Consider the following 120,797-nt stretch of genomic DNA (forward strand, 5'->3'; position numbering starts at 1 on the left):
AAGCGGGCATTCTGGGCAGGACTGGGGAAGCTCTACACGTTTTGTTTACAGACCCTGTACACTTTTTGTTTGGCTTTTGGATGTGTTTTATTCTTTCTCAGCTCCCTTTTCATCCCATCATAGTGCCAGCCACACTGGTGAGTGTTTATGCTTGCGAATGCCTGAAGCACAGCCAGTACCTTGAACTCCAGGGAATGAGACTGAAATAACGTAAAGGTCAGGGAAGTTCAAAGACAGAGAGGTGCTGTTTTCCTAGCTGGGGACACCACGCTGTTCCCAGACCACGCTGGGCTGCTCTGGGGATGCGAGAACAAAGACCCTTCTTATGTCTGCCTGTTTATGCCGGTTTTTGCCTCCCTCACCTCTCTGTTTTAACAGGACTAATTTTCATGAAGCTTCAATTAAAACCACCAGGCATCAGTTTGGTCTGAGCCCGACAACTGAAGAGGCACCTGATAGCTGCCGGCACTTAAAACTCCTGTTGCCGAAGGAAAAGGGAAGTTTGTATCCCAGCCGCTCCAGCCCCGCAGGCTCACACCGTAGGAGCCCCAGCGCGCTGCTTCCGTGAGCGCTTCACCCACAGGAAGGCAAGTCAGAGGATGACTTCTGGAGAGGACAGGGTTCCTTCAGCCCCGCTGGTTCACAGGCCTGCCCTTCAGAGAGGTGCGAATGCACGCCCAGGCTGCCTGGGCACATGCCGGGTACGTGCCGCTCAGCTGTGCCATGCAGGTGGCTAGCACAGGTGGCTAGTGTGCAGAGCAGCATCGGGCACACCACCCCGTGCTCTGCATGGAGCCAGTGATCACACTTCTAGCTGCAGATTTCCGCAGGCTGGGGGGTTCTTTAGCACGTGTGCATACACGGCACACCTGTTTGCACCACGGCGCTTGCCCCACATGCCCTCATTCAGAGGATGGGGGGAGGCCAGGGAAGGGTCTGGGTTCACACGAGCCCTGCGTTTCACTAGCTTACGGCCTCAGCTGTCTGCTTCACCTTGAACTGGAGCTGCAGGCCAAGCGACACCGACCGCACAGGCAGCAGGGACATCGCTGCACAGCCTTGCGTCCAACCCACATCCAGCAATTACAGCCTCACCGACAAACCAGCCGCCTCGGGGGCAACCGCAGCCAGCTTGCTGCTATTAAACTCCAACCACACAAAGCATATGTGACATTTGAAAACACTTAGAAAACAAACTAAGAAAGCAGCCTTTTATCCCTTTCACTGTCTAGGCAGTGCACCAGCCTTTCCACGCTCCAAGTCGGCACTGACGATGCACATGATGCTGTGGGAGGGAGGGAGCAGGCAAGGGAAGGCAGGGGCTGCCCGTGGATGTGTTTACGCCACCTCCGTTCACCCCGCCGTCCCCCCCGCACCGGGGCAGTGCTAGAATGTGCCTTTGCACGTGTCACAACCAGTGCCAGCGCTGCGAGTGACCTCGCAGGACTGCGGCTGACATGCCGCTGATGGAGGTGCGCAGGGGCGGGAGATACAGTTACAGACAACTGGGGCAAGCAGCTCTGTTGGCAGGATGCTTCTACAAACATCAGAGGCCGAGATCTCTCGCTTGTTCCTGTTTTCCAGTGAAGCACCCATTTCTTTAAGTAAAAATATATATATAAGAGTATAAAAGTATAGTGTGAACAAGGATAGTTCAAAGAGGTAGTAGGTTTTTAGATTATACATACATTCACTCTTTTGGTCTGCTTTATAAGAATGTGTTTTTCTTCTCCCAGACGTTACTCTCCATGAACACACAATCCCATTTTTAGAGCGGGAAAAGTGTGGGAATGCCCAGCTCCCCAGGGCTGTGAGAGATGCTGCTTTTCATCTTCCCTTCGCCAGCGGCTGTTAGCAGGCTGGATTACCTCTGGACCCGTTAGGCGGGAGCTAGACAAAACCGTGTCTCTGGTTGCTGCACAGCACAGTCGATTCTGGCAGCATTTGTGTCTCTACATATATATTGAATCTATTCCTGGAAATACATCCTGTAATTTGAGAGCAGATGAGTTCAGGACTGAGGATATAAATTAACTGTGGGACTGGTCTTACTCAGAATAAATACCCACTATTTTTTCCCAGAGGTTCCTGCCTCATTTCACTTGATGGGAGGATGCTAACAACGAGCAACAGTTCACTCCCTTTCCCCCTGCGTGGCCCGGTGTGTTTATGCACATCCTACTCCAGATGCAGGGGGACCATGCCTCATTTTGACTTTCCTCTGCAAATCACTACAGCGACCTTTGCAAATCACTGCAGCGCCTTCACAAACGTTAATTCCTCTTCACAAGACCTTTGTGGAGAGGTATCCTTTCTATCACACGGTTGGGGAACTCAGACATCAAGAGCATGACTTCAAAAGCGCACAGTGACTGTGAATGCGTGGCGTGAGGCACTGAGGGATGATGGTATAATACGCGAGTTGTTCAGAGACACCATGCTGCAGAAGGGGTAACGTGTGCTCACATAATCAGCGCTAGATCCTGACACAACCATGCGGGTGTCATCCAAAACTTCCATGGCCACCCCTACGGTTGCCATCGCCCAGCCAGGATCTGTGTGGTTGTAAGTTTAGTGATTCGCTCTCAGTGTTCTTAAACCTTCACATACCTAAGCGTGCGTAATGTTTATTTGCCAACTAAACATTAAACTCAGCAGAAAAGCATTTTCGTACAGCTTGGGGTGCTTTTGTTTTACATACATCACTCAAATTGGTTGCAGTCCCTCAAGCTTTTTTAACTAACGGCTGCGGCTCACAGCTGCTGGCAGTTCCAAACTTCTCACACGTGTTTATCCCTGCAAAATCTCAGACATGAGGTCTGTTTTAAATTAAAGATTTAAACAGCATTACTTTTCTCATTTGCGATCAATTATATTGCTGCAAGGGAGAGCTGGGCTTCTCTAATCTGTCGGTGAACATTCTACCAAACCAGCTCTCATAACATTTAGTTAGTTGATTCTAGACAGACACAAGGGTACACAGCCAAGGACAGCAAACCGCAGTGTAACTGAATTACATTAATTATACAATATATACCTCTGATTGCATACGCTAACAGCAAGTTATCCGAGCCAGGGATGCAAGCCTCCTGCAAAGCTCATGATGGTGTGTTTCAAACACTTAAAAATCACTTGGGGTTACAGCAGCCTGTAAAAGAAACCGTCATGACTTGCAGTCCTAGATCAACAGCGTGTTTAAAAAGCGACGTGTGCATTACAGATCCAGCACCATGATGTCAGTGCGTTTTCAACCAGGCGATGGGAACTGAGCTGACACATCACTGAAAAACTAGGTGGCAATTATTTTTTCATGCTAACCAGATTAGATGAAATATTATATATTAAATAATAGTATATGTTTATAATAGTATCCAATATATAATATTATGTATCATATATATTATCTATATTAAAAATAAAGTAAAATTATGACTACAGGTTAGACACAGTAACTTCTTCTGAACTCTGAACGTGCCAGAGAATGATGAAGGATTGCAGCCACCTGGACAGCCAGACATCATGGAGCTGAACTAGTTTCAGGAGCACTTGAAATCCTGAGATTGAAATGCACCATTATGCATCTTTACAGCTATTTCAAGATGCACTTCAATGAAATACCATAGTACTATGGCAGTAAATGAGATTAAGTCAAAGAAAACTCTGGATTAGAGAAGCCTGTAGGAACGCAGAAGTTGTCCACAAAACTGTTCATGTGAGCTTAGTGGAAGGAGCACCAAGAAGAAACAAGATGCAGCAGCACCCTCACATCCTCACCCACCAGATGCATGGAGCGAGCGAAAAAAACCACCAAAAACCCAACCACCAAACCAAAAAAAGGGTTTTTTGGAGGTGAGTTTTCAAGATTCTCTAAATATTCATATAGTCCCAACATCTCTTCTGTTTCCTCTGCTTGCAAAGGAAAACCCTGGAGCCTTGTCACAGGCAATAAAGCATCATTCAAGGGCGTGCCCAGCTGCGTGCCATTGCATTTACTGGGCAGCGGCACACTCCGTTCATCAGCACCTAGCTAATTGCGGTCATGTGCCAAAAAGCTTAATGTAGTTTTAAAAAAACAACAAAAAGCAACATTCAACCAACTGCGTGTGAAATTTGCTGACTCCTCCATTCTTCTAAAAAAACCACCAGCAACCTTCTACGGGCTGAAGCAGACAGGCATGCTGCACCGGCTGCGGGGAGGGCGAGGAGCACCAAGGGTGGCTGCTTCCAAGTAGCTGGGGTTTAGAGCGACTTTCATACAAGCTTATGCTCACTCTGGGGGAAAGCGCCTTGAATTACAGAAGGGTGCGAGCTAGGGAACAGTTGCTCCCAGCGACTGCGGACATTCTTTCCCCACAAGAAGCTCACCTAGGAGGGGACGCACGGGCACCGCTGCAGAGCCAGCGTCACACACCCGCCTGCCCACGCAGCAGCTGTGAATCCTGAAGGGCACTCGCTAGCCCAGGGAGCAATGAGAATGTTTACATCTGAATGCTACCATAACATCAGGGGGAACTGGAACACCAGAATTTACAAGAAACCAGACAGACACGTGAACGAGCGACACCTCACCGCAATCCGGAGAGGGCTCCCACCTGTGGTTTACTCCTTTCTAGAGGAAGACCCAGATGGGAAGTTCAGAGGTAGGGATACATCTGAGGAACTACAAGAATAGAAGCGAGATAAACAGGAATTGCTTCTCCTAGTAGGACATCATTTGTTACATACATCTTGAGAAGAAAGCCGCTAGTTTCTTCTTATGAATAAGAAAATTTGATTACATTGAACAAATAGTCCCATCCCACATACCGTTTTTGTGCAACAGTCCAAACAAGTGGTACGCTTCCAAACAGGCTCTAGTCTCTGAGCAACACTAACAGTTTTTCTTGGTTTTGAAAAAAATGGTGAAGGTTTATTCAGGGTAACAGTGTGCACAAACTACATGTGTGCTTAGCTTTACCTTAATTCACGGTTCTCATTGAGACGCAAGGCTACGAGGGTTATGAGTTTAGAAATTAACAAAGTTATAAACAGAAACGTTTCTCCCGCCAACCAAAAGCCCTGAGGACAACACTTAGGTCTTCAGAAGGGTTGGGTAAGGTTATGCAGCAGGGAGGAAAAAACCATGTGCTGGCAAACAAGTGTCACAGAGATGACAAGTGATGCTGTAATGACTTAAGAGTCGCTTAGGAGCTCACAGCGGCTCTGGTTAAGTGCAGCGGGTCTAACACAGCAGCAGCACCGTGCAAGAAGGAAGAGAGCCCACGGGGAAGCTCAGGAAGGCATGAAAGTGGCCTTTCAGTGTTTTCCTCCCCTACCTCATTCTATTAGTGATGCTCATCAGCTAAGGAAGGAAGGAGTCATCGTTTCATACCCTAGTACTGAAACACTTCCTCATGCCTGGGACACAAACGAATTCCCTCGTATGCCCCTAGAAGAACATCACCTAAACAGGTGGGTACAAAATGCCTGGAAGAGCCATTAGCTTTGGAGTAACTTCACTTTCCTGAGGGAAGAGGCAGGAGCTAAGAGGAAGGTGATGCTGGAGGAAAGCCAACTCATCTTACCATGTGTTTCCCCGCTTCATAAGGCGTGTGTCGCAGGCTTTTCAGAGGAGCAAATGTTCATCTGAGAGCTGCACAGAAGACCTGTTTACAATACAGACCGACTGGCTGCATCTGAGAGCCAGGCCATCTGTATCCTCCTAGTAACGATGCTCCTGAGAGAAAGGGTGAATCGCCCCTTCCCCTCTCTCACCCACTGCTATGCACCTGGTGCAGGCTGCAAATCAAAACCCCTTCACAATTCAGCGAGCACTTACACCTAGGAGCACTAGATGCGATTGCCTTTATTTTGGTATATGTCTCACTTCTACTTTGCATGCAAGCAGCATCCCTTTGGGTAGTGAGCTACAAATTGTTTTTCCAGCCACTGGAGCAGAAATTTCCGAAGGACAAGCAGGGAGCGAGTGCATCACCACCCCTTCCCGCGCAGGAAGGGGACACTAGGCATGCCTGTAGGGCTCCCTGGGTTAGGACGTGTGTTTCAGACTGAACAGTCACCGGAACAGACAGAGGCAGCAGTGAGAAGCTGAGGAGGCTGCAGGTACGCCTGGGAGCAGCAGCAGCCCAGCCCACTCCACAGTGAGCAGGAGATCCGGGCTGGCAGCAGGCGCGGGGTGGCATTTCCCCGGTGACATCGATGCACAACCTGCCCCAAGTGCTTGTATCAGTTGTGCTGCTCCTCCTCCCCGCTGCAACTCAGCCGTTCCTCAGCTGTGACCCAAGGAGCACAGATCCCTACTCCTCCTGCGTGGAGCTTCTCCCACTGAGCTCTGTGTGCCTCCCCCCTGGGAAACACTGCTAAAGGAAGTACTTTGGGAATACGGGAACAAAGCAAGACTCAGCCCTAGGCAGACAGGCAGCTTTCTGCAAACGGAACACGAGACAGCCAAGAGCAGATACACTGTGGGGAAAGCACGCAACAGCAAGGGGAGATGGCTTGGGAATAACACCACACTAGGACAGCGCAGAATTAATAACCTAAAGTTAAGAATTAAAGTAGTTTGAGGTGAAAACCTTCCTGCAGGAACCTGTTTATCTCTCTGCAGAACAGGGAGATCTAGTGGCTGACTAAATGAGGTTGACAACAGACCCGACCCATGACAAAAACAGAAAATGGCTTGCAGACTAATTAATCTCCCCTTGATTTAGATTAAGTGGATTCCAATTGAACACAGAATAAATAAAAGCAGAAGTTAGAATTCTGAAGACGCCACAAAGCCAAGAAACCAAACCAAACCACTTAAAAAAGGAGCGGTAAGAGTTTGCGTGGAAGGGACCACACAGTGACCGTACTGCTGAACAGGATTCCCAAGGACAGTGCAGTGGAGTCCCTGTCTATCTGATATACGTGATTTTGAAAAGGAGGTGAGAGGACACTGGAGTGCTCCATTTTTATAACATAATAAACCTACACATTGGCTTTCACAGCCTGTGATGAGCAAGGGCAAGTTTTTCTCTCACTGCATCATCTGGCTTGGCCTTCTCCCCCAGCTTTGTTGCTTGGTTTTGCCATCCCCTGGAGTGCCAACGATTAACCACATCCAGACAGAAGATGTAGGGTAAACTGCCCTGGGGCTCATCACGTTGTATTTTATCAGTGGTCTTTCTGGTACGTCCTGTCCACATGCTTAGGGGTTAAGTTCAGTACTAGAGGTCAGAAAGAAATCCCTTTCTCCTGCCTCAAACTACCCTGCAATAATTTTTGAGAGAAGGTAATGGTTGCAATCACTCATGCTTTCCTCCAAAGCAATATTGCAGTTCCAGTTTTTGGTCTTTAAGACTTAATTTTGTCAACTGCTTGGTAAGACATTGTTGGCCACACGTGGCAGTGGGAAGAATGGGTGTTCTGGAGACCCTTCTGGGCCAGCCACTCCCGGTAGGCCAAGCTACCAAAACGTGTGTGAGGGCGGGACACAACAGCACCTTTCAGTCCTAACTTCTCAGATTACCTAAGAAAATTATCACCTTTAAATGACTTCAACAGTAGTATTAAGCAGTGAACTGTATTTAACAGTTTTGTAGTAAGTGGCGAGTGAAACGCTATAATCAAATAGCATGAGGAATACACAGCATTCCAACATTCCCCAAAACACATGACATCGACTTCCCCATTCCAGCTTAAACCACAAACTTAGTTCATTCACTCTTCTGTTTCTGCCACTAGCAAATACTTTGATCCCTTGAAGGAGAGTGACTTTCTCTGCCATTAATTCGCAAGGAAGTGCACAACACGCAGTCAGAGCCAAAGATGCTCAGGCTGACTTCAAAAGAAGCAAGCCTCTGCGTGCACATCCATTTTACTCACCCCAACAGAAGCGTTCCCCACGCTGTTGATCACAAAACTACCTCTACCTCCTTAAAATAATTCCCAGTCTTTTATCTTTCCAGCACTAACTCCTTCCCAAACTGAGAAATTAGAACAGCCACTGATCAGTGTCACAGAACCTCAGCTCTTCTCCAGCGCGCAATACAAGGAACGCATCTGTAGCTTTTTTTTGGAACCCAAACTGGGGATGATCTAGCAGTTCATTTACTTCACAGCTACATTAGATCTTGCTGACTCAGTTAGCCTGATGCAAGCGTTCCAAGCAGACAGGCTACCACTACTTTTGTCACAACTTGTGAACACATTTGGTATTTCTTTTGAAGATTAAATGTCTTTAAATATATTTTTTATATTGTCAGTTTTCAAAGTATCGATTATTTTCCAAAAGTGTAGCATGCAACAGTGCATATTACATCTTTGCAAGTTACAAATTATTTTTTTTCTCTCCACTTTGGATTACAAATCGATGCAATTGTCTAGCAGGACAATCAAGACCACACACAAAAAAGTCCTTTCAACTCCCACTGAAAAATAAAGAGGAAAGAAAAGAAAGAACAGTAGAGAAAGATGTCCCAAAACAATCACCTGTATCGAATTCAGCTGCCATAGTTCAGGTTGCAATTACACATATTGTACTTGCTTTTGTTTTCCTGTGATCTGCTGCATACCTGCTCCAAAATGAGTTACGAGGTCATCAGTAAGTACACACCTGTGACAAGGTACAGCTGTAACTGGCAAAGGTTACCAACGTGACACTCTGAAGACTGCAAACGCTCTAGAGCATTGCACTGAGCAGCACGTGTCTGTAGGTGCGTTTCCAGATGCGCATCCTCCACGCTCTCTTCCCTAATCCTCTCATTCATACAGCTACAGGCAGAAAAAACACAAAGGCACTGATTTACATAAAATTATCTCACTCCATTTTATTTAAGATTTTCTTCTCCAGTTAGTAAAAGAAAGATGTGTCTCTCTTTATACATATGTACAGTTCAGTTATAAAAATAGACAGCACATTCAAAGAGAAAAAAAAGCTTGGCATTTGTCTGATTTCCTCTAAATATCATATATACATGTGAATAGGAGGGGAATGGGGAAGTCTTCATGAGTTAATTAAACAACACCTCCCCCTCAATTATCCCCTGCAAATCTGTTTAAAAATCAATCTAACTAAGCTCAGTTCTGCTATTTTCAGGTGTGCAAATTAGAGGCAGAGCCAACAGGAAGCACTCGCTCCACACTGTAGGACGCCAGGCAAAGGATTTGGGGTTGGAAAAAAAAATTATAATAATAAAAAAAGTCATCTTCTGCTGTCAGAGCCCAGACCTGCAACCCGACTTGCTTCTCTCTCAAGGGATGAAAGTGCCCCGGCAGAACAGCCTTTTATAATTCAGTGTGTCAGGCAGAAGAGCTGCCCCACATCTAAATCTCAGTGCAATGCAGACAACGCTTACAGCAAAGCAAGGGGCTACGGCGGGGTTTGTGCATTGAGGACAGGGAAGGAGCAACCAGGGAATGAGGACACAGACGGGCACCGGCAGCGCTGCCTCCATCAGTCCCATGGGACGTGGCCACTGGTACCCACACACGGCAGTGAACTCAACCAAGCCAGTACGTGTGATGATCACAAAGATGAAGGGAAAGCACGCTGGAAGAACAGTCAGTGGATGGCTGGGATACGAGACAATTTTCTCCCCAGGGTTTGGCTGGAAGGGGGAATGGCACAGTTTCTCTCTCAGGACAGTTTTCTGTTGCTCCCCTCGCAGCACTGCAAGCTGCAGAGCCACGCTCTGCTATGGCACAGCGAGAGGAGCAGCCGCACACTCTTCCTCGGCACTTCCCCCTTCCCCCTTTTGCAGTTTGAACAAATGGAGCCTTATTTTGTTCCTAAGCTTTTAGGAGTTCTGCACACCTCAAAAGTGAGAGAACTGTGAAATGCAAAGTGAACCACTGGCTTGTGGTTCCTTCCACTGCGCGCAGCAGAGGCAGCGCGGCTGCTCTCCCCAGGCCTGCCGGCGCGCTCCGTGTTCTGCGGCTCCGAACCTCTTCCTTGACAAACACTGCTGAGAGTCCCTTCCCTGGAAACCGCCCGAGACACCCTCCTTTGCACTTCAAACCCAGAGGCCTACGCTAGAAGAATCCAAGAACATGGGGTTTTTTGATCACACATCACCTTCGGGTTAGCCCCCAGTTAGCCCCGCACGTACATTGACCAGCTGCCAGTACGGAAATGTCTTGTGACTCTCCAGGACACTCCTGGGGTTTGGATACTGATTTCATAGGATAAAACAAATGCTGGGTTCCACCTCAGGCTACGAGAGAGAAAGTATACTGGTGTGACTTCAAGCACATCCAGCTCAAGGGTACTGCATGGAGTAGCTGGACGCTTTTGCAGGAATCTTTGCCAGATGCGTCAACAAAACACCAGCTGATACTTACTCTCCCAGTTACCCCAGAGCCCCTTCCCTCCCTCTCGCAGCGTCTGCAATGATAGTTTTTTGGAATACACATAATCAAAGTGCTCACATAAACCACCCACTCCCATTGTGCTTTGATTTTCTTTTCACACACATGCTGGACAGCAACAAGGCATTCCTCTGCATGCCTTCAGCTGCCAGGGTGGTCTACTCTGAAAGCCAACACAGTTCCAACAAGCTTTGGGGGTTCAAAATTACTACCGACCACCGGAGGCGTGGGCACCTTTGCTTTGCTTCCGAATTGGAGCTTCTGATATGAGACTGCTGGTCAGGTTTAAGCTTTTGGGGGTCCCACAAACACTGTTTCCTTTGCTCAAAGGGGAGCTCAAGGGAGAAGAGGCGCTTGAAGGTCCAAAATCTGCAAGTCCAGAAGGCCGAATAATTGCTGTCTGTAGAGGGCTACTTGCAGACATGCCTAGCAATGGGAAAGAGAATCAAATTCCACATGAGCATATTATTCCACTTGTGGCTCTTCCACAACAATGTACTAACAATCGGTCTTAAGACCACCCTGTATTCATGACTTATGAGAGTTTAACGAAAAGGGACATCCTTCAGATACAAAACATTTCGCAGTTATACCCTGGGCCACCTTCAGCTGGCGTGAAGCTGAAGCTCCATCACCACCAGTTTAGCAGGCTTTGGAACCTGATGCTGTAACTTCAACACAACAGCAATGCAGGACAGCCACAGCCACACCCCTGGGACAAACAACGCTACCCAATTTGCCTGGACACCAAAATAAAAAACAAGAGGAAAAATATTTGGTATGAGACAATTCAAAGGGCAGATGAAACTTCTGCAGGACCAGTCTCTCAAGGTCATCTGTGGTGAAACGGGCTGTCCTCTCACGCCACTACCGCATCACACTGTGTATTGCCTGGATCTCAGAACATCATGGACAAGCAATACCAACACCACCTTCAATCTACTGTTTGACAGGCTGGAACAGCCATCACCCGGCTCATGTGGCTGGTTCTGCTCTGGGCAGCCTGCTGCCTCCCCTCCCCCACAACATACCTTTCGAGACATTGTACCCGTAGGCTGCGTATGCCGCCGCGGAGGCTGCCGCTGCTCCTGCTTTGGCACCTGCCATTGCCGCGGCGCTGCCCGCTATCGATTTCCTGCTTCGGCCTTTCCCAGTGCCGCCTTTGGATCCGCTGCCCGAACCTTTAGGACGGCCCCGGCTTCGACCTGACTGGCCTCTCCCAGTGAGAGGTGTATCTTGCATTGAAACACCTGAACAAGAAAAGAACATTAAACCAGTAACTGCTGCAGTGTTTCAGGTGACCCCCAAATGAACACGGCGTCAGAACTACCTACCACTTACATTAATACTGTTCCTATTAACCAATACTTTTCATTTACATTAACAGGGACATTAGTAGCAAGCAGCGATCCCATGAAAAGGAATTATGTATACGCAACTTCACTCTTTATTAACTATGTCTTATTAATTCCAACTACTTACTAATATTATGAATCCAATCCACAAACAGGTGGAGGATTTTGGGTTGTACTTCAGGATGAAGGACTTTCTTACTTGAAAATAGATATGAAGCTTCTTACATTTGCTATCTCTAAAGAAACTCGTTAAGAACTACGGCTCTACTTATTTCAGTATAGAAAACTATGGCAGTTAAACATTTGCCATTATTTAACATTACAGCTGCTCCAATCACCCACTGGAAACAGAGGACCCACCAGCATGTTCAAGGAAAACCTGAGAGATTTAATAGTTCTGTGGTGGTCTGTAAATTGGCCATGTGAGCATAATGGAAGGAAAGCCCCCTATAACAACCAACAAAGGACAAAACTTTTATGAGTAACTAACACAGAAGAGAGGAAAAAGTGAATGACAGCCTATAACTAGACCTCCCATCAAATCTGCAGTAATTTCTGAATGAAAAGGCATTTCCCCCCCCCGAATCTTGCCAACCATGCGTACACATTTCCTGCATTTTAACTTGAGTATCACCTAGCCATACAAAGTTGAGGTTTAATAAATGTTAGTAGCAAGCCAAGGCAAGAGTACTGACCATTGACGGTATCCGAAACTGAGCCAGTAATGGAAGCGGGAGAGTTTGTCGCCCTTGACTGAGGTGCCGAAGAAGCCAGGTCGTCCACAATCACAAGCATATCGCTACTGCTCTCGTCGGGAGGGATAGAGCCCATGTGTAACTCGCTGCTGATGGATATCTAAACACAACACAACAAAGCCGTTAGCGTCTCACGGTAGGAAAGGGAAGGGTACAAAAATAATAAAATCTTTAAAAAGACAATCACAAACAATTAACTGGTACTTGTTCTGTTCTCTCTCATTTTCACCATGAGAGACAGCATGACACAATCTGCCGAATCACACCACACTCTATTTACATGCTGAGCAGCGGTAAAGGCCTCCAGGAGCTACTTAATTGCAATTCATGAAAATACACGTTAAATTAAGCAACAGGAGACTAAGAGCTCAGCAGAGATTTAAGAAAACTGCTGTCCAGCTATGCATCTTCAACTGCAAGAGAGAAAACCATAGGATTGTTAACCTACTGCTACTACTACTAAAAGTCTTGGTCGATAAGGGAACAATACAATGTAGGCATCTTAACCGACATGCTACAGAACAAAACATACTTGCTGCCAAAACCAGTTTGCAATTGTTTACAAAAAAAGATGAAGTAAGATGTGCACCACTGAAAATTAACTATTTAGATTCCCGAGGGAAAAAACCCACACTAATTCAGAATCAGAAGCAAGGAAGGTAAGCAGAAAAGGAGGTGCAGATGAGACTAGTGAGGAGTGCTTGCAAAGAAACCAAATGCCAAAGAATAATGTTTGCTTCAGGAGCAGAAAGAGACTGTTCTTGCTATGGAAGGTATTGGTGTGGGAGAAGGCACACTGTTATAAATGCGGGTGTGACACAGGCAGGAAAAAGGCAGAAGAAAGTAGGAAGAAACTAAGTGGGACTGCAGGCTGGAATGGAAATATTTCAGGGGCTGAAAGGGAGGAGAGTCAGGGCATGAACTTGCTGTGTGGCAAGGGAGGCAGAGAGCAAATGAAGAAGGGAATGATGGAATGTCCAATAACATGCGGAGCTGTAAGGCAGCTTATTAGCAGCTGTTAGGTTTTTGACAAATTATTTTCAGTTCCACGGTTCACCTTTAAGACATCTCACTTTGCCACATACTCAAAGTTCTACACTAGCTAAAATAACAAAAAGCAAGACTTCCTACAGAATGTAAAGCTGCAACTGGAACAGCGTATAGTTTAAAGCAGCAGTGAGTCTCACCTCACTGAAAGGGCTGGGCATGGCAGAGTCCACACTGATGAAGGAGTCATCCCCATCAGCAGACAGGTTCGAGTTATCAGCTGAGGGAACAAACGGGATCACAAGGTTCATGCCCTCTTTCTTTCTCTTCCCATCCAATTCATCTTCCTTCTTCTTCTGAAATAAATAAAACAACACCAGGAATGAAAAAGATGCTACAACAGAAGAAAGGGAATAAGCAACCCAAAATCTCAACATCTAATGCAGTCTTATAACTCAAGGAATGCCATGTCCGGAATTTCCCAAAACAGCTTTCTGAAGGACACAGTCACAGATCACTTAATGGCTTTCTTTAGATTTAGAGCAGGGTTTGGTTGGTTGGTTTTTTTCCCCTTCCTTAAAAAGCCAGAATGATGGAGAATTACTCTTACAAAATTAAACTTTGATTTCCATTCCTTTTGGAGTGAGCTTAAAATTCTTTACTATTACACACAATTCCAACTAATTAATGCAAAGCCTCCTTGTCTCAAAAATTCAGAGTTTTCATAAACTAGTTTTAATGATCTTTTTTAAACAAACTGATCTTCCCTTGCTCCACAGAAGCCACACAGCTCTATGGGTTTTATCTGTGTTTGGTGCTTCATTTACATTCCCCTTCTGTCCTTGCGGAACAAAATCTTGATGAAGTCACCATTTTATATGCCACAGAACGATCAGTTGATCATCTTGTTTTTTCAAGCATGTGTCCTCAAATTATTGTCTGTAGACTACTGGTGATCAACAGCATTGTTTGGGTATGTGGTACTTCCTTATTTTTCAAGTTGCTAATGATTAAAATGCAGATAACTATTTATTATGTATTTTGTAATATCCCTCTTCTGTGTAAGGAAGTGCCACAGAGTGATGTTCCATGGTGAAGGGAAGAAGGCTTTACTCAGCACGCTGCCTTTGCATAAAATGTTTCCCCACCACCTAACAGCGAGCTTGACACTCTTCTGGCTCCGTCACAGACACAGGCAACCTCTTCGCATCCAAGTACCTTTTCAGCGTATTTTTCCCTTTTACGTTTACGTTCCTTCACACGATTTGTTTCTTCTTGCTGTCGCTTCTCTTCTTGACGCTGACGCACTGTCAGACAAGAAAGACACAGTTGTCACCACTGGAAAGATACTTCCTATTCTTTTGTGAAACTTACAAGAAATTCTAGTTCTAACAGAACTGTGAAGAAAAGTCAGCTGTATTAGAACTAACACACACTGAAAACACCACATCCAAATTAACTAAAAAGTCTCTCAGTGAAAGTCTTCTTCCACACAACATAAAAGCGTATTCCTCTAATACAGCTTCAAAAGTATGATGAAATACAGCATTTTTACTAATATTTTTCTGGCCATGACCGACGTAATTCTTGTGAAAGCTCTGTCATTCAGGAACAACATAATGATCCTGAACAAGTGCCAATAAAAACTTTTCCACAACATCAGGTCTCTTGCACAACTTAATCTTTCAGCTCAGCAGTGATATGAAACCAGCTTGTACTAACAAGAGTTGGCAATACAAAAAGAGTCAGGAAACAGAAGCTGTTATCAGCAATACATGTGTTTGTAGAGATAAAAACACAGATCTCATAAGCTAATGAAGTGGAAGAGAGCAAAAACGCTGCAACACGAATTTCACGTACATTTCTTTTCTAGTTCTTCATCATCCAGCAGAAGGCTGACCACCTCTTTTGGCTTCAAGGTGTCAGGTTTGAAATTGCCACCTGAAATCACCATTCGTTGGATCTAGAAGGAAAAAAAAATGACAGGAAAAAAAGGAAAGATTACTCAAAGCAACCATGAACTGTTCTCACTACCCTTCGTTGAAAGCCAGCCATAAAAAGATGCCAGCGCATCTGTGCAAGTCAGAACTGACTCAACTTCTCTATCATAGCAAACTTAGTAGCAAAATTTCAGGGAACATTTATTAAGAATATAATTAGGAGTACAAAACATGAGAAACTGAGCTAGAAAATTGCTGTTCCTTGTGCAAAGGTGCACTTCTTCTAAAACACTGTAATAAACAAAAATGATAATTTGTATTAATACAATGCTTAACAAAAATACAGCAATACTTCTGTCAGGTATAAATTACCAGTCCAATTTTTCAAGTAATCTGCACAGAGGATCATGCAGATGACATTCTTAAAGGTACAGCATTTTTGGTCTCCCTGACTGAAAACTAAATCTGCATGTAGAGTCAGTGTCTCAGTTTAAGCATTCACTCAACCTCTACTACTGCAACTGTATTAAAAAAAAACACCAAGGAAGAGTCAAAACTTAGCAAGAGAGCAAGCTTTAGCATAAGCCAATTTCGATGATTTGAATCACCAGCAAAAAGACTATACTTTATTTTCAGGTTGATATCAGGTGACTCTAATGCAGTATCCTAGAGAAAATGGGTAAGTTTCAGCAAGGGAAATGTAAATGCATTCGGCTGGAGATGCTTCAGTTGCTGCAGCACCACAATCAGCATCTAATTAAGACAAAAGCTAACAGAAACCCTGAGTACATAAAACATCACATAGAAGAAATTATACATCATATATAATACAGGTATATTGTATGTAGTATACTTACTGCTACCAAAGAAAGTGAATCTGCTTTACTTTTTCTTGCCAATAAATTGTCATGAGGTTTAAAGTTTCTAATACACTTACTGCTTGATGCTGCAGGACACTGAGCTCTTGTGGCAACCCTCACCTCAAAAAATTTTCTCTTGATTACCTCCCAAGCTTCTTTAAAATAAAAACTCAGCTGTAGGGTAACAGTATATAACATGTGAGGAATCAGTAGCCCCGACACGGTAAAGACAGAAGCTCTAGTCTTAAGGAAAGCCTGAGTAGTTTCCTGGCATCAAAAGAAAGAGTTTTCATGAAATCATGTAAATGATTAGCTTCTTCCTTGTCCTGGTTTTGGCTGGGATAAAGTTAATTTTCTTCTTAGTAGCTGCTACGGTGCTGTGTTTTGGATTTGGTATGAGAACGATGTTGACAGCACACAGATGGTTTAGTTGTTGCTGAGTTGCTCTTACCCCAAGTCAAGGGCTCTTCTGTTCTGCCAGCGCAGGGGCACAAGGAGCTGGGAGGGAGCAGAGCAGCACAGCCGACCCCAGCTGGCCAAAGGGATATTCCACAGCACAGAATGTCACACCCAGTATATAAACTGGGGCAGCTGGCCGGGGGCAGCCGATCGCTGCTGGGGGACTGGCTGGGCATCGGTCAGATGGGGTGAGCAACTGCACTGAGCATCACTTGTTTTTCTTGGGTTTTGTTTCTTTTTCCTTATCATCATCATTTACTTTATTTCAGTTATTAAACTGTTCTTATCTCAGCTCATGAGCTTTACCTTTTCCCAATCCTCCTCCCCATCCCACCAGGGTTGGGAGAAGCGAGCAAGCCATGTGGTACTTAGTTGCCAGCTGGGGTTAAACCACAACATTTCTAGCTCATATAATGCAGCTTGCAATGCCGCTGTGCAAGGGACACAGATTTGTTTACTTGAACAAAGACATCCCCTTTCGGCTTCTCTTCTGTCTCCCTGCAGATACTTTTTCTGCTCCTTTACTCATTTTGATATGTGTTTTCTGACACTGTTTCTATAACATCTTGTTCCAGATGATTTCTTTATTCCTACCTCACTCTTTTCCTTAGCCCTCTGTAAGATGCGCTCCTCAATGGTGCCTTTGCATATCAACCGGTACACGGTGACTTGCTTCGTCTGCCCCAGCCTGTGTGCGCGGTCCATTGCTTGCTGGTCCACTGTTGGGTTCCAATCACTGTCATAGAAGATTACCTGTGAAAGAACACCAGAACAGAAAGAATTAAATAAAACCATACATTTAGAGCACACGGTGATTAAACACACAGAAGTCTCACATACTGATAAAAAAAATACAGTTCTGCAACACAGCCCGCAGAATTACCACCCCACTGCAGGCTGTAACCTAAGCTGTAACCTAACCCAGCTCAGCCCAGTCCTATGCAGCCTTTCCCACTGCATTTCAGAGGAATTCAAACTGATTGTCACTGTGAATGTTTCAGCTTCCACAGAACGTCTTTAATATCTTCTTCAACAAACCTGCTTTGGAGGCACAAAATTCCTGTTTGTTACCACATTACATCACCATCATGTAATTAATTACAGGCTAACCACACTATGAACCCATTTTTTAGTGGGTTAAGAAGAAAAAGCCCATCAAGTTAAGAGTTTCACTTGAAGTTATATTCCAACTAGTTTTCTTTCAAACTTGGATGAAGTCTAGCCTACTCTAACACTTCTAGTGCTCTTACTGTAGAAAACTGACACGCCACATTACATTCACACTGCCCTATCGTACCAACAGGACTTCATGCACGGTAGTCATACAAACCAAAAACATTTAAGAAAGTGTTAGAGAGCAAAGTATTCAAAAAGTTACAAAAGCACAGAATGAAAAAAGCTGGTGCAAGGGGCCCGCTGCAGCATGCCTGTGCTTCCATCTGTTTATTTCCTCTGTCAAAGCAACCTCAGTTTAGAGAACTTTTCAAGCCTGAAAATGCTACAAATACTTCCTTTCTTCTGTTTTCTTGTAAAACACATCGAGATATTTTAAGAAAGAATGATGTAATATTTTTGATTTAAAGATGTCTTTGGGTTGTATGGCTAAGGACTGCAGTCTGTCCCAGGCTCAAATGTGCCTGCACACAAGGTACTGGTTCAGAAGCACAAAACCAGCTGTTATTGAAAAGATGAATGGTTCATGCAGGTTAGCATCCCTTCCCTAGTATCAGTGGCAGCTGCTCCAGAGTGCAAATCCTTGCAGTTCACCGAAATCAGTACGTCTTTGCACCTTGGGGAAGCAGGGGGGAAGGTTACTGTTCCTGAGCAGCTGATATTCAGCTACAAATGACTTTGTACTTCTGGAGACATTGCTTCATTCTTTTGTGTACAGGAAAAAAGGTAATGGCTACCTGTTCTACTGATCCCTTTGCAGCTGAACCTTAAGAGCAAAAATACGTGGAACCCCACGCACTGTAGGGAAGCGTCAATTGCATCTGTAGACCCCTTCAGCCATCCAGCTCCTTGCTAGACTCAGGTACTGAAGTATGTGGGGAGAAGGAAGGTATTTCCAACTGCAACCAAAAACTCTGTACCAAGTGTCCAATATTCTACTTTATCATCAAGTTAATACTATACTTTGCTCATACTGTGCAACAATGTTACGCAATGTTGTGATGTGAATGGCAGTACTAAAAAGTATTGATCCGTGTGGCTAAGAGCACGCCAGCTTTCACACAGAAAGACCAATTTTCCTGCATAAACTGTGAGTCTGGGAGGCAGGAGATGAACAGCTTGGGAAAAATGGTGGTTGGAGGCATATGAAGCAGGAAAACCAAAGAAATATTTATACTGAAAACTAAGCATCAGTAAGCCAATTTTTTATTCTGTATTAATTTACCAAACTTCACCTACCGTATCTGCAGCTGTAAGATTAATGCCCAAGCCTCCAGCTCTTGTGCTTAACAGGAACACAAAAATATCATTCCTGTAGAGGAAAGAGATTAAAAATCCCCTTATTTTGTGCATGATGAACAAGAAATGACCACAGCAGTAATTTTTTTGACCCATATAAAACAATCAGGACTATTTCTATTACTTGAACACTTCAGAACATTTTGTGCTGTTCATTCATGGTCAAGAAAAAAACCCACATGAATGAGAGAACTTAATCCACAGATCAAGACTGTTGGAACACGCAAACATGCAATTTGCAATAGCAGCTTATTAATCTCTATCAAAACAAACCAGGGCTTGTTTATCTCACCCACACTGGAAGTTAAGATTTCATATGGACAAAGAACAATTTACAGTTTCACAGAACTGACTGAAGTTGAAAAAAGTCTTGCCTTAACAAAATCGATAAGGAAAGAAAAATAAACGTTGAAACTGTGTAGATCCAAGTTTTATTCTAAATTTGGTGCTTTGAACAGAACAAACAAGGAGACAGGTCTATGTGTAGGATGACCAAGTACCGACGGAAACTCAAGCGGTAACAGCAAAATCAGGATTTCTGCTAAGGCTGTGAACTTCCCCTAGGGAAGTGCCTCTGGGGTTCTGCAGTACCTAGAAGTGTTCAGCACCACGCGGGTCTGTGAGCAGGCTGACACGAAGCAAGCAGACAGGACTAGTAAGGACTCCAAAGAGGCTGTCACACTGTACTTTGACAGCGATAGGACAAGGCCCTCTGCTTAAGAGGGGACACACTGCAATGCCACATCCTTTCGGTACCACACCTTCCGTACACTAGTGCACACAATATTAGTAAAGCACCAGAAACTCTTCCGGAATGAGCAGGATGGGACATTTCCTTCTTGACTGACTACGTGTAGGAAGTCCGTCCTCAAGTGTCCACTCATCAGATCTAAAGGGTCTCTCTTGCCCTTCTTGGAGGAAGCATGGGTATATTACAGGCTGTTATGCATATGCTAGTACAACTCAACAAATATAAAAACCTAAAGGTTTTCGAATCTGTAACGTTGAAGGTCAAGTAGAACTGACTATTTTCTCAGGACTCAAACTTCCAGACATACAGAAGTACCTGGCAAGGCTCTATCTCAAAAACAAGGCTCTCAAAGAACCCTTTCTGGTCCAAGGTAAGATTTACCCTGGTCCCCCTGAAGAAATTTCCAGTAGACAACAGAAATAATTATGAAAACTATGAATTAACACACACAAAAAGCACGCTAACAACTCTAAAATTAGAAATAGGTGGTTTATCACAGTCCGGAATCTCAGAGCACAAAAATCTACCCCGAGCTATGGACAGCTGGGAGGAACTGAAGCCCAGCCATCAATCTCTAGGCTTTATCTTGCAGGTACAAAAAACCAAAGCAGTCAGCAACTGCCTGTTCTCAGTGTAGGTAATCCTCGGCCAGGAAATCTTCTCACTCTTCTAAATAGTAGAGCGTGCACACAGACAGTCACCTGAACATCCAGCTGTGAAATCCTTCTGGAAATGCCATGTGGGAAGGAAAGAAAGTGGACAGTGCCACAGACTACAGGAACAAATTATCATTCCATAGCTAAATGTTTTCAGCACCCTGCTAGGATATCCTGGAGGATAGTTTAGTCTCAGTTAGGCTTTTTTTTCCTGGAAAATTTTCTCATAAGTAAACCATGTGTAAGAGGAACTCTACTAACATCTTAATAGGAATTCTTGTTTAGACTGGCTGACCTATATTTCAAAGGGATTTCCTGCTGAAAGGATTTATTTTCCTTCAGTTGTCCTGTTCATTAATAAAACCAAACTTTCATTAATAAAAACAAATTCCTTCACTGCTTTTGGTTAAAGGACCTTAGAGGAAGAAGAGTCAGGATTCCAGGAGGACACAATAACCTGCAAGGAACCTGTTTCTGACACCTGGAATCAGGCAGAAAGGTAATGTACTGCATGGTCCTCTTATTTCAGGTATTTGGCAGACTTTCTTTTCAAGTTTTATTGCTCTGAGGAGTTCACCAGAAGAGTCATCATGCAGCACAAGTCTTTAAGCCTCATGAACCAGTGGCCTGAAAGGCTGTACATGGCTTCCCCTCCTATCTTCAGCTACTACACCTTGGGATCGCTAATCTAATCTAGAATGTTGCTTTCACCCTGCAATAAACAACAATCTATGAACTGAACTCCTCCGAAAAGTGATCTTCTCACAAGCTCACATCATAAGGATAACCTTACTGCAAACTACCACACCCAAGTGACATTGTATCAAGCCACGTCCCATGATTAAAAGGAAACTTAACAACCATAGACTTAGATAACAATCATAAATGATACACCCTAGTGGAGACAAAGTTATACTATATGATATTAACTTATAATAAGATTATCACATACTCTTCTTTCCTGATGTGCTCATAAAAATGGCAAGAATCCATTTTGGTTTACTAAACAAAAAGGGTTAACATATCTTACTATCTAATAAAATCCCCATTTAATCACCTGTATATTAGTTTAAGATTTTCTAATAAAACACACTTAAATGGTTTGTTTTGCAGAAAACTAGGTCACTTTCAAAACTTGAGCATATACACGATGTTCAATCTCATCTTCAGTGTCAGCTGTCAGAGCACATCATAACCAACAAACATTTGCTGCCTTTCTAGTGAGCTTCTTTTTAAGCAATAGCATATTTTGAAAGGCACGAAGCCGCAACAGGCAGGTACTCCACTAAAATTGCTTCCAATACTGTTTCACAGATGACAAATTCCTAAATACAGCTGGGTTCGGTATCAACACCAGTGACTCCTAGTCAGTAAACTACATAGAAACTGCTTCAGATAAATGATGTCCGTTTGATATCAGGAAAGATAATGTAGCTGCAAACTTCATTTACTTCCATTACAACTTACGCCAACTCACTATGTACACACAGTTTAGCAAAGAAGCACCTTGTGAAATACATTACCTGTTCTGAAAATCTGCTACCATGTCCCTTCGTTCAGAAATCTTCGAAGAACCATCCAGTCTCATGTAGGTATGTTTCCTATAAACCATATATTCCTGCAAAGAACAAACAGCACAAAAATATAGTTGCTTTTGAAACTGTTCAACCTTGATTCTTCTGGGGAAAAAAATAATAAGAGAATTGCTACTGACAGCCATCCACCCCCAAAAAAACCCCAAACCCCTAAATGTCATCAAGTGTGCTATAAGCAATCTTATGTATAAGCAATACTTATAATAATAGAAATTCAGAAATTAAAGCTACTCAATCATACGTCAGTTTTTGCATTTCATCTAAGAGATAAACGATGATGTCAGTTCATAATCGGGGATGCATCTGCTGCATTGCAGACAATGTTATGGTACATGCCTTTTTCTAAGAATAAGTAGGAAAATAAACCCACTAAAATAGGAAGTTTGTTTTCACATTCTTTTTTACTGAATCCTGAGCTTTCACTGTATAAGCAAACCTTTCCTAACAAACCCACTGTCTCTGCTCTCTGTCAATTTAAAACCATTTGAGTAGTGGTTTTAAAAACCTGGTACCGTACACTAAGCCTGTGAATCCCTCTGTTCAAGAACACTTTGAACATTACATTGGTGAGTCAGCCCCACAGCTCATGCCAAGCAGCAGAACTGAAACCACTGCCTGGGACACAAATCAAACGGCACAGACCAGGAATGCTGTAGGCAAAGGCTTTTTTTTTTTTTTTTTTTTTTCTTCAATGAGAGACATTTTCCATGCTCTCAAGTACTCAGCATTTTCTGATACCTGTGCAACTATCAATAAAATCTGAATTACATAGAAAGCTCTCCAGGCTATACAGATATCCACTGAGTTTCTCCAGAAAAATATCCTCTGATATTTTAGCAACGTGATCCCTGGCTGACAAGATGCAGTTCTACTGGTTACATTCGTTAGATTTAACCCTACTGATGCACATGTCTTCTTGAGATGCTGCGACTGCAAATGAAGATGGAAAGGAACAGACGGCACTTGAGCAGCAAGAACTACTGGATTTGTCTTGCTCCAAGGTGCAGCATTCAGCGGACACCGAGCCGATTACTGTGAGAAGATGCGGCAGCGCCTGACTCTACTGAACCTTCTGACAGCACCACGCTCCGTTCTTCTTTTCACCTATCCTTCAGGGCTCCTGCTCCTCCCCTGCACGAAAGGTGAAAGAGCTGCCATACCATAAGGAACCTGGGGAAAAGACTGCCACAGTGCAAAGAAGCTTCGATGTATGGCAGGTGAAAGGCAAAAATAGGTAAATAAAATTAACTATGGGGAAACAGCCAAAGTCACACTTGGTCTACCTCTACAAAACAGAGCTCGTGGCCAGTACGGAAACTGGAGGGTAAGAGAAGTTTAAAGCACAGAACAGCTACTTGACCACACAGACACTCAAGCCCTAATTTACTACTTACTTATTTCATTTCTATGACAGGTTTCTGTCACCAACCAATACCAGAGCCACACAGCTGTCAGTTAGGCACTATGTGACCTTTTCTCCAGATTTGCTCAATCCTTTTTCTATTACCACAAGGGCCTTTTCCTTCCATTTCTTTGTTACCGTCTGTATCTGCCTTTATGAGGATTCAACCTTCCAACACCTTGATTTAAGCACAAACTACAGAGGAATAAGCTATTCTACGCCTGTAACACTGGCACGATGCATGGGTTGCTCCCTGCCCCCGGCAAACCAGCTTAGTGCATTAGCCTTTAGCTGATCATTTAACAGGTTCTGCTCTGCCTCCATCCGCCTTCCCTTGACCAAGGATACGTCACAGTAGTTTGACAGTGCTCATATGAAACACCATTTTTTGTGCACTGGTTTTATCCAGTATTTTTCCAAATAGCAACAGTACACTTTCAATTCAGAAAAAAAAAGAAAAAAGCAAACCAAAACATACTGCAACATATACTACACTTTCCTGTGAGTGATCAAAGCACTAAACTCCTGACATGGCACACTTTTAGTTAAAAAGCAAAACAAACGTAAAAAAACCCCAAACTCCTACCACCAAAACCCGAGATATCTGGTCTCTACTGTAACTGTGGAAGGCACTTCCAGGTTGCTCATTTTTCTAGGTCCCACGAGGATTGATGGGGGTGGGGTGGGGACAAAGCCTCACGGGGAGCCTTTTCTCTCATACAGAGATCCTTATACTAGACCTCCTTGAAAAATCTACCTGCCAATCTTGACCAAGGGGTCACCGAGCCACCAGAAGTATCAATCTAGGAAAAATAACAAAAGTGGCCCTAGTAACAGCATCCCAACAGGAGCCGAACACCACACCGTGAGAATAAATCAAACAAACATGGTTTTATAACTTTGTAAACAATGTGTTTTGTGCTCTCTGCCCTGCGTAGATCAGGTTAGTACATCACAGCAGTTATACCAACACAGTCAAAACAGGGTTAAAAGAAATAGGACATCCCATGTTCTTTCACATTCGAGTAGGCACACCAGATGTATTTTGGTATCTCAGGTCAGGAAAAAAGTATCTACTGCCACACAACTTTTGCAAGGATTTTCTTACAAATTGAGTCCTTACTTGAGTTTTAGCTTGCTTAACTCCAGCTTCTGTTACATGGGTGGGGAGAAAGAAAAACAGAGGACTCAGTAGATGGCTTATCTGGGTAATAAAAACCAAGTAAAGCTGAGCATTTAGGAGTTGGAACAGCAAAATGGTTTGCTCCCAAGCCTTAACAAAAAACAAACAAAAAAAGAAGCACTAAACACTCAGCTTTATCAGCTTCATGGTATAATGCAGGGTGTCAACAAACCTGCACCATGCCCAACGTTTGCCAAAAAAGGAGGCACACGAAGCAATCCTGGGCAAGGAGCCAAAATCCAGAACTGCAACCACGCAAGTTCCGTATTTTCCTCACAGCAGCAAAAACAAAATTCAGCTTGTGATTTGTTATTGAACTATTAACTGCTGACCTTAAAACGCAGTCCTGCTCATACAGGACTCATGATTTAGGCAGCTATTGATTCAGGCTTCTCAATTTTTCTCTTCACTTCGTTGTGGAGAAGGCAGGACCCCATGTCAAACGCTGCGGAGGGAGCCCACGTACACCCAGGGCTAACGGCCGAGGGGATCACAGGACCCTGATGTTTCAGCAGTACTGAAGGCTTACTGCCAAATGCAGGTATTTTCCCCACTTACTATGTATTCACAGTCAGAAAACTTTTTCAGGATTGCCTCTAATGTACATCAAGTCTTATTCTTCCTACTCAGAATTAGTCATGAAAATAATTACTACTAATCCTCCACAGACAAGGTCAGAAGCATTGTGACACAAGATACCACTCAGATCCAGCCGAAAACTCAAAACTCTGCTGTCGTCAAGAGAAGCCCAGAGAAACAAAAGTATTTCTTCCTAAGCCTTGTAAGCATTACCAATAGGAAACCAAAACAAAAGTTCTCCTACTAATGTCTCTTCAGACTAGCTCTTTGGTGGCACAGGTGCTAATCAAACACCGATTTTATTTTTTTTTTCTTCTGCGGCATATTGACTGTATTCAAATAACAAGTAATGACTTAATTCCTAATTTCTTTTTTCTTTCCTATTGTATATGCCAGAGAACCTCTTACTATTGATGTCTACCAAACTTCTGCACAGAAATAAGATGATAGAGGGAAACAGCAAAAATCTGAAGTTACAAGCAATGTAAACAAATGTAAAATTAATTACTGTTCTCCCTCTTCCTTCCAATAAAAGGATACATGGGCATCACATGAAAACTGAAGGAAGCAGTTCAAAACCAGCAAAAGAGGATAATTAAGCCATGCAAACCCTTGCCATAGGGTAGACAAATGACAAAAACTTACAAAGACCCAAGATGTAATTGAACAATTTCATGGAAGAATAAAATCCATTTAGAATCACTGCATACACAGAGGCGCATCCGGCTCAGAAAGCCCTTAAGCTGCAAACTGGTGGGCACCGAAAGACTAATTGTGAAGTATCACTGTTCTTGCACATTTTCCCCATACCATCTGCTGTTGTACAGGGGTGGAAGCGTAACGCTAGGCTGGACCTTAACCCTAACTTTGTACGGCAGCTCCTATGTTCTCATATATGAGAGTCGTTACTGATGCATCACTAATGCATTTACTGGGTATCCTTCAGCGCAGTAACTTAGTGCTAGGTTTGCTGCATCCAAATTATATATTTTCTCTAAAAAATTGTTGCTAAATCTGCACCTTCAGAATTTGTCTTCTGTAAGGCTACAGCTCTCCTACCTCCAGTAAGTCAATCATTCGTGTCATCTGGGAGTAGATGAGAACTCTGTGTCCTTGAGATTTCAGCCGCGTCAACAAAAGATCTAGGGCATGAAGTTTTCCACTGTCAGTGATCAGACTCTCTTTGTCTAAAAAGAAAGGGAAGAAAAGCAGGTAACTAATAAAGTCAAAACACCTCCATGCAACAAGTTAATGTCTAAGTTCTCCGAGCACTTCGCTGCATTATCATCCCTAAAGTAATGAGTTGCGATGGAAGAAACTGCAGCATCCCTCCTGGCTGACACAATCACATCGCTAACAGTAACTGTCATTTGTTGGGACCGGAGTAGACAAATATACCCACTTTGCAAAATTTCACCACAGACTGAGCTCCTCATGAGTACCCTCAAACAGCCATCTCCCTCACCTGTGGATTCATTCTGACCAGATCAACAACCAGAACATACCTTGACAGCTGAAGAAAATTTTCTCCACTTGAGACGTTAAAATGCTGTCCTTTGGACATCTGCTGCTGAACTTTAGACCCTCCACACTTCTGGTTTCAAGATCAAACCCCTCACCACCATGGAAAGTGAAGAACAGTGCTCTAGGTTGCTGTAAAATAACAGCCCTTTCATGGCACTGCCTCAATTTTCTTTCTCTTCCCTGCCCTCTGCTTTTTGGATTGCCTGTTTTTTTTTTTTTTAAGAAACATTTCCAGATGGCAATCTTTTCAGTCACTTCAGATTTTATACTTCACGTCCCCTATTTCAGCACTGCTCATGAAGTATTTTTCAGGAAGGAGATCTTCCTGTTTGTACATTCTGTACATAAACTTCAGTAAACAATACATTACTGTCGAAAGAGGATGAAGAGACATTTTCTTCCAAAAAATTATCTGTTGGAAAGGCCGTTGATGATTCTTTATTCTTTGGGAAGTCTGAATTTACAGCCAAAATGGAAAGTTGACAACTGCAGATGGCACAGGCTAGTACACAACCCAAATATTTTCGACATGTCTAGCAGGTAACATTTTCTAACGTCTGGCAGGTAACCCTTCCACACGCTCCTTGTTGCACACAATGAACTCACGCATGGGCTGAAGCAAGCCCAGCTTTCTGTAAAGCAGTTAACTGTCTGACACAATATCCCGATTAAAAAATAAAAGGTATATACAAAAATCAATTAATTCATCTGAGCACCATGCATTTTAATACAGCTAAACCCAAGTTCATACTAGTGGAACAGAGGACCGCAGACCACACAACAGCTCTCCTAACAAGCGCAGCGGGGTTGCCCAGAGGCCTACTACATTTGATTCTTGCACGTACAACCAGTGGTTTGCTGACAAAAGCAGAAATGTAGTTATTCTTCTACACTTAATTCAAAAGATCATTTTGAAATAACACACCCAGGTTTACTATGTCTTTCAGACAGGTTGTAAAAACCACAAAGTGTTCAGGAAAAATCTCCAAGATTTCCGTGTGTTAAAAAATAGCTCTTGCAGCGAGGGAATTCAGAAACTTGATCCACTTCAATTTTTTAAAAAGCAGTTGGCACTGCTCAAGGTTCTTTTTTTGGACAAAGGTTTTTAACATCAGAAGAGATCTCTACAGTAGCAGAAAAAGGCACAGTATCCAGCGACTTGTTAAAACTGTAAAAACAAGGCATGCTTCCCGCTTACCCTTCCAATAATTAGAACAAACTAGTCAGCAACACTTTTATCCAGAAACATGGTAGATTCATCATCACTTTAGTATTTCAATCAAGATATCTTTCAAAAATATTGCCTTTAGATTAAATATAAATAATGGACTTGATGCTGGAATAAGCAGGATCTACATTAGGACATCTGAGGATGCAGCCAACAGTCCTCCTTTCTGAATTTCAAAAAACTGTGAGTTGTCAATATCGCTTAAAATTATTAGCCATCCTGTTTGCACCATAAACCAATGCTGCCAGCGCTCCCTCCTTAGGTAAGGTCGGAGCCATGCTCCCGCACTTCCCTAGCTGAGAATCCAAGACAAGAGCTCTGCTCATGCTTTCCAGTCTGCCTATCTAGTCACTGCTTTTTGCCAGTCTCCTCTTCCTCCTCAGGGTGACTTTGTAGCTTTGCCAGGAGCAAGTGCCACATAATCACTTGAGTCGTTAGCAGCTACCTTAGGGAACCCATCAGCCAGAGAGCCAAGCCAAGGAGACACTGTCAGGAGAACCAGGACCGCAGCTCAGCTGGCATTTGTTCCAAGTGCAACATACTGTATAGTGACGCACTCGCCTCCAGAGCAGAACTTGGTCTGCATCGCATACAAATAGTTAACAGTTTCACGCATTCTAAGGAACACCAAGGTTTGAACTCAGGCAATTAAGTAAAAATGGAAATTACTTATGGTTATGTGGTTTTAAAATACATCTATGTTAAGTCAAAAACTCTGCACAGTAGCAATATTTACCCTTTCTAGAAAATGTCATTCTTTCCTTTAAATGCACACAGCCATAACATTCTGCATTTATTCTAGTTGGTCAGCTTGCTATTTCAGAATGAGTTCAACTGAGTGAAGCAACATGAAAAGTCTAGATATACATGACAAAATAATATGATTTTTACACCAAAAGCCATCTGACTGGAAGGAAACCGAGAGAACAAACAGGGTCTGTTCAAAAGCCAGTCCTGACTGGCTCAGATTAACATATTAGCAAGTTCCCAAAAGCAAAATGCTACTGCTTTTCTCGCACAGGCATGAATAGGTAGAATTAAGTTTTGGTGACTGGAAGTGATGCGTGTCCTTTGCTGCTGGCTCCTTAGTCCTCCATTGTGTAAGTCAGTATTTTAAAATAGCAATAAAATGCAAATTACAAGTAAAGAACTTACTTGCAGATGGTCTTACAGTCTGAAAAGTTAGCATCTTGTTAACAGTTCATAATTTGTCCAATATCTCAGCATCAGAGCAGACTAGACTGCACTGGCGAGAAAGTTGGGTTGGGTTTTTTTTTGTTTGTTGCGGGGGTGGGGGGGGTGTATTGTTGGCTTTTTCTGTTAGGAAAGCAAAACAGAACTAACAAAAGATTTCTTGTCTCTGGAAGCGAAACCCATTTGACTTTAACCTGGCATCTTTAAGCGTGCTATCTTGATGCCATTATGTTTTCCAAGATGAAATATTTTTGCATGCTTAAAGCCTGCCACCTAGTGCTTCAAAGGACAAATTCTGGAAAGCAGTAACAGAAAATGTACTTTGTTTACGCCACCTTCAGAAAACACTACAATTACTCAAAAGAAGGTAAAAGGAAAATAAAAAAAAAAGTATCTTCCACTTCTAGTTTCTCTCACTTCTATGTCTCCTATCCTTTTACCTTGGGGGAAAAAAAAGGCTGTTTACTTAATTTTTAAATGGCATTAAATTTGCAATTCCAGATTTTCCATTTTTAATGACTGGCAAAAACATACAACGATATCATTGATTTTTTTATTATTTTTTTTTTAAACTGCATCAAAGGAACTTTAAAAAAATTAACCCAGGCAGGAGACAGAGGACACAATTTTTTAGTCCTTCAGCACTGTATGAAATAAACAAGAAAACAGAACCCGACCAAAACCAAGCTAACAGCCAAATCGTATTGTATGGCTTTCAGTCCGAAGAAAAAAGCCCCTGCCTCCAGTCACACTGGGACAGGGACATAAATTATCCACAAGGGGATACAGTGGGATCCCATGGCCTGGGAAGAACAGTTACAAATGATTATGACTGAAAATAACCCTTGTCGGGAGCTCTGGCCGATGGCTGTAGCTGGGCTCACTGCTCTCTGGAGAATGACAAAAAGTGCCTCTGGACATGCAAAAAGCAGAGGAAAGAGAGATAAAGTCTGGTTCCAGTTGACACCCCTGGTTCCCCTCCCGACAGTCTGCACGGCACAATGGGGTCAGTGAGGAGCTAGCTGGCTCTCACAGTAAACAGCCAGTCAGGCCGGTGCTTTTTATCGATGCTAAAAGGACTCAGACACTTCCTGCCATTTAATCTAGGACCATTTTTCTTTCAAAGAACAGGAAAAGCCTCAAGAGATTCCCACAGTGATCGCAGCTGAGCCTGCTGCCAGAGCACTGGGAACATCAAGCCTGGGAGAGGCTAGAGCAGGGTTAGCAGAGAGGTATCTCCTTTTCTTCTTGTCACCTACTTACTGCAGATCATCACACCTAGCCCTCCACCTGACGCTTGCTAGGCTTCAGCCTTGTAGATGGCTCCTTCAGCACATCAGGCCCTTTCTGTAATGCACTGTGCCTGCTCCTTGCACGTATGAACATAGCTGCCCTGACATGGTTCATGCCCTCTCCGAGTACGTTTAGGTTTGAATGCTACTTTCCACCTAATTAAAAACACAGCTGTACAAACCTACTTTTTTTAAAATCCCCTTTTAGCTCCAACACCTCCTAAATTAAGCCAGCTTTACATAACATGCTCATCCCAACCAGATTCTCAACCAAATTTGTCGTTGTGCTCTGACAATTTGCCTAACCTTGCATGTGTTCATTCACTTCTGTAAGCTTCTTGTATCCCATCTTTATTCCACTACACATTTTTGCCAATGACAAAGTCATCAGCTTAAAACGAAAGCCTCTTCAAGAGAATGCAGCCCTCCCGCTATTCCACCTACAATGGCTACTTCTCTTCATTTCTCTGTCCATGCCTTCTACCTTAATTTATCCCTTTGCTGTTTCCCTCCTTCCTGCACAGCGATTCATTTTCTGTTTCCAAATAATTGATAAATAATTCAATGAACTCCTGAAGAAACTGTAAAATCACCAACTGTCATTGAACATTAATCTAGGTCAAGCTCATGAAAAATGGTTTCTCCATTACATAGGTATAAAGTGCTCCAAATGACTCCAAGTACTTGTGAGGTACCTTCTCAAACCGGACTGCAGCAAGCAAAAGGCCATTTTCCTTTTACTGTACTAACTTCCCCTGCCAAACATCCTTGACCCAAGAGGGTCTGGGAATAACTTAGCATCTGGCAGTGTAAGCTGTTTTTCCTCTTGGCTATCTCTCAGATCTCTAGTGCTTTCTGCACCGCTCTGCTCACTGCTCAGGACCATCTTCTGACAGCCAGAGCATGTCCGGCCCAGGAAAGTCACCGCAGTACTGGCAATCAAATTCTAGGACATCTTGGATTACCTCAGTCTAATTCTAGGAAAAAATGAAGTGCATTTATTTTACAAGTACATTGGTATCTTTTTTGCGCACTTTACCAGGAAATATGAGTAAGCCTTTATTCTAGCTGAAACACAGTAATCTCTCATGCCTTGCTTTCCAGACCAATTTCCTCTGAACTTGGTCCCCAAACCTACCCTTCTCATGGTAGACTGCTACAAGTAATTTTTATCTTTTCACTACAAAGACCAACAAAAAAATCTCTTAGGTCAATACGAAGGCCTTCCAACACACTAGGAGGCAAGGTATGAGTTACTTTTCCTGCAATCTTCTACCTCCAACCTCAAAATAGTATTTGGTTGTGAGAGGAGACTGTGCTTTAGCAAGCTAATCTCTTTAGTCATTTGAAGGGCTGACATGCTAAGAGGAGTTTGTAAGCAATAGAAAAGTCTGTATTAAAATTTCAGTACCCATCGACAGCTTTACTCCACACAAAGGACGTGAAATCACAGTGCATCTTAAGGTACCAGAGTTAACTTTACCTCAGGAGGAAAAACACACACACAGCCACCCCCTCAAAAAGCCCATAATCGAGCATAATTACCACCAAAGAGCAGATGTCCTTATTTATCTCATCCCTGTTCCGTGACGACCTCCAAGCTTACCTGGTATCCTGATGAAAGACCAGCCGTTCTGAGGCCTGATCCCCAGCAGCCCTCCTGGATACTCTGGGAAGAACCGGGAGCATTGCTTCAGCCAGTCCGCTGCTAGCTCAGGGGCTCCATGGAGCACACACTGCTTTGCTTCCAGACTCCCTCCTTCCTTCAGTGCCCTGCGCTCGTATTCTGCGCTTCGGTCATTGCAGTAGAACTCCAGCGGCACAGCTGTTACCTACAAGTAAAATAATAATGAATATTCTTGTTCAGATTCCCTCTCATCCCCAAATCTCCAGTTCAGGTACCTTCCCACAGGATAAAATTTAAAAAGGCAAATCCTTACTGACATACAAATGGAAAACCATCTCCGGCTGGGCTTAACATAAGCCAAGATGCAACACCTCCTCCCCACACGACAGAGTCCTGTGAACGACCAGGCAAGGGCTACCTGTCTTTTGATAAACAATGCCTCGTGTGCCAACTGCTATACAACTGACATCAAAGCTGAGAGGAGTAAAAGAATAATATCCTTGCTGAATCTCTCATTTTGCCTGGTTTTTTTCTGTTTATTGGCTCTTCACATTCAAGTATTTACATAGCAGATATGAGATTTATGTATCATCCTTAATAGAAAAATTCACATGACAATTTAAAACTAGGAAGATACACAAACTAGAAAGGGAAAAAATGCGAACATGAAAACAGCTGTTTTGGAACAGCACATTTCTTGGGCTTGACAGCAGATTTGAACAGAAGTGGGCCACAGAAGTAGCAAAAGTGAGGCACAGGATGATCTTTTTCTTCTGACCATCCTATGACTCCCTTACCCTATGACCTGCTTCAGCACACAGAGCCCAGCTGGACAGCCCCGCGCTGCCAACACGGAACCCCGACTGCACGTCGTGCGAGCCACCCTGGCAGGGCTCTACCACGGCCTCCCCCCGCTCTGCCCCAGCCACCCAGACCTGAGCCCAGAGTGGAAGGTCCACATCAGCCAAACAGCTGCACGCCGATGGCCACGAGGTCCTCCAGTAAAGAGCCTGTCCCAGCCACAGGGCTGCCCCTTGTACAGCCTATAGCTTTCCCTTACCTCCCTCACCAGGGTAAGGGGCAGGAATAAAACCCCAGAGCGGACCCAAGCCATGGCACACACCAGGACAGCCCGCTCTGCTGGCTCCTTCTTCAGACACTTCACCCAGAATTAAAGTACGATCCAAAGCAAATACAACTACGGCACTTTCACACAAAAATTAACACACAAGTATTCACTGTTTGGCAAAACAATCTTTCCAATAAAACGCAGATCACCAACCTCTTTCCACCTTTTCTGATTAGAAGTCTATTTTGGGATAACATTCCGGGGCCAGTGTTTACAAAAGAAAGCTAATAGAAACTTTCACATACTATCTACAGACTTAAGGTGTTGTAAATTCACATAAAAATGAAACTAACATGTAATATTAGAAAATTAACCTCATAACAGAGAAAAGTTGTGCTGGCAATGCTTTGTAGATTTATTCTTCAAGAAGCAAATGTATCATTACTTTAGAAGTCATCACTGCTTTTATTTCAGAAGTACAATTAAGAAAAGTGTCAACCATGTAAATTAATGTAAGTTTAAAATATTGTCATGTATCCTAATGGTGTAAAAAATGACGTTACCTACAGGACTACGGAAAGCAATGTAACAAATCAAAATGGACACAGAGGAAATCAAACTTGTGAAAGTTTTCACATTTTAAAAAAGGAAGCAGAGCTGTGTAGGAAGAAACAGTACGGAGTCTGTAGGTTTTGGTGGGGAACAGTAAGCAGCGGAGTTCCTGCAGGATTCAGTAGGAGTGGGAATTAGTGTGATAATGCGACCACTGAAACATTAAATACAGTAAAAGAACTATCTTTGTGTTGCAGATGAAAAGCTTTTATGTATTTCAAGGGGGTTTAACTTTTTGTTCCAGCTTACTCTAACATGACACAATTAGCTGCTGCATACTAACATGGAAATATTTTAATGGCGTAACTAAATGATCAGCAATAAAATCGTTTAAATACCACCAGTTTTAAATATTGTACTCTAGAATTCTAAGGTGAAGGGAGCAACCCATACCTCAGGGGAGACTGCCTGGTACCTTAGATGCTGGCTGCACCTCTGACTCAAAGTAAAAGGTATAAAGCAAGACCTTCTGGGTAGCAGCCTGTGGTCCAGTCCTGTTTTACAAGAGCTTTTCTTATAGAAACAAATTCATCTCACAGCGCCTTCTCTTTGCAAGGGCCCAATAACTGTTTAAAGGGATCCATGAGCACAATTACAGTACATCTTGAAATAAAACCAGAAAAGCATATAAAACCTTAGCAATAATAGCAAAGCCATTGTTTTGCAAGATGCCAAGAGCTATTTTTAAGTCAGACCAGCTTACAGGCCTATACACACAGCCACACAAAAACCTTGCAAAATGAAAGGGACTGTGTTAAGGCTTTGTGCACACTTCCACTAGGTAGAAGATGCTGTGGGAACTGATGTTATCTTGTACTGCCACCTGCAGTCAACGCACAAGACTAACTTGTGTGTGAGTGCAAAACCTCTCCTCTCAAAATGCAAGCAAGCCTGTCCCCTGAACACTGATGTGCATCACAAAGGACACGGTACAGGCTTAGGCTGCTTAAGGGACGCTATTAACCATTGCATTTCAGTTCGTATTTCTGCAATGGAGAGACTGGAACTAGTAACTCTTCCAAGCACAGATAACTTGTATTTCATTTCCAGGACATCTCTGGGACAGGCAACCACGACACACAAAACAGAGCAGACCAATTACTGACATAGAAACAGGACTCATCTGCTGAAATCAATATGCAGATTTATACACTACGATTTTTTAAAAGAGAAACAAAGTCACACCATAAAACTGTAGAAGTATTTCAGTAATACCTCACCTAAAGGAAGAGCTAGTAGGAGACAATCTTGATGAACTCTGTGTGCCTCAGTGCAACTTCTGCATTAACAAGAACTAACCTTCCCGTGTAGCCTGTGTAACACTGACATCTGAGGACAAGACTATCCTTACTGTCAGCTCCACACTTTTTTAAATGCAGACACACACTTGCAGGGTAGAACCCTGGGTCTTTTCTACGGCCTTACAAGAAAACACAACACATTTCTGAAAGACACCAAAAAAATCTTCCATCCAATCTTGTTCACGGTCCTCTCTCCTTTTTGCATTGGTGCACTTTTTAAAGTTTTTTTTCCCTCGGGTTTGTTTTTCTGGTTTATTCGTAACAAAAAGTAGGGCAGTCCTTAGTACTGAACATATTATTGTCAATGCTTAGTGTCAGTCCTTAATACGTAACACATTATTGTTAAACCGATTGAATGTAACTGTCATAGTTCAGAGACACATCAAAAATATAGTTATAGGGATATATGAATGCATCGCCACCTTAAAAACGCAGTAACTTCATTTAGTTAGGGCAATTGTAAAATGCCTCCTGCATTTCTCTCCATGCAAATTCAACATCATGACATGCCCAAACCCACTTCTCACCACACCACCTCTGACAACACTGGGATCTACTGAAACTAAACCTAACAATATTACTTGAAACTGAATTAATTGGCTTCTTAATGACAATACTAGATCCATCCTCCAAACTACTTTTTTTGTGATTGAGACCTAACTGTACTCAGGAAAACGGCCTGCACAGAAAGCAAGCTACGACACTGACCCCCCCCACCAGCACCCCATAGCTGCTACATAAACATACGCTCTTATTTCTATCATTCGCTCCATTAACTTCCCAAAATTCACCACAGGTCAAACAACAACAGAAGGCTATCGTTTCTGAGAACATATGTGCTCTTTCTGCTGTTTCAGGTCTTCTACACTCCTGCCAAAAGTTTCTAGCAAGCGTAAAATTGAGTCTTTGTATTCCTAGAAACAAAAAGCCGTGCCTCCACTTAATCATTTTTATACACCAGCCAAGCCAAAACAAGCAACTTTTATTCACAAGAATAAATGTCAGCTATGATCTCTCCTAGCCTTCCCCTTCCCTTCATATGTAGCCTCCTAAGCCCCTCTCCTCCCTTCCTGATGTAGGGCAAGTATTCCAACATGTTCTTCATCTGTAACGCAAATTTAGGTACAAAGAGCAACCAGTCAAAGGAATCTGAAGGAGAAGCGGTTTTCACAATTTACTCTCAGAACAACTGCTTGGTTTTGAACCAGGCAGTGTGCGGTGACTGGAAGGTGATACGCAACCGAGATGTTCAGCTGGATCAGCTTGAGCAGCAGTGTGTAGGTAACAAGCACAGAGTCCTACTCGCCAGCCACCCTTTTCCAGCATGTGTGGCCCTATTTGATCAAGCCCACAGCAAAAACATCAATGGTGACTAAAGAACTTAACGCCTGGATGGCGTAGTCATAAAAGTACATTTTGTCTAGCTTTGTCAAGGTCCAACAACATGGAGTACAACAGCCTGAGATGTATGAAGGTCTCTTCTGTCAGCCCTGGAAACTTCAGCTCGAGTAATTTCAGAATTCAATTAATAGATGATGGACAACCCCAAGCAGTACCACTGAATACCCAAAAGATTTGCAAAATGACAACTCAAGTAATGCTCGTATATCGCAACTTGGCATTTCCTTTTTGGAGCACAAACTGGCACAAGGAGAAACAATGAACATTGTTTTCAAAAAAGCATTGCTCCTCAGCCCCCCTCCGCCATCACAGTTGACCAAACAATCATCCCATGCCGTCCAAATCATACCTACATCTCCCCCTTAGATTACTGGGGAATAATCTCCATAATCTCTTCTATAATTTTACTGCTTTTGGTATTAGGAGAGAAAGTGAAATCTGTATCTCAGAATAACTCCTGTTGGGTGCATCTTACAACTTTCCTTTTCCCTTCAGTACACATTACAGACACTTCCTCTATGAAAAAACCCACTACTGAATACAGTAGCAAAAGGACATCCTCACAGCAGCTTTGCCCAACCAAAAGAAAGTCATAGATCATCCTGTTCCTAAGACACAATTCCAACAAGATTTAAAACACAATAGAAAATACATAATTTACAACTTAACTTGGACTTACCCGTGGACTGGCTATGCACAGGAAGGACGGCAGCTCAGTCACCTGGCAGCATCGTACACATGAGGTAGCTGATCTCCTTCGATGTATGACATGATCCGAATAGCCAGTAACTGCTTTACAGTGGCTGCTGAACACAAGGTTCTGAAAAGAAAATTAAAATTAAGTTACTACATCTATAAAGAGATACTCATATCTTGTAACCACCCATGAGAAATATTTCTCTGAAAAAGGAAACTCTAGACATCTTCTGCAGCAACAACGTATAGGATCTTTGCATAATTATCAGAACATTCAAATCCTGAAACAGTTGAAATTAGAATAGCTCGTATCAATGCTTGCCTTTACACTCAGTTGGAACCAGAAACAAGTTTTTCCTTCTTTGAGTCTTTTGACCTTACCTTTTATAACTAAGGAAGTACAGGAATATTCTAGTAGATCTGACGCTCAAGCTGTTCTCTAGCTACTCCTTTATCTATTCTGAAGCATGGGTAAAATGAAATTTGGCACAGAAAAAAATTAAGACTAAATGAGACTGGATAGGTATCTTTGGACTTAGATCTCTAGCAACCTCTTCTTACTTTCCTGTGCAAAATGTCTCCAAATTTCATCCTGAAGACTTTCAAGGTGCTAGCACAGTTACTCAGCACGTGAACGCACCCATGTGTAAAACCTGGACTTTGCCACAAGACTGTTGATGTCCTTTTGATACAGAAAAACGGATCCACTCAAAAGTGGGGGCACCGAGGTGACGTGGCAGTTTAAAGGAGAGCTCTTCAAACTCAACAACAACAGAAAACAGAAAACAACAGAAAAATAACAGAAAACTACATTTTCTGCGCTTGCATCATTTATTTCCTTTTTTATTGTAAATAACCTGCATCAAACAATGAAATAAACTGCTTATAGACTAAGCCATTTTATTCTGACGTTTTTATTCTGACTCTTCTACATTCATAGTGACCAACTGTTACATATTGTTATATACAATTGTTTCCTATAGTATGCAGAGCATTATTCTGCACACTATAGGAAAGAAGCAATAATTTTAGAACCGTTAAGAAGTATGCCTCTCATTGCCACAGGATCATAGTATGTGCCCTCCTGGCAGTTCTAGCAGTTCTTTTAATTCACTTAAGTAAAATGTAAACAGTATCTAAAGCTTTGTCATTGTTCTGCCCCAGTTCCTAACGCACCAAAATTAATTGCATGCTTTTACTTTACAGAGCCTTGCAATTTTCTAAAATCCCAGCGTCTGAAGTTCTAAACATCAGGGTACATGACAGAAGCAGACACCCTCGTATCTTGTCATACACTGGATATACCCATTCCTACACATGTCAAAACACGCTAGAAAACATCCACAGCAGCAGCCCATTAGGGATGACACATCCTGGGCCCTTTCTCCAGACGTAGATTCACTGGGCGAGATGCAGGTGGCTAGCATGTATGATTTGGAACCTGCTGACAAGGGAGAAAAGTAGTCTTACTGTGCATACATGCTAGCACCACCTACAAAACACAACCAGCCCATCCCAGCATGTAAGGGCGTCTTTCAGCTGCTACCAGTGTGACTTGTGGTCTGGAGCAGGCAAAAATACAGTTCATACTCTGTGACCAAACATCTGCTCTTCTATATAGAAGGTGAGCACAGAAAGAGCTGACAACAGCCTTCCATGGACACTCAGCAGGGCTAAACAGCACAGGTCAAAGCTTGGGCCACCCTGATAACGTGAAGTGATCCCAAAACCAGGCTCTTATTCAGCTGGCAATTCTTCACCACCAGTAACGCTGGCTTAAGCAACCACTGCTTCACATGTTCGCTCCTGTGCCCACAGAGCCCCTTCTTGTTGGCCTAGCTGTCTGTGCTCATTAAGACGCTGATCAAGATGAAAGCAACCCCTTGCCCCACCATTCCAAGTCAGTTCTGTGATCTGTCTCACCACCTGGTAAAACAGGCCGTGTGCTGAACCAGCAGAGTGGGGAATGCAAGGCTGGACTCCGTGTCTGCCAGCAATGGCTGGGAACGCGAGCTTACTGCTCGGGGGGGCCAGGCGTGGTGGCCACAACCCCCCCGTGCCGCCGCTAGAAAGGAGCTGTCCCGTCCCACAACCTGTGGCTGTGCCGCTGGTGCTAGTTCCACCACCCGTCCCTCCCCTCCAGAAGCCTATTGAACCAAAGGGCAAAGTCAACAGCCATCAAAATGGAAAGTTCTGTGCAGCTGGCTCAGCCGGCAGTGACCGTGCAAGGCGGCAGCAGCAGAGGCAGGACGCAGCGCTGGGAGCAAAGGAGGGACAGCAGGAGCCAGAGCGACCTCCCTCCCAGCCAGAGCAGGAGGCCAAACTGACCCAGGGCTCAGCCTGAGCTCGGAGCCCCTCTCCTGCCCGCCCCGGCCCACGCAGGCGCTGCGGCTGGTGTTACGGAGAGCAGTCGGCCCCGCACGCAGTCGCCAGGCTTTCCAGCGTGCCTTACGACAGCAGGCACTCGCTGGCTGCGGCCACGGCCATCAGAGGGTTTGGTAGCTTTATTTCCTGGAAAATGAGAATGCAAGAAATGGATAGAGAGGAAGCTAATAAACTGTAATTCCAAACCTATGCAAGATTGTTATTTAATTCTCTTTTGGAAAGCAATATCCAAGAGCCATCAAAGATGGCCCAGTTAAAACCCAGGAAGAAACACAAAGGAAGCCTTCCAAGAAGATATCCAAAATAAGAGAAAAATATTATTTTTGTTACACACAGTATTAGCTGCAGGTCTCGTACACGGGCATTAATCTGGTTTTCATGGCCATGCTTCCTGTGTACAAATTACAAGCAGGTCACAAACATCCCTCTCTGAATTCCCTGACATACGCAGCCATTAAGTATTGATGAACAGAGCAGACACCAGATATAACGGGGACAGCGGAAACCTGCTTCCTGTCAGCCACACACATGGAAAAGAGCAGGTAAAGTTACAGAACTGAACACAGCCACAGCTCTGAAATGGATCCATATACCTTAGTACAGCAAAGCCAGTAACTGAAGAGGGGGAATGTTAAAAAATAAGAATGTACATATTTACTACAACCACACAATCCAAAGTGTTGAAAGAGGCTTCCCTATATTGCAAACAGAGCTGCATATAAACATGGGTGATTGCCACCAGCATCTAAAGCTCATTAACACACCTGATTTTTTTTAGAAGAACGAAAATTAGGAAAGCAAAGAAGAGAAGGGTTCATTCTCAACAGATCTGATTTTATATTAATTTAAATCAACGTATACAAATTAATACGTTGTGGAGGTGCTGAGTAAGGGGAATGAAGAGACCTTGCACTGCAAGGGATTTCTGTGTTCACATGAAGAAACTCACACCATCTTTAGACAGAAGTTACCTCAATTTCAGAAAGATCCATTAAAAATAAATGTGGTTTTAAGTCTACTGACTTACTTTCATAGTTTGTCTCTTCTATCGGAAATGCTGATCTAAGCAGTTAAGAAAAGCCAGATTTATACCATTTCCTTTTTCCTCTGTTTCTCCCCCTCCTCGCTCCCTACGTGTCACTATCTTATGAAGCCCTGGGGGAAGCCTCAGGGAATTTTACATTGAAAAAGTTTCTCAAATTTGGGCGAGGATAAAAAAGTTAGTTCATTTTCACTCACAATGACCCACGCAGCTAAAAGACAGGCATGTAAAGGACAGTTTGTTTTTCTACTTCCCCTTCGGTTTTGCACCTTTTTTAAAAGGCATTCTAGACAGGGAAGCTGTGCAAACAAAATTCTGCAAACAGCTTATTTTAAAGTCATTCAAGTGGTATTTTGTCTGACATGCAGGTTAGAAAACAGTTCTAAAGAGCCTGTCATAACTGTAGGGCTGAACTTCCTTTAGATTTACTGGGGTTATCACAAACGCACTGTATTGCACACACTGATGAACTCTGCTCCTCAGCTGGCTGTTTTCTGTGTAAAAGGCACTTTTACAGCTACACCAGTCACTAGCTATGCAGTCACAGCACCAGCACCCCTGAGACACAAGTAATGACTTCCTCAAAGAACAGAAATTATTTGGAGAAACTCAGTTACACATTTAAGTCTTGCCAGGCTGTGGTACAGGTGGGTCTGTAGCCTATCCAAATGCTCCACGTTTCATTGTTAATATTAAAATCTACATGTGCATATCCCACATCTTGTATTTAGTATCTATAATGTTAACTCACCTTCTGTTCTTCAAGAAAAGTTAATTACTTTCCTTTTAATATTTACATGCACTAACCCAAAGGCTATGTAAGGACCTAGATTGTCTTCATAAAAATGTGTGCACTTACGGAAGGCACCATTCAACTTCTGACACCACCTTCTATCCTTTACTGTTAGGCTGCAACATTTAGGTCACCACACAAGTTTTCTTTAACTATACTAGTGAGAGGACAGAGCTACAGTGTAATTTCAGAGACAAGCATTGCACCGTCACTAATCAAACAGCTGAATGTAATCTCAAAAAAAGTAACTGAAAGCAAATCCATGTAACAGACATTTTATCAAGCCAGGCACGGGACCATGGAATATTTAAACACCAGCACAGCCAGAGTTAACTGGCATATGCACTCAGTTGGCTTGCTCTTTGTTTGATAACTAGGAGGACTCGTTTTGTTGGCTTTGCTGTTAACGCTGCAAAACATGACACCAAGTCCAAGGTTGGTTTCCTACTGCTTATGCGTCTTCAATTTCAACTTCCTCTACACGCTATTCAGTTGAATTCTGGCTATCTCCTTTCCCCTTCCAGACTCAAGAGCAGAAGCAATATTCCCTAGAGAAAGTTGGCACGATCTCACTGTTTCAGAAAAGATTTTTTAACTGCATATCTGCTAACTGCCCTAGATGCTTTCCTGACTCTATCTAGCACTTTTGTGAACTTACTTCCCAGTGAAACGAATCAATGGAGCTGTAATCTAACTCAGGAAATCAACAGCAATTTAGTCATAAAAAGACAAAACCTTCACACACATCCCAGGCAAAAGATTATAGAGAAAATGACCTTGCATTACACAGTAAGGTGAACACATCTGGAGTCTACCAGACAGCAGCAGAAGCAAATTTCAGAGTAGAAAGACACCATTAACAATGCTTGTCCACCAACTCTGAATTACTGCTAGGCTGAAGTCTCTGCTTTCCCCAGCTGCTGCAGCGATGTACTGAATTTGAGAAGAGTGTTAGAGACAGTCAGAAGACAAGCACCTTGCATCTAGAAAAACACTACTAAACTCTTAAGCTTACATGTAGAATCCATCCCTGACAAATCATCAATCCAGTTCTGCTCCTCCAGTATCTAGTTCTGTTGTCCTGGCAATATTTGTAAGGCTTCTAATTCAACTCATGTACTTTTTATAGCAAGTTTTGAAATGTATGGAAGACAGTAGCTAAACTAGTTTTCTGTTCAGCACTCTTGAGCTTTATTACCTATATCCAATAAAGCAGATAATAGTGATCCTAATAGAAGCTTTTCCCCTTCTGTTTTATAAGGATAGAAATGCTTTCATAGTTTCTGACTCACGAGGATTTGCAACTGTCTTCACATCACAGAAATTTTGCTTACCTGCAGCAAAGTGCAGCTGTGCAAGTTAGGGAAAGACAGCGGGAAATTTACATCAAGCAAGAAATCCCTGTTCCTCAGAAAACGTGACCCCTGCTGTTTCTCCCCTTCAGCCTCCATCCAGAAGCGCATGTGATGGAGCCTGTAGGATGCTTTCAGAGACAGGAAGAGCGCTAACCATCTGAAAGAGAACACAGTAGACACATTTAGTTCACTGCTTTGTGAAAGAAAGGCTTGAATATATTTACAACATAACTATTTGAAACAAACAGGGTTTTTCTCAGAGTTTCAGCCTTACAGTCTCCTGACAAAGGAAATCAGTATTGCTGGACATCTTCCAATTATATTATGCTTATTTTGATTTTTTCTAAGGTGGCTTAACTGAATCTAAGTGATTAAATTAGAATACAGTTTGAAGCACTTCGTTTAAAAGGGTCAACCCTGAATTAGCCGCTACTACTTAAAATCGCATTCTGACTTCTCTGTAAATTGCTCCATATATAAATTATTCGTAACAAACTGTATAATGAATGCAGAATTTATCATAAAGATCAGACAGATCAAGAGAAATCTGTCTGATGTTACTGGAACACAGACAAGAAACAGAAGTCCAAAATAACCACAACAATAGAAGAATATTACACTTACAAAGCCCTAAGCAAAACACCTTTATTCTTGCTAATAAAGACTTGCTTTTAATTGCAGATGTCTTATAGTGACTATCTAACTTCAGTCAGAGTACTGTCCACTGCAGAGTACACTAGAACTTAAACAGATCATCTCCCTTTCCAAGATAATACAGGTCACAATGCTAAAAATCCTTAATCCCAAGTCTACGCCTTGAAATTCCATTTCGTATTAAGAAGTAGGACATGTGGAAGCAGAAAGTATGGCTTGGAGCCGAAGAACAACTACCACAACACAAGTTTATTCTGCGTGTGTTTAAACATGCCCAAGTGCAATTGGTAAGCACTGGAAGGCCACTTCACTGCAAAGTCTGGATTTTGCGCTTGATAACGCCAGCAACCTACAGCGTCATCCTAAGCAAACTCTTCTGTTGCCCTTTGACCATCTTCTTTATTTACTATGCTAAATCTTTGTTACAGAGGGCTTCTCCTTTTGAGAGGCATAAAAATTGCCTTGCACAAATGCCCTATAGCTGGAGGAATACTCTAGAAGCTGCTATAATATTAGATAATGACAGACAAATAGAAGTATTAGGAGGCATGGAAAATGCAGGTTTATGGAGAGATGCCCCTAACATCACCTGTATGTTTCCTACAATTGCTAGAAAGTGAAAAAAACCCAAAGTTGTCCTCACCTGGCTAAATGTCCCTGATTCATGAGGTTTGCCATTTCCGCTGGAGAGACATCAATAAACCGGAGAAAAGAAAAACAGCTTTCTTCATTGATGCCTATGTCACAGAAAATACTGAAGTTAAGCCAACACATTTCACAGACACAGCTGAAAACAATGAACTTTATTAATTGGAGACACATCCTCTGACATATGGCAAATCTAGGTGAAAAAAGAGGAGATCCTAATTTAACCTAGATCTTGTAGAAATACTGAAAATTTAGTCTGAATCACTGTTGCCTGACTCCAAGTTCCAGTTTCTTTTCCAGTCTTGGCAAAAGAAGGGCACTTATTGAGAAACACGTCCTAGGCCAGACACCACACAACCAGTAAGGACATCGATTTCACTTACTAAGAATCAACAGGCAGCATGCATGCTCGCGACTCCCCACCCCTACCGGCCAGATGGCTGACCCAAACACGCTGGCTCTCACCCAGCTAGCCAAATGCGTTGGAAGGGGGTGGGGGAATGCAAGCATGGGGATAAGGATGCAACATATACAGTGAGGATGATGGATACACTGCGCTGAAGCATGGGGAGCGGGAGAGGTATGTTCCTCTGTTAATGAAGAAGGCCTTTCAGGCCCACCCATGTGCACCGCATATCCCCAGTACCATTCATATCTCTTTATTTTTTAACTTCTACACAAAAATTGTATTCTCAAAATTATTTTCCTTCAACAGCACGCCAAAAAAGGTCCCCAAGAAAAAGCCAATAACGAATGCCAAAACAAACAGAAACCAGAATAATCAGCAAGACACAGGGAAGTTAGAGTTACAGACAAGTGCAGACTCCAGTAGCTGCACCTGGTTGTCCCCACTTGAAAAGGGGTTTGGACAGCTGAATGCGTCCGTGCTAGCAGATTTCAGCACAGTAACACAGCCAGTACCTGTCTTGCTTTTTCTCCCGAACTTTTTCCCATCCCACCGGCTTAGCAATCCAATTAGCACTTTTTTTTTTTTTTTTTTTTTGGGGGGGGGGGCAGATCTATAATAAATTTTATTTGTCAATATAAGCAGCTTTTGTGGGTTTTTTGCTCATAGATTAGATGTTGGGTCACTTGCAACTCATCCACTTCTTACTTGAAAGACAAGTTGGCAGTTCAACATATAATACAGAATGTACTGACACAAATCCAAGATTTCTCTGAATTGAATCCGTGAAAAATTGACATTAGACTAAAAAGGCAGCATTAATCCCTTGAAGCAAGTTAAAACAAGACAGAAGGAATGGAACTAGAGACTGCAGTAGCATTAAGTGGTAACTAACAAGTTGTCATAGTTTATTTTTCTTCCAGCTGCTTCCATCCTTTCCTCACTGAGCAAATGAAATATATGTAGAAGTACAAATGCTAACAAAATTCTGACAAGTTCCAATCAGATTATCTCAGAGGACCAATTGATCTGGCCTCTCAGTCCTTCCCCTGAATAAGACTTATTACAACATTACATGCAAGCGTGCAACCCAACCTGCCACACAGGACTGTAAACCTACCCTTCCTATGGAAGAGAGACTGCTGGATGTGGTCTGGTGCAAATGGCGAAAGTAAAACCCGTAACCACCTGAAAATGAAAGCAATAGAACCAAACAGTATCACTGAGAAGGTGTTAACACATACAATGTTCAATCACACAATCAGCAGAAGATGCAGAGTAATTTCCATGCTTCACTGCAAATATTTCAGCACTCTGAATATCTGGAATTGCATGGCAGTAAGAGAAAAGCATCACCAGTCCATGTGCACTACTGTTAATTTGACACCGAGCCATGCCATCGCTCTGGTGCATTTTACACTGTACAACAATTAGTCTCATCTTCAAACGTGGCTTCCTCATCTCTGCCACGAGCATTTCTCATAACTGAATGCAGACAAAACTGATCAAGAATTTCCACAGTCAGTGAAAACAGCAAACTGCACTCAAGCAGCTTCTGTTCATCCAAGGTAAGCACTACAAGCTGTCAAGGCACCAATACACCATGTCACAACAGACAGATACCGATAGCTTCCTTAAGCGTGAAAACTCACTGAAGGGAAACCAGAGGTTTTTGGTTTTTTGGCCTTTTTTTTTGGTAAGAATTCTTTTAAAGCATAATTTATTACACATCATCAGCAATAACTCTAAATTCTTTTTCCTGACTTTCTTATTCACACGGATATTTGATGATCAGGATTCCACCAAGAAAGAGCATCAGATATCAGATGCTTAACAGCCGAATGAACAAAAGTAAAGTAGGAATGCATCACTTGGCCAATGTCATGTAAGTACATCAAGTAAGGGAGTTAATTAGCACTTACAAAGGTAAAGTAAGTCTAGCAATAATATTAAGTATGTTAAGCCGGAGAGGAAATGGACTTGCCTGTCCCGTGAGTGGTTAAAGACCCTGATCTGTCCATGACAGTAGATGAACTTTGAAATCCGGTATGGCTTTAGGGAGATGTGAAATGGAGACCAAGTTTCTTGTCGCTCAAACAGCTCTGGGTGATTGCACACCTATAAGAAAGAGAGCATGTCAAACACCGGGAAGAATTAATCTAGTCCGACGCAGCACTTATCCCTCAAATTAACTACAACTATTGATCACTGAAACTTCAGTATTTATTAGTAGTGCAAAGCTATTTTAGTATATCTACTCAAATTGGAATACAGCATCAGATGTTCTCCTATTCACATAACCGCTGTTGCCTTTTCTTCCCAAGTGAATGATTTCCTTCAATAACCAATCTGGAACCAAACCAGTTAGCAGATCCATGCACCACTTGGCTAAAGCTCCTCTATCCCAACATCATTGCATAAGAAACACAACAGGACTGCATGCAACTTTGCTTGCCTGTGTCAGAAATTTTTTTATATGGTGCTTTCTACAAGCTGTATTTTAGTTCTGTGCTAATGAATGAATACACTTTGAAAAAAATAGTATTTAAAATAGCCTTACCTTCCTGAACTGCATGACTAGATTCATGAGACTACTAGTGGTGGTCTGTGCTTGCTGAGTAGTGCCCATTGAGGACTGCAGGAGGTCATCAATGGAGATTTTGTTTTTCAGAGCTTGGTACAACAGCTTCTGTCGACTTGTCTGCTGGCAGTACATTAGAATTTCAATCTGCAAAACAGCAAGGAAGATTTAGCCTTTTCTATCTCTGAAACTGAGGATGACCACACCAGTATACACAAAGCAGAGAAATGTATCTTAAGGAAAACTTAACTTTCTCACAAAAAAAACCCCAAACACCAAAACAACAACAACAAAAAAAAGCAGTTGCATTCCTGTCTGTATTTCAGGATCCAATCCGGGAAGGACCTTAACAAATAGGTGTGTTTTGGAAGGCTTAGGTAATGCTATAGGACACAGACCTTTAAAAGTACATAAGCACAACTAAGTAAACAGATTCTTAAGAAGCTCTGAAAACATCCCATCTGCAGCTGATCAGCTTAAAATCTGACCTTAATTCTACTACCCTACTGGTAAAATCTTATCTACCCATTCAGAGCCATTTTAAACAGGTGTCAGGAGCCCATGATAAGGAGAGGTACATCACACAACAGTGTCTGTGGGGAAGTTCCAGTTCTGAAATTAATAAGCACATCAGAATGAAATAAATATCTCTTAGCCAGTGGTCTCAAAACCTGGGGACATGCTGACAAGATCATCCAGTATTGCTAACATCCACATGAAATCAAGAGACAAGACTAACAAGAGAGAAGGGTATGATGCTGCCGCTATGCGTTCCTTGCTCTGTACAAGCAAGCAAGACGAATCTCAAATCCATGCCAAATCCCTCACCAAGGCAACTGGAGATGTTTATCACCCAATCATTGCTGTATCGATCTCCTTCACTTCAATTAGCGATATTTCTGTCAGCTTAATCAGGCTGAAAGATTTTTTATTTGTAACTGTTAAGAAAATGTTTTCCTTAGGCAAGTTTATTAATTAGGGGTTCTTCAGTTACATTCACATCTAATGAGATTGCTGGGATATGGTGCCAGAAATTGAAGGTCCGTGAAAGGTTTACAATCAAATGTCAGGTATGCAGACTGACAAATGAGTTTGCAAAAACCAGATTAGAGGACAGAGCTCTGACAATAAAAGTTGAAATACTCATTCCAGATAAACACTTTTTCTCACCTTATCTGACAGCTCATTTTCCACATCCTTCTTGATTCTTCTCAACATGAAAGGCTTCAGGATCATGTGCAAGCGGGATAGCTGGTCTGAAACACAGGAAATGGGGAAGAAGGAACAATTATTTCACCAAAGAAGAAACTATAAGGTGTCTTCTACAAATTAAGTCTCTTACTGCTCAGCCATTTCCCCTCACCACAGCTCTTGCAGCACAAAGTTGATATTTCTCCGTTCATTTTTCTTTTTTTAAACAAGTGCAATGCTACACCGTTTAATTACGAATCTAAAGATCTGCTTTGAAGAATGAACTTCTAAGGCATTTTGTGTGTTCTATACTCCCCTGGGCTGAACAGTACAGGCTTTAATTTATCACTCATTATTAGTGAAGAAGAAAGTTTCAGATGAGACACTGCTAATTCACTAAGACATCATAACAGTTTGAGGTCTTGCCCCCCCAGAATTATAGCATTACAAGAGCAGGACAACTGCATTCTTCATGATAACCTGTAAAAAATTAAGTTCTGGGTATTTGAGCTCTTAAGGCCTTTACTTTTGTGACCGTGTTCCAACTGTGTGGTGTTCTACTGTGGTTACAAATCAGCCATTTTACCTAGCTAGATTTTTCTCCATAACTATCCCTAAAATCTACCATGAAGATATTTTTTTAGAAGAAATTTTAAGCTTTCCTTCTGGAGTTCAAAAGGTGTTTAGCACTTTGTGTCATCATTTTTATGTCTACAGCCTGTAACACACTCAGGAGATCTTCAAGATGATGTGCTCTGTAGAAACTTACAAATATTTAAAATATTCCTGTGTTTGGGAAGGAGGACTTCAGACAAGTAGAAAATCAACGTTTTTACTACAAGTTTTTCTATTCATTACAGTCAGAAACACATATTTTTACATGAACAATCCATAAGGTTCCAATCCCATTATGCACCCTCTGCTTTAGGTGACATTTCTCACACACATCCCCAAAAAAAGAGAAACAGGGTAACAGATTTTTTAATATAAAAACTACTGTAGTTACACACTGCACTCACTCTCATCAATGGCGGATTTGTTTTCTGCGTGGCTCTCTATGTCCTTGGAAAACCACTCATTGAACTCTTCATGGGAATCAAACAGTGTTGGCATGATGAAATGCAGCAGGGCCCAAAGCTAAAAGGAGGAGAAAAGAGCAGATCAGCAGAAGTCACCCTACTATGGACAAGGTAATTGGGGATCCCATACCCTTGCAGCTCTTCATAAGCAAAATCACTTTACTAGATCACAAGACACAGCAAAATTAAACAAAAACACAGCTGCATCCTCTTCCCCCACTCCCCCTCAACAAATGCCAAATATACCAACATGACAGACACCATCAGAAGGCAGTGAGAAACACAACACAACAATTTTGGCCAACAGAAGGAAAAGCCACAAGAAGCGGATTTCATCCTGTAATCTAGGCATTACTAAGCATCCGGTACCTTCAGTTTTATCTTTATTTGGACGTGTGGCACATTTCCAAATTTTCCCCTCCCAGAGCTTATCCCAAATCTGTTTGCCAGTGTTTTGCTACAATTATGATCCCACAAACACACAAATACAATAGGTTTCTCAACTGTTCGTATATATTCGGTATATATCCTTGTTATAAAGAAAAGTCCATTTTTAAGAGCTCCCAGATACCTCAGCCATTGTGTTCTGGATTGGGGTCCCAGTCAACAACAATCTGTTCCGACACTGGAACTGTAGCAGAATCTTCCAACGAACACTGATGAATAAAATAAAGAAAAAAACAACATTAAAACTGCTTTTTGAAGAAGGATATAAGACAAAGTTGCTGGCTGGAGTTAAACCACAATATCTTAAGACCAATTGCTTCCAGTGACCTTCACAAATGATTTTTGGAGGTCACCGGGTGAAACTATCACAGCCACTCCACAGCCTTTCACAAAGTACAAAGAAATGTGCATAATTTATTTTTCTAAGTATCTTTTAACTCATTTTTAATACAAATGCACAGACACTAATAACATCTCATAATCAGAATAATTAAGTTCCCAAAAGAAACAGTGGTTATGAATCAGAATGTCACCTGCTTTTCAGCCTTTACACCACCAAGTGTGTGTGCTGCCGTGGCAGAGTGCTGAGGTACACAGCACAGTCTTCTTAGAGGGGCAGTTTCCAAAGAACGCAGAAGAGACAGACCTGGGTCGGAATGAGTCTGCATCTAAAGCAGTCTTCAGCTGACCGAGTACAGTGGCAACCCGGACAAAGGTTATGGGAAAGCAATTACAGAAGTAAAGACGGACGAATCCATTACTTGAAAACAAACAGAAAACCTTCTGGCACAGAGTCTTATGACAAAAAGTGGGCTTTGCTGCAGCCAGCAGTATTCACAGGGTTCTGCACAGTGCCACTGAAGGAGGAATCAAACTAATGCACTTAATGGAGCCAATATAAGCAATATATGGTGAAGACTACAGACTGTTCACTAGGCAGAATTCTGTGAGCAGTCAGGAAAGAAGGTGAAGAGCATTCCACACTGTTTTGTTTGACTGCCCTGTACTCCACCTGTGTTTCTGCTCCACAATTACTTTTTACTTACATTTTACACGCTTGGAGAAGGAAAATTTAAATGTAAAAAGCTAGTAGATCAATCCAGCGTCAGAGTGTTATACAGATGCTTAACTAGGTTAGGCACTTAAAGGGTCTTCTGCATATCAATTTTAACTGCTATCCATTTTTGTAATCTTGATGTTTTCTCAATATTCCTTCAAGAAGCTGATACAGAGGGAAGATTTACGTTTCCAGTTAATGTATTACCTGGAGCTGCTCTTGAGCGCTTGCGCTTCATCCAGAACCATATACTGCCACTTCACTCGCTGGAAATACTTGACATCCTGTACTACTAGCTGGTAACTGGTAATCACCACGTGGAAAGGAGCATCCTGAGTATACAGCGTCTTCTATAACCACAAAACAAAGAAACAAATGTCCACATAATGTAAATACGTTGTGAAGAGTTCACCTGTGTATACTGTAATTTCAGACTTCCATTTCATAATCTTTTCTCATTATTACTGCATTTTCCCTCAGCTGACTTTTTAAATCAATTACAGCATGGTTAGTCAACTGGTGGATCTGGACTTCAGCCCATTAGTCCCTGAACAATTTCAGATGCTTCTTAATGTGCCAGACAACACCGAGGCATTGAACCCTACAAAAGGCTGTTTTTAAATCAGGAACAACCTGACAGGCCTGCAGGGATGCTAGGTTTGGGCATCCTGAGTTAGGTTACTCAAATACAATTAACAGTCCTTGACGACACTGAAACTTCCTGCTTTATTTACAGAGCTCTAGTTTCTTCAGCTGAACTCCATACTGCCCTGAACTGCCCTGTCCTGTATTGTCTCTCCAGCACAAGAGAAGGCTTCTACCTCATTATGCTAATGAAAATGCTACTACATGGATGAAGACACAGAACTCTGCATCCACACATCATTTAGCTTGGTGGCATGTAGCAGCAGTTTCTGGTTTGCTCTGCATAGACAACAAAGACTGTCTAAGCACACGGGCATGCCAGTATTACCTGACTCCAGAACTTCCTGATCACCTTTCTGTCATGGGGATTTCCCCAGTAAGGTAGCACCTGTAACAGTACAAAAGTAGAAATACATTATTTTCAAATAAAGATACACCAGCTTTAGAATTTTATACTACGTATTCTACAAAAGGGGAGACAGACCTCCTTCTCCAAAACAACAAAACCGGAAATTACCTTTCTTAACTCAGAGAAAAATCAGAAAGCATTTAAAAATGCTTAGAAACAGAGCATTCCAGGCAAAGGTATCAAGCAACTTATGACTTCTACAAAGACCAGACCAAACTATGCTGAGGATCTCAAAATGCCCAGTAGCGCGTTACACCTTCTAGACAGGTTCTTCTAAAAATAAAAAATGATACTTTGCTTTTGGCAGAAAGAGGCCTGCCCTCTACTGCTACAGTTAACCCTAGAGGACTAGTGGGCTCATTCTCCTGTTTAATATTCCCATTGTCTCCTTGGTTTTGTATTTCAGAACTGTACCCAGAAATCTGAGATGAGTTAAAACATCTGGTCTGGATATAGTTAACCTAAGAACTTTAAAAAGTAAGCACTACTGCCAGAGAAATCTGTTAATCCATTTATAGCTCAGAATTTCATGGGTCCTGTTACTGAGATCTTTGCATGCGCGGAGACCAGAGTTGCTGGTTAATGATGGCGCACTGCCATCTCCCGTCTGGCTGGCGGAAGGTTGTGAAAGGGCTCGGACATCTCCACCCTGCAGCTGACAAGCTCTGAATTTCAAAGTGCCCATAGCTGAATATTACTCCAACTGTTCTGAAAAAAGGATGTTAGTAAAAAACTAGACTACCAAGAAAGTGCATTTTTGCACTGTGTTTTTGCAATGTTTTCTGTATTTAATTCACAAGGAGAAAACATGAACAATTGCTCACCTATTCTATGCAACAAACTGATTCAAGGAAATGAGAAAGTAAGTAGGTAGAATGGCCAACTGCTCTAATGTTTTCTACTCCAAGGTTTTTAATCAGGATCCCTATTATTTTGGGCTATGCAAATATATAAGTGCATTATTTTTAGGGTTTTCTTTTAAAGTAACTCCTCACTAACTTAAGCATTTATAATTTTTTCATCAGTTTTAAAGTCTCAGTAATCCCAATTTATCTCAAAATATAAGTCACGCAAATCATCCAGTACTGAACCACATTCCAGCGCTTCTCTTCTTACAAATACCTCAAACTATATACCACCGTAACCAACACATGGTCTCATCAGGGATCTGCGAACAAGCTATTTGCTAAAAGGTAAGCCTTTTAATACTGCCTACCCCAGATCAAGAAATCAAATATTACTTATATCAATATTTTAAGTCTTTTCCTCCACCTTATTAAGTAGCCAAGAAATTCAAACAATTAGACTGGATGTTACTGGTATACTGGTTACTTATAACTAAGTGTCTTTTACTGTTCTCTGTAAAGAAGAAAATCAGATACTAAAAAAAATTATCTAGACCTCTTCATGTCAAAGATTACTACATTAACTCCTCAAATATTTAATCCATTATTCTTTGCAGATGTAACTGCAAGCTTCTGACACTTTTGTCTATCTTTAATCCTAAAATTTCACCACTGTTCCAGCAGCATACGTTCTTTTCAAATCTTTCTTTGCAACACTCCCTGTTTTCCACGGGGGAATAGGCAATCAGCTTGTTTTTCAGTAACAAATTGTTCCTTGCTTTCTATCTTACTATGTTTTCATGGTCACAACATACCTGAAGAACTTCATTTATTTTAATCTTTTGTGTTCTTATCTATTTGTGACTCACTTCCCTCCTCATAGGTTGTATGCCTATGGTTCTTCTTTTTTTCTGTAGTAACAACTGCATTCTGTCTCCCTCTAGCCTGTTTAGAGTTCAGTTTTGTTAAATGACCTTTATCTTACTCAAATTGATATGAATGTCTGAAAATACTGCTCTAACCCTAAATACAGTATATTGTACTGTATTTATACATTTACATATACATATACAAAATACTGAAATATTATTCTTGCATCTGCTGTCAGTCCCACACATTAGAACTGAACATCCACTCCCTGCTCTGCTTCAATTCCTCACCGAGGTGTCTTTAAGTTGATGCAAAATTAAAACCATGTGGTTCAAGAACGAACATTAAGCCCTAGATAACTGAATGCTCCAGAAAAAACAGGATGATGGGGAAAAGAATATAAATCATGATCAAGCCCATTACAGTTTCAAATTCCAAGCTAATCAGGCACCCAGATGCGGTGAAGAACTCAGGAGAACAAAACAATTTGCTTTTGAGAAAACAGGAAGAACTTTCTTGCACATGCTTATTACCTTAAACTTAGGTACAAATCTGGCAAACTCCTGGTGCCAGTTGTTAAGAGTAGAGGCAGGTGAAATTATTAAAAAAGGTCCCCAGATGTTCTCTCTCTGGAATACACACATTAAAAAAAAAAACAAAAACAAAAAACCAAAGACATCCACAAATTAATTGAGGGGAAGGGATACAGAGACAGTTGATACAACTTTACAACTACTAAAAGACAGTGGCTACATAAGAGAGGGAACTATACACAACATAGCAAAACTTCCTCCCAGCACAGCAGATGACACAGAATCAAACAGAGCAGGTCTAATGTTTCACTAAGACTTATTTCATAACTGCAAAGTTATTCCCAGAACAATCTCGTTTGTTTCTGGGAGTTGCCACCTTCACATTACTAACAGCCCGTCACTTTGCTGAGGAAAAGAACTTGAGGTGGCACTGGAAAGCTTTGCTCCATCATATCACATTGGAACGCCCTCTGGCGAGGAAGAAAGTTGATCCATTACTGCATTAGTAGTTACAAGCTGGCCTGCATAAGGGAGAGCCAGAAAAAGCCCTGTGCAGGCTTCCAAAAATCTGAAGTGGCAGTGCAGCAGGGAGAAAAGCCTGTCTGTTATCCCCTCCATACAGGTGAGCACACCAGCCTTTAGCTCTGCACACCCTTCCAGTATTGTGGCTGACAGTGCCAGTGAACTGGTATCGAGAAGAACATAAACAAATGCAATCACTGTCATTTGGTCACTACTGCAGCTAATCCTGCTCTCGGTATCACTTGGTTGGTATCTCCTATTTAAGGCAAGTGACTGGATGCCAATCAGACTTTTTTTTTTTTTTCAGATAGATATTTATTTTTGCATGAAGAAGTAGGCTCCTGTTGCTTTTCCTGTTGTGTTTGTCTGCCCTGGCACAGAAGAATCACTATGGTTCTTAAAAAAAATAAAATAAAATGCACCACTGAAATCTGGAAATCCATGTTGATTGCCATGAAGCTCAGAATTTGGTCTTCATTTCTACATGTCTCTGAGTTGTAAAACTCATTGAGCCATGAAGCGTACAACTTGTTGCCTCATCGGGCTTTCAAATTCAGTGGAAAAGACCGAATAAATGAAAATTCTATTTTTATTTATATATATACACACACACCCCCTCACATGCATTTCAAAGGCTCTGCTTTAAAGCAAAGGGTAATATGCCTTTTAAGACATTCAAGCTTTATGATCCAGAATTAATTTCTAATGTGAAAAGTATGCATCTTCTACCAAGCATACTGACGAGGAATAAGCTTTAATTCCTGTATTTGACTTACCTCAGCCAGATGTGCAAGGAGAGCAATACTTTGTACTGTTTTACCCAGACCCATTTCATCTGCCAGGATTCCATTGATGCCCTGCAAAAGATCCATAAATGAACACCTTCACCTCACCACTTTTTAATCCATACAGGACTAGCAGAGCAGTTGCCACTGAATTTAGGGGGAGCAGCCCCACTGTGACACCTCTGAAACACCTTATTGTGTCTTACGTCTTCTACTAAGAGTTCAATTACCTCAACTGCACTTTCATTCCTCAGTCTGTTTTTTCCCTCCACCTGTCTGCACTTTGCAATCCCCCTGTGACAGGGTACGCACACAAGGACAAGGCTGCCTGCCTGCAGTTTACCAGCTGACCCAAGCCTGAAACAGTGCGCAGCTCTCTCAGTGCATAATCTAAGTCATAAATAGTTGCATAAAAATTCACATAAAGAACCTTTAACTTAATGCCCCATTGAAAGTTGTTAAATCATGAACACTGATTATGTGGCTTACATAACATCTTCCTTTCTTGTACAGACATTACAGATTGAGTATAACCTGTCTATTTGTAAAACGGATTTTTTTGACCAATTTTAGTGACTTGAACAACCCTAGAAGTTTTAAGAATTTCCAAGATGTACTAAGATACCTGCTCATATAGGTTGGCCAGCCAATTCATGCCTTTCAGTTGATAACCCTTCAGTTTTCCATTAAAAATGGTAGGCTGTGGAATATCTTCTCCCGCTCGGATAGATGGATTTGCTAAACTGTAGCTCTCTCCAAAGCCAGTACCAGACTTGTTAGCAGCCCGTAAAGCAGCTGCCCGACTCTCCTTTGCATCTTCATCAAATGATCGGGTCTAAACAGGAAGATGAAACTATGCATAAGATGATGAACAACTTGACAAGAAACTGTACGGTAAAGGGCTTTACATTTCACATTAAGGTATAGGATTTCTGCCAGAGACTAAAAGAAAACAAGCCTGTTCCTATAGTCCAAATCTTTATATCCTAGTTTTCTACCTGTTTAGCACAGGAAGTGCCAACAGAATTAAATCCAAATCTGGCACCTGGAATTAAACAAACCTATTTCACTGAACTGCTATGAAAGATACCAGTTCTGTGTCCTCTACTGATTACTCTGCTTTCTCAACTACTTCATGGTTCAAAAAAATACATACCCGGGCCTGATGAATCTGGTAAGCATCCTCAGCATTCTTCAGAGCTTGGGCCTTGTAATAGTTACTGTCTGAAAACAACATCTCCATGTTAGAGCTCCGCAGCAGTAACTACAGTAATTATAGCAGTGCTTCTTACACAGAAGGATTTTGTGCTTGAGACTGTAAGTTTGCACGATAATGTGCGGAGTACAGTATATTTCAGAAGAGTGAATGGGAAGCACTGTCGATTAATCACTTACCATAATCTTCTTGGGTGATGTTGACCACTACTCCTCCGCCAATATCAATCTGCCTTTGGGTAGAGCTGTCTTCCAGTTTGCGTAGGATTTCCTCCTGTATTCCATCATGTCCAATATCTCGTTTACGACTCATAAAATGGGCATATAATTCAGTTTGCGTGATCAGGAAGTTAAGTTTTCGTTGCTGTCTCTTAGCCTAAGAGAAGAGCATTTACAAAGAACAGATGAACGGGGAAAAAATACAGACAAAAGTTTAATGTTTAAAACATCATTAAACAGAAATTTTTTACTCTAACAATATATCAACAACTGATCTATCTGGATTATGTTACGCACATCGCTGTGACATCAAAATGCTAGTATACTAGTTGACACAGTAACACTGACCACCACCACAAACATCTGTACTAAAATATAAAATTGTTGCAAATGAAAAGTTCTTTTAAGTGCAGTAATCATGGCAAAGAACACCATAATCTAATGAAAGAAAGTTTGAATTTTTCAGTGTAAACAAAACTTTTAAAGACTGACAAAAATAAACAGTATTTTAGTGGTATACAGTAATAGAACTGAACAGTTAAAAAAATGCTCTTGTGACAACCTAACTTCAACATTCTGTTATTGATTAATAAAAAGAATTATGGTAGAATATGTGAAATACATCACGAGGTAATACAGTTGAGATATTATCATTGTTCAGTGTTGAGCAAGACATTGCAGAAACTGTTCATTCTTAGGTTCTGGTTAAAAAATGCTATAGCTAGAAGATGTCAATGAATCTAAGTCAGCTGAAACCTTCACAAAATGCTTATGAATTTGCAAGAATGAGAGGAACATAATAAATAAAAGCATACTTTAAGCACAAAACTAAACATAAGGTATTCTAAACACTCAACCTTAGCTCATCACCGCACATGTAAGGTAACAACCACAAATCCACTACAGAGCTTTGGCAAGGAAGCTTTTTCTTACATTCAGCCCCTCTTGCTCCATAATGGAGTCCATGAAGCTGTCACTTGGCCAACAAAAGAGCAATCACAGAAAAAATTCCGTGCCCCATATAAAAATGACAGTATCAGTTTACAGCAGGGGAAAAAGAAGGAAGGAAAAAAAAAAAAAGACAGTTCAATGTGAATGAAAAGGTGGCTTGCCTTCTGGACCCAGAGTGATATACAAACCATCACAAAAGGCTGGCCCTTACCTGCACTGAGATAGGTATGTCTGACACACACTCTGCTTCTCTAATCCCTTCACTCACTTGTAAAGAATGCACGCAACTTGAAGGCCTTTTTTTTTTTTTAAATCACCTCTAGCTAACATTAGAAGAATCATATAAAGAATTTTAAGATAGCAGAAGAAATAGGTGGGATATTGCTGACACAGAACAAATAACTGAATTTCATGGCTTGGATTTAGAAACTCGAGTTATCTGGTCACTTCTGTGCTTCCTCAACAGGTTAGTTATCAGCAATCTGTGGTTCTGCTGTACCTCTCTCATCTCCTCATCCAGCTTGCGTTGCTCCAGAGCCTCTTTCTCAGCTCGTTTGCGATGTTCTTTTTCCACCTTTTCATACTTTTTCCAATAGAGAAGCATCTCCTTGGTAAGACGACGTGCCCGTGGTAGCGTTTCCTTACAGTTTTTCTGGGCCTGGAGAGCAGCTCGACGTACCTCCCTCATGCACTGATGGGCAAGCTAGAGAGAAGTAAGATTTTGGAAACAGTGGTAAAGGGGGCAGATTAAAAAAAAACAAAACAAAACAGCAACGAACAACATCAAATTTAATTATAACCAAGTCTGATCCTTCAGAAGAGAAAAAACTGTGATACTTTACTCAGCAGTAATGCTTCTGAAATGGCATGAGAGAACATAAACTTCCAAAAACCTCCTAAGATGGTGAAGACAAAACCTGAAGACAGTTCCAGCGTGGCACGGCACTGAAAGGACTGATCTGGTGGGTAGGCTCCTGAAAGGGACTCAGCAGATCCAAGTTCAAGGCCTGCCTGCAACTCCGACTCACCTATTCCAGGCCCTTTCCTGGGGTTCTTTTCTCACTATTTTAATAAGGCTGCTGCAATAGCAGTCTTGGTGGAACACAGTCCCATTTACGTTAATACACTGAGAAGTGGGAGAGCATCCTACCGTTTTCCTACCATGTCATGAAGCAGCATAATACAATATATTTTTTCATTCTAGGATAAATAAATTAATGCCGTTGACATAATGATCAAAATTGCTGGGTTTGTTGGTTTTGACAGCGGTTTTTTCCTCTGCTAAAATCTGCACATCAACAATTCTAACACACAGGTTTCAAATGATCAAACGAAACAAAGAAAAAAAAAAGTGGAATTTCAAACCCTGTAAGTCAGCTGCATCACTTACTTGCTAAAATGCAGTTTGTGATCCCTACAAGTACAATAATCACAGGCCATCGGCCCAGACATCACAAAGCAATCCAGTCGGCTGGCTAAGGAGGACCATAGGAGAGAACCTACCTACAGCAAAGCTTCTTAGGCATATACGCATGCAGGTCCTGTTTTCTGCATCCTTTAAACAGAAAATACTCCCTTTTCTTGAGAACATATATACAGAATAGAAAATTTTCGACATCTTCTTGTCTCGGGTGATTCCCAGCCATATATTTGACTACCTTTTCATTAGCCATACAAATGAATTAGACACTTGAGTGTAACACTTGAAAAATGCTCAGAAAGCCATTACCAAGTGTTCTTAAATAACTCCTTCTAGGTGGAAACAATGACGTTTCTCAGAGAAGACTCTGATACGTTCCTTTTGCAATCACTTAAGCAAAAAATTGTTCTATTTTTAATCTCAGCTCCTATATATTTATGTAAATTAACAGATTTAATATTCCAAGAGCCCCTTTGATTTAAACAAGAATGCTTAAACCATCAAGTTCTAGCTAGCAGATAGACAGGCAGTTCAAAAGCCAAAGTGTACTGAAGTCATTAATTTACTATCAAAGACCAGTAAATTAAAAATGTACCAACTAAATCTTAAAAAAGCCAAAAAGATCTCATGGAAGAAATCCATGTTGTTCGTTTCATCCTTTGCTTACAAAATATGCCAAAAATGACACATCTAAAAAACCGAAAAGCCTTATACTAAATGACAAATTACTTCTATACAGTGCTTTCTCCTATATGCCCTGCTAGCATAGTCCGTATTGTAAGAAATGGAAGAAACTTAAAGAGGTTACAGTTTGCTTATCACATCCAGTACAAGTACCAGTGTAAAGCTAAACAACACTTACCTTTTTGCTGTTGGTTAGGAAAAGGTTGCGGGCTGAGGCTTTTTGTTTGTATGCCTATAAAAGAATACCATCTTAAAATTAGTTAAAGGGTAATGGCTTCACAGTAAGATCACTATCCAGTCCTCAGCAGATAAACATGCCAACTTCAGCCTTGTACACTACTGTGTAGCTGGGTACAGGTACTGTATGTGGTTTTTATTCTGACCAAAACAGCTTTCCATTCTTAATTACTGAAGGCATACATAAACGTGTTCCAACTCCTGAAGGAAGCATGTAAAAACTCCTCATTTTCCAGGATCATTTCTTTAATTACTACTATTGCAAAGCAGGGTTCTCCTACTTCACTGTTACCACTGAAGTAAACAACAAAAATTTCCACTGTTTCCCAAAGATGTTAAGAATAATGTGCAATTAATTCTTAAGAGTTAATGTTCTTCACATGATCAAAATCAGTCTTGAAAATATAAGGTCTATCACACTGCACATATTCTTTCCCTGGCTTGTAAGTTCACAGAGGATGATGCAGCCATCACTCATATTCAATTTCCTAGAATTCGAAGTCTGTTAACTGTGAACTCCAAAAAGCAGGTTGTAATGTCCACTCCAACCATATCTCAGAAAACCAGCAAGTGTAAATCCAGCTTTCTATTTCAAATGTGCCTGAAGCTTGTCCTGTAAACGATACACTCTTCCCTAGACTGTTTCTGAAATAAGCTTCAAAACCCACGCAAGCTACAACGATTGAAACATTCCTTTCCCAAACTTTATGTAAAAGCTAGATACTGGTTTGCTCTATCCTGTACATTAGCAGGAGTACCTGCTACAGCTTACTGTACTGTTAATAGAAAAAGGCTGGATAGCCAAACAAAAGCAGTGGCAAAGCACTGCATGATCACTTGGATATCACCGGTGATAAAAAATTCAAATACACGTCGCTTACGGATTACCGAATATCAGTTTGGTCATTAATGACCACCAGAAAAAGCAGGCCTTACTTCACTCTGTTTTTCCAAGTGCCAGCTCCCTACTAAGTTAATTTTTTATCTGACTGCCTTGCTGTGTTCATTGACCTAGAGCCATTAGTCAAGCTCACCTTTGGCAACTCCTTTTTAACAATGCTGAGCCACACCTTCCGCCGACGTGCATTAAGTTGCTCGATAGTCAAATGCTTTTTCTTGGACCCAGGTGGTGGTGTATCATGAGAAAACTTGGCAAAAACTTTGGTCTGGTGATGATGGCGTCGCGGTGACTCCTCTGAAGAGAGTTCTTCATCCCGTCTCCTCTTTTTCTTTACTTTTTTCAACTTGCCTGCATGGCAACAATGATCATAAAAATAAATTAATTTTCCTGGTTTTGGAACACACTTAGTCAGGTATCTTTCCTTGAGTAAACTATCCTAGTCAATTTATGTGTGGAACCAACCAAAAAGCCAAACTTATCAGTGTTTGCCAATTCTGATACCATCCACTTATCATAAATTAGAAATCTTCTCATTACTTTATAGCGGAAAGATTTTCCTGTTTCATAAAAAGGGTGGTGAAATGCAATTTTTCCACCCAGGGAAACACACCTTAGGAATCAAAATGTCTGGGACTTGATGCAATATTTCTTGAATTGTGGTAAAGTTCTACTTAAAGACATATAAAAGTAAGACATACAAAGGTAACAACATTAGCGTTTGGTAGGGTAAGTATTAAACAAAACTTCTCAGTAGCTGAAAGAGATTGGCACGTTACCATGTATTAGAGATACCAGCTTTCAGAAGAAATTGGTACTGGATCAGATGCAAATCACATTTTTGTGAGTATGCAAAATCATGGATACTTCAAGATTAGTGGAGAGAGACAAAAAAACCAAAACCACAGTCACAAGGAACTTGCAGAAAGATAGGAAGGAAGAAAGCCCAAAACAGGCCCCTATAAAAAACAGCTCAAAACTTAAGTACTTGCACTGGAGAGAATTCACCTTACTGTGACAGTTCATAGCCTTTTCTTCCTGCTTCCTTACAGATTTATGCTGCTACCAGCTCGATCAAGAAAGGAAACGGCACTTCCTGGCAAACATGCATCTGAGAAACTCCAGCTGAGAGGTTACAGAAGTAATTCTATTTTAACTCACACTGGGCATCAATTCTGAGTTACCTCTGTTTCCAGAAAACACTTTCAGTCCCTATCATTTCTTATTCACTAAAATTCCATATTGAGGAATAACTGCAGCAGGTACTGGAGAAGTTCTTGCATTTTTCAAGGAACCATCATGTTTCCAAAAAACTCTGAGTAAATGGACCATGATATACAATGGCATTTATGGATTTTGAAGCAATGAATAAAGCTCTAAGGTATTCACTGTGTTAACTCCTTCATTCTAGATTCAGAGGCCCACAAAGAAAATCTAAAGCCATGAACTCTCAATTCACACTCCTTTTTTTTCCACTCTAGCTTTCTAGAAGCCAGAAGATAAAGCACAGTATGTCCTGAAGATTTTTTCATTGACAGAACTGGCTATTTCAATGCAAAACCCTAAAGTTTGAAACATCTATGTTTATTCAAAGGAAATGATGTAGGAAAGAAGTTTAATCACAGCAACCATTGTAAAACACAAGGTTAGCAAATTTACCTTTTAATTTTTTCTCTTCTTTAAACTTCTTTTTCTTGGGCCCTAGCAGGTGGCGCTGCTGCTCGTAGTAAGGATCATGCGTTGACAGCAGTCCTGCACTGTAGTATTGATATTGCTGCAACTGAAGTGGTTGTAAATGAGCACAGGAGTGCAAAACATATAGCAGATAACAGAGATAGCAGGTAAAAAAGTTCAGATCTTGATCACAGAGGAGAGATCAGAAAACATACACCTCTCCATACTTAGCATTGTTATCAAGGATCATACAGTGTCCAAAGTGAAACCACTGCTCCCAGAGGTGGCCTCCAAGTCCTGCACAGGGAGCCAAGCCCACCAGGTAAGGCAGGAAGAGCAGGCAGTGAAATTTACACTTCCAAGCACACTGCTCTATCTGTTCCGTATGGGTCCTGCCCAGCAAGGCAGCACATTACATGTAGTGATCCAATTATGGTCCTCTTACTGGTGTTGCTTGCATTCCCAAATGACATACATGTTCTACTTCATCATTCCAAGCGATGTAAAAGGATGGGTTTAGATAGGAGGCATTTAAAAGATTTCCACAAGGACAAACAATTTGAACATTCAGATGGTTAAGCAAAAATACAGCTGCCTCAGCTTCCCCCCACCCCAAATTATCAAAAAATTCAGTATATTCCCAGCATAATATTTCAGCTGAATAAAAGAACTATACACAGGTTACACATAAACAGGCAAATTAAAGACAGCACAGGTCAGAAATTAACAATTTAAAACCTAAGCATACTATTAAGTTAACGAAAGATTTTTGAAAGGGGAGAACATCAGCATAAACATTTTTTTTGGACAGATGTGTTTCCCCCACTCATAACTGTGTACTGCTGATCTGACAATACCCCGGTTATTCCCACTGGGTATTATTTCTTACTAGTCTGGAAATAAATACTTGTGTAAAACCTAACAAAAATTATGACCTGTGTAAAAATTGGGTGTATGGCTATTTGTGTAGTTATGTAGTATTTCAAGACACTAATACAATCTCAGTTTAGAACTTAACAAGTAAAGGGAGGAAGTGGACAGAATCAAAGACCCGAGTGGGAAAATATTTCTTCACTCTTCTGGAGAAATTTCAAAAGAATATGCAACAAGAAGACAAATTTAATTTCAGAGACATCCTCTGATAGCAGAATAGGATGACTTCCTTCACCTGAGACTACTTTCTGGTGCGATTCAAAACAGCAACGAAAATAATTTCTGCAAAAGTTCTTATAAATTTGAAGAAATATATCATTATAAACAAAACGGTCATAGAATGTGGCCTAATAATAACAAAAATATAGAAATGTGGCAGACTATTTTCTTATAAGAAGGGAAAAAAGAGAATATGAGAAGAAAACCCAAAATAAAAAAGAAAAGCAAGAAAGAAAAATGTGAAGCAAACTCCCAAAGATCGACAGGAAACAGTAAGGAGAATTAGGAATTCCCTTTCAAGAATGTAAACACTGCCTTCCTACTCATCACTTCAACGATGATGCAAGTATACTGCTTTAGGTTTAAATATAAATTTTAGTCTTGAACAGCAGCTACTACACGTATTAGAATTTAACCCACAGCACCTCAGTTTTCATACATATGTTTTCCAAATCTTGCATTCTAGCGCCCTATATTTGCTCTAGTCACTGGGACGGAGCATTGCGGAAGCTCTATGTAACACCTGTGCCAGTACTAGCTACATAAATTATTGACAGATTCTCAGCATAAGGCATCAACAGCTTTTCGGTCTGTATGTAATTAAACAAGCCTTCTCTGCAACCAATGTTAAAACTGTTCTAGTCTACTTAACAGGATGTTTTCCAATCCACAAAACCTTATGTTTTTCGATAAAAATATAAGAGCAGTTAAAATAATGCAGTTACAGGAAAGAATAAAAATCAAGGAAATGTAAAAATTCTGGATTTTTACCTCTTTGTCTTTGCTGTATTTGCTTTGATGCAGTTTCTTATATTTGTGTAATCGCAGCATATTGTGAAGTTCCTCCCTTGAAAGGGAAAATTCGTCCTCCTCTCCGTCCTCATCACTTGGTGAATCTGTGTCACTGGAGTCATCACTCAGAAGGATACTCTAACAAGAATAAATGGGAATTACTTCAATAATTGCAAGTCCCTAAACTGAACTGTTTATTACACAAAGCACTCTTGAGCTTTTATCGAATAAAGGGCTGTGGGTCTGGCCCAGCAACGATACTGAGTGTTTACAAAGCATCTTCCATCTGAAACGCCTCAAATGGAAAATCTTTTTCTGAGGTACAGTACTCTGTAGCAGTGAATCCAATACACACGTTCTGATCTGAGGGAGGTAGTTTTCTGCTAGTTTCATCATAGTTAAGTCATTTTAGAATACACTTTCTGGTCTCAGACAAGCGGCAGCAAGAAAACCCAGGATATACCAGTAGGGGCACTTTGTTATGTATGGTTCCAAGTGCTTTCCTGCCCCATTTGTAGTTTATCCTGCTACTCTGCCCCTTCCACCAGCATTAGCTGTAGCAGGTTTGGCTCTTGTCAGACCTCTTGGCAACCTGTTGCTGCTAACTACACAAGGCCACAGTACAATAAAAACACAAAGGTGGCATAAAGCCACCATTCCACTCTCTCCTTCCATCCTTGTTTGGACCCTGTCCTGAGTTCATCATAGAAACAAATTTTCAAGGGAGTCCCAAACATCCATGTAATACAGTTCATAATAGATAATTTTTTAATTTTGACAGCGTACTAAAATTACTTCAAGATTCTGAATGTATACTCACCGTGAAATTTAACTAAAATGCTGCTGCTAACCAAAATTGAAATGCTTACCGTCCATTTTGCTACACAATGAAAATGAAAGCCTCAAATCTACAAAGACTATAATTCTGTTTTGTTCTACCCAAAGTCTAATACAATATTCGTTATCAGCCATCACATACTCTTCTTTCTTTCCATTTCCAAGATGAGAAGCCTCTGCAGAATGTACTTGTTGCTTTGGTAAGTGTTTTTTCTCAATGAAAAAAAAAACAACCCAACCAAAAAACCCCAGCCAAACAACCCCCCCAAAAAACCCATTTCTTTCCTCTTAGCAAGGGACCATAGCTCCAGTTACCTCAAAAAAAACCAACACCCAAACCAAAAAAAACAAAACAAAAAACAAAGTGCAGCAAACAACCACCCAATACAGAACAAGACCAAAGAATTCATTTGCAGCCCTCTAGCCCTCTTTTCAGCAACACAAAATATTACCACAGCTTTCTATCACCTTATGCTACTTTTTTAGTGGGAGATTTTGCATCAACTAAATTGCATCACGTGATTTAAAGCAGCTCTTAAAACACATTAGTCTAGCTTCCTGAACTCTCCGTAGCACGTGTAAAGTAAAACTAAATGGACTACGGAGAACAAACTTACTGTAAACTTACTGTATTGGGAAAAAGTATTTGTGATAATTTGTGGCAATGCTTTGACCACTGCTCAACTTTCTTGCCGTCATCTCCTTGCTTACGTTTCTACACCACGACCTACATCAGACAACACGATGGAATTGCTCACTGCTGTCTACAAGGTGCTGACTGAAACTCCAGTCACAGATGTCACAATAGCTGCATTCTTTCCAACATTCTTACCTTCAGCCACTTTCTGCTTTTCTTCAGTTTGGAAAAGTTATACAAGCTCCCTTTTTCAGACTTTGGTTCTGTTTAGAGAAAAAATAAAGTTCTTAAGAAATACTGCTTTTCCCAGCTTATCCCAAAGAAAGCAAAGATTCAACCTAGCGCCTGCCTACCTGGCTGCAGTACTCCATTCAGGGAATGTGTGTTCAGCATCCCGGAATTCCCTGCTCCAGAAGACTCCCCAAGCAAAGAGTTTGGAGGCTCTTCCTTAACTTGCATCAGGGGATCCCCAGACTGAGGCAGCAAAGGATTGTCATCCAATCCATCTTCACTTTCATCACTGCAAGGCAACATGTAATGTGGTGACAATGAAAGGAAAAATACTCAAAAGAGAAGACACCCACACGACTTTCTTACATGTGGCCATTGTCTCAATTCTCAAACCTTGAGACAAGCTTCAGATATAATTTTACACATTAGAAATATTGCTGTTAATAATTTCCCATCAACCCCTCAGCAGCAGTTAATCATCAGACCGGCCTGGCTATGCCATCAACCTGCACCTTCAGCCTTTAACTAGGTATCTAATTTGAGAAGCATGAAATAAGCAAGAAACTAACATCAAGTCCTCAGCACTACTGACTACTGTATATGTGAGAACTATGAAACTATATTTTTTCTACTCCTTGAGTGGGTCTTATTTCATGCTTGTAAATACACCTGTTTTCTGTTACCTATACAGTTATCAGTTCTGTAACTCTACAATTCCAAAACAACAGTGAAATTAAATGTAAACTGTTCCAGGACAGAAACGTACCCTGATGACTCGCTTCTCATGGCTACAACTTACTTTACATAAAAACTCTGCATCTCACCAGAGTCTCTGCATTTCGCTTCTGGCCACAGGCCAAGTCCCTGAAAAATCAACTTTGCGTTTCTTCCTCCTACTTTTTGCAGGCAGTTTTGGGCACTCGGCTATGCAAGAAAGCTTTAAAACATTGTGCTCATTTGTACATGGGCTGGCAACATACTGAATTATTAGTGCCAGGTAGAAGAAGCACAGTCCAAAACCTTTAAAGGAGCGGAGTTTATAATGAACAAGTCACTACTAAATCCTTAATGTGGTGTGGCCTTCGAACGATATAATAAAAATGCTTCTCTTTCCTTATGTCCCCAAGGAAAAACAGAAAAGGTTTTGGTACCTGGATATACTCCTGTTAAAAATGGCAGATGTCTGTCGTAAAAACTGATCCAGTTGCAGAGCTTTCTCCAGATATTGCAGATAAAGGGGTTTTGCCAGCTCCGAGCAGCTGCCATCCTCCCTGGCACCCAGCTCTGAGGCCATAGAACAAACTTCTCCTCATGCACAGGTGCCTCTGAACACGCAGCTGTCAAGAAGGAACAACAAACATCCTCACTACCACCTCTGAACGGAGGAACTCGGTGAGCAAGCACACCTGCACCTGACACCAAATACTAGTGTCTCACAGAACACGTAACAGAGGTAGTCCTGGGCAAAAAGCTTAGGCTGCAGTTAACAGGTACATTAAACAATCAGAAATTCACACTAAACTTTCTATCACAATATTACAATAGCCAAAAATGCAATTCTTAAGGTTTCTGGTTTATGACGTGTGGGTGCCGTTCGAGAGGAACAAGCATGGCACTGACCAAGCATGACAATCCAAGCGCCAACAGGGAAATGCAAGCGCAATGCAGCCAGTCCTTGAACATCTAAAGTAAACTTGCATCACTATTAAAGATAACATGTTTAACTCCAAACAGAGGGCAGCTGCCTATCATGAAAGCTGAATGAAAGCAATTAAATTATTTTTCTTAACTTGAATCACATATATAAACTTACTCCAAAAAGGAAGAACTACTGAAAATATTGTCCTTCTGTTGTTTTTACCATTCAGTTCATAGCTGTAGTCTACAGGATACTCCTAAGACTTTTCCTTTACTTTAAAGCAATACAACTCTCAGAGCACCCAAAACGTAGCTGCCACCTGTTGACAAACAAGCTACAAATACCGCACCAAAAAAAAAAAAATCTGTTCTAAAATTCATCTGTTATCTTTATTAAAGAAAAAGTAACACATAATTAGCAATGTGTTACATACTTCTTACACTTACCAATTTAGAACATACACTAGCTTTATGTTTTTTCAACTAGTAAAACCAGCCTGCCTGATTTTCACGTTTCATTTGTTCTAGGACTTTAGATTCTTAAAAAACCCACACACGCCCCCCGCAATATTTGCATCAAACACACTTTAGAAACAAAACTATCACAATATTTTATTCCTCTGTCAACTGCAGTTTTATTTTCCTTCAACTACAAAACATGTCGTTAACAATGGTTACCCTAATAGCTCTGTCAACTGGAATCTTGTTTTTCTTTGATTACAAAAGATGCCATCATCGTTATAACAATAGTAAGAAAGATAATTTTAAATTATTTCCAAAGTCACAGGTGTTAATGCATAAACAAAAGTGCTGTCAACACCCTAAATATGATAGTATTCACTTAATAAATAAATGCCTTTAGCTTTTGCTTCTGGTGGAGGACAAAAATAAAACCAGTCAGCTCTTGAAAGGCTTTGATTAATTGTTCTTCTGAAAGATCATTCTGATTTCTAACACTTCTTAAAAATACTACAAAACCTGAAGCAAACTTCGTATTAACTTACTACAACACATTTTATATTTGTTAAATTATTAAACTGTTAATAACTTAATTGTTTTAACCTTATATACACAAAAACACAGATTGAGTATCTGGTCTTCAAATTGTTCTCTCTTTCAATATACAGTCTAAAAACTAGCACCTAACTTCTTCCAAGTCTTTTGTCCTCAAAAATTACGGAACAGATTGAGAACTTCTGAAGTTACAAAAAACTATGACAAACAATTGCCACCTTGATACCGATGGCTGTGGCTGAACAACAGCAAATTTTATTACTTCATAATAAACACCTAGCCTTTATCCATACAGAATAAACAGCTGCCAGAAATTGTTAGGTAACAGCCCTCATTTAATTATTTTTTTTTAGACTGAAGCTATCTAGATTCAGGTTTCTATATGCTATATGCTAGACCTTCACAGAGCAGACGGCAACAGAATGATTGACCTCTCTTACCAAATACCCACTTCCAGCAGAAGTTAACAGACAGAACAAAGCACCTGAAAGCTTTCCCTATGGTAAGTGTATTAAGATTCATGTTTTCCATGAAACTTTCATCTGGATATGTCACATTGCTTAACAGCCATCTGGAAAAAAACAAACAACCCATCCTAAAATCAAAAACTGTCTGCCAAGAGACAGGGCTGTGAAGAAAGCAAAGAGGTTAGAAAACAAGAGAAAACATGAAACTTTTGTGTCTGGTTGAAGAAATCATTCAGAAAAGGATACCACGAAGGTGAAAGTGGTTTCCCTTCAGATCACCCTTAATAATGACAAACACATATTACAGGAGCAAGATTCAATCCCTAGTACCATACCAGAAGACACAAGGTGATCCCTTTTATCACTCAATTTCAAAATGTATCTGTCAACGACAGAACGTGTTGGGTTAACATGGCATTATGCGACTTTCCCACCCAAACTGTCACGTGCAACCACTGTTTAATGATTTTACTCAGAACCACAAGGCATCTTTTACTTGTTTGCTCTTTGCAGAAAACCTCCCTCCCAAAACCCAACTCCTAGTGGCATGGCCTGTCCTAGAGGCATCGTGGGAAAGAAATGTGCCCCAATGGGCACAAAGCACACAGGATTTTACTGGGATTCACCCACTCCGCAGAAGCCAGCACGCCAAACACACTCTTTTGCCCCAGCGAGCCTTGCCCTCACAAAACTATACAAGCTTCACAGCAGAATAACAGGAAAGAATTAAGATAGATTTGAGGTCAAGTTTTTAATTGCAGGACAGCAAACAGGCTGGAGGCAAAACAAATACAATCATGTTCCTGATCTAAAATGAGTAACTGGATGCTTTTCTAGCTGCCCAGACACACTTGCCCAAGTGCTGGTCCACATGGACCCGCCAGGCTGGATGAGTGCCTCTGCTCTGCTCAGGCAGCGGTGCTCATCTGGCTCCACGCTCACGTGGCCTCGGAGAGAACCAGAAGATTATTTCTTTGCTCGCAAGATATAAATGACCCTATGAAAAGAAGATGCTATCAGATGTGTTTAGTAATTAGAAAACTAAGCCATTTTCTCAGGAGTGGCTCACTGCTGCTGCACAGAGTTCCCAGACAAGTATAAAAAGCAAGTGCTAACACCCTCTGTCTGCAATGACTGCTGGTAACTGTAAAGAGTAGCTTTCATTCCATGTTTTAACATTAAATTTCCTTGTTGTGTACACTTAGCTGTGTTTTCACTTATAAAAGCTTAAAACAATTTAGAATGTGCACACACATGCTAAGTACCTGTATTGGCCATATTTTTTTCAGATACCTACGTTCCTAAATATTACTTCCCAGATCAGGAAGCCTTACATTTCAGCATTTAATAAAGACCTCCTTGTGCTGACACACTGTAAGTACCCTACATTTCAGCATTCAAAACAGACATTCTTTTTTTGCTTGTCTTCCTATTTTAATTGACCCACAAAGCTCCTGTACACACAAATTTAATTACTCTCATCCTAAGAAACAGTTACTCATCTGTATCCTGCCTACCAAATAAACAAACACAGAAGAGCTGAACAATATTCTTAAATGTACTAACACCACCCAAAACAAATTTAATAAGTGTTACACAGGCAAACTGAATAAAAAATAGCTCAGCCATTGAATTCAGCCTTTCATTTATTTATATGCTAACATCACCCAGTGCTTCTCTGCTGATCAAAGTAATAATACAGGAAGCTCAGATGCTTCTTTATTCTCTGTTCTTTTGTTCCCACTCTAGGTTTTAAGAAACAAAGGTATCCAATGGTAAAAACTCCCTGAATACTGAAGCGAGAGAAGATGGGAACAAACAAGTGAGAGGCACACCACAGCCCGATCCACTACAGCAGGTAGCGGTGTTCAGGACATCGGTTCAATTGATTTACACCCTAATGACATTCACTGCCATTTTTTAAACAAATCTATCCTTTTGCCTACTCAGTTTAAATAAGATTGCAGAAATACAGATTTTCAAATTGTTTTCATTACTGATGATACCATTTAGGTAAATACCTTACATGTTACAGATGGTGAAATGACTGGACACTGCAGAGTAATCCTTCTGCCATCATGACTTTCTGGCTGATATGAGCCAATTTTATGTTAAGTGTCAGTATCTAATTGAGCAGTTACTTGCTTTCTCCCTTCATCTCTCAAGTTATAACAGTTTAGTAAAACTGGCATTTGGAAATAGCTGCTGTGCTCACGGCAGATACTTTGAATCCTCTAACATCCCTACTTAATCAGAAGCTCACACTGAAACCACTGAATTGTATCATCTGGCCCTCCGAATTATTAAAACCACAGGTAAAATATCATCAGCAGAATCTAGTTTAGTTCCATATATATCAACTTCATACAAATAACCTTCACAATCCTTTATTTTTTTTAAGATCTAAGTTCAGTTCTGAAGCAGCCTTCCTCACCCTGTTTTAAATCACACTGCTTAGTTCCATGTTAACATAGGTGTGGGGTTTCTTCACACTTTTTTCAAGTCTGCCCATTGTAACATCTAGGCAGTAAGTAAACACTCAGCACTGGAAAAGAATCCTCCAAGGATGTCCTCAGAGAGCAGTTATGTTTTATAACAAGGTTTCCAAGTTTTACACAGACCAACCTGCACCAACCAAACAGCAAAAACACTGCTGTCACGAAGCAGCTTACCTTTAAAAGCGGATTCTCCCAGTTTAAAGAAATATCTACGGGCTATTTCTGAATGAAGCACAACGAAGTTTTCACTACAGGTAACAGTTTAAAGCAGGAGCCCTGTAAGTGGCAAGCATAGTCTGGCACTTGTGCCAAGCTGCGAGCTAGAAAGGATTTGCTTTACACAGCTGTTTGAAATAGTACTTTTTCCTCCAGCAGTCTCTCTGTTTCGGCATCTCTACACCTCAGTTAAGGCCCAAAGGATCACTTTTTCTTCTCTCTATGCCCAGCACTAACATCAAACACCATAGTAACTAATGATAACAGCCACTGTCCTAGCTGAGGGCACAAACACAAGCTGCCATGGAGGCAAAAGGTACAACACAGCCGCTAATCCACAGTACCCCTGCTTAGCCTGTGACAAATGCAAGGCAAATCAGAGAGGTAAACCCAACTCCCTCTCACCTGTCACACGCTAAATGCATGGAGATGAAGCATTACTAGCTGGCAGGTGAGCACGCTCACTTGTTCCAGTGTTTCAGCCCAGAAAAGCAGAGTTTCTTACCTCTCCTCCACCCAGCTGGGGTGAGCATGCTGGCAAAACGTTCCAGCAGAAAAAAAACCTGAAATCCCAGTTGACACCCAGAAAGCATGTATTCCTCATATCTCCATTTACAGCACTGAACATTTTGTCCATAAAGCAGGATTAAGAACTGGGAGCAAGAATACAACCCGCTATCTTAGTTCCCTCACAATTTAGCAGTTTTCTGGTTTTGCACTCACACACAGTCTTTTCATGCTTTGCATTTTGACACCAACTTATTTAGAGAGATTTCCCAAACTGATACGAACACCTAGGACACTTCTCTTTCTTGAAGAAATTTACCATTGAGACATACAACTCTCATCAGAATAGCAGAATACCATAACAATTTCCTGTAGTAACATCTCCAGAATAACCCCTGACGCAAACGTACATATCCACATGTAAGGTTCAGTCAAGATCTGTATGGAAAACTACTGTACATTAGTACAGTAATACTGGTGAGGCATATTTTTGTCAGATTTCTTTATAAGCATGTAATCGCTAATACAAACAATTGCAGTGGCATAAAAACCTTGAAGAGGTGTTTTGCCTGGAGGAGAATTACACACTTCTTTCTCCCCTCACATCTTAGCTTGCTTTGATAAATGTGTAGTTACACTGACAACCATTTCCAAAGCACACTATCTACCAGGTCTTAGAGTGAAACATAATCCCTCATCTAGTCTTTTCTTATGGAAGCGTCTTAAATATAACTTTAATACACAAGAAATTATTGCTTTAAAAAAAAGCAGATATGATATTCCATATGAACCTACAGTCCTCAGTCTCCGCTAAACTCGAGCTGAATGAATAAAAGACAGTAACAATTGACTTTAAAAAAATATCAATTTGAAATTAAAAAGAAGCCATTTTAATTGCTTTTCTGAGTAATGAAATCTAGTTAAAACTAGATACTGTCCCATATACAGTACTCTACCTCACTGTTTTGCTTTTGTGGTAAGGTTTTATATTGTTTTCAAGGAATGAAACAGCACTTCATTGATCTCTGTTCCACCTTTTAATTGCTTTTATATACAGAGAAGACAAGCCAGTGAGGAACGGGTTCCGAATTTCCCAACTGCCCAAGTAACAGTCACAGAAAGGGCCTCATTTATTATTTAACAAAATTATTTATTTAACAAAAATTATTATTTAACAAAAAAACCCACAAACACTCAAAAACCCTATACTGCTCTGCAAAAAACTCATCAGAAACATGTAAGCAAACGACAGCATACCTTAAAACATACCAAACACAAAAGTTGGCACGTCATTGCTCTGCTTCCGTGTCTAAACTAACAGAAAAAACAAACCTAACTATTTAATTATTCAGTTATAGTAGGTCTTGTCCCAGAAGGGCAGTTAATAGTGTTTATGGAGACCTCTTGACAATACATCCATACTCTGTTCCATGTAACAGCACCAGCTGCGACCCTCACGCATCGCCATTGCTTCGCTCCTCCTCTCTCCATGTACACAAAATACAAACTGCATGGATGGTTTCGGTTTTGTCTGGTTTTTACTCCCTCCACCCCAGACCATGAAAAGGGAACTACATCCAAGAAAGCTCTAAGAGGGCCACTTTCTTCTTGCCATCTAAAACAATCCCTAGCATGTAATTTAGCCTGTCAAATAGCAGGTTTATTACAGAGTTAGTTTACAGCTTAGTACATTATGCCCGAATGGCACAAAACTTGCTCATTTGAACAATCAAGAAATGCAAGGCAGTATTTAGCTTTAACGACATATATGTGAGAGACGAACTGAAAGGGAATTACAGGGAATATCCTTAAACATCAGGAAAAGGTTTAAGCTACAGCCCTACTTCTTGTACTTTTTCCTTCACGATCTTACCAACCTCAGAATGTTACGACATACTCCTCTATGTGTATGTTAAAGGAACGACAGCGCGAATACAGCATGTCTGATGCATGGAAGTTAAAGACAGACGAGTGTTGGTCACACACAGGTGTACCAGATGTGCGGTACGAATCCAGGCAGTAGGTTTGTTCATATGAGGAAACTAGAATTCTGGTAACGCACACGAAGACATGTCACTATGCAAAGGGATGGACCCGCACCGTTTTCTTCACGCAGAGAAGAAAATGAAGGCATTTCTTATTTTCGGCTACGACAGCGTGGAGAGGGAGCTGGACCACGCGCGATCGGCAGGAGGGCACGCGCTGCCCGGTGACACCGGGCCGGGCCCCGCCGCACACACCGCCTCACGCCGCAGCGGCCGCGCGCCCGGCAGACGCCCATCACCGGCCCCGGGCCGCCTCCGAGCCCCGGCCCTGCGTGACGCGACCGGCGGGGCTGCCCGGGGTCCGCCTCCCCCCGGCGGCGGGCACGGCCGCAGGCCCGGAGCGGCGAGGGCGGGCCCTCGGGGCGGCCGGCACCCACAAACCTGAGCGGGGCCGCTCCCGCCCCGCACCCCGTGGGGCCGCCCCTCCCTGGCCGGTCCCCGCAGGGCGGCCCGGCAGCCCCGCTCCCGCTGAGGCGGCCCTTGCCAGCCCGGCTGCCCGTGTGGCGACTGCGCTCTCCGTGTGGCGGCTCGGCAGCCCCCCGCCCGGGCCCGCGGCCCCTCCCGGGCCCGCGGCCCCCGCGCGCACGCGCCGCCTCCCCCCTGTTCCCCCCCCGCGCCCCCCCCCCCCGCGGCGCACGTGCGCCCGCAGGTGCACGCAACCGCCTCCCCCTCCCCCCTCCCCGTCACCCCCCATAGCGGGGGCCCGGCGGCCACCCCGCTCCGGGCAGAGGGGGGAGGCGCGGCTCCCGCCGCCGGTGTCTCGGGGCGCATCCGGCGGGCAGGGCGGGGAAGGGGCCTGTCCCTTTAAGAAGAGGCCCGGCTGCTGCGGCCGCCGCCGCTTAGCGGGGGGTGTGTGTGCGAAGCCGCGGCCTGCCCCGACGGGGCCCCGCTACCGCCTGTGGTAGCCCCGGCCCCACATGTCCTTGCCCGGTCGCCGCGGTGGCTCACCTGGGTAGTGGGTCCGGCGGCGGCGCGGCGGCGGCGGCGGCGGGGGGCTGGGGGTGTCTCCTGGGCTGGCTCCCCGCTCGCTCCACCCGGCCTCTCGCCCCGCGTTGCTGGGGCTGGCGCTGCCTGTCTCCTGCCGCGGGGCGCTCTCGACTCCTGCCTCGCCAAGATGGCGCCCGCGCTGCTGCTGAGGAGGAGGCGGCGGCTGCGGGCGCTGGGACGGCGGCGGCGGCCACTTTCGCTCACTGAGAGGAGAGGAGCAGGGACACGGGGAGCCATGGCGGGGGGGAGGAGAGGCGCCATGGCCAGGCCTGAACAATCGAGCCCCGCATACCTCCCCGCCACCCCGGGCCCGCGCCCCGGGGCTGCCGTCCCGCTGGCGTCGCCGCAGCCGCCCCACGGTCTCTGGCCCCGCGCGGCGGGCACCGTCCCCACACGCAGCTCGCGGGGGGCCCGCTCCCATCGATGCGCTCTCGCAGTCGATTGGTAGAGTCTGACAGTGACGGAAATTGCCGAAGGGACTCGGCCGAAGCGGCCGGGTAAGCTCGCAAGTCTCGCGCGAGGCGGAGCGGGATCTCGCGATGCCAGCGCGGGGGAGGTGGCGGTGCACCGGAAGTGACGCGCTCTCGCCCTTGAGCCGCCGGAAGGGCGGCGGGGCGCGGGGGGAGCGGGCAGTGTCGGGCCGCGGGCAGGGCCTCCCGCGGGCCGGGGCGGGCGCTGGGCCCCTGCAGCCCCGCACCCTAGGGCCGGGGCGCAGCGGGGTGGCCCCCTGGCACCGCGCAGGAGGCGGCGTGGGCCCGGCCCCCCCGCCCCCGCGGCTGGCGGGAGCGTTGTGCTGCGGGGGGCGCCGGGAGCGGGCCGCCGCCGTGGGTAGCAGTAGCGCGGCCGCAGCGGGGGTGCTCGGCGGAGCTACGTGCGCTCTGCCACGCTCCCTCAGTCGTGCGGGGGAGTTGCATCACAGAGCTCAGGATGGAGTAGGACTGAAAGTTAGTAGTGAGGAGCAGCCGTGTAACACGGTGGGGCCGGTAGCTGCGGAGTGCAGCCCTCACCTAGTGCCCATTAAGTGGTACGTTTTCAGTAAGTCGTTACATGAATGATAAATCTAGATCACATACCGCCTAGAGAGAGAAATTTGTACCTTATGACCGAGCTCTGTGTCATCCTAGCACGTGGGAGCGGCCATAATTTCTAGGAAGTAAAGGCAGCTGCTACTGCCCCAGTAAAACTTCACTACAGAGTTGTCCTTAACTAGTCACAGAACTTGGATCCCTAACTACAACCAGCAATTAGATTAAGAAATGTGTGTGATTTTGTCACAGGTTACCACCAACCTTAGAAAAACAGAGTGCTAGCACTGAGCAGCCTGACATGGCCTTAGGGATCATTAAAAAAATATTTTTTTCTCCGTTAAGAAAACGGTAATTTTTAACCTCGTGCATCAACAAGTGACCGCTCTGTTCCAATCAATTTCTTTATACTGTTCCCAAAAGAGCAGGGGAGAGCTGCAGCCAGGTTTACTCAGGAAGGCTTAAAGCAATACAGCAGCACCAATGCAGTTTTGCTATCTGGAAATCCTCAGGCCGTTATAATACAGTTCCAGCCAGCGACTGACTGCTTGGAAGAGGCTCAGAACACAGCTCAGCCTCTTCCCGAGAAGGGTGCCTTTAGCAATTTGTTTGTGTCCAGCACAGAGACATTCTAGACCACTCTTCTACACCCCAGACCTGATGCCTTCACAGCTTACCACCTCTATCCTCCATCCTTCTGTTATCCGATATGTCACCATTTTCACTCCACTAATCGGATTGGGTAGACCCAGATGATTTTGGTTGTGGAAATAAAACTTAAGTGCTCTTGAGCTGTCTCTAGCTCAGAAAAGCCTGTACGTTCCACATCATACCCTTGCTGATCTGCTGATCATACCCATCACTGCTTGGAAGAATCCTGATGAATGACATGGGCTCCGGTAGTGCTGGAGAGGGGCCCAGTCCACTGCCAGCATCTACCGGAGCAAATGAAACACAGACTCAATTTCCAAATAAAACACTGTAAGACAAACTTTTTTCAAACCTGGTTTATTTTTCTAAAGTGAACCAAGACAAAGGAAATCTAGTTTGATTAAAGAATACTGTTAAGGGTTAAAAAAAAAAAAGTAGAAAACATACTGACAAAGAAGAGACCTTGAAGGTTTTTCTGCAAGTTTTTCTGCCACTCGCAGAAGTGAGCAGGTCCTATCTACAGTTTCAATGGAGAGACCTATTTAAACACTGCTGGTCTAGTACTCTTGTTGGAGAGAGAAAAAAAAACAAACAAAACAAAACCCTCAAAACCCAACACACATTTCCCGTAATGATATATAGAGAGAATGGACACAGATACATGTAAGCAATCTAGTCACACACCGATTTACATCCAAAGAAAGCCAGCTCAAAACCTACTCGCATGCAGACGCCACGTCCCTTGCAACCTGGTGTCGTTACTATTAACACAGTCACAGCTTGTTGCCCAGCTTGTTCTCGGATTGCAGACTGGTGGGGACAGTGACCATCACCTCTTCCCCTCCCTATTTCATGTTTTCATCAAGTGTTCGCCAATACCCTAAGAACAAAACCTTCCTTACACTCGATTAAGGTGTTCCCCACCCTGTCTGAAGCATTTGAATGGCAAAACATGCAGCACTTTTTTATGCATTTAAATACATAACTGTGTATAAATTCAGAATTTCAAAAACAAAGAGTTTTCAACAGTCCTGTGCTTCCAAGTCAAATATAGTGATATGCCAAAAAAATGTTCCAACACTCAGGCGTGGTCTACATTAATTTTGTCATGCGGTAGGCTAGTACTATTGGTTGGAGGAGCTTTACTTTCAGTGAATACCAGCCAAAGCAACTATACTAGAAAAAAACTGGTTTTGCCTTGATACCTTATTTTGCTGGGGGGGGGGGAATACTATACATTTTTTTAAACTAAATTAAGTGGGGTTTTCCCCCTTTGTACACTCTTGTCTATATATACACACCACATTACTGTTACAGCCTTACCTACATGAATCTGATACAGCAGTGCTGACAACAGTGGTGTGCAACTTTCCGCAGGAAGCATCTTTTCTCGGTTAGCCTAAAATAACTCTTGTCTTGGCAGAAAAGTCCTTTTTATTAGTGCACCTCTTTGCTGGTTTTGCCAGCATAGTGGTTCATTACGGTGTGATCTTTTTCACTCTCCTACGAAAGACTGTTGTATAGCTATGCCAAGAGACTTACTGCACATAAACCAAGCCCACATGGGGTGGCCAGAAGGTTTTTTTATTTTTCCAAGCAAACCCTTTCTAACCTCAAGGAACAGCCATCTTAATCTTAGTTCCCTTGTTTATGTATCTGGATTGAATGAGCGTTTTACATACCTGCAACAGGTAACAAAAAAACCAATACAATTTAAGACACTGGCCTGGTAACAATGCAAGGAAAAAAAAGCACCATTTGAAAATAAAAAAATAGTTCTTGAAAAAAAACGCATCTCAAAAATAGACCTTAAGAACAGCCAGACACATGAGGAATTTCCTTCCAAAGACCGACCATCATTATTTCCATTCAACAATGGGTTTACCTGTCATTGTAAAGAAAGGAGCTTTTGTTTGACACTTCTGCATGGGGAATAATCCCTTTTCTCATTTGGATGTCTTCCAATACCCAGTCTAAGCTCACCCAAGTCACCTGTATAAGAAATTAAGATTCATATGGCCAGCTTGAGGTCAGTTTAAGGTTCTTCCACAGATTTGCCACTTGGTTTTGATTTTCAGGCTTTTCTTGACAAGGTACATTCTAATTGCAGAGGGATACATTTTGGGACACTGAATTATTTCTTCAATCCCTGTGATCTCCATAGTTTCCATCCTGTGGATCGTTTCTCTCTTCTAATTCCATGGCTGGTCTGATTAAAAGCCCATCCCCATTCATTCTGTAGTCTTTTATTGCTTTCTCCCTTCGCAGCTTCTGGATCTCTGCCAGCTGACGCAGCTCCTCTGGCAGCTCTGTGCAAGTGGGCTGATAAGGGAAAATAAGACAAGAAACAGAAAAGAAAAAGTAATACATATGCATACACATACACGTGCTGTACTTTTGTCAGTACCAGGTAAGAGCTCCCTCTGTAATTAGCCAATGGAACAAAACAATCATCTCTCACTAGATCTGTGGGATGTATCAACTACCTGTTTACACACACAATGGGCCGGGGGTGGGGGGGAGAAAGTGAGTGTGTGTGTCTCCCACTTTCATTTTAGCCTGCTCAATGGGGAAAACATTACACTTCCATTTATTGTTTACTCCTTTAAGATGAAGTTCTTCAAGATGTCAGTAACACTTCACATATGGGTTTTAGATGTCTCCTGGGAAACTTGCACTATGAAGCTGTTGTACACCCCACTTCATGTTTACTTGCAGGAGCCACTGCAAAGGCAGCTTTCCCAGCTTGTCATTTAAAACCATGGTATTCTATCTGACAGGTAAAAAAAGCCCCAACTTATGTGGAAAAAGCCAACATAGTTAACAAATCAATGAAACAGCTGCTCAGGAAGTACGTGAGAGGAGACACACTCCTTGACTTGGCCCTGAGCAGTGCATGGGACACTGTTCAAAATATTACATTCATGGATCTGCTCCTTAACAAGGACTGCAATGCTCACCAGCTTTGTAGGAACAACACAGAAATCCACAGTTGTGATAAACTGTAGAAAGGGGAATTATGCAAATAAGGAAGCTTTGTTAAAAAGTAGTAATAAACTAGCAAGCAAATTCAATCCTAGCATGTAGCGTGTAGACAACTTCAAGACACCATACAAGCAGCACAGAGCAAACCTTACCTAAGAGCAAAAGATCACAGAACAGAGTGAAAGGGAATTGGCAAGACTACGGGTTAGGGGAATGCCGACTATGAAGTAAGCATCCCTCAGGAAAGCTAAGCCACATCCGAGTGAAGAAAATAATAAGGATGAAGTTACAGAAAAAAAACCACAAAGGGCAGGCCAGAATAATTTTATTAAAATTTAACAAAAAAATATAACAACTAATAAAAAAATTTCTGCACACATCAGAGAAGCACAAAATATCAACACGCTGCAGAGCCAAGCGATGATCAATACAAAAGCAGCATGGTAAAAACCACAACTTCTTTCTTATCTCCTACATTCAGCATGAAAAAACCCGTGGATGTTCCCATACCAAAAACATTCATTACGTACCTGGAATCTGTTTCAAATTGCCCCATGAATACCTAGTTACCGGTAATTGAAATACAAACACCAAGGTGGATTTCACCTAAAATTCCTGAACAGTAGAAGACGAAAAAGCTGAATTAGTTAACTATAGTATCTTGCTTAAAACCTGACTTGATACCCAGGGACTGGAAGATGCTAAAGAAGGTCCCGGGAAAGATACAGGAAGCAACATGCTGGCAAGTCAAGTGTAAGTATATACATACTGGTAAAAGCACTAAGAACAGAAGAGTGGATATACAGATGTGGTGCTTTTGTAAGGGAAGCTGTGCGTCGCAAAACCTGCATCTAGAAGTTTGCACAGATCCAGAGGAAGGCTAAATGATTCAGACAGGCTTACAGAAAAAAGCAGATAAAGCACTTACTGGAAAACACCCCACCTTCCGTTCTGTTTAACCAGAAGAACCTACATCCAGCTTCCTAACTGCTGCAGTATCCTACAGCAAGGGGTAATCCATGCCCTAAACTATTTAAACTTAATTGCGTGAAAATTCAGGTTGTATGTTCATAAAGTTTAATATGTATTTGGTGCAGTCCCAGCTCACCTGCCAATTACGAAAACTACTGGCTGAGGCATTCAATTATATTTAGACAGAGAACAGAGTTCATGCCACCACGTGTCATGAACATGTTATCTGGTATCATATACCGCACTGCACCTGGTCTACTGCTGCTTTACCTTAAGTGCACTGGGAAATGAACTGCTGCACAGGGGTGTGCAACTGCCCCGTGGTACCAGTGCACTGCTTGTGTACTGTCAGCACTTAGCCAAGAAAGCACTGCACTTCTAGGAGAACACATACTTCTTTACACCGATGGGTTCCCAGGCTGTTTTCTTTGAACTTAAGTCCTAAACATCAGAATGCAGCTGCATTTCCAAATCCCTAACTACACACAATATGAATCTATGAGGAAAGTTAGAAATTCAGCACGTACAGCTCCTTTACTACATCTTTTCTAGTGACTGAGGTGCAGCAGCACAAAAGCCCATTTTACTTGATGTCTGCAACCACAAGAAGCACAATTACTCCTGGCAGACAGTTATGCTGAAAATGCAGGAAACTGCAGAGACTTTCAGGGTGGGAAGTTTGTGTTGAGTTCTCTTCCTCAGCAGTGAGGAAGATTATCAGTTTCTGAAAGATGCTGAAAAGGGAAGCTGAGAGTTTTGATAATGAAGTGCTGGTGATCAGAGGTTGCCGTTTTGCATCTGGTTTGTGGGTGAAAAGTCAGTTGCTTAGAAGGGAGTGTCCAGTATTCAGAAGACTTGACTACTACTTGCAGGTGAAGACACAAGAAACCACAGGAAGTGTCAACACACATTTCCAAAAGTGTCAGGATCAATGAGATGCCTTTCTTTTTCTTTCCTTCCCTCCCTCTCCCTCCATGCCTGGAGAACACAGGCATCAAGCATAGGGACTCCAGTGTTGCTGTGGCTGGAGACCAGCTCCAAGATGAAGTCAAGCTCATTGCACCCCAGGCTGCTGTTCACCAAGGCACCAAGGTGGAGCACAAGTGTAAATTGTGACCGGTCTGTGTAAAAAGTAAAATAGTCCAGTAAAAGCACCTTCTAGGTAACTTCCAACTGTAGCTCCACAAAGTGCACAGATGGCATAACACAGACCTTAGTGATGGATAAACTTTACTTCTAAATATCCATGAAAAAGCACTAGAATAAATGTGCGTGTGTCTCTTGATTATTATTTCATTCTGACAATCAGATCTGAATAAAGGCTTTTTGATTCAGGGAATTAATATAGACCTAGCCAGAAAACCTAGAAGTTGCACAAAGTTATTTTTTCTTTCTTTTTTTCTTAAAACAGATTTAGCTGAACTCATCAACTTGCAAAGGATTCCCTTAAAATTGACTTTGTTTACTTACTCAGTGAAGAAACTGAAGTAACAAACCAGTTTTAACTAAACCAAACTGCATATTTGGACTTCAAATACGTATTGCAAGCAGATTTTAAATAAAGTAGAAGAAACATCAAAAAATGATTAACAGTGAAATGGTGGTGAAAATGGCTACTTTTACTACCCATACTACAAGATTTCTAAAGCAGCTGGAGGCAGTATAATTATCAGATGTGATATTAAATAGATCTTCAAAATGCCATTTGAAATTCTCGGGACCAGCTCAATTATTTGGGTAATCTTATGGAATAAATGGATTTACAAAAGGATTGGCTCCAGCAACCTGAGTACCACTTCAAAAATTTTTCTACAAATAGCCCAATGCAAAACTGAATTTGTACTCTTTTCACTCTAACAGACTCTTCTTTTCCCTTGTGTCATGCCTACTTTTGCATGCTACTTCATACTGGAAATTCAGATATCGAGCTAATTTTTTTCCATGAACTATGAACAACTTCTTTTTTTGGCATCTCTCCCCTAAAAAGAAAAGCTTTTCAGAGTGACCTCTTCTCTTCCATCTGTGAAGCAACTATGACCTCTTGTGGTTATTTCAACTAATCCCTTCCTAAATCCTCAATAATGAGATTTTCTGCTCTGAGCCCTTAAGTAATTCCCAAAGAATTCAAGTCTGTGCTTCAGTGCTTTGTTAAACCAGGGCAAAGAAAAAGACAATTCCTTCCATGATGACAGACCTGCAGTCTCTTTTCCCCATAAATATTTCAAGACATTTACAACTGCAGAAGTGAGGCAGTAACAGGATTTAATCATGTTAGTTCAGTCTTTTTGTGATGAATGAGGATGTTTGACTATTCACTTTTCATCCAAATGTAATACCTGCAATAACTTGCATAGTTGATGCAAGCCCTCCTAAGATTACTTCATTGAAAAGACAGAAATAGACCACACCAATACCACTGCTTCTTTGGTTTGCATGGATGGGTTCTTTCTACTAGCACAGGAAGACAAGCTCCTTAATCAAAAATCTAATTCCCCCTGCCCTGCTTTAAAAATTAACAAGCAATTACAGAAATGTCCACCATACAAGAACCACTCCAAGGTACCGGGGCATGCAATACTACTGGTTCTATGTAACCAAAGACGAAAAGTGTTACTTGACTTGGTTTTGTTCCTGCCCCACCCTGCTAATGAAGGTGAGAATAAATGAGGAAGACAAGATAATGCAGAGATGCTTTAGAGAAATAAAAATCTTTGGCCAACAAGAGACACCACTATCCAGAAACAGCCAGTATATGAAAAACATCTCAGCAGTAAAGATGACAGAATAGGAGAAAAACAGAACAAGATTATGGGACTCAGTTCTCTTACCAAAACAAAGGAACTCTGGCAGCTCCAGGTACCAACACAACTGCCTGCTCCTCTTCATGCTCCCACAAATATGCAACCCCTATCAAGCCCAGAGGTTCTCAGTCTCAGATGAGAGTGAAGAGAAGGCACATGTGCCTGTGCCCATGCCTTAACAGCTGCAGCTCACCATCCCCAGCACTAACTTGAGGTGGATTTGTGCTGATGGACTAACATGAAATGCAGCTAGGTAGATACAGACACCATCACTTCTGCTGCTCATCAAAGGAAACAAGGTACATAATGGCATAAAGTAGGGTGTACAGTTGCAGAAAAGGAAGCTGCTGTGGCTAAGTCCTCCAGAGTTACCCATCAGAGCCTCAGATCAAATAACTAACCAGAGACATAAGCAGACATACCTACCTTTGTGCTCCTAAGGGGATCTCCAGACCCAGACTGATAAGCATTTAAATAACCACGTACTACAGTTGTTAGGTCAGACATCAAGTTATCCATTAGAGATGCGTGGAGCCGCAGAAGGTACATAGCCTTCAGAGCAAGTGCTTTAAGCAGAAAAGCTGGAAAGGGTCTCAGGAACCATATGTCAGCATTCTCCTGTGTATCCCAATGCAAATGAAAGCAGTTATTTACACAGCAAAAATTACAACAAAGCTTTTCATCACATTCATCTGCAACTTGCAACATTATCTCCTGATGCCGATCTCTATTTTCAGTGCTACTGAATGCTTGCAGCTTCTAAGGCCATCTGCTTGTGGATGTTTGAGAAGAGGGAGTTTGGGAGGAGGAATTGCTTCTTTAAAGAAAAATGCCAAACAACCCAAAAACTAACAAATAATTTTTCCAGCATTTAATGTTAGGCTTTCTCTCACCCATCTCTGAAACTAGGTTGGATTCCTAAGAGCAGAGCTGAAGATCTAAAGGGAAAATAACCCTTCCATCAACAGAGCCAGGGAAGCATCTGGGGATAGTAACATCTTCAGTCATCACAACTAGAACCAGAAGCACATGAAAACAAGCCCCGCTTAAGCAGCATGACTATGACACCCTGAGCAAAACTGTCACTACAGAGTGGCTTACATTGGTATCCTTACTACATACATATTACAGGATTTTTCCATCTTTTTTCTCTGGACCAATAGGAGGATTTGGTCTGGTAAACTAAGGCAGGCATGCTGCCATTTAGCTTAGATTTGCCATAAAGAATTCTCTAAATTGAAATTTTGAAAGACACTATTAGAATTCCAGAACTTACAGAAAAATAAAGCTGTGTTCAAATTAGAGGTTTCACTGAGTAGCTATTACAGCAATATCAAGTAACATTTAATCCAGGCTTTTGAGAAAGATTTTAAGACTATGAACAGGCAGTGCAAACCCACATAAATTTACTCAAGAAGTTACAAGACCAGTACAAAAGGCTACAAAATGCTCTGATAGGAAAGATATTGTTCCTATTCAGTAAAGAAATCCTGCCTATATGGTGAGGTCTCATTACATATCTAGTTCCCATATTTAGTAGCTTCTTTGGAAGTTTTCCTCTCTCAGCCCCAAAAAAGCAAGGTCAGGGGATTAAAAACCCAGCAAAAGCTGCCACACTGGCACTGGCATATTTATATACTGTTTAACTAATTTGATATCCTTCCATGATAAGGGCACCTGAGTAGTGGATGAAGGCAAGGCAGTGGATGTAGTTTTTCTGGATTGTAGTAAGGCTTTTGATACTGTCCCCCACAGCATCTTTCTGGACAAGCTGTCCAGCTGTGAAGTGAGTAGGTTCATGGTGCGCTGGATTAAAAACTGGCTGAAGGGCAGAGCTCAAAGGCTTGTAGTGAATAGAGCTAGATCTGGCTGGCAGCCGGTCACCAGCAGCGCTCCTCAGGGCTCAGTTCTAGGGCCGGTTCTGTTCAATATATTTTATCAACGGTCTGGACGCAGGAGTTGAATGCACCAGCAGCAAGTTTGCTGACGACACCAAACTGGGAGGTGCTGTTGACTCTCGAGTCAAGAAGAGGCCTTGCAGAGGGACCTAGACAGATTGGAGCATTGGGCTACAATTAACAGGGTGAAATTTAACAAGTCAAAATGCTGGGTTCTGCACCTAGGATGGAATAACACCAGCCACAAGCACAGACTGGGAGAGGAGCAGCTGACAGCAGCCCTGCGGAGGGGACCTGGGGTGCTGGCTGGCAGCAGGCTCAGCATGAGTCTGCAGCGTGTCCTGGCACCCCGAGGGCAGCCTGCATCCTGGGCTGCATCAAACCCAGCATCATCAGCCGGTCAGGAGAGGGATCGTCCTGCTGTATTCAGCGGTGGTGCGGCCTCACCTTGGCTCCTGTGACCTGTTCTGGGCCACCCAACTCAAGAAGGATGCAAAGGTCCTTGAATGCATCCAGAGGAGGGCAATGAAGCCAGTAAAAGGGCTGGAAGGCATGTCCTGTGAGGAGCGGCTGCGCACTCTGGGCTTGTCTGGTTTGGAGAGAAGGAGGCTGAGGGACGACCCCGCTGCTCTCTGCAGCTTCCTGGGGAGGGGACGTGGAGAGGGAGGTGCTGAGCGCCTCTCCCTGGTACCCAGGGACAGGATGCCTGGGGAGGGATCAAAGCTGCGCCAGGGGAGGTTTAGACTGGCCATGAGGAAGCACTTCTTTACCGAGAGGGTGGTCAGGCCCTGGAACAGGCCTCCTGGAGAGGCGGACGATGCCCCAAGCCTGTCAGCGTTTAGGAGGCATTTGGACAATGCCCTTAATAACATGCTTCAGCCTGGTCAGCCCGGAACCGGTCAGGCCCTTGGACTAGATGATCATTTTAGGTCCCTTCCAACTGAAATAGTTTATTCTATTTATCAAGCAAGTCTGTTCTATTTATCTCCAAATCTTAGGAGCTCCTGGGCCCATGAAGTTCTCCCTTTCTTGTCCCCATCTGAAAGATTAACAAAACCAAGGACAATAGAGAATAATGATTTGGAAAATGCTGCTGAACTGCACAAGCAAGAAAAAAAAATCGCTACTCTCATTTTTTCATTCTCATAAGTGCTGGAAATAAGTTTCCTCTTTCCCTACTTGACTCAGGATTCATTTTAACCAACTTGTTATGTTGGAACTAGGTTTCAGATTTAGTCAAATACATTAAGATATCCAGAACATTTTTAACCCAAGTTATATACATCCTCTATTGTACAAGGTCTGTGGTTTCTTCAAAACCTCAATTTCACATGAGCTATTAGGAAATAGCAGCATAAGCACTAATGCCAACTAAAGCTTACATCTGTCTCCCAAGTCTGTGTTACAAAATGACCTAAACTACAGCAATTTGAGCACTGCTTTTTGAAAAACTGACAGAAACATCTCAAGATGGGCAAAGCATAGCTCACAATTGAGTCTTCAGAAGGTGCCCCACTGAATCACTCACCGAAGCCATCTGCTGCCTGCTCTTCATGATGGCATGCCATTTGGAAGGTATCTTCAAGTGCTGCATCAAACACTCCTGTAATGTGCAGACACGGTGTGGAAGGAAGCCACCTGTTGCCACCGAGAACTGCAGAGCATCAGCAACCTGTGATGAAAGGGAGCAATATGCCACAACCAGTGTCTGTTAACCCAAGGCAGGGAACGTGGAGGTTTGACAGTGGGGATGCGTATTAGAAATAAAGTACGCTGCAAACAAATTAATTCTCTTTTTGACTGCATACAGTTGCAAAGTAATCTGAGTCCTTAAAGCTGTTCAGTTACATAAAAGGCTAAATTAATTTTTAAAACTTAACCTTATGTAAATTAGTCTAAGGCTCTTTCTAGCCCAGCACTCTTGTCTCTGGACAGCAGGTGGTTAGGAGCAGTTATCAGAAGAGAGTAAACATACAGTGATACTTCCCCAGGATATTTCTGGTTTGGTTTTTATCTAAAACTGAAATAGTGATGCAACATAAGGAAAGCATGATGAAAGAATATGCAAAGTTTTCAAAAACCTTTTGCCTAAAACCTGATTTTGCCAGTGAGCCTTACCGTTGACAGCATACAGAGCCAGAAGGCAAGCAAACAGCCTCCAGCAGCAACTACATGGCATGGTGTTTGCTTGTTTCTCATCCTGGTTTCGTCACTTTACAGAAAGAGTAGGAACAACCTTGACTCTTATCCCTAACCAGGGAACACAAAGATGAGTGGGATTATTGCAACAGGTGCCAAAAGAAGACAATGGAAAAGGGAAGCCTGGAAGAGAGTCCACTCACCAGGGGAACAGAGAGGAAAAAATAAAAAGCCTGCATCCACATTCAAAATCTGAGAGTGAACTATTTGTCATTAGAACAATCCACCCTGGGGGTGTGCCCCCTGCTCCAACCTTTTCTGCTTAAGCAATAGCCACCAGTGGTGGTCACAACGGCTGTGTCTGGCTTAAGCTGGAACTTGGGGAGACAGATAACAACACAATATTTAAGGGTCACAAATCTTCCTCAACAGTTGAGGGCTAGCTGAACATGTGCCAATCTAAAATACGGCCAATATGCAAACAGGACTATAAGTCAATGATCTTACTTCATAGATAATGGACAGCTCAGGGTCTGCTGAGCTCTTCTACACGGCAGCAAGCTGCACGACAGGATCTCCCTTTGAGTAGGGACACCTCTCAAGGTTACTCCTCGAGGCTCAGAGATTCCTTGCCACAACAGATTCTCAGTAAGCGATTAGTAGCATGCTAAACTTTGAACTTTCCCTCTCAGTAGCTGTATGCAGATGAAGAGGAACCTCTAGAAAGACCTTCTCAAGCAGTTACTTTTACTCAAAGTCAAAACAAAGATGATGTTCAAATTTCTGGAAATATATTCCATTCTTCTAGATGGTTAGAGAGAGGGTTTCTAATAATAAAAAAAATAATCAATGCTTTCCAAATAAGGAGAGAAAAGACTTAAATATTTAAACAAATATGAAAGCATCCTTGTGCTCAATATTCATAAAAGGTTTAATCTGAATGAACAAGGTTATAGAATAAACTTGCCCACCACAAAAACATTATTTTAGCTTACACTGTGAAAATCTTTGTCCAAAGTCACTCCATGCTAATGGTTTGGATTCAAAGGCAGAAAAACTACAATATGCTAAAAAGTAGTGTTTCAGCATTGATCTGTGGAAGCAGACTGCAACAGTGACTTGTTCACTTGTACATTTTATGATTAAACCTTGCACGGACCTCTGTCTCACAAAAAGTCTCAAGCTGTCAAATTTTCTTTACTCTTTCAGCACACACCTCTAGGAAAAATGCTATTATTTCTTTTGGTAGTACACAGATATACAAGCAACAACATTTTACAATAGCCAGGGATTTCAGAGAGTGAGAATACCCTAGCCTCGTGATGCAGCGTAGAAGCGTCCCAGAAGGCAACGTTATGGAGGTAAGCACTGACAACAGCCAGTTTGCCTGCTCACTATCCAGCTTTTTAGGCTGCTATAGCCCAACAGGGCCACACACATACCCCCAAGGCAGTCAAATGTGAAATAGCAATATCAGATTTCCACAAACAGTATCATTAAAAGTTACTTCAACAGGTGATGCTTAAGTGCTATAAGAACATCAGTGGGGAAGACAGTGAACATCAGAAACCTTTCACTGCCATCCTCTGCATGTTGTGTTAATTATATTAGGTTACTTATTGCAAGGAATAAACAGTTGCAGCAGCTGACCAAAACTGGGGATAAATAACACTTTTCAAATTATGCAGGCAGGATCCCATCTAAACCAGAGTTCTTCATTCCATTGCTGTGCTTTTTAAGCAAAGTCTCACTTGCACACACAGCCTGTTCCAATTTTAACAACACTGGGAAGCTGGCTCTAAGACGTGCTTCACAAAAAGCATCTATGAGAGTTTGGTCTGAGGTATCTCCCAACTATATTCTCCAGCAGTACAGAGTAAAAGAAAAGACAGCTTAATTCCATAGTATCAGGTACACTGCAGGGTAGCCAAAACCGGACTACTTCACTAGCTTGCTTACATCAGAAGTAGGATTCAGGCCAATGAATTAGAGTAATTGAATTTAAACCTTGAGATCTATCAGTGCAAGAAAAGCATGCACGTCAGCTCATACCAAGACAACAGAACAATGAGTGCAATCCTGCATGCCTCAGACCCTAGGGTGGATAGTTCTGGTTAGTTATTCCCCCTGTATCAGTTATGTGTTCTAGCCAGTACAGCTGGGAGCACTGGTGGGAATTTTCACCCCTATCTTTTTCATGCAGTTGAGACTTAACACTGACTGATATTTGACCTGTAATAGAATAAAATAATTTTTAGGGGCAAAAGGCCAAACTAAGGTCAGCGACAGAGAAACCTTTGCTGTATAAAGCTTACTATGTAGCCCAGACTTGGGCTTTGAAGAGTTAATATAAGCAGTCATATCTATGACACGAAAAGTCAGTATACAGGCAAGGACAAGCCACACATAACTATGCGTAACATATCCATTCCCATTATGAAAGATCATAGCCATTATGTTATTTTCTTCTCTCTTGAAAGGCTCTAATCCTCCTGTTAGTCACACATTAACTACCACAACTACCAGGGCCAGCACCAGCAAAAACAGATTTTGTGGTAACCTGGCCTGTTCTCTCACTTCCACAGCTGTTTTTATTAGCAGGTGCTTCCTAGTGCTGCATACTTGTAGCCTGAATCTGTTTCTACACTTGTGAAAGGGGCAGAAAGAATAACAAAATGAAAAGCACAAGCCGACCTGGCTCCTGTTTAAGCCACAGTAGCCTCAGGTTGTGCCAAGTTTGATCAAGACCAGTTAATACATCTTTTAAAAAAACACATTAAACTTGCTGCTAATATTAAATATTAACTACCTTCGAAAATGGGTCTACACAAGACTCTAAATAACACTATCAGCCTTGCCTGCTGGTTCTTTCTAGCTAGAACAAACCCATTACATTTACATGGTTCAACAACAGTCACATTCTAGTAATGTTAAACCTCCCCTGAGAGAATGCCCTGAACAAGGCTGAAGTTTCTCTTGTTGAAACTTTTGCTCCCGACCAGAACATTTGAAAGGTACCTGTGTGTCAAAGACATTGAAGAGAAGGACACCGTACTGGTGGAAGAGGCAGTCTGAGATCCCGCGGCAGTCATGCATGACCTGAAGCAAGAAAGAGCCGTCAGACAAACTGGTGTCCAGCTGCAACTTTTCTGGTGCAGCTTGATCATTATACGTGTATATGACCTCTGCCACCACAAATGGCCTCACACCCCCTGTACCCTTACCTTCAAGATGTTTTTGTCTTCCAGCACCATTTGTAATCCATTTTTGAAAGCCTGAGGTCCCAGAAGGAAGATATCAAACAGAAAAATATGGCTCTTTGTTCCTATCTACAACAAACTCATTTGCAAAGAAAATGAGTGAGGGACAGAAGAACAAAGGATTTGAAAGTAGGAGAGAGCGCCCTGTTGCCCACAAGCCATAAACTCCTATCTACAGGCTTATTCTGGGGAGAGCAGGTTTAGTTTCCTTAATGCTAATTCACTAAACAAGTCTTGTTTGTTCCAGAGATGCTTGGAGACTCACAGTAATTAGGAAGAACAACGCAGCAGTCTACTATACGCAGTTAAATACAGCATTTTGAGACATATCAAGAGCAAACCCTATGCACAGTACTTAAAATAAATTCCTACACCAATCACGGTGACGTTTTCAAAGAACCACTTCCAACAAAATTCTTGTGCCCGTGACATTCCTTTCGTTGTCAAAGACCACTACCAAGGAAATAAAGGACATAATTTTCCATTCTAGCATTTCAAACAGGATATGAAATTTAGGTTTTGCCTATGTTCAAATTCATAATGGTTTAACAAAAGCTGTTATTTGAAAGCAATTTAGCCATAGCAAAACAAGCATTTTGCAGACACTTCTGCTGAAATGAGTTAAATTTGAAGCATGAACTCCCACACAAGTTTTTACTTTGGATAAACACACTTACTTTTAGATCCATTTAAAAATAAACTAAGATGGTTTTGAGCTAACAGATTAAGCTATTTTCCTTTCTGTCCCTTCCTTTTCAGATGTTGACAATATCACAGCTAATTAAGATACTGTATCATCTTTAGATGGATTTTACTCCTTCAGTTATATTTGTGTTGTGATTAGATTTGTAGTTTTTCAACAGGTAACAGCTGTACTAGTGTAATACCTCTACCTGTATACAAGTATATAAAGATGGCAAACCAAGTATGTTACATTGCTATATACAAACATATGTATTACATACAAGTTTAGTAATTATTATATTGCCTTATAATGGCATAATTCTTTCTGCAACAGGTCTTTTATTAAATATCTGATCTGTCTTGAAGAACATTATAACCCTTACCAAAGCAGTTACTTAAGTCTTAAACACTGGCTAATCCCCGAATGTTTCTCAGTTATGCCTCTATTTAGTGGCACATTTTGGGAAACATCTGCCTCTTACCTCAAGCCATGAGAGTTTTCCATGACGACACAAATTAACACCTTCTCCTGCTACACTGATAACGCACTGCTGTTTCAGGTGCAGCACCTAATGAAGAAAACAGGGGTAAAACAAATAATGCCAGAGAATAATAGGCAGAGGGACAAATAGTAAACTGTGATTTTTCTGGTCATGTTCCATATTTAAAAAGGTAAATACAGATCAAAACCACAACGAAACTCAGATATATAGTGATCCACGAGAACCAGACAGAGCATCAGTCCAGATGCAGATAGACAGCTGGAAACAACACAACTAGAAACATGAATGATAGGTTTAGCAGAGATTATGGGTAACTAAAGAATATAGACTCCCGTGATCTCCTCCCAAGAAATTCTCCTAAGTAGGCTTTAGGAACTTCCTTAAAGTCACATAAAGAAGGTATTCCTTTCAGATAAAAAGAGAACTCATTTCCTAAGGTATAAAAGAAAAACCTGCTACTCTCACAGGCACAAGAAGTTTTCAGACAATTAAGATAAAGCAACCTGTAGCGCACATGTAACAGAAGAGTAGAAGGCATAAACAAACAAAAAAGTCAGCTTCTTTTTAAAGCAACAGTTAGATTCCTGCGTAAACAGGGAAATCTCTTCCTGGGGAAGAGCTTTTTCCTCTGTATGCACAATAGATTTACCGTACTATCTCAACTGATGTTATTGCAAGACAAAAGGGCATGGAGGACCTACAGTATTACTTGTCTAATTCAGGATTTTAAAAATGCTACAAAATTTAATAATAAATCTGTCATTGGCTCTGAGTTCTGAAACAAAGACATTTTACCAAGTCCACTTACGCTATTATACATGATTTAAGAGAAAAAGGTACAGGCATGTCTGGAGTTCCAAATACCTACAAAAACAACACAATCAATTCCCTCTCCAAATGCCAACAGATTCTTGTGTTGTTCCCTTCTTAAACAAAATAATTGCACACTAGACAGTAATACTGACCCTTCACCTCCGTTACTGGTGATGCAGAGTCTGAAAATAGCAACCAACACACACTGATGCAGATTCACATCCACCCACTGCAAACTCATGTGCACTGCACTCTTTCCCTGCATATATGCACTATTTAAATATACTTTGATGCCACAGAGATACCATTTCTACTTGACGTAAAGAAGCCAGTTACTACCTATTACTCAAATTTCACTGCAGTCTGGAAAAGTGATTTCCAGTGTAAGATGTCATGAAGCCTGTGCTCACAGTCTTCCCACCTAATGGATCTACTGACTATTAGAATGGAACAGGCTTAGAAGCCATACATGCTGCTTAAGAACATTAATTAGTACTTACTGCTGGCTCAAATTTCTGCTGGAAACAATCAACAACTGTGTACTCCACATTCTCTTCATCCTTCTTCTCTAAAAGGAAGGAAAAACCCCAAGCATTAGATGCTTCCTCCACTTAACTAAACTTCGCACAAGGGTATGTATTTTATTGTGTGATCACTCTACTTTTCTGGTTTAACTATTCAGTTCTTCCCACTGTACTTCCTGAGCACACCCAAATGGATTAGTGAACTCTCTAATTCAGATCAAGATTCAGTCTAGAGCATGACCCGAAATTCTGGTTTTGGACAGAACAACTGGCTGTTTAAAAGTGAGTTGCAGCATTACTTGTTGTTGTTATGATGCGTAAAGGAAATAAAGTTTTCAGTTTAAAAAATTACTTGCATTAAAAAAAAAGCACTCTAATTTCCAGGCCTGTACAGGGAGGAAAAAAGATTGTAACTAAGACAAAACTAACAGACAGTGGCACCACAGAACATGGATACCTAAGTGATCAAGGGGGCAAAGAGAATTTAAGTCAGATTTGAACATTTTTTAACACCTGCTTATCAATGTCTAATGAACAGGTAAAGAAGGGTTCTCTTAAAGATTCTCCCTTCTCTTTAGGTAACATGCAAATATTAACAATATGCGTCCATGACAACACAAAGACAATCTTCTAAACTCTAAAACACTAGTCAATTGAAAGGCCGCAAGAAAAAAATTTTAAAGGCTCTCCCTGATGACATAAACACGTGCTCATTTTCTCCCCCGCTACTCAGATAAACACTGCTACTTTCCCTCTAGCCTATATGTGCCTTGCACTCCTGTCACGGTTCTATGAGAACAGAATGAGCTAATCGCATTTCGGATCTGTACCTGTACATATGTATACAGCAGGAACCACAGAACCAAATCCATGCATGCATGTGACAACCAGCACTGACCCAGAGAGCAAGAGTCTTACTGAACTTTGAAATGACATACATTTCAGGAACAAGTACAAAAATAAAACAACCACTGTAGGGGAATGCTCTCTGCTTGAAGCACTTTGATATACAAATATCCCAGGGGTGAGTGCCCAAAGGACGGGGCCAGGCTCTTCCCAGCGGTGCCCAGCGACGGGACAAAGGGCACCGGGCACAAACTGCCACACAGCCAGTTCCCTCTGAGCCGGAGGGAGAATGTGTGTCCCTGGCGGGTGGCGGGGCACTGGGGAGGCTCCTTCTGCGGGGCCATTGTGCAGCCTGTGGGGAGAGCCTACGGGAGCAGGTGATTGGACTAGGTGAACTCCAGGGGTCTCTTCCCACCCCAACCAGTCTGGGATTCTGCGATTTCTCCAAAAGATCAGTTGTGCTGCTCAGCCAATTTTACAGTTGATGAGAGCTACATGGAAAAAATTCTGGAAAGCAGATATATTTCCTTCTGATACTTGCAAATATATCTGTAGGCAAAGAGCATGTCCACCTATGGGTAACGAGCTCTGTACCTATCTCTCTATAACCACCGTTCTTTCAGAATATATCCTGTTCTGATACAGGCAAACCAAGAGATTACAGCGTTTGGGAAAGATGCTGTCCGACAAAGACAGTCTAACTACATTGCTTAAGTAATATCCACATTACCTGAGAGGGAGTATTTTAAGCTATCTGAGGCTCTGAGCTGGCTGCCTAGGGGAACGTGAGAAGAACTCCATGGGCCACAATCTGCTAGTCCTGCATCTGCTTGTTTGTTCCCTTCAACAGCTGAAGTGCACCTGCACAAGCAAGGCAAACCATACATCGGCACAGAAGTCAAAACATTCCACATTCCACCAGCATGGATGTTTTAATAAAGAAAATTATTTCATCCAATGCCATCTACCTGTGTCCAAACAATGAACATGAAGCTTATTTTGCACAAAGGAGCCTTTATTTCAGATAAAATGTCACATTTATTCTGAAAGTAAAAGGTGAAAGCAGAACTTGGAACAGATGTTCACTGCAAAGGACAGCAAGAGTTTCAAGGAAAGAAAGAGTTCAAAAGTATGAAGAACACAGTACCTGACCTGAGCCCAAGAGCCACACAGTTTAGATATCTGTAAGTCTTTACACTGAATCAGTATTTGATCCATTAGTTACTGTAATTGGAGGGAAATTTTACAAGTTCACCAATATGTAAACCAGTTATATCTGTGGAAACTTTACTGTAATCACCTGGAAGCATCTCAGGACCAAAAAAACCAGTTAAAATTCACCTGACTGAAAGATGTCTCACATAAGATGCTTAATTTCTACGAGACGACAGTCTGAGGTCAAGAATACTTCACTGGGAAATATGACTTATTAGTATAAATTTCCTTATATTGATATAAAATCATCCCAATAGGATTATAGAGCTTCAATCATGTATATCTCAACAGAATAAAACATAAAAACCCCTTTCTGATCAGCCTTTAGATGTAGCTAAGAACCTAAAATTGTATATTTAGAGGATTAACACAGGAATCTGCTACCAAGCTAAGCATATTCCAGTATGTGTGAGCGAGCTTAACAGGGAGAAAGAAAATGAAAGAGCAGCAAGACAACTGCTGCTAAACACAATTCTATGTGCTTTTTAACTTTTCAAGGACTATTCAATAGACACCATTTCATTCCTACTTCTCTTAAGAGGAAGAATAAACTATTCAAACGTGGTCTTGTGAGAAGACTCAAAGCAAACCCATCTAGGAGCATGGGTCTGCAGGAGTTTGAAACATATTTTTACCAGATTCCTGGTGTCACATTTATATATGTTTTGAGAGCATCTGTATAAACCTAACCTTCCCTGTGCAGCTGTCCTGGAACTGTTTCTCCACAGAAGAAATGCTCATGGGAAATCCTCCATGACACCACAAGCCCACAAGGAAACAAACCAAACCAAACGCTTCTACCTAGGAACACTAGTGGGAAGAAAATAAAAAAGGAAAAAGCAAGAGAAATTGTAAGCGATAGCGTGGGAGAACCTTTTACACAGGGGAGGTCTTCCACTCGCCACCTTGTTCACCTCTTTAGAGCAGAGAAATACAAACTCAGCACAGTTGAGCCTGAACGTCAGTATTATACTAAACGTAAGCGGTGGCTCCCCTAGCGAGTGCATCCCACCCCTTATCCTACCGTGAAAGGAAGGAAACATTTCAACATACTTGTAGAGCATTGCTGTTCCCTTCCCTGAATCTGGTTCATCCAGCAGTTCCACTGCAATAGAAACAAACAATTTAACCTCTAGTGCCAACAAGCAACTTTTTGACACTTGTTATCTGCTAAAAAAAGAACCATAACCAGTACTAACCACCATAGGACATGGCCATAAATGCAAAAAAAAGAAACTGAACTCCAAGTATGGTTTAAATAATTTTAAATTCACTCTGATGTACAAATCTACATAAATTAACTTACATTGGTAGCCTAGATAAGGTGTACTTCACAACTCTAGCACTTAAAGAAGACTAATGGCTAAGCATCCCACCAAAACCAAAGTCAGTATCAAACTACAACAGATTACTTTACAGACTATTACATACACAATCAAGCAGGTACAAGGAAAAAGGCAGAACAGAGTCAGTTAATCACTTGGCAGGTCTAATTACTGCCTTTAGCTATTTCTCCCTCAGCACTTTGCTCCTTGTCCCCAAAGCAAAGCAGATGCCAACAGAAACACACAGGACCTTTAAACACTAGGAAGACTTTTCTTAAATAATCCCATATTCTTATCACTAGTGAATCATGGAAAGAGGCTCAGATAAACAGCCCGCTTAATAGAGGCGCTTTTGCCCCTATGAGTAAAAGCAAACCAAAGTTAACTAGAACTTTAAGCAATTTAACTTCCCAGCAGAGTCCATTAGTGAAAGTCTTGCACATACAGAAACACCACAATGAATGCAACTTGCCTTCAGGATGTGAACAGAGGGCACACTTTCCTCAGTGTATTACCTTTGGAATGGTTACTTTCATTAGTTGCCTCACTGGACTTTATTCATTACTTAAATAATAAACTTTAATGCAGTACAGTCACAAGACCATCACAAAGTGTGGAATTATTATTTTTTCACTAATAGATACTTGGGGAACCCAAGTTGTGTGATTTATATGACATTCTATTTCCTACTGATTTTAAGTAGTAAGATGTGTAGCTGGAGAATTCAACAGTGGCCAACACATGGATTTAAAACGATGAGTGAAGTGCAGGCACGACCCCTGTGCCCCAGAACGAAGTCAGGAAAGCCTCACCATTGACTATTTCATGGCCAAAAAACATCTTTACTCCTGGAGTGCTTCTGCCAGTTTCCACGTTCTTCACTGAAATGCGGGAGGGGAAAAAATACAGACATAGGTCAAGGTGCACGGTTGTGAGCAACAGCTTGTTACTTGCAGGCGCCGCCAGCCCACAGGAGCGCGGTGGCGGCTGTCCCAAGGGAAGGGCCTTTCCATGAGGTGGCTGCGCACCCGCAGCCGAGGCCAGCCGGGTGCTGCTAACTCGTGCTTTTAAGGGCCATGTTACTCGCCCTACTGTCGGCTCCCGGGAAGCCCCCAGGGGCGCCCCGTGCCCACCTCGGCGTATCCGCCGCCGCCCCCCCTCCCGGACACGGCGCCCCTCAGCCCGCCCGCTCCCCCTCACAGGCTGAGGCGCCGGCGGCCCCGACCTGTCCGCAGGAGAAGGCTCCGGTCGGGGTTCACACACTGCAGCACCCCCTGGAAGACGCCGCATTTTAAGGTGACTCTAAGGGGTCTCCCCAGCAGGGCACGCAGGCGCTCGCCGCTGAGAGACATAGCGCGGGGTGAGGGTCCCGCCGCACACCGCAACCCCCCTCCACACCGCGGGGGGGAGGGACCACCGGCGCCCGCGGCCAATCACGGAGGGGAAGCGCCCGGCGGGGCGCGGCGGCCTGTAACGGCCGCTCGGGCGGGCGCCTGCGCTGTGGCGGGGAGCGGGGCGCGCAGGCGCGGCCGTCGGCGGCCTCCGGGCGGCTGAGGGGCGGGCTGAGGCAGCGGCCAGGGCCGGGCAGGGCGATAAGAGCCGCTGCGGGCTCGCTTTCTGTCTTAGCGCAGCTGGGCGGCCGCGGTCGGGCTTGCGTCGTGCTGGGGGGGCGGCTGTGGCACAGCCGTCGCTGTTCGGCTGCGTGACTCTCCTTGGCGCGGAGGAGCGCGGCCCGTCGCTCCCCCTCAGGCCCAGCGGCGGCGATGGGTTCCCGGGCGTCCACGCTGCTGCGGGATGAGGAGATCGAGGAGATCAAGAAGGAGACGGGCTGTGAGTACGGGGCCGTGGGGGGGCGGGCGCTTGTCCCCTCAGCGCGCCCAGCCGTGCCTAGCGCGGCCGGCCGCCACCGCTGCGCTCCCGGCGGGGCAGTGCCCAGCCCGGCCCCAGCCACCGCGGGCGGACGTGTCTCGTAGGCCTGCGGAAGCCGGGAAACGCCTCTTGGGCCGCCGCCGGCGGTGGGTGCGCAGGGGGGCCCCTGAGGGCACGGCAGAAACCCGCGGGCACCGCATACCCCTCGGTGCGCTCCGGGTCCCGCTCGCCCGCGGCTGGCGGCGGCCACCGGCTGTGACTGGGGCAGCTGGGCTTGGGGGGGGGGCTGCCGGGCGCCCGGCGCAGCGGGAAACAACGGCGGCCGCGGAGCCCGTGGCGTGTGCGCGGCCCCCGGGCTCCCGGCCGGGGCTGCGGAGCCGTCTCGCGTGGGGGCCGTTGCTGCGGCCTGAGGGGGCGAGGATCGGCCGCGGCCCGGCGGGACCCGGGTGGGACGGGCGGGCAGCAGCGCTCCTGGTGCCCGCGGCGTTACCCGCCGCCGGAGAGAGCTCGCTGGGTTCGGCAGAGCTGCCTGTGGCTCTGGGGCTGGAATTTCCCTCGGGCAGCTGTCTTTGGCCTGAAAGGGCTCTCACGGTGTAGCAATTTCCCCCCAAGTGTTACTTGTTTCATAGGCTATTGCTAAAGTTGCCTTAAGGTACCTCAGAACGAGTGCTGAGTGGCCTTTAAAATATAAAGGCGGTGAGTGAACTTGCGAGAGTTGGGTATACTTAAAAAAAAAAAAAATAAAATTCCTGCACTAGTCACAACTGGCACAACATTGTTCACCCTAGACTGTATGTAGTATAAAGCTATGTTGCCCTGTAGTATTTGATTGAGTTGTTCTTCATAAACATAAGTACCTTAGAAAAACCTCAGTGGTGTCAATTTGGCTGATAGAATGGTTGCCTGTCTGAGAAATCTAGTAAATGCTGAATGACAGTAAGTGGGGGGTGCCCTCCTAAATAGTTGGAAACAGGGGGTCATAACACCATAGGAGCCACTTTGCTGCTTGCTCTGTTCCACCCCCCCCACCCCCGGCCCCATGCCACCCCCCGGCCCCCCCAGGTGAAAAAATCTTTACAGATCACGTTTTTTTCCTGCGTATGCTTGCTGATCTGTTCTTGCTACATGGGAATACTTCCCATGTTTTCATTCCAATAGAAGTGGTTTCATATATCTGTTTCAGGTAATAGTTTATTTGTGTCAGGAAAATGAGTGGCTACAGACCTACAGGAGAGGAGTGGAAGAAAGCTAAGACAGTACTGGCTAGCGTAATGGACAGCTGAGTGAGGAGTTCACATAGTTTCCATGATCCTTTTTCCATCTGTCAAGGGAACCTTCTGCAGGAAGGCTATGATAAACAAGTAGTAATATCAAAGTCTGTGTGTCCACCAAGAATTTACTGTTTAGGTTTTTTTCTTTTTAATCACAAAGATCATAAAGTAAAGGTAGCCTCACCTCATTTATAAAGATGCTTTGAAAACCAAAACTCAAATCTGGAATGTTCTTCCAAAAGGTTTTACTTTTTTCTTCATGCCAGTATTTGGTTTACTGTCAGTGGTGTTTTATTCCTAGAATTTTACTTGCATGATAGTTAAATAAATGGCTGTGTAGGCATTCTAAAGAATAAAACTGCTTGGCTGTAGTTAGCCTCTAAATATTTTTTCTTCCATCTTCAAAGTGGGGAGCTTAAGGTGATCAACAGGTTTAAGTTTGTGGGCTGACTTTAGTTTTTTCCTGTGTTTTTACTATTCAATTTTACAACTAATAGCACTTTGTTAATTGACCACTGCCAATCTCTGACTCATGCTTACTTACAAGTCATCAAAGTGTCTCATTGACTTTATCAAATCTTTCCCACAAGCCTGTAACCACAGTCTAGGATAGTGATTTTTTTCTGCCCTTTATAGTTCTCTAGGTAGGTGGAAAATTCCAAGCTCTTAGCACTGTTGTATACTTCATATATGTGCAAATATTTACATAAGGTACAAGGTGGGAGAAAAAAAACCCAGGATGCTGGTTATCAGGAACGAAGTTCCCAGTGAGAATGCTAAGTTAGTATGACTGAATAGAATATCCTGTAGTTTGTTAGAAACTTGATGCTGATTATACTTTACTTACTAAAGAGTTTGAGAAAGAACTTGGTAGATGTGAGACAATCTGGCAGTACTGCATATCCCTCTGGAACTTGTGTTCTGGTAAGTACTCTGAAGGATTCTCTTTTTGGCCTCCTTAGTGTGAAACATGCCCTCTTCTGTTCATCTGGGATAAGTATGGAGCATTGAACAGAACACGTCACCAATTTGATTGAGTTCAACTGTGGCATTATACAAGTTTTTCTTGTTCAATTTTATGTGGCACAAAACTGAATCGCTAATGATGCTAACGAGTGATAAACCCTGTTTTAATGGTCTTTAGGTGAACAGATTAAAAAGCTGCCTGAATATTTTTTTATATTGTGGTAAAAAACACTTGTTTAGAAACATCTGCAAAGGTAATGTTTCCTAGAAGTGGGAAGAAACATGTCTGTTAAAACCTCTGCTTAGTGACAGATAATCTTTAGGTTCTCAGTAACAGATTCTAAGCCTGAAGTTGACAGTCCTAAATCCTACATTATGTTGTACAGAAATTGTATGTTATTTGTTTTGCATATGAACATTTTGAAATTTGAGTTTGAAAAAACCTTCAAGTAGTCCTAATTGCTTTTCTATTTCAGTAACAACTATAAGAAACAGATGAGAGGTCCAAGATGTTGCTTGTCTGCATTCTGTTACATTCCAATGGCTTTCCAAAAGCTTGCAACAGTATTCAAACTATTTGGTTCACACCCTTTGTACCCATGCTTTGAAGCAGTCTACTTGAGGATTAGTAATAAACTAATGGTCCTCTCTGAGTTTGAGAAAAATGTTTTAGTTGATAACAGGTGATGGATTTTCTGATGGATATTTATGCATTTTCTAAGTATGTAAATGAGTTTATGCTAATGTTTTAGATGAGAGTTTCAGAGTGTCCAATTGCAAAAAACTTTCTAATTATTTAACAGAAGTAAAATAGAGGGTACAGTTCCTATTTTAGAGGTCTTGACTCGATTTTTTAGAAGGAGGTTAGTGAGGCAACAGTATAGATAAAAATGTTTCAGCTAGCTTTAATCCTTAACTTCTGAGTTTTAAGAAGCAGTCATAAATGGCAGGTCTTGTTTCTGGTTCTTCTATAGTCACCAGGAAATGTAAAAATCTTTATTTTGCATGAGAGGGCTCTGGAAAGTGTCTAGTGATGCAGCTTTCATGAGAGATGAGAGACGAAAAGGAAATTGTGAAAGAGTACAGTGGTGGACCTGAGTCATCTTTCTTTCTTCTATAGCTATGATTTGCTTTTTGTCTAGTACGATAACATAAATGTCTCCTCCTGTCAATAGCTATGTACTATTAATCACATACTAGCTGTTATGGAGGTGTTCCAAAAATGGAGTTGCTGATATTAGTTTGGAAATGGTAGCAGAGTAGAATTCTCGTCACCCTCTTTGTTGCCAGGGAAGAGCGGGAGTACAGGGCTTTTTATTGGAGATGTAACTCCAGGTTATTTTTTTCATCAGTTATTGCCTATCGTTTCTAAAACACTAAATCAAAATTGCAGGAGTCTTTAAAGAAAGAAGTCTTTAAAATACTGGTGTCTGCTTTCTGTGTGTGTGTTGCTTAACTTGAAATTGAGTAGTTTGATTGTAGAGGAGTCGCCTTAGGTGGAACTGAGCAAATTGCCCAACCCTATGCAAAGAATGAAAGTTTCAGAGGAGACAAGGAAGAAAGAAAATCAACAGTTGCTGGCAGGTCATTCCAGAGGAGGGAGCAGTTGAACCTAAACAAATAGCCTGGGGAAAGAAAAAACCTGAAAAAAAGAATTTTGCCTCAGTTGTCACAGATTAGACAACTGCTGTGCAACCTGTTCCCAAATAAGTTTTATCAAGCAACAAAAGCATTGTACATGTGCTGGTGAAGGCTTTTAAAACAATTGAATTTGAAAATGACACAAAGTCCTAGATAAGTGTTGTAGAACAGCACACCTTTACTGAGTAAACATTAAAATTAAATACATGAAATAAGACTGAATTTATTAACCTCATCTGAAGAGGTTCTAAAAGATCTTCTGTAGGGCATTCTTCCAGTGTTAAAAGAATTGCTATTCTAGATAGGTTTAACCCTCTCCTGTCATGGACTTTTGTAAAGATTTAGGTGTCTATTGTCTAGGGTTGTCTAGTATCTTGGCAATGTTGACACCATTATGCTAAGCTTAAGACTGGCTTTGGCATTTCTGTTTCAAATTGCAGATTTAAGGAATCTGCAGTAACTTTCTGCTTGCTTTGTGTCCCAACTCCTTCTCAAACTTCTTTAGAAACAGGCTTCTTAATTTTTAACTCTGTGTCCTAGAAGCCTAGAAATTGGTGAACCCCAAAATGAACAAATTATTTCGATGCAGGCAGTCCTGTGAAGGACTGAGACTGAACTGTGAAGGAGGAAAAGTGATCAGGTGTGAAGTTTCTGACCATTCTCCAGATGCAGAGAAACTGAGTACACTTTCCATCTTTAGATGGAAAAAACAGGAGCAGAGATAGGCGAAAGGGAAGGAAAGATTCTATAGCAGAGGTCTGCAGTGTCATGAATGAGGTCATCAGTGGAGGCTGTGTCCAGATTATGTTTAGTCATAAAGGAGTTAAGGGGAAATACAGTGGAACTGTGATTCAGGTTTTTTTCTTTTTAATTGCCATTTACTGAGTCAGATAACCAAAGAATGTTAGAGACCAAAAATATAAATAGCTAGAAGGCAGAATTAAAGAAATTTTTGAAGAATGGACTTACTGGTGGGTTCCTGAATGTGAAGATGCAGTTTACAGCTAGTGAAGTCCCTGAACTGCCGATTGCTCTGTTTCCAATGTAACTGGTTTTGTATTTTTTTTAATTTTTGAACACAGCTTCTAGCAGCAGAGTAGCTCTGTGTAATGAGGTCTGTTCCTACGGGAAGTCATTGACATGATAATTTGTGTTTCTTCTTTGTGTTTTTTTTTTTCTTCAGTCTCCCACAGTCAAATCACCCGCTTGTACAGTCGCTTCACCAGCCTAGACAAAGGAGAAAATGGCACCCTTAGGTGGGTATCGTCACTAATTCAGCTGTTTGCCTTGACACATATCTGTAATGGTGGCTTGCTGTTGCAGGATGCCTGCGTCGTTTCCTCATATGGTGAATCAGTGAGGCTGTTACAACAGGGGTTTTCATATCTACTGTCTACTTAGACATTCAAGTTTGTTCCCTTTTATGAAGGGTCAGGAGAAATCTTATTGTCAAACTGGGGTGCTCTACCAGTTGTCTTTACTGTAGTACTGAAGGCTTGTAGCAGTTAATACAAGAAAGGTCAGGTTTGGTATTCAAGGTCTTACTGCAAATGTTCAGAAATGTTAAACCGTATTTTTAGATTCTTACCTTTATTTGTGTGGCTTCTAATAATTATTACAAGAATAGTTCCACTATGTTGTCTTCACCCCGGCTTTCATAACAAAAAGATAATTTATTTTTGGGAGCATGGGCTATTAAATGTTACCTAGTGTTTTTTAATGCTACTTTGATCTGCAAGCCATTTACTATTCTTTGTACCTCTTCTTGAACCACCATGTCTGTTAGTATGCTCAAAAATAAAAAAGAAAGAGCTGGAACCAAGTCACTGTGACTAAATACACATTTTATTCTTTAAAGCAGTAGTGCAGGATATTCCAAGACCTTTAAAATGTTTGTCTTCTGTCTAGAATTTCAAAACTACAGAAGTGAACCAGTTTCTTACAGCTTAATCAATTAAAGATGAGGCTTAAACTGTATGTGCAAAACACTTTTCACTTTGGTGGGCTGAGTCTGCTGGGAAAAGTATTCTCAACCTAAAGGTAAACTCCAGTGGGATGATTGCCTGTTAAAATGTATCTCTGCTTGCTGTTTTTGTTCTCTAGCTTTCCCCACTCCAGTTATGTATTGAGAGTTTGTATTGTTTTGCTCTTTATTTACTGAACTAATTATGAATTCTGATTGTATTAAAATGATTAGTCACCTCTTTTGACATTGCCTATGGATTATGTTAATATTATGGAAACATATGACAAATAAGAGCTGTCCATGACTGCACCAGGGGTGCAATTTTGTGACCAACCTAGTTGGTCCAAGACCATGTTGCCGCTGAAAAGCTGTTGCTTTTCTGTGTTGAAGCTGGTATCAAGGCTCATCTTTGGAAACTAACCTACAGCTTTGAAAACTTGCCAAGTAGCACAACAAAAAAGGAAACTGATCAGTGTTCAGGTGGATTTGTTTCCCATTCGCCATATAGCCACATATGCCAGAAATGGAGCACAGGGAAGCTGGAGAGAGCAGGAAGGGGGAAGGGACCTCATAGCATAGTATACAAAGTCTGACTGAGATGAAGTTAACATCTTTCATAGCATTTCTATCCCAGTCAAACCTGGTAAACATAGATTTGGGGATCATCTGGGGTTTTGTATGTGATCTTGCAAAATGTGGTTGTGGGATGCCCTATAAACCAAAGTAACTATAAAGCTAGAATCGCTGCTTAGAAGATGAAGGTGACAAGTTGTAAGATACACTGTCTTTGGCAGTACTGCTGCTTACTGCAGTTTCCTTTCTTGAAAGAAATACACAGTTCTTTCTGGTGCCACAAATTACTGACTTCTCAGTTAACATTTAAGTAACTGGTTGTGGAGCTGTACTGTAAATAGGACTACTGAGTGATTCTTTTTGGTTAAAAATCCTCTGCTTCCTCTTTTGGCTTGTGCAGGTATTTTTAAGCAGACTGACTCCAGTGATTTGGACTGTGGCTGTACTGTAAATACCTGGACTTGCATAGCTGAAGGGATGACAAAATAGACTGTGGGTGAGGAAACAATTGGTATGGGATGGGCAGGGACATCTTAAAACCACTCTGTCACCAAAGCTCATGTATCATATAAATTGTAGCATTGGCTAATTGGCAATTGTGACATATAGATCAGCTGAATGATATTGTAGGTAAGGGTGATACTACTAATGTCTCAAAATGAAATGACTTGAAAAAGAACACTAACAGTCTCTTCAAAACTTTGCATGTGGGTTTAGTCTTTACTGACGATTAAAGGTGATGGCTACCAGACTAGTCTAGCACAATTTGAACCTAGGACATGTTCTTCCTCAGCTCTTCCCTCCAACTTTAAATTTACCTATTGAGTCTGTAAAGCTTGTATAAATGTCAAAGTGATTGTACTCAGTTTACGTAAGAGGAGTAATTAATTAAACATGCTATGAATGTCTGTTGCACAATGCTTAGTTTCATAGTGTTATGTATCAGAAGCAGGTGGTTTTTTCATTGTCAATAATCATGTGGTACTTGAGAAAGGAAACTGGGCTTGTTTGGGAAATCCCAACAGCTGTGCAAGTTGTGATCCCTTAACTTGCAGTCTTGGCCTCTTAAATGTAGCCTGCTCCCAATCATGGCTGGCTTGGCTTTCAAAACTTGAATGCCACTCTGTCCTGGCCCCCACAATATGTGGAAACCATTAAGTTAAGTAATAGAAAACTACTTCCTGTAAAAAAACAATGAAGGGTGAGTAAGAACTACAGCTCTGAAGGTCGTAAATGTTGTTTTCTGAAATACTGATCAAAGAGAACTTGCTACTTTGAGACAAGCAAGGTGAAGTTATCACTTGCTTTCTAAACTGTTTGGCAGTAGTAAGCATGTCTTCTGTTTCCTGTGAGCAAGAATGATTGTTTCCTGCCTTTGACTTACAAATCAGACATGACAGAAATCACTCATGTGACTATGATCAGGAAAAGAAGTGTTAGGCTCTTCTTTATGGCATTAAATTAATCTTTAAATGTGTATCACCCTTCTGAACAAGGGGAAAAGCTGTGCTGTCATTCTTATCTATGGGTTAAAAATGTGCAAGGTAAAGAACACTTTGTACAGAGGATCTGGTAGATAATGATTAATCCTGGTGGCTAAAGAAGAGAGAGAGTTCTTTCTGGAACTATAACCAAAAGCTGAAACCTTTCCTAGCCAGATGTTTCTATCCAGTGTACCTACGTACAGTTTCAAGGAACTTTCTTTTTAGAGTTCCATAAATAAGACTTAAGAGAAGGGTACTGATGGAGTCAAAACTTCATATGCCTTCTTTTTGGCTTTTTCCCCTCTCTCCTCCTTACCCTCTCAATGACTACAGCCTATGGTTAATGGATTAACTTTTATCAATTATTTAAAAGTGCTATTTTTTTTTCCTTTTCCTAAATAAATAAATAAATAAAAGAAAATGAGTAAGTGCAAGTATGAGGGAGCTATCTGAATGAAACCAGGTTGTAAAAGCCAGGACAAACCCATTCCTTTAAATTCCTTTGTCATCTTTGATTTCAATACTGTGACATGCTGAGTTGCCAAAATAAAAGGTTGATACCGTGGCTACATCTAAATTGCGAAACCAGAAATATACTTGTTCTGCCTCCATCCTAACTATAGGTCAGGAGGGAACTAGTGTGCACATTTTCTTTACTTTCTGATTTCCAAGATGAGAAAATTTAAGTGTATGACCAGGATAAGTATGTTCTTGCTTCAGTGAGTCCCCTTGTTGGGCTGGTACCGGAATGTACACCACACAAGAATACATCTGCTCCAAAACTTATCTACTGGTAAGTAGCTCTAGACAGACACATATAGAGCTATAAAAAGGAGATACTTGGCTAAACTGCTACTTTGGCATGTAGGTTTTGCATGAAGCCTCTCACTTACAGTAGTTTCTTCTGCCCGGGGAAATGACAGGTTAAGCACTTCAGAAGTATTTTTTTACTGTACAGCAATTGGGATGGCCTGGTGAGTGTGGAAGAAGGAAGGGAGGGCAAGTCTTCTGAAAGCTGGTAACATGAGAATGGACACGCTGAGCTGTTTATGCATATGTCATGATTATGAAAGCTATTCACAAGATGGTGTCTCCTGGTGAACTTCAGAAAGCCTCTGGCCCCGAGAGGAGGGTAACAGGAGCTGGCTGGGCCATCTGTTAACTTTGTCAGTGAATTGAATCACCTGTCTGGAAAGTTGTCAGGCTTGTTCTTATTCGTTCAAGCTGATATGCCAAGATTTCAAAGTAAAACATAAAAGCTAGCACTCTGAACATGGAATTTTTTACCTTTTGCTTAAGAAAATGCAAAAGATTTTTAGCTTTCTGTAAAACAGACAAGGCAGGCAGGTTGGGTTTACAAAATGGTAGGGTACTACAGTAACACATACTTCCCTCCTTAACCATGCTTTATTCGCACTGTTTCCCCCCTGCCTTGCTCGTCTAATTAGCCTGTACTTCTAGCATATTTCTTGGCCTAATGTTTGTAAATCAATCACTCCCCCAGTAGTTTAGCAACTCTTTTAAACCTGTGTAGAGCATGTGTGAAGATGAAGCTAGGTGAGATGAAGTTGTTTTTAACTGCTTGAAGTTGCTAATTCAACAGAAAGGTAGTTGGGAGCATGGAGAGGAAGAAGTGGGGAACTTTTTTTCGGGGTTAGTGAGGTACATTAGACCACCAAAAGGTCTGATGGAAGACAAAGCTAACCTTAGCAAGGGAAGGGAGCAATGAAACCCCTTCAGTAGTAATCTGTTAAATCTGTTTGACAATCTTGCATGATACACCTTACTACTTTTAATTATTTTCCCATTTCAAGTAATTTCTTGTTATCTATATCCTCTGGACATTTTCCCTTTCCTCTGCCACTTTTGTTTTTCATATGGTTTGTTTTCTCTTCATTGTTTTACTTTCCCTCAGCTACATTTAGCCCTACTCTCCTCATCTCTGTTGAGGGAACAGTGCTCTGCTACTATCTAGAAGTAAAAGAAGGATGAGCCACCAGAAATAATGGAAGAAAAAAAGGAGTCTAATAGATTTCTTGTAGCCTTTAGGGTAAGATAGAGCCCTTTACAGTAGGCATCTACTGTGTGCCTTGGAGGGTACACTCAGAGATATTTGTCTTGCTTAGAATCTACACGTTCCTTGCTGCAAAGTATGTGTAAGTGTGGATGCACTGGCACATACATTAAAATGGTTGGCCTGCATAATGATAACATGCAGTTAAAGATTGCTTTGCAGGTTACATTTAAGCAAGGGTTTAGTAGAAGCCAGGTTCCAGGAGAGATGTGTTGGAAGAGCCTTGTTGCTATGGCATGTGAACACAGAGGAAGTAGAGGGCATGACTTTTCCTGTAAGCTCCAGCCTCAGCCAGGTGCAGTTGGTCCCTAATGACTGCAGGAAGCCTTAGTTTATAAAGCGGAGAATAACTTAGCTCATGCATTCATTTACTTTTATGGCTACTACAGCTATTTCAATTATAAGAGCACATTACTGAGTGAGTGTTAATAAGCAAAAATGGTCTACTGCAATCCCAATAAAGACAGGACAAGTAGATTTGAAACCTGGGGAGTTATTTGTGGTTAATTGTTAATCTCCTGTTAGAAAGCAGAATAACAGGAGGCTGAAATGCAGAGTGTAAACTGAGGCTGAGTACTGAAAAGTAGTGATATGCAAGTAAAAAATTCTGAAACATTAGGATTTTGCTGTAAATGGAAGAGAGGGCAGCTGCTGCTTTTAGCTTGTAAGTGTTGGCATTGACACAAGTCCTGTTGTTAAAATAGTGTTACTAGGACATGGGTTTTCCACATCACTGCATCTCCTGCCTAAAATCACTAATGCATACTTTGCCCTTCAGCTGTAGCTTAAAATGCAGCTGTCCTGAAGGGTCTGGTAACAAGTTGATCATATTATATAGATGTTAGCTTTGTCTATTAAAAATAATTCAGACCTGGTCAGAGCAGAAGTTTGCTGGGATAGCTTAAAAATATGGTCAGGTCACTCTACTTAGAAGGTCAAACAGTTCAACCGTGTTGCAACAGGTACAATTGGGACTCTTTAACAGTGCTGTGGTGCCAAGGACTGTTTTAGAATGCATTTAAAACTAGAATGTCTTGCTTCTGTGCCTTTCCTAGGCTAGAGTAGTGATAAGATTAACAAATTCATTTCCCGCCCCCCCCCCCCTCCCCCAAAAGCCAGTGTACTTAAATAAAATCTGTTTGTGTTTACTTTGCCAGGTTTTTTTGATGCAATTATGTCGTGAATCAAACCTTGTTGCTGATTCGTTTAGTGAGCATAGTTTTCAAAAGCAGCAAACATTTAGTAACCAAGTTTGAGACTTTGACCCAAACTTCAAAAATGGCAGGACTGCATTTGACTTGAAGGAGATTGCCAATATTTCTAGAGATTGAGCAGGAAATGTCATTTTTATTCATGCAGGCAGAATAGATTTTTTTTTTTAGCCTTACCCCATTGCTGTTATCTTTGCAATTTAAAACCTAAATGATTGAGTACCTCTTGTATGAACTGATAAATTGCTGTGCTCTCTCATAGTGGAAAAAGCAAAAAACCCAAACCTGTTAACCAGAGTATTCTGTGAGACGTGCTTAGTGTCTGCCTTGGTCACACCAAGATTATCCCACTTTCCTGTCAGTGACATTCTATTAGGTTGAAAGAAAAGAAAAATTGTTCGTGCAACTCTAATAGTAAAATGAAATGTATGTTCATGTCATGACAATCTAAGATGTGCTTGCATCAGTATAGCTCATGATGTCTTCCAGATCAGAAAAAGCTGTAACAGTGTAAGCACTAGCTATGTTTATGCTATGCTGTGTATGTATAATCATGAGCAGAAAAGAGAATCTCTGGCAAGAGCAGTGAGTATTTGCAGTGTACTGATGAAGTTACATCTGGCCTACAAGCCTCAGTCAAAGTCTAAATTTACCTCTTTAAAAGGAGTGCTGCTTGGATGAAGCTAAAATAATCTGAAATTTGTCATTTATAGTAAGATGTAAAGTTACTGCATAAACAAAAAAAAAATTCTATTAGAATATGCAGATCACCTGTGGTATGTTAGGAATATGGTATTGTCCCAGAATCTGGAATGGGGTAGTCTGGAAAAATCATGCCAACTCAAATTATTAGGTACCAAAATAATTATAAAAAAAAATAATCATTTTTAAGCCATATTTTTCTTCAGAGTTATTTCAGACACTTTCCTTAAATTGCAGACTAGTTGGTGTCATACAGGAAGGTTTCTAGCACAAACAATGTTACCATCTGAGAAGTGCTCTTAATGTGATAAATGAGCACTGCTAGTCTGTAATGTAATACAGGCTTGGCATTGTCTTTTGCTTTGCTTTGTGCCATTAGTCATAGAGAAAACATGCTTTAAAGAGTTGTATGTTAAAAACTGCCAAGTGTCTTGCTGCAGAAATAGAAGCCAATGGATGTTTTTACTGTGAATTCTTTTTAAGCAACTCTTTCTCTAGTGACTTCAACTTTATGCAGACTTCCTGTATTCTTGCTTTACTTAGCCGTGAAGACTTCCAGCGGATTCCAGAGCTTGCCATCAATCCACTGGGAGACAGAATTATCAATGCCTTCTTTCCGGAAGGGTGAGTTCCGACAGATGTAATTTACAAGCAGGCTCAAGATTTGCAGTTCGTCAGAAGTTTAGCTAGTGAATTGTTGATAGTTAAAGCACACATAATTTGAATTTGCTAGTAATTGAACACTCAAATGTCATGAAATGTGTGTGGGGACACTGTTTCCTCAGCATGTTTTTATTCTGTAACGGGATATATTTAACAACAAGACTTGTATACTTTATGTCACAGTTTTCTACTTCTTGCTATGTTGCTGAATACTTCTGAAGAAAGTCAAGGGCACATATGGACTTTGGTTCTTTAAGCAAACTTGTAGCAATACTATTTTATGCTAAGTAGTATTGCAGTTTACTAATTCAGTCTTGGTTTTCATCTTTTAGCCTCTAACTATACCTTTGTTATTCGATCAGCTTTTTTGTTTGCTTGTTTTCAGTTTATGATCTCGCTTAAGACATAACTTATAGTGCTGCTAACATATATCCAAACAGATGATCAAATTTGCAGTACTGTGTCTTTTCATTGTACCTTTTTAGATTGTTCTATGGAATCTGCTGTTCTTGAACACATTTGTCATTATTGATTGATGAAGATCAGATTGTCTAATAAAATCATAATATGGGTTAATAGTGGGCAGGGTTTCCTGAGTAGAAAGCAGGAGTCTTGGAAAGTACTTGCATAGCTGGTTCCCACAGAAACTAGAGAAGAGAGCTGTCTGAGAGCAGCAAGCAATGGCTGCCCCGTGCGCAGGAGCCAAGGGTGACAGCAAATCTGGCAGGGGCAGTGCCCTTGCTCACCAAGGGTACAGCACCTGAGCGACAAAAGCAGGGCTGGTCCAGTGAGTGTTGTCAGGTCAGCCAACAAGTCCAGTGGTTGCCAGACAAGTTGATGGTGGTGAAGCTAGTCTGGGGTCAGTCAAGGGTATCGGGGTCCAGATTAGCAAGGTACGTTTGCCAGACTTGGGGATAGCTGCAGGATAGCTCAGGCAAGGGCCAAGGGTGAGGACTAGAGCGTAAATGGAGCTTGCAGGCAGGAGGCGGCAAGCCTGTGACAAGACTTCTCTCACTTTCTTGTTTTACACATCATACTTCATAGCAGCATGATCCCAGGTTGCAACTGCACTGTCTCAGAGCTGGCTTTGAGCACAGGCAGCCAAACTCAAACTCTAGGGAGGTGGGAGTGGAAGAGTCTGTGTGGTCCTGATGCTGTAGACATTCGTACTCCTGTTTCAGTAAAAAAAAAAAAAGAACCTGTATAAGCCTTGTTGAAACTGACCTGCTGAAATGCTTATGCAGAGAGGACCAGGTGAATTTCCGGGGATTCATGAGGACGCTAGCCCACTTCCGGCCCATAGAGGATAACGAGAAGAGCAAAGACCAGAATGGACCAGAGCCACTGAACAGCCGAAGTAACAAGCTCCACTGTAAGACATGTGAACTTTCTTATAGAAGCCTTTTTTTGTTGTTTTTCTGGGAAGGGAGTGAAGGGGCTTGGTGTCTTTGTACGGTTGTTCTGTAAGTGGAATGATGTCCTCTAATACCTGGTTTATTTTTTTTTTTAAATTTATGTGCAACTTTAGCTGTTCAGAATGTAAACAATTGACCCATTCTTGTATTGGAATTTGGAATTGGTTGAATTTTGAGTAATGGATATGCTTTTACAAACATCTCACAACAGGAGTGTTTTGAAATGGCTTGTATGCCATTTCAAGTTATTTCAGATTTAGAAGCCACATCCCATACACGAATGGGCTTTTCCCTTTCTTTCTCCAGTCTTCCATATAATGGAGTGCTTTTTCCTCATCTTCAGTTGCGTTCTTTTTTGAGTATTTGGACATCTGCCTACAGTATATGAGCAGAATGCTCTTGCTTGCTAATCAAAGCTGGCAACACTCCTCAGCACTTGATATTTCTGTTGTATGTCATCAAGTATATAGTCAAAGAGAACAAATGTAAAAATGGTTGGCTCTGAAGTTAAAGGATTGAATGTATCTTGGTGGTAATTAGACTTCCATGACTTGAGGCTTTGAAGAAACACCTCTGCAAGCAGAATGCTTCGTACTTGTACTGAGTATTTAAGTAGGATTTTTCATTTCTTGAAAATAGCAATATTCCTGTATGTAGTAATAACACTTTATGGAACTCTCCATGAATTTTATGGTGAATTTAAAACTCAAAGCTAATTATCTTTAAATAATTTATGAATAATTAGGGTTTTTTAGATAATGTATTTATGAAAAAAAAAAATGGCATTTGAATTAAACAGCCTGTTCCTTTTCTTTCCTGTAGTTGCTTTTCGGTTATATGATCTCGATAAAGATGACAAGATTTCCAGGGATGAGCTGCTTCAGGTAAATAGCACAGGGCTGCTTTGAATGACTCCATGACCTTCTCTGTGACTTTACACCCATTTAGAATGAAGAGGGGACTTGCAACAGTCTTCTCAAAAGAACTTCTGAAGGAATCTGGTGGCTAATTGCTTATCTCTGGTTTAAGATAAGCAATTAAATAAGATTAGATACAGTATGAGACTTTAATCCTATTTGGTAGCCTAGGCTGTTTTATTAAACTGGGAATGCTAGATTCAGATTTAAACCCGAGTGTTAGGCTAAGCAGATGCTATTGGAAATGATACCTAGATACCCCAACAACTACACTAAGCCCCTTGAGAACTACCTTTTAAAACTTTCTGCGGTGCTTCTAACAGGACTTCACAGGGACAATCCTTGAGATTGATTAGGTTGTTTGTCTGATCCTCTGTGCATCTTCTCAATAGAATAAAACTTCTTGGAATTGCAGCAAAGGTAATCAGAGTTCATCAGTGCTGCATATATGTGAAACTATGGTTGAGCTAGGGGTAATTACATACTGCTAATCCTGGGAAGTGGAGATGGCAATTTGTGGTTCCTGATGTAGGACGAGGATTTGCTTTTGACTGAAACTGCCATCTTCTATTGGCACAGAAAATGCTTTACTAACTGTAGAGAGTAATGGCAGTTACCGTTTGACCATATACTTAAAAGATTCCTGTAGGCAGCTATCTCCAGCAGCAGATACTCAAATGTTGGTACTTTTTGTGAGGAAAAAATAGAGAAAAGCATTGAAACAAAATGTACTTGTTCTGGGTTCCAAAAGCTTTCTCGTACTTCTTCCTCTTCCTGCTGCCTAGTGAAAAGGCAGGAGTATTTGTCAGAGGTGGCTACAAGAGGAAGCTGTCTTTCCTGAAAGCTTTGACATACAAAGCACAAACAGAAGTCTTTCTAAAAGTTACTTCTATGGAAATCCTCCAGAGTTGTTCTTGTGTGGTGTTACTTTGACAGTATACATGAGAAAAGCAGCAGTAAGAGTATTTCTGTTCCTATGTTGATAATGGTTATTTTGTTTTCTTATTTAAAGAAAAAAATTAAATCTGGGGACTTCTGGATGTTACAGGTATTACGGATGATGGTTGGTGTAAATATTTCAGATGAGCAGCTGGGCAGCATCGCTGACAGGACAATCCAGGAAGCTGATCAAGATGGAGATAGTGCCATCTCCTTTGCAGAGTTTGTAAAGGTTGGTAAACTGCTTTTTTTAACAACTAAATGAAACTGCTCAGTAATGGGCAAGCCATTCAGACTTAAATGGAAACAGGGAGGAAGTTGTTCCAATAATCCTGTTTGCATTTGGACAAAGCAAGCCTTCTGCTAGCTCTTTTTCTGCCTTTATTAGGAAACTTTTTATATATATACTGTTAGGGTACTAATTATTAATCTGCATGTTTTTTCATGCTCTTGCATAAGCTACAGCATTGCAATATACTGCAGAATTTTCACTTTGCTTTTGCAACCAGTTCTTTCTACACAGGTAGCCTGACTAGCACAGTTACAACACAGCAATTCTTCTGCTGTAATTGTGCTCATCAGTCTTCACTCGTAGATTTTGTTAGTGACACAACTAACATCAGTATTCAAGTTCCTAGCTCCTAGTCCTTTGAATTGCATTGTAGGCAGAAGTGGGTAATAGTAAGGAGCCATTATATAGTTGGTAAAGAAAGTTGTTCTATAGCAGAAGTATTGACAAGAGGAACCAGACTTATCTTGGAGGTGGATAAGAGGCAACAGAAACAAGTTGCAACATGGGGAAGTTCTGGTTAGCTATAAGGAAAACTCTTTTACCAAGAGGATGATCATAGTTGCTGAAGATGTAGAACCTCATTCCCTGGAGATATTTAAAACTTAACCAGACAAGGCCCTGAGCAACCTGATCTAGCTGGCTGTGCTAGATCAGGGGTTGAGGTAGGATTTAAGTTAAGTAGGAGTTGAGAGAGTTTGACTAAAAGACCTCCAGAGGTCCCTTCAAACTTAAATTACTTTCATCCTGGAACACTGAGGTCCACTGTCTAAAACAGCCTGGAGCAGACTAATGTCTTCATACCTCAGTGAATGAAGTTGCCCTCCTGGTTTTACAATTATCTGTGTTAGTGATGCTGTGACCTTGATTTTAGCCCTTCACTGACTGCTCATGCCTCTTCCTCTACTCCATTCTCCCTTCTGTTTGCTGGCTGTGCGTTCCCACGCAGTCTAATTTTAGGAATCTGAGCCTTTCTGGGCTGTTGGCAGACTAAAACTGCATTAGTTACATTTTGGTTGAGAGCCTTCTTTCAGCTTGAATGGCTGAAGCTTCTTTCTTCGGAAGGACCTTAGTCCAGAATGAAAAATACCGGTCTCTAGATGAGGGACTGGCATGCCAAACTGAAGACATCCCATGTTCCTGCCCATTTCGTCTGTACTAGAGCAAGAAACCTTGTAGAAGATAAATATGTACAATAATTTAAGTAGCTGTTTCTGAATTTTACTGCAGGTTTTGGAGAAGGTGGATGTAGAGCAGAAAATGAGCATTCGATTTCTTCACTGATGGATGGAGAACCTATTCCTTCCTACCCCTACTATACAAAGAATAGAACTTCATTTTCTCCTTAGCACCTTCCCCCAGAGCATTACTACTGGTGCATATACAGTACATCTCCAACCCCTCCCTGATTTGTTCTACCAATGTGAACATTCCCTGTGCATCAGGAACAAAGGGAAATGGCTGCCATGCAACTTGGAAAGGAGCATTTTTTTTTAAAAAAAAATATTTTCCTTTTTTTTTTACCTTCTCCCTTGTCTCCTTCTGCACTGCTGTTTTGGCAAAAATGTCTCTCCTTATGTGCTGCTGTTTAGTCCACAAACTGATTCTTCTGAGCTCTGAGTCTGAGAATGGAAAAACTGGAACCCGCCACAGAAGCACCCTATGAAGCACTTTGGAGACAAGCATCTTCTCAAATACTAGGTGTGGTGATAATGATTCACTTTTGCTTCTAGGAGCAACAACATATTACAGCTGCCTTTTTTTCTTCCCCCCCCTGCCCCTCCTTTCCCATTTCGCTCTTTACATGCAGATTTTTCTTCACTGCTTCCAAATCAGCCTTTTACTTGAGGACTTGTCAATTTCTATGGTTTTGTTGTACAACTAGCACTGAAGGCAAGAAGATAGCCTAGAGTACTTTAAAGTACTGTGAATAGATTGTATGCTTTGTGGGATGAATTCACAGGGACAATAGGAGAATCTGTGGTGTCCTCAAAAGGAATAGGAATTCTGCACTAAGTCACTTAAATTGTTCCAGTAGCAGATGCAGAAACTTGTTTCTTTTCTTTGAGTAGCTTGCAGGCTTGACAGCCAGTGGACCATGAAGTGCCCTCTCCAGGTTGTTTCGCTCTAGGATCCCTCCTTAACAGGGTGGTTTTGGCTCTGAAAGTGTAAAGTTGTTTACCAGTGTACATAATGCAAGAAAACTAGTCATGCCAAAATCTGGACTTGCAGTTCTGTCACTGCCCCCTGGTAATAGTGACGTGAAACATAGTACTGATTTATTATTTTTTTTAATCATAGTGACCTGGAGAATCAGTAATTACTTACATTTTCCAATATGGAAGTCCTGGTTTGTTAGATTTGTGTTGAGGGTGATAGCTGTATTTATGAAAGCTCTGGCATGAGAATATAATTTGTGGAAGTGTGTATTATGCCAAATATTTCAGAATATATTTCTACACAAATATCTTTGCAAGTATAAGATGATTAATACCACTAATATAATACTGATAAAGTCAAGAGATCATAATTAATGAAGGCTGAATAGAAACATAATTTTCTGTGGCTAGATGGGCAGATAGTCTCATTTAGTTTAGCTGGAGCATCCTACAGTCCGGGAGGTCCTTCCAATAAAACCAAAAAACCCCGGGAGCTTCTTTATTGAAGAATCAGTGTTATAACTGCTTCTCATGTCATGTGTAAACATTTCTATAAATACTTACCAGTCTCAAACTATTCTCAAATGTGCATTTCCTTTTTTTCTTGGTTCCTTTAATCATCACTTGTGTTAAAGAATAACATGCAAGTCTCTGAAGGTTTTTTGATTGATTAATTTAAAATAAAAGTGAAATGTTGCACTTGATTATTTTGCAGAGTGCAACACAATTCCAGAAAGAAGTGCTAATTAAAACCATCTATTCTGTATGAGAAAGAAACACTATAGTTTTATGACCATTTCATGTATAAATAGGAATGTAATAATGTTAACAGATTGGAAAGTAAAAGTATTTGTAGGCTTTGTGATTTGCTTAGAAGTAGGTGTTGCTCTTTTCTGGCTATATAGTGTAACCTACAGTTGTGCCTTATTTGTCCCAGTGAGACTGGATACTGTATTTATCAATCCATAAATAAATCTTTCAGTGTATTAAAAAAAAACAACAACAAAACAACCCAGCAATCAAACCCTGTCATGGTTTAACCCCAGCTGGCAACTAAACACTACAGAGCTGCTTGCTCACTCCTCCCACCCACAGCAGGATGGGGAGGAGAACTGGGGGGGGGGGGGGAGGAGGGAAGGCAACACTTTTGAGATAAGAACAACTTAATAATTGAAATAAAATACAATATTAACAATTGTAATGAAAAGTAGAGAGAGAGCGTGAGAAAGGAATAAAAATCAACAGGAAAGAACCCCAAGTGATACACAATACAATTGCTTGCTGCCCCCACTGACCGATGCCTAGCCAGTCCTTGAGCAGCAATCAGCTGCTCCTAGCTAGCTTTTCTGTTTATGTACTAGGTGTGACATTTTGTGGTATGGAATATCCTTTTGGCCAGTTTGGGTCAGCTGTGCAGGCTATGCTCCCTCCTGGCTTTTTGTGCACCTCCAGCCTTCTTGCTGGCAGGGCCTGAGAAGTCTTGCCTTAGGGTAAGCAGTACCTAGCAACAGCTAGAAACATTGCTTTGCTACCCATATTATTCTCATACTGAATCCGAAACAGAGCACCGCACCAGGTACTGAGAAGACAACTGTACCAGGTACAGTATTTCTGTTTGTAACCAGGGCAGACCCAAACCTATTCCTGTATGGTAATTGACTGTTCTTTAATGACTAGAAAAATTAAACACCAGTAGAATGGTGCTAGCAGGCCTTACAAATCAATTCCTTACAACTAAGCTTGGTTTCAGAGCATTAACAATCTAACAATCCTTTGTTCTGCTGGCAGAATGGAAGAAACTAGTGCAAAACACGAGCTCCAGAAGAGGACACACTTATAACTGCCCTATGGATCCCATAACACTATGAGCTTTACACCTCTCCATGGTTCCAATTTAGGCTTTTTTTTTCTTCTTCTTTCCTTCCACCTAGTGGTGTTCTAAGTAAAGGGTATATAATATTAACGCTTGTTTCTGGCATCTGTCTTTCTAAGCCCCTACCTTGAACATTAGGTATTTTTGCTAATGTGCTCTAAGGTGAACACTGATATGCTGATAGTGCACAGCAAAAAAACCCCACAACCAAACCAAAGGCCAGCTAACCAGTCTGTAGTGAACAACGCCCTCCTGTCTATCAGAACCTGACTTCACTGTTGGCTGTACAAATCGTATGGAAGCCACCGAGTATCTTACTCTGTGTTCTGAAATCTAGATATTTAACATGTAACTTAGAAGGTGGTAGACAGCGAGAGAAGCTTTATGGAGCCGAGATCTTAAATTTACGTTAAATTTAAAATTCTTCAAAACTAAGCTGTAGAGATAAAAGCAGATTTCCACAAAAGTATTTTTAGCATACTTGATTGCTTGTAGACATTATCTTAAATCTTCTTGAGAACAAAGGTCATCTGTGAAGGTTGAAGTCTGGAAGAGGAATAAAATAGCGCAAAGGCAGAGCTGCTTCACGTTACATCTCTCTCTTTTAAAAAAACAGCGTAAGGGATAGGTATTTAATCAGACGAACCATTTGGCCGTCTACCGGCAAACAGCGAGTCAAGTCCGTTTGCCAGTCTGCAGCGCGTTCTGTTGGGAACCGCCGGCTGCGGGGGCCCGTGGCTGCCGCCAGGTTGGGCTGTTGGGGCGCGATGCAGCCTGCAGAGCGGCAGCGGGTGTGATAGCTGACCGATCCTGGGGGGCGGCGAGCGGGCTGCCTGCAGCACCGGGCATCCAAACACCGCACCTGGCGCATGAGGAGCAGGAGCGACGTAACTCTGCAATGGGAAATGGCTTTAAAAGTCCTTTGAGACCGCGGCTTCGGTTGTGAGTAACACATGGATGTAACATGAGGTTGGCAGAAGCGTTTCACCTGAGCCGGCAGTCTGCGGGAAGGCGCCCAACACGCGGACCGAGGCCCCAGCGGCGGTGGGTGTCGGGTGGATCACGGTTACACGGGGGTGTTTCCTTGGAGCTTCTGAATGGGAGTGCGCCTCTCCTCACCGCTCGCCGCGTTCACCCCTCAGGCTCCAGCGTAACATTACCGGCTGCTAACAACCCCACAAACAGTAACGAAACCCGGCCCGCAGCGGCGGAAGCCCGGGCGCAGGGCGAGGGACCAGCGGCCCCGGGTGCCGGGCCGCGGTGACGCGCAGGCCGGGGGAGCGGCGCTCA

At 42.1% G+C, this 120,797-nt stretch overlaps 3 protein-coding genes across 10 annotated transcripts; 1 reads left to right on the forward strand and 2 right to left on the reverse strand.

Moving 5' to 3' along the window:
• Positions 1-8,784: 8,784 nt before the first annotated feature.
• INO80 (INO80 complex ATPase subunit) lies at positions 8,785-75,949 on the reverse strand. Of its 4 annotated transcripts, none has more exons than XM_055715563.1 (36): positions 75,816-75,949; positions 67,634-67,819; positions 66,605-66,771; positions 66,447-66,514; positions 64,757-64,915; positions 62,819-62,939; positions 61,296-61,510; positions 60,203-60,256; positions 58,420-58,623; positions 56,931-57,126; positions 56,692-56,759; positions 56,161-56,370; positions 55,527-55,607; positions 54,229-54,324; positions 51,900-51,959; positions 51,134-51,276; positions 49,994-50,078; positions 49,363-49,480; positions 48,323-48,408; positions 47,132-47,299; positions 46,556-46,689; positions 45,692-45,759; positions 44,161-44,254; positions 42,843-43,020; positions 37,272-37,412; positions 32,189-32,414; positions 26,404-26,531; positions 22,109-22,203; positions 19,119-19,191; positions 17,301-17,459; positions 15,308-15,410; positions 14,666-14,754; positions 13,648-13,803; positions 12,401-12,560; positions 11,382-11,600; positions 8,785-10,776 (listed from the first exon to the last, which is right to left on the reverse strand). In XM_055715563.1, the coding sequence occupies exons 2-36, from the start codon at positions 67,774-67,776 to the stop codon at positions 10,559-10,561; spliced, it is 4,683 nt and encodes a 1,560-aa protein (XP_055571538.1). In that variant the 5' UTR covers positions 67,777-67,819; positions 75,816-75,949; the 3' UTR covers positions 8,785-10,558. The 4 variants fall into 4 exon arrangements, with proteins under 4 accessions (XP_055571538.1, XP_027660483.1, XP_027660482.1 ...); XM_027804682.2 differs by lacking the exon at positions 75,816-75,949 and adding an exon at positions 74,700-74,951; XM_027804681.2 differs by lacking the exon at positions 75,816-75,949 and adding an exon at positions 69,619-74,951.
• Positions 75,950-76,766: 817 nt separating this feature from the next.
• Positions 76,767-98,958, reverse strand: EXD1 (exonuclease 3'-5' domain containing 1). 5 transcript variants are annotated; one of them, XR_008733089.1, is made up of 12 exons: positions 98,721-98,958; positions 98,308-98,376; positions 97,224-97,275; positions 95,686-95,816; positions 94,086-94,153; positions 92,752-92,838; positions 91,550-91,654; positions 91,344-91,424; positions 87,715-87,858; positions 84,715-84,906; positions 81,046-81,130; positions 79,720-79,852 (listed from the first exon to the last, which is right to left on the reverse strand). XR_008733089.1 is itself a non-coding variant. In XM_055715565.1 (11 exons), the coding sequence occupies exons 1-11, from the start codon at positions 98,845-98,847 to the stop codon at positions 79,673-79,675; spliced, it is 1,182 nt and encodes a 393-aa protein (XP_055571540.1). In that variant the 5' UTR covers positions 98,848-98,958; the 3' UTR covers positions 76,767-79,672. The 5 variants fall into 5 exon arrangements, 3 of the variants coding, with proteins under 3 accessions (XP_055571540.1, XP_055571539.1, XP_055571541.1); XM_055715565.1 differs by lacking the exon at positions 81,046-81,130 and having other exon boundaries at positions 76,767-79,852; positions 91,550-91,600; XM_055715564.1 differs by lacking the exon at positions 81,046-81,130 and having other exon boundaries at positions 76,767-79,852.
• A 119-nt stretch (positions 98,959-99,077) lies between these two features.
• On the forward strand, positions 99,078-118,211 carry CHP1 (calcineurin like EF-hand protein 1). Its single transcript, XM_055715568.1, has 7 exons — positions 99,078-99,325; positions 104,426-104,498; positions 111,796-111,876; positions 113,160-113,287; positions 114,153-114,214; positions 115,296-115,418; positions 116,706-118,211. Exons 1-7 carry the CDS (start codon positions 99,259-99,261, stop codon positions 116,757-116,759), a joined length of 588 nt encoding a protein of 195 aa, XP_055571543.1. The 5' UTR covers positions 99,078-99,258; the 3' UTR covers positions 116,760-118,211.
• Positions 118,212-120,797: the final 2,586 nt, after the last annotated feature.

The sequence above is a fragment of the Falco cherrug genome, chromosome 7, assembly GCF_023634085.1.
Source record: "Falco cherrug isolate bFalChe1 chromosome 7, bFalChe1.pri, whole genome shotgun sequence".
Classification (NCBI taxonomy): domain Eukaryota; kingdom Metazoa; phylum Chordata; class Aves; order Falconiformes; family Falconidae; genus Falco; species Falco cherrug.

What these genes read in the sequence shown, in the direction of transcription:
- INO80 (XM_055715563.1), bottom strand. Translation starts at nt 67,776, where the DNA reads ATGGCCTCAGAGCTGGGTGCCAGGGAGGATGGCAGCTGCTCGGAGCTG. An exon ending in TTAAAAAGGAGTTGCCAAAG is followed by an intron (nt 60,257 to 61,295) that starts GTGAGCTTGACT and finishes ATTCTTTTATAG; the next exon opens with GCATACAAACAAAAAGCCTC. An exon ending in TGAAGAACTAGAAAAGAAAT is followed by an intron (nt 14,755 to 15,307) that starts GTACGTGAAATT and finishes CTTGTCTGACAG; the next exon opens with TGCGTCAGCGTCAAGAAGAG.
- CHP1 (XM_055715568.1), top strand. Translation starts at nt 99,259, where the DNA reads ATGGGTTCCCGGGCGTCCACGCTGCTGCGGGATGAGGAGATCGAGGAG. An exon ending in GATCAAGAAGGAGACGGGCT is followed by an intron (nt 99,326 to 104,425) that starts GTGAGTACGGGG and finishes TTTTTTCTTCAG; the next exon opens with TCTCCCACAGTCAAATCACC. An exon ending in AATGCCTTCTTTCCGGAAGG is followed by an intron (nt 111,877 to 113,159) that starts GTGAGTTCCGAC and finishes ATGCTTATGCAG; the next exon opens with AGAGGACCAGGTGAATTTCC.
- EXD1 (XM_055715564.1), bottom strand. Translation starts at nt 98,847, where the DNA reads ATGTCTCTCAGCGGCGAGCGCCTGCGTGCCCTGCTGGGGAGACCCCTT. An exon ending in GAGCCTTCTCCTGCGGACAG is followed by an intron (nt 98,377 to 98,720) that starts GTCGGGGCCGCC and finishes CCCGCATTTCAG; the next exon opens with TGAAGAACGTGGAAACTGGC. An exon ending in AGCAGAAATTTGAGCCAGCA is followed by an intron (nt 92,839 to 94,085) that starts GTAAGTACTAAT and finishes TTTCTTCATTAG; the next exon opens with GTGCTGCACCTGAAACAGCA.